Below are 119,311 nucleotides of genomic sequence, written 5' to 3' on the forward strand. Positions count from 1 at the left end.
GCTTGCAGGATGCGTTTTTTCTCCATTGGCTTGCATTAGCGACGCATTGCGACGGATTGCCACATGTCGCATCCGTCGTGCGACGGATGCGTCGTGCTTCGGCGGACCGTCGACACAAAAAAAACTACATGTAACTTTTTTGTGCGACGTGTCCGCCATTTCCGACCGCGCATGCGTGGCCGGAACTCCGCCCCCGCCTCCCCGCACCTCACAATGGGGCAGCGGATGCGTTGAAAAAACAGCATCCGCTGCACCCGTTGTGCGGCGCTTACAACGCTAGCGTCGGTACGTCGGCCCGACACACTGCGATGGGCCGAGTACGACGCTAGTGTGAAAGTAGCCTTAGGCTTCTTTCACACTTGCGTCGGTACGGGGCGGTCGCAATGCGTCGGCCCGATGTACCGACGCACGTTGTGAAAATTGTGCACAACGTGGGCAGCGGATGCAGTTTTTCAACGCATCCGCTGCCCAGTCTATGTCCTGGGGAGGAGGGGGCAGAGTTACGGCCACGCATCCGCGGAAATGGCGGACGCGACGTACAAAAAAAAGGTTACATTGAACTTTTTTTGTGACGACGGGGGCTAAAGTTATGGTTAGGGTTGGGGCTAAAGTTAGGGTTGGGGCTAAAGTTAGGGTTAGAGTTGGGATTAGGGTTAGGGTTTGGATTAGGGTTGGGATTAGTGTTACGTTTGGGATTAGGGTTGGGATTAGGGTTAGGGTTGGGATTAGGGTTAGGGGTGTGTTGGATTTAGGGTTTTGATTAGGGTTATGGTTAGGGTTGAGATTAGGGCTGTTTTGGGGTTAGGGTTGTGATTATCGTTAGGGTTGTGATTAGGATTATGGATCGGGTTGAGATTAGGGTTAGGGCTGTGTTGGGGTTAGGGTTGGAGTTAGAATTGGGGGGTTTCCACTGTTTAGGTACATCAGGGGGTCTCCAAACACGACAGCCAATTTTGCGCTAAAAAAGTCAAATGGTACTCCCTCCCTTCTGAGCTCTGCCGTGCGCCCAAACAGTGGTTTACCCCCACATATGGGGCATCAGCGTACTCGGGATAAATTGGACAACAACTTTTGGGGTCCAATTTCTCCTGTTACCCTTGTGAAAATAAAAACTTGGGGGCTAAAAATCTTTTTTGTTGGAAAAAAATATATTTTTTTATTTTCACTACTCTGCATTATAAATTTCTGTGAAGCACTTGAGCTTTCAAAGTTCTCACCACATATCTAGATAAGTTCCTTAGGGGGTCTAGTTTCCAAAATTTGGTCACTTGTGGGGGTTTCTACTGTTTAGGTACATTAGGGGTCTGCAAACGCAACATAACGCCCGCAGACAATTCTATCAAAGTCTGCATTCCAAAATGGCGCTCCTTCCCTTCCGAGCTCTGCCGTGCGCCCAAACAGTGGTTTACCCCCACATATGGGGTACCAGCATACTCAGGACAAATTGGACAACAACTTTTGGGGTCCAATTTCTCTTGTTACCCTTGTGAAAATAAAAACTTGGGGGCTAAAAATCTTTTTTGTTGGAAAAAAATATATTTTTTTATTTTCACTACTCTGCATTATAAATTTCTGTGAAGCACTTGAGCTTTCAAAGTTCTCACCACATATCTAGATAACTTCCTTAGGGGGTCTAGTTTCCAAAATTTGGTCACTTGTGGGGGTTTCTACTGTTTAGGTACATTAGGGGTCTGCAAACGCAACATAACGCCCGCAGACAATTCTATCAAAGTCTGCATTCCAAAATGGCGCTCCTTCCCTTCCGAGCTCTGCCGTGCGCCCAAACAGTGGTTTACCCCCACATATGGGGTACCAGCATACTCAGGACAAATTGGACAACAACTTTTGGGGTCCAATTTCTCTTGTTACCCTTGTGAAAATAAAAACTTGGGGGCTAAAAAATCTTTATTGTTAAAAAATATATATTTTTTATTTTCACGACTCTGCATTATAAACTTCTGTGATGCACTTGGGCATTCAAAGTTCTCACTACACATCTAGATAAGTTCCATGGGGGGTCTAGTTTCCAAAATGGGGTCACTTTTGGGGGGTTTCTGCTGTTTAGGCACATCAGGGGCTCTCCAAACGCGACATGGCGTCCGATCTCAATTCCAGTCAATTTTGCATTGAAAAGTCAAATGGCGCTCCTTTGCTTCCGAGCTCAGCCATGCGCCCAAACAGTGGTTTACCCCCACATATGGGGTGTCGGCGTACTCAAGACAAATTGTACAACAGCTTCTGGGGTCCATTTTCTCCTGTTACCCTTGGTAAAATAAAAATTTGGAGGCAAAAAGATCATTTTTGTAGAAAAAATGCGATTTTTTTATTTTCACGGCTCTACGTTATAAACTTCTGTGAAGCACCTGGGGGTTTAAAGTGCTCACCACACATCTAGATAAGTTCCTTAAGGGGTCTAGTTTCCAAAATGGTGTCATATGTGGGGGGTCTCTACTGTTTAGGCACATCAGCGGCTCTCCAAACGTGACATGGCGTCCGATCTCAATTCCAGCCAATTCTACATTGAAAAAGTAAAACGACACTCCTTCTCTTCCAAGCTCTGCGGTGCGCCCAAACAGTGGTTTACCCCCATATATGGGGTATCGACGTACTCAGGAGAAATTGCACAACAACTTTTGTGGCCTAATTTCTCCTGTTACCCTTGTGAAAATAAAAATTTGGGGGCAAAAAGATCATTTTTGTAGAAAAAATGAGATTTTTTATTTTCACGGCTCTACGTTATAAACTTCTGTGAAGCACTTGGGGGTTCAAAGTGCTCACCACACATCTAGATAAGTTCCTTAAGGGGTCTAGTTTCCAAAATGGTATCACTTGTGGGTGGTTTCCACTGTTTAGGCACATCAGGGACTCTCCAAACGCGACATGGCATCCGATCTCAATTCCAGCCAATTCTGCAGTGAAAAAGTCAAACGGTGCTCCTTCACTTCCAAGCTCTGCGGTGCGCCCAAACAGTGGTTTACCTCCACATATGGGGTATCGACGTACTCAGGAGAAATTGCACAACAACTTTTGTGGTCTAATTTCTCCTGTTACCCTTGTGAAAATAAGAATTTGTGGGAGAAAAAATCATTTTTGTGAAAACAAATGCGATTTTTTATTTTCACGGCTCTACGTTATAAACTTCTGTGAAGCACTTGGGGGTTCAAAGTGCTCACCACACATCTAGATAAGTTCCTTGGGGGGTCTAGTTTCCAAAATGGTGTCACTTGTGGGGGGTTTCCACTGTTTAGGCACATTAGGGGCTCTCCAAACGCGACATGGCGTCCGATCTCAATTCCAGCCAATTCTGCATTGAAACAGTCAAACGGTGCTCCTTCACTTCCAAGCTCTGCGGTGCGCCCAAACAGTGGTTTACCTCCACATATGGGGTATCGGCGTACTCAGGAAAAATTGCACAACAAAATTTGTGGTTAAATTTCTGTTTTTACACTTGTGAAAATTAAAAAAAATGGTTCTGAAGTAAAATGTTTGCAAAAAAAAGTAAAATGTTCATTTTTTTCTTCCACATTGTTTTAGTTCCTGTGAAGTACGTAAAGGGTTAATAAACTTCTTGAATGTGGTTTTGAGCAGCTTGAGGGGTGCAGTTTTTAGAATGGTGTCACACTTGGTTATTTTCTATCATATAGACCCCGCAAAATCACTTCAAAGGTGATGTGGTCCCTAAAAAAAACATGGTGTTGTAAAAATGAGAAATTGCTGGTCAACTTTTAACCCTTATAACTCCCTAACAAAAAAAAAAATTGTTTCCAAAATTGTGCTGATGTAAAGTAGACATGTGAGAAATGTTATTTATTAACTATTTTTTGTGACATATCTCTCTGATTTAAGGGCATAAAAATACAAAGTTTGAAAATTGCAAAATTTTAAAAATTTTCGCCATATTTCCATTTTTTTCATAAATAATCGCAAGTAATATCGAAGAAATGTTACCACTAACTTGAAGTACAACATGTCACGAAAAAACAATCTCAGAATCAGCGGGATCCGATAAAGCGTTCCAGAGTTATAACCTCATAAAGTGACACTGGTCAGAATTGTAAAAATTGGCTCGGTCATTAAGTACCAAATTGGCTCTGTCACTAAGGGGTTAAGGACATACACTCTGAATCCACTAAAGACCTTCTTATAATCACATTATAAGGCAATTTAACTTTTTCATTCTCCTTCTTTAAATCTGCAGGACCGCCTGTCCTAACGGCTCCAGACCTTCTGCCTCTCCTTTCTATTACAGGACCGCCCCGTTCAGCCCGAGCCTACTGCCTTTTCAACTACTATACACGGTATAGAACATAACATTACTTTCAGTTTAAGAGCACCGAGCCATTTCTATATGGCTCCTAGGAGGACTCAGGGTTCACCTTCTATCCCCGTTGTCTATCAACATTATCAAGCATTTCCTATAGAACATTAAACTCTCTTCCATCTTTCACTTTCAGGGAACATCATCAGCATTTCTTCACAATTAACTAGTTGAATACATATAACTTTCTCATGTAAACATTATCATCACTTTCTTTCGTCAAAACATTATTGCTACCTGTCTTAAAGCAATATCACCGTTTAAGTGCGACAAATGAACATCCCCTTTAAGAGGGGACCAAGTCTCTATGAGGTAGCACGCCTTCTCAAGCTACCAGTCCATACTCAGCAAAGGTTCCAGTGTGGTATCTTCACAAAGAGTCCTTCTTTAAAGTAAAACCAGTAGGGAGCACCTTTAATAAGGTGCAAACTATGTACAAAAAGTTTGTATCATGCACTGTTCATGATTGCGGCAGTTCTGGAAACTTTGTGCAAAAACTTGAAAAACAAACAAAACAATAGGGATCCCGGGTCAACAAAAAGGATCCCCTTAAGAGTTAACCCTGGACGGGTTTTAGCAGCAACATAAGAGAATAGTAACTATTTACATATTGATAAAGCAATTATGCTCACTCGTTCTTCGGTGGAGAAGGTGGTTTCCTTCCGGGCCTCACCAGACCAACGGGTCGTGCTGCCGATCCAGGGAGCGGTTCTGGTCCCAGCAACGACAGGATCCCTCGCCGCGATGCCCTTTTCACGGAGGATCCGGCACGCCCCCAAGGTACATGGTGGGTCCGGGTTCCCCGCTGCTCCGCAGGGTCAGGTTCCGTTGCCTTTTCGGCGGGAGGTTCATATTCGGAGGTTGCAGCGGCGGCCTGGAGCGCGACGCACCGCTGGACGCCCCGCGCCATCCAGCCAGCTTCGCCTGTTGCTCTCCTCCACCTGGTGTAGGTTACGGCATCACCTGGCTCCAGGTCGCGAGCGAACCTTCCTCCGCAGGGCTCCACCTCCTCTCGGTCCACGTGGACTTGTAGCGGCTCCCCGATCTCCTGTATAACCCCTCTTCCATGTCGGGGGTTGAAGGAGACCACTACACCCCAGTGGGACGATGGGACCCCTGCAACGCTGGTCAGATCAACCTGAACTGCCGGTTGTGGTCGAACGCGCCATGCAGCCACCAAGCGCCGCAGGTGTTCGGCCTCTGGCATGATCTTCAAGCCCTGCGTCTGCAGCGCACTTTCAGCCGCGGCCGGGTTGGGAGGAGCAGGGGACACCGGAGACAAACGGACCTCTGTGGGCTGGCCCAGCCGAGCGAGCACGCGGGCATCAGCCTCCAAACGGCGTGCTATCCGGCGGGCCTCGGCTGCAGCTACACACTCCTCAGACGGTGGCAAGGGGGGTCGGCCCATCGGTGACTCCGTGAGGGTCATTCCCCGCAACGTTGGCGCATCTGGGGCTGTGTCGAGTGGCGCAGCCTCAGGCTGGATCGGGTCAGTCCCACGCGGTGTTCCCGGTGTCGCCATCTTTGTCTCCTCTCCAATGTCTTCTTCCCGCGGTCTCTTTCGTGGGCGGCCCCGTCTCCATGGTCTCCACCCTCCAAACAGGATCAGGAGGCGGACCTCAGCTGTTGACGGACACGTCCTCAGGACACAGAAATATTTAGACTGGGCGGCCATTGTTGTTCGCGCTCTCCAGCTTGTCTACGCCCACTCCACGCCCCTCTTCTTCTCCTGCGCTCTCCTCAGCGCTATAATGGCGGCGGATTTTGGCGGTAAATGGCGCAGCACAGTCTTTGCAATAAAGTACAGTCCAAGCACAACAAATCACAGTTCCAAGGCACACATGACCTGATTCTTCAGGCTTAAGTAGATCCTGTTCGTGACGCCAAGTTGCGGCGCCCCCCCACTGCCGCAGGGCCGAGGGGTACCCGGTACCGGGCCTCTGAGTCTCTGCTCTGGGGTTGTCACGGTGGCTAGGCCCGGTCCGTGACCCTGCCGAGGGGCGCACAGTGAAAGATGTGACGGGTGACGGCGGTGATGCTGTAGTAGTGCGGTGCAGTAAATAACGAGGACACCAGGTTGCAGTCTCTTTACCTCTTTACTGAAGATCTCTGGGTCCTCAGTCCAGAACACGGTTCACCAGGCTGCGCAAGTCCGGCCGGTCCAATGGCACCTCCAGAGTTCTCTTCACAGGTGGAAATCTGTGCCTTCCTGCTAGCGCTATGTGTTGTGGTCCTTCCCTGCTGTGCTTACAGAAAGTCCCCACAACTGTTGTGTCTGTTTCTTAAGTTCCCTCACAACTCGATTAGATGATGTTCTGCTAATCCTCCGTCCCTCCCTGATGTTCTGGTTGGAACGGCACCCATTTGGCGGGTAGGCTCGGAGCTCTTCCGGGACCCTAGAGTCGCCCCTCTCCACAAGTTGCCCCCCAAGACTGCATAGGTGATTTAGGTGAGACAGCCCGCCTTAGACTGACTGTCCTGCCGCTGTTTGGAGTATTGCTTGAAGCTGAATGTTATTCTACTCCCTCGGCGTTCCTGCCACCGGTTGTGCGCCTCAGTAGGATGTTGCTTCGGTCTTACAGCACGACTCCTACTGGTATTTCTCCTTTTGCGTGATCTCGTTTCTCACTCAGCGCAATCTATCTCGCTTCTAGTCCTTCCTTGGGCACCGCCGCTATGCTGAGCAGGCACGGTCCCGTTACGTTCGCTCAAGTTGCCAAGCCTCTGTCAGGATCCCACCCCTGACAGAGACCCTACTGTATCTTCCCCCACAACACCCTCTGCCACAAGGTGTTGCCTGGTTCCAACCCAGTCAGCTTTCTGATCTAACTTCCTGCCTGACCCCCAGTTTACCCACTATGGTGGGGAGTGGCCTAGTGAATAGAACCCTTAGCTCCCCCCGGAGGCCCGGCTGTGAAATGTATTGGTGTCTGTGATACCTGATTAGATGAACTCCTTCAGTGCCATCAGGCGCACCATAGCTCCCCATAGTGGCGGAGCCACAGTACTGCAACGACCAGGACTCTGGGGCGCTGCACTTCTCCGGGCTGAGCTTCTTCGGACTGAGTTTCTCTGGACTGACCTTCTCCGGACTGAGTTTCTCTGAGCTGAGCTTCTCCGGACTGAGCTTCCCCAGAATTAGCATCTCCAGACTGAGTTTCTCCAGACTGAGCTTCTCCGTGCTGAGATTATTCGGACTGAGCTTCTCCGGGCTGAGCTTCTCCAGACTGAGCTTCTCCGGACTGAGCTTCTCTGGGCTGAGCTTCCCCGGGCTGAGCTTCTTCAGACTGAGCTTCTCCGGACTGAGCTTCTCAGGGGTGAGCTTCTCCAGACTGAGCTTCTCCGGACTGAGCTTCTCCGGACTGAGCTTCTCCGGACTGAGCTTCTCCAGGCTGAGCTTCTTCGTGCTGAGCTTTTTCAGACTGAGCTTCTCCGGGCTGAGCTTCTCCGGGCTGAGCCTCTCCAGACTGAGCTTCTCCGGACTGAGCTTCTCAGGGCTGAGCTTCTCCAGGCTGAACTTCTCCGGACTGAGCTTCTCCAGAATGAGCTTCTCCAGAATGAGCTTCTCCGGACTGAGCTTCTCAGGGCTGAGCTTCTCCAGGCTGAGCTTCTCCGTGCTGAGCTTCTCCGTGCTGAGCTTCTACGTGCTGAGCTTCTCCGGACTGAGCTTCTCCGGACTGAGCTTCTTTGGACTGAGTTTCTTCGAGCTGAGCTTCTCCAGGCTGAGCTTCTCTGTGCTGAGCTTCTCCGGACTGAGTTTCTCCGGACTGAGCTTCTCCGGGCGGAGCTTCTCCAGACTGAGCTTCTCCAGGCTGAGCTTCTCCGTCCTGAGCTTCTCCAGACTGAGCTTCTCCAGGCTGAGCTTCTCCAGACTGAGCTTCTCCAGACTGAGCTTCTCCAGGCTGAGCTTCTCCGGGCTGACTTTCTCCAGGCTGAGCTTCTCCAGGCTGAGCTTCTCCGTGTTGAGCTTCTCCGGACTGGGTTTCTCCGGACTGAGCTTCTCCGGGCTGAGCTTCTCCATGCTGAGCTTCTCCAGACTGAACTTCTCTGGGCTGAGCTTCTCCGGACTGAGCTTCTCCAGGCTGAGCTTCTCCGGACTGAGCTTCTCCGGGCTGAGCTTCTCCGTGCTGAGCTTCTCCAGGCTTAGCTTCTCTGTGCTGAGCTTCTCCGGACTGAGCTTCTCCAGACTGAGATTTTCCAGGCTGAGCTTCTCCGGACTGAGTTTCTCCGGACTGAGCTTTTCCGGGCTGAGCTTCTCCGGACTGAGTTTCTCCAGACTGAGCTTCTCCGGGCTGAGCTTCTCCGGACTGAGCTTCTCCGGACTGAGCTTTTCCGGGCTGAGCTTCTCCGGACTGAGTTTCTCCGGACTGAGCTTCTCCAGGCTGAGCTTCTCCGGACTGAGCTTCTCCGGATGGGGTGTCTCTGGACTGAGAATTTTTGGACTGAGAATTTTTAGACTGGGCGTCTCCGTGCTGAGCTCCAGAGTCTCTGTCTCTCCTGACATGAGGGGTCCATTCTGCTTGTTGTTCCTGCACAGGTCTTGTTCCCTACTGTGCAGGTGCGAGAGTAGAACCGGTCATGTCGATGACGTCAGGCAACAGTGACAGCAATTTTGGGGACAAAGGAGACACCTGGTGACAGGATCCCTTTAAAGCTTTTCATGACTTTTTTTTCCTGATTTTGTTCTTCCTGACACATTTCTATGATTTGTCATCACACCAATACATTCTTAGATATAATCAGGAAGATTTTCATTCACTGACAGCAAGCAGACACCTTACAAATGGTGACGAATTACAGATACAGGAGTGATTGGGCTCTTGTCACAGACACCTGCAGCCGCACTGTCATATTAGCGGGGTCCGAGGTCTTCGGGGTAAATGACCCTGCGGGTGACATCTGTCCGTCAGCCCCGGGTCACATGTCCCCTGAGCGAAGCTGTGGTGAACCTCGCTGGTTAATGCGGCTCCGATAGACTAAGTGGGGTATAATTATTACCTGCTCCAGGTGAGGAGGCGACGGCTCCGAAAATAACCGATCGGCCTGCGGGATGGAGACTTGTCTGTGGTCAGCGATATTTCCACACTGAATATTAATAGGACGAGCGGACACAGCGCCATTGTCCACAAATATCCCGCTGTGAACCCGCGACCCTGCGAGCAGCTGACCCGACATGATCTCTGAGCGCTGAGGTATACATCAATGACCCGGCATGGTCGGCACCAAGCAGCGCAGCTCTGCTACATCTGGGCAGGATCCGTCGCTATGGCCATGTGTCAGGAATAGAAGGATAATGCAACAGTAAAGACTGACACAGCAAGAGCAGGAAAGAAGGAGGCTGAGCATCACCCCAAAGTGGGAGGTACTGGGCCTTGCAGGGCGGTCCTAGGGGCAGGGCTTAAATATCCTAATTTGGGGCAATGACATATTGAAAACTGCATAACAAAAGACTAAAATAAAAAAAAGTTTGTAACAAGCTGAGGAAAATGTTACAATTAAGGAAGATTTACTCATTCCAACCCGTGTCTGCCCCTTTAAGAAGCAGTGCCCCAATCATGGGAAAATGTCCTCCCTCCTCCTGCAATTCTTCCCCCCTCTAGTGTGCACTCCAGGAACTGCAGGACGCCTAACTCCACACAGGACATCAGGGGTTAATGACAATTTTTCAGTAAATATAAGATTTAATTAAAAATTGTAAAAACAAGACAAAAATAAGATTTCCAGAAAAGTAACAAACTTCTAAATGTTATAATTCTGTCTTCGCATTTTCTGATTCTTCCTCCTGGAAAATAATAAACGTTTGATGTAAATATTTAGTGGAAATGTAGAAAACATGAAAAAACAGTACAAAAACCTGAGCGCAGGCCCCTCCCATCAGTCACATGACATAACTGATGCCCTGACAGCACCGTGCTCCCCTGGAGTCCAGTGGGCGGGGCATATGTATAACCCTTTGATTGACATCTTTGTGGGCCGCTTGTTGGGGGCAGTTTCCCCCCTAATCTGTGCCTTTTTCCGGAATGACACAGTCCGCCCTGGGACGGAGCTCCCCTCTAAGGCTTGTGGTGACCCCCGTAGCCCCCGGGTCCGCAGACCCCTGGTTTTCTCGGAGACCACTCACCCTCGCACCGGATAAGAAGTCGAGGCAGAATTTCTTCACGCCGGTGGCGGTGACCTCCCCGGGAGCCAGGATCCGCTTCTGGTTGGACTCGGTGTCGTACACGGACAGGAGCGGGAGGTCGCTCTGCTTCAGCTTAAAGCGCGACAGGATCTTCTGATTGTTCCTCGAGCTCACGTCCATCTTCACAAACAGAACCTGCAAAGAGTCCGCAATTATGGGGTCTGATATTGGGGTCCGGTCTGAATATTGGGGTCTGATATTGGGGTCCCATCAGTGCAGAGTGGGCTGTATGGGAGCTGTGCTATGGGGTCTGTGGCGTGAGAGCGGAACAATATGGTGGGCGATGGGGACCATGGATATCTGAATATTGGGGTCTATATCATGGGGTCTGACTATTGGGGTCTATATTATGGGGTCTGAATATTGGGGTCTGTGGTGTGAGAGCAGAATATTACATTGGGAGATGGGGACCATGGATATCAATCCTGGGGTCTGAATATTGGGGTCTGTGTTTTAGGGTCTGCTCTGAATACTGGGGTCTATATTATGGGGTCTGCTCTGAATGTTGGGTTATGTATTATGAGGTCTGGACTGAATACTGGGGTCTGTATTATGGGGTCTGGTCTGAATGCTGAGATCTGTATTATGGGGTCTGCTCTGAATATTGGGGCCTATATTATGGGGTCTGCTCTGAATGTTGAGATCTGTATTATGGGGTCTGCTCTGAATATTGGGGCCTATATTATGGGGTCTGCTCTGAATGTTGAGATCTGTATTATGGGGTCTGCTCTGAATATTGGGGCCTATATTATGGGGTCTGCTCTGAATACTGGGGTCTGTATTATGGGGTCTGGTCTGAATACTGGGGTCTATATTATGGGGTCTGCTCTGAATACTGGGGTCTGTATTATGGGGTCTGGTCTGAATACTGGGGTCTATATTATGGGGTCTGCTCTGAATACTGGGGTCTGTATTATGGGGTCTGCTCTGAATACTGGGGTCTATATTATGGGGTCTGCTCTGAATACTGGGGTCTGTATTATGGGGTCTGCTCTGAATACTGGGGTCTGTATTATGGGGTCTGCTCTGAATACTGGGGTCTATATTATGGGGTCTGCTCTGAATACTGGGGTCTGTATTATGAGGTCTGCTCTGAATACTGGGGTCTATATTATGGGGTCTGCTCTGAATACTGGGGTCTGTATTATGAGGTCTGCTCTGAATACTGGGGTCTGTATTATGAGGTCTGCTCTGAATACTGGGGTCTGTATTATGAGGTCTGCTCTGAATACTGGGGTCTGTATTATGAGGTCTGCTCTGAATACTGGGGTCTGTATTATGGGGTCTGGTCTGAATACTGGGGTCTATATTATGGGGTCTGCTCTGAATACTGGGGTCTGTATTATGAGGTCTGCTCTGAATACTGGGGTCTGTATTATGAGGTCTGCTCTGAATACTGGGGTCTGTATTATGAGGTCTGCTCTGAATACTGGGGTCTATATTATGGGGTCTGCTCTGAATACTGGAGTCTGTATTATGGGGTCTGCTCTGAATGTTGGGTTATGTATTATGGGGTCTGGTCTGAATGCTGAGATCTGTATTATGGGGTCTGCTCTGAATGTTGAGATCTGTATTATGGGGTCTGCTCTGAATATTGGGGCCTATATTATGGGGTCTGCTCTGAATATTGGGGCCTATATTATGGGGTCTGCTCTGAATGTTGGGTTATGTATTATGGGGTCTGGTCTGAATGCTGAGATCTGTATTATGGGGTCTGGTCTGAATGTTGAGATCTGTATTATGGGGTCTGCTCTGAATATTGGGGCCTATATTATGGGGTCTGCTCTGAATACAGGAGTCTGTATTATGGGGTCTGGTATAGGATAGTGATTATGGGATGCGTATTTTGGGGTCTTGTCACTTCTTGCTGTGTCTGTGCGGTGCTCCCCCTTATGTCAGACCTGCCCCCGGAGATCCTTTGCCGCTTCCCGTAGTTCCCTCGTTATTTCTTCCTGTTCTTTCACGCCCTTGTGAGTGAAGAAGATAAGATGGACCTGGACTTTGGAGGCGATCAGTCCGATGGCCGTCTGGGGAGAGAAGCGCAGATTATACAGAGGCCCAGACGCCCGGCGCTGTGCTCAGCGCTCTGCTATTCCTCGCCTGAAGCGCTCGCTCGCCTCTGCTCATTCTCTGGTGCAGAACAAGTCACAACTCACAGACAGAACATTTGTGCAGTTTATGTTACTGCTCCTTTCTGATTCACCATCTATACTTGCTGTCAGTGAATGGAGACATCCAGATTTACATCCTGAAGCTAAGACTGTGTTTTCTTTTGAACCCTTAATGTTCCAGTGAATTTGGATCCAGCACTGCATAGTCAGAAATCAAGAACTGTTTTATGTTTACAGCTGCTATGCAGACCTATGCGTCTCCATGGTAACAGACCACAAACAAACCCTGTGTAGTCTGACCCTGCAGTCTTTATTATTATTTGTCTATTTTTTGCTCAACCAGCCAAATGTAAATTTCCAAAAATGGTTACGATCTGTCCTGTCCAAATATGTGTCACTGCTGAGGGTTTGTTACAGTCGTAGCCAATCTAACAATCCTCTGTGAGATAAACACATCAGCAGATCATACACCGTCACCAATCCAGATAATTTGTTACAATGTATCCGGTGTAAACAATCCTCTGCAGGGAACACAGCAGCAGAATAACAGCTTGTCACCATGTATCAGTGCAGCTGAAAATGGTTAGTCTGACGTCCAGGCTGTTTGCATACACTGAAACAAAGGCTCAGCTGTGAAAAGTAAGGCTGGGTGCCCACGTTGCATTTTTTAAGTGTTTCTGCCGTGTTTTTCCGCTGCGTAAACGCTTAAAAAAACGCTAACAAAACACATCCCATTAATTTTACTTGCATTCCGCAATTGCTGCGCCCATGCTGCGTATTTTTCAGCAGCGGAATCGCGTTGTGGTAAAATACGCAGCATGTTCATTTATTTTGCGGAATCGCGGCAATTCTGCTGCCATAGACTTGTATTGGAACACTTGAAATCCACAAATATTAAAAATGTTTGTGGATTTCAAGCGCATTTGTTGCAGTTTTGTAAATCCAAACCGCAGCAAATAGGAAGTGATGTCATGGGCATCCCATCATGCCATCCCATGAGCATCCCATAATCCAGCAGAATCAGTAATGTAAGCAGCAAAGTTCGCATATTTTCTTGGCTGAGACGCCGCTGGGGCTGCACTTGTGGCCAACAAGAAAATAAAATGGAGAAGAGGGGTTGGGCTTTTTTTTTTTTTTGTTCCAACTTTATCTGTGCTCAAAAACACATGATAAAGCATTAAATCCGCACGCGATTTTCCTGGCAAGGGTGTGCAGTATTGAAAAAGGAAAAATCTGCTTCTATTCTGCAACGTGGGCACATAGCCTAATAGGTCTGAACAGATTCCCGGCCTCTAGATGCAAACGAGAATGTTTCCACTCACTGACAGCAAGCAGAGATCCTGATATTACTGATATATTAAATCTGCACCTGCCTGATTCCAGGAGGAAACGATTCCTTACCATGGGGTTATAGTCTGTGACCAGTCTCAGCTCATTGATGGTGAGGAATCGGTAAAGTTTGGCAGGAGTAAGTTCTTCTACCAACTCCACCACCATGTCGTCCCGGAAATTATCTGCCTGTGATCAGAAAAAAAATAAATCATCATTTCACACTCTGGCCACAACCGAAGCTGCAGCCCGAAATCTGCGCCTGAGGTTCTGCGCATTCGCACACAGGATCATCTCCAACTGTTTGGTTTCATCTTCATGGAACATCTTAGGGCCAGAGGATCATTGGTGACTGTAGGACCGACCATTACTCACTTATTGCGCTGTATTATGGTCCATCTGCTGTGACATTACCTTCTCTGCACGCCTTCGTTCTTGCACTGGCAATTTTCATGCACTTGCACTTTATTAGGCGCATGTAAGCTTTCTATGTCATCTATTGCATGTGTCTTTGCTTTGCACGTTTCTGTTTTTGCACATAAAGCAACATTTGCTAGTTAATAAATATTTGATCTCTTGATAATATTTATTTGTTAATTTTGCACTTAGGAACTTTTTGCTTTATTATTAATTACTATCATGTGCCTTTGGCAAAACAATCCTGTGACTTCATTTCATGCATCTCCACCTTTTTGAGTTTGTCTGCTTATTCCTTGCTTCATGTTTGTCCTCATGCACATTATTGCATTTTGGCTTTTCACTGTGCAGTTCGGTCATACCCTCATTTGTCCACTAGATGGCTCTGTTATATTACATTGATTGTTTCCATAAATTCCTATTACTCTGCTCACATTCCCCTTATTACTATTAATATTTATTTACTTAATAACATTTCTTGTAATTTTATTCTGCTGGCTACATTTACTTCCCTTTTTTTTGGTATTGTGATAGTAAGAAACCGGTGACATTTGGAATGACATGTGCTGCACATATGCTCAACCAGCAGGGGGCAGCATGGAGATCTGGAGGACCTGAGAGCCAACAGAAAGTCAGCAGAACAATGAGCTATAAAGACAAAAATGCCAAATAGAAGCGGCGCCATCACCTGCCGGAATATGGATATGGAGTTACTCTGGATCTTGTAGTGCTTCAGGACGGCTTTGCTGGTTGTGATGCCGTAATCCCATTCTGGATGATTTTTTACAATTGTATTAAAATACCCAAATTCTGGCTTCTCGGGGTCCTGTCCGAAAAAAGCAGAACGATGTAAATATGTAAAATGGAATCCGCACTAATGTACAATCACTGACCAAGAAAGTAGGAAAGTCCACTGACCACAAAAAACCCGACCACCGCGATCTCCGTGGAACCAATGAAGGCTCTGGCAGAAGGAACATCATCTAATACGATGGCGCCTCTCTCAGGAGCTAAAGCGGAAATAACGGAAGTTATAAGGAAACCCCAAATGTCATCCCGAGCACAAGACGACAAAGAAGGAAACTCCACAGAAAGCGCAAAACCTGAGCAAGCGGGGAATGCGGAAGAGTGAGCGCAGCTCTGGGGTATAATACAGGAGGCAACTCAGGATCAGTAATGTAATGTATGTACACAGTGACTGCACCAGCAGAATAGTGAGTGCAGCTCTGGGGTATAATACAGGATGTAACTCAGGATCAGTAATGTATGTACACAGTGACTGCACCAGCAGAATAGTGAGTGCAGCTCTGGGGTATAATACAGGATGTAACTCAGGATCAGTAATGTATGTACACAGTGACTGCACCAGCAGAATAGTGAGTGCAGCTCTGGGGTATAATACAGGATGTAACTCAGGATCAGTAATGTATGTACACAGTGACTGCACCAGCAGAATAGTGAGTGCAGCTCTGGAGTATAATACAGGAGGTAACTCCGGATCAGTAATGTAATGTATGTACACAGTGACTGCACCAGCAGAATAGTGAGTGCAGCTCTGGAGTATAATACAGGAGGTGACTCAGTATCAGTAATGTAATGTATGTACACAGTGACTGCACCAGCAGAATAGTGAGTGCAGCTCTGGAGTATAATACAGGAGGTAACTCAGGATCAGTAATGTAATGTATGTACACAGTGACTGCACCAGCAGAATAGTGAGTGCAGCTCTGGGGTATAATACAGGAGGTAACTCAGGATCAGTAATGTATGCACACAGTGACTGCACCAGCAGAAAAGTGAGGGCAGCTCTGGAGTATAATACAGGCTGTAACTCAGGATCAGTAATGTCATGTATGTACACAGTGACTGCACCAGCAGAATAGTGAGTGCAGCTCTGGAGTATAATACAGGAGGTAACTCAGGATCAGTAATGTAATGTATGTACACAGTGACTGCACCAGCAGAATAGTGAGGGCAGCTCTGGGGTATAATACAGGAGGTAACTCAGGATCAGTAATGTAATGTATGTACACAGTGACTGCACCAGCAGAATAGTGAGTGCTGCTCTGGGGTATAATACAGGCTGTAACTCAGGATCAGTAATGTCATGTATGTACACAGTGACTGCACCAGCAGAATAGTGAGTGCAGCTCTGGAGTATAATACAGGATGTAACTCAGGATCAGTAATGTAATGTAATGTACACAGTGACTGCACCAGCAGAATAGTGAGTACAGCTCTGGGGTATAATACAGGATGTAACTCAGGATCAGTAATGTAATGTATGTACACAGTGACTGCACCAGCAGAATAGTGAGTGCAGCTCTGGAGTATAATACAGGATGTAACTCAGGATCAGTAATGTAATGTATGTACACAGTGACTGCACCAGCAGAATAGTGAGTGCAGCTCTGGGGTATAATACAGGATGTAACTCAGGATCAGTAATGTAATGTATGTACACAGTGACTGCACCAGCAGAATAGTGAGTGCAGCTCTGGGGTATAATACAGGATGTAACTCAGGATCAGTAATGTAATGTATGTACACAGTGACTGCACCAGCAGAATAGTGAGTGCAGCTCTGGGGTATAATACAGGATGTAACTCAGGATCAGTAATGTAATGTATGTACACAGTGACTGCACCAGCAGAATAGTGAGTGCAGCTCTGGGGTATAATACAGGATGTAAGTCAGGATCAGTAATGTAATGTATGTACACAGTGACTGCACCAGCAGAATAGTGAGTGCAGCTCTGGAGTATAATACAGGATCAGTAATGTAATTTTACTCTGGACATTATATTGATGATAAAACATGAGAAGTTATTTTCTGTTTCTTTTGTATTCTCTTCGGATATAACGTCATCTAGGGAATAATTATCGCTCCGGATATAAACATTTGGTGCTTAATGGAAAGTTTTATTATCTCTGTCTCAGGGTTCTTGCTGCTGGTTCAGTCTCTGGGGTCTTCGGCTCCTCGGGAGATTTTTGTTTCTGAATAGTAGAGGGAAATCATTGGTGTTTGGGATGTAACACATTTTAGTAATGAGCCCACACGGACGTTCTCCCCACGGACGTTCTCCCCGGAGTTTCTGCTCTGCTTTGATTTAATGACGAGTAATTATATTAATTTACATTTTCCACCTGGGAAATTAGAGAACTGATCGCGTCGCCCCCCTGACGCCCGCCAATCCGAGATTTCCCTGAGAACCAGAACAGCTGCCATTTCACTACAACACGGCAGCGGTGTATGGGGAGACGGGCGTCACGGGCCAAAGTCCGGAGTGATTGCTTAACGGCCTATTCACTAATGATTTCTTTGCTTTTTTTTTAATTTATTTGTAGAAAAATACTTTTTAAACGTTTATAAATAATAACAATTATAGCATCAGTCAGCATGCAGTGAGCTCCCCCTAGTGGTGACTCAGCATCTTACAACTTATTCCTCCACCGACTGATACATTATTATATTAACTAGTAAATAAAGTCGCTAAAGCCCCCACCGGGTATAAAAGCTGCATTAAACAGAATCTATTATTTTCCAATATACCCATCTGAATTCTCAGTATAATCAGTAAAGGATCAGCCGATCTATAGAACACGTTTGATTCCTTACAATGGGGTTTAAATGGTAACAATTCTCCTTGAGGAGAGTGATAGGCCTGACATGTGAATGTAAGGAGACTTGCTGGCCATGCAATGCTCCCAAGGCCTATAAGTCTCCTTACACTGGCACACCAGGCATGTCAGGGTTACATTAGTTTCAACTATTCCAGTAACAAAACTGCCAGGAAAGTCCAACCTGGGAACTCAACTTGGGAAAATGCCTCCACTGCTTCTATGGATGATGTGTAGGAGGGATGAGACGTGGAGTGACCAGGGTGGGGCATGAGGGGTCACTGGAGGGATAACATGGAGCCACAATACTTCACATGGGGGTCTCTCAGTCTGGTGGTGAATGAGGTGCAGGAGTCCAGAGGCTTGGGGCGCGGAGTCACAGTCTGGGGTTAAGGTGCCTCTATGAGGACGGTGCTGGGTCCAGTCATGATGGCCGCGTCCTCCACACCTGATTCCTGGAGCTCCGGTCCACCGGGACCCAGAAGATCAGGTCTCAGGATTCCTTCAGCACAGGCGATGGGATTATTATCAGGTGTCTGATCCTGGCTCCTGTGAGATACTAAGGAAATCCTGTAACATGATGTGTTGGGGGCCATGAGGGCTGAGTTTGGGGGCCACTGCTCCCCTGAGAACATGACATGTTGGGGGCCCTGAGGGCTGGAGTTGGGGGCCACTGCTCCCCTGAGAACATGATGTGTTGGCGTTGGGGGCCATGGGGGCTAGAGTTGGGGGCCACCACGCTCCTGAGAACATGATACGTTGGGGGCCGTGAGGGCTGGAGTTGGGGGCCACCGCGCTCCTGAGAACATGATACGTTGGGGGTCGTGAGGGCTGGAGTTGGGGGCCAGTGCTCTCCCCAGAACATGACGTGTTGGGGGCCATGAGGGCTGGGATTGGGGGCCAGTGCTCTCCTGAGAACATGACCTGTTGGGGGCCCTAAGGGCTGGGGGCCACCACTCTAGTACCCGCAGGACTCACCCTCGATGTCCGTGCTGTTCCCCGGTTCTGCCGCCACAGAGCAGCTCACTAAGAGGAGAAGCAGTGCGGTCTGGAGACAGCAGGAGGGTCGTGCCATGGTGTCCGTCCGTCCGCTCTGCAGGGCTCGAGTGATGACTCCTTAGTGAGAAGCTCGGAGGCCTGAGAACCGCACATCTGCCGCCAGCGATAAGACAGCGACATCTCAGCGGAGCTGGAACTCGTCCTTGGATGAAGTTCATTCATCACTGCTGGTGGCGCCATGTCCGGGAATACGGGGAAAGGCCGATATCCAAGGGTGTAACTACAGCAAGACAATGTCCAGGGGCCCCCAGGGGCCACTCAGAGGAACAATTCATGGGTAATACTCAGGGGTGGACAAACCAAGGGTGCAACCTGCACAGCCTCACCGAGCCCCAGCAGGTCAGGGGCCACTACCTCCTCCAGAGGGGGCATCGTGAAGGGCCAATGTGCGGCAGAGGGCCCATGGGGCCCCTTCTGTGTATGTCGCCCCCATAATCCCCAGCTGGTGGCTTTCCGCTCTCTCTCGGCCATGGCTATGTGCCTTCTCTCCCACCATCCATGCCATTGTCGCCACCTCTGCCCTCATCAGGGGGTCTCATCTTCTGTTAGGGGCCATGGATTCCAGAATGTTCTCACGGACCCGTTATACTCACATTTCCTCCATCACAGCAGTTATTCACAGGATTGTGCGTTCTGCTTCTGGAAAAGCTGGATGACAACCAATGTGGCCGCCGCTCCGTCCTCCGGGATGTCACCTATGGGGCAATCTGGGAGCAGAGAACCGAGGGGCAATTTAAAGGGGTTGTCCAGTATTAGAAAAACATGGCAGCCTTCTTTCAGAAGCAGCGCCACACCCTGACCACTTGTTGTGCCTGGTACTGCAGCTCCGTTCAGTTAAATAGGGCTGAGCTGCAGTACCTCACACCCCCTATGGGTAAGGGTGGCGCTGTTTCTGGGTGCAGACATGTATTTCTAATCCAGAAAAAAACCCTTAAAGCTCCTAGATGTCAGTGTAGAACCTTTACGTGTGCCCCCGCTGTGCGCCTTTATATTACCTGCACCATCTTATGTGTCACCGGGACCGCGTGTAACTTCTACCCCTGACCCCCATTACTGCTCATTCAGGAGACATCTAAACCCTCCGGGTCGTTCACACGATTTCCTTTATCTGAGCGGTCCTATATAATCAGTAATGTCTATGTGATACAAGTGCAGGACTCGCTGATACACTGTAACGAACTGCGGGGCAGGACTAGGTCAGAACAGGATGAAAGCCTCAAAACAAGAAGCTTTTCTGTTCTGTGACAGCAAGCAGAGATCTTGACCATGATTGAAGTGTAACTGAACAATTATTATTTTCCAGGCATTGTGAAGTTTGTCCTTTCTGTACCATAGTTTATGTTACGTGACTTTATTCTCCCCCAAACACTAGGCTGCAGGGCTGTGTCGCTGTCCACGTCAAGCTTCTTTAAAAACTGCTTTTAGCTGCTGCTCAGCTAAATCCATACACTATATTCATACAATTAGAGTACATGACTTCCCCATCTGAGTTCTGGGCCTCTCTGCTCCCACACAGAACAAAGGAAAGTCTCATACAGAATGTTTGCATGCAGTGAACAGATCGTGCTGAGCAGCAGCTGATAGCAGCTTCAAAAGGAACCTGTGGTGTGCATTGAGTCAGCCCCCAGAATGCCATTTGGGAGAGAAGGATCCATGTACTGTAGTCATACAATTAGAGTACAGGACTTCCCCTGTCTGAGCCTCTCTGCTCAGTGAACAGATTGTGCTGAGCAGCAGATGAAAGCAGCTTTTAAAGAAACCTTTGGTCGGCATTGAATCAGCACCACTGTTTTACGTTTGGAAGAGAAGGGAGCAAAATATAGCAGGCAATGAAATGAAAATTGTTTAACTTTGCAATACTTGAAGGATAATAAAAGAAGAGTAAAACATGTACCTTCTCTTTAAGAAGAGTTTAACAAAGTCTATAAGCAAGTTACAGAACTTCCCATTCTGCAGTGGTCGGGCTGTATTTCCTCACAGTCCGGCCATATAGTAGCATTAATTGATCTGGGCTGACAGACATTAATGGGGGTCCAGGTGCCGCTGATTTCTATTATTTTTTTATTAACAAAGCAAAATACATCTTATGCTCTCAGCCCGTATACAGAGTCGCCTTCATAGTATATATTATGTCACCACAGAAACCGCCATATACTCCAGCCCTGCATGTCGTACTACAGCAGAAGGCGAAGATATCATTATAGTGAGGGATTTATCAGGAGATACAATGTAACTTCTCTCCTCTGCCACTAGGGGGCGATCTGGGTACAGTTTTAATATGAGCTGCACACAGGTGTCCCCCTAGTGGTGGATGCAGGCATTGGCTAATGTGTGTGATGGGCCTGGTGCACTAGTAGCATTCATGCTGAGGGTTTCCATGGAGTAACATTGTAGCATTCGATTCAGTCCTGGCTCCATTATTCGCTCCACTCCTTGCGGATGGACAGGTTCCACTCCCAGGTTAGATGATTGTGATTGTCGTCGTCGGTGAAGAACGACTTGTTGTGATAGTTTCCTCGAGCTAATATTCCTTTCGGAGCTTCTTCCACAGGAGTCAGGAACTCGTATTCCTCGGGTCGGGGGCCGTAACTTCCCACCATAAATGTGGCCTTAGCGACTGGACGGAAGAAACGGGAGAAATATCCAGAATGAGAGACACATTGTAACAAATCCTCAGCAATGATACACACAGGTGTGGGGGAGAAAACTGAGACCGTGGTGTTCCCCAACCAGAGGTGCGAGAGGGTCAGCGGTGAAGGGAGCACTGCTCTGCGTCACTCCTGCATTCTGCCATTTACCTTTCACCCCCGCGCGGTATGTGTGCTGCACGTACTTCAGCCCGGACACGATCTCCTTACTCACCTGCAACAGAGAGGAGAAAATCCGCAAAAGGAACATTCACTTCTGCAGCTTCAGAGCTGAACTCTCCCAATTCATTATAACAAGAGATGCCTTTGCACCTACAACAACCGCACTCCTGAAACAGGAGCTGAGCTGCTCGGAGAATGTGCAGAATAGTGAGTGCAGCTCCGGAGTATAATCAGTAATATAATGTATGTACACAGTGACTGCACCAGCAGAATAGTGACTGCAGCTCTGGGGTATAATACAGGGTGTAACTCAGGATCAGTAATGTAATGTATGTACACAGTGACTGCACCAGCAGAATAGTGAGTGCAGCTCTGGAGTATAATACAGGATGTAACTCAGGATCAGTAATGTAATGTATGTACACAGTGACTGCACCAGCAGAATAGTGAGTGCAGCTCTGGAGTATAATACCAGATGTAACTCAGGATCAGTAATGTAATGTATGTACACAGTGACTGCACCAGCAGAATAGTGAGTGCAGCTCTGGAGTATAATACAGGATGTAACTCAGGATCAGTAATGTAATGTATGCACACAGTGACTGCACCAGCAGAATAGTGAGTGCAGCTCTGGAGTATAATAGAGGATGTAACTCCGGATCAGTGATGTAATGTATGTATACAGTGACTGCACCAGCAGAATAGTGAGTGCAGCTCTGGGGTATAATACAGGAGGTAACTCAGGATCAGTAATGTAATGTATGTACACAGTGACTGCACCAGCAGAATAGTGAGTGCAGCTCTAGGGTATAATACAGGATATATATTGGAATAACTGGTATAATTATGTATAATCAAAGACATACTGATAGGGAATTTACATTGTGAGCCCCATCGGGGACAGAGATGATAATGTGTTCAAACTGTAAAGCGCTGTGGAATATGTTGGCGCTATATAAATAAAAGATTGTCATTATTATTATTAGAATTTCTCACTTTGAAGCAGATTTTCACTTTGTATTCCACACCTTCTTTCAGAGCAAACGCTTCTTTTTTCAGGGTCGTTATGTCTCCTGTGACATCAGAAAAGCAGTGATACGTCCATGAAAAGCTGTAGTAAATACAATGTCACTTTTATTGAATAATATAAACCCATAATAATCATCGTCATTAGTTACCAGTGAGATCCATTGTGATGGGTCCGGGCGCTGCGTCGCAGACTAATGTGAGGCGAGTCACTGTCACATTTGGAGCATTTGGGTCTGAAAAATATTAAATTACAGGACACGAGAATCAGTGGGGGAAAGGCTGTTATCTTCGGCGATGCCAGGAGCACGGGGCGCAGCTGACAACCTCTGACACATGATGGGCAGGCAGGTTGTCAGCAGTGATAGGTGGAATGTTAGAGATGACTGGTGGGGTCAGAGTCTCATGGAATTGGGGGCTTCGGTGGGATATTACTATCAGTGCCTTCTGCTCCCTCCAGTCTGCAGACAGTGAACTGTGCAGTGAGTTCAGCTCTGCAGCACCTCTTGATTACAGAAACTCTTGCGAAACTTTCCATCTGCTTTTTTTTTGTTGTAAGACATTTCCTGATTGCTGCCGCAGCTCATTACAGTCTTGTCTCTATAAAACCACTTCCTCTTGAGCTGCAGAACATCGCGCCCTCGCTGCCTGTACGGTGTGAGACCTAAATACAGATTACGACAAACTGGTAGAATCTGTGACTATGGCTCTGCTCATACTGAGCTCCCTGGTTCATGATTACAATGCCAGAACTACAGTGAAGACTGACACACAGTTTCACTCTACATTAAAGGATAGATGCATGTGCCGGTCAGGGTGTCCGGAGAGCTGGGTGACGACCACTGCGGACCCTGAAGGTGAACATCAGTGGTTGTCGCCCTCTTCAGCCACTTGTGTAGTCGCCATACCTGTGACTACCGGCCCTGCTCCAAGTAGTGACTTCTTGTACTTTTCTAAACTTTCATCGTCCTTATCCAGCTCCTGGATTTCTTGAAGAGACTTTTGGGGCGGAGGTTTGTAATTTAGTTTCCCGTCTAACTCATCATCATCCTCCAGGTCATGAACGACTGCCGCCTGCTCCGACATCGTGATCTGGGGGTAAGAAATGAAATACATCAATGGTAGATAATTCTATAAATGTATCAAACAATCAGATAAATACAATAAGTAACTGAAAGGTGCAATAAATGAGCAAAGGATGAATCCGGCCTCCAGTTACTATTCTGCTCTGCAGCTTTCTGACTAAGTAACAAAAGAACAATAGAAATGTCAGTAACATCAGTAACATTTGTATCATTTGTAACAGTTTATTACGTGTCATTTGTATCACAAGAAGAATAAATAAATAAATAAATATGAAAACAAGAAATGATCCCAGCAGGACGGCGGCAGGTTCAGGTCTTTAATAATAATAATTTTATGTAGCGCCAACATATTTCGCAGCACTTTACATTATAGAGGGGACGGTGAGCAGAGGAGAATGATGAGCGTTATATTATAGTCCGAACGACAGCAGGTGGGGGCTGTGGAATACCCTGATCATCCGCACCTAGTGTCACTGTTATTGGAGACAGCAGGTGTCGGATGATGGGGGTAACAGTCCCAATAGCCCCCACCTGCTGTCGTTCGGACTTTAATATAACGCTCATCCTTCTCCTCTGCTCACCGGCACAGCAGGGGAGAATGACAGCCGACTTCAGCACCAGCCCCCGGGGAACAGCCCTTACAGTAGAGCTTCTTCCCCGGCGGCTGTCCATGTCACATGGAGGACATCAATGTGTGTTCTCCGTGTGCACATGTGCGGGGCCGTGATGACGGCAAAAAACAGACATGTCAGCGTGTTTTGCCCACGGACACACGGTCTGTGGAAACACACTGACATGTGCATAAACCCCTCCATCTGAATGTGTCTACAAGTGTATGTGTCTCCGGTACGTGTGAAAGGGGCCTAAGGCACAGGATCACCATGGATTCCCTTACACTGAGGCACAGGATCACCACGGATTCCCTTACACTGAGGCACATGATCACTATGGATTCCCTTACACTGAGGCACAGGATCACCACGGATTCCCTTACACTGAGGCACAGGATCACTATGGATTCCCTTACACTGAGGCACAGGATCACCATGGATTCCCTTACACTGAGGCACAGGATCACTATGGATTCCCTTACACTGAGGCACAGGATCACTATGGATTCCCTTACACTGAGGCACAAGATCACCATGGATTCACTTACACTGAGGCACAGGATCACCATGGATTCCCTTACACTGAGGCACAGGATCACTATGGATTCCTACACTGAGGCACAGGATTATCATGGATTCCATTACACTGAGGCACAGGATCACCATGGATTCACTTAGACTGAGGCACAGGATCACGATGATTCCCTTACACTGAGGCACATGATCACCATGGATTCCCTTACACTGAGGCACAGGATCACTATGGATTCCCTTACACTGAGGCACAGGATCACTATGGATTCCCTTACACTGAGGCACAGGATCACTATGGATTCCCTTACACTGAGGCACAAGATCACCATGGATTCACTTACACTGAGGCACAGGATCACCATAGATTCCCTTACACTGAGGCACAGGATCACTATGGATTCCTACACTGAGGCACAGGATTATCATGGATTCCATTACACTGAGGCACAGGATCACCATGGATTCACTTAGACTGAGGCACAGGATCACGATGATTCCCTTACACTGAGGCACATGATCACCATGGATTCCCTTACACTGAGGCACAGGATCACTATGGATTCCCTTACACTGAGGCAGAGGATTATCATGGATTCCGTTACACTGAGGGACAGGATCACCATGGATTCACTTACACTGAGGCACAGGATCACCATGGATTCCCTTACACTGAGGCACAGGATCACCATGGATTCCCTTACATTGGGGCACAGGATCACTATGGATTCCCTTACATTGGGGCACAGGATCACCATGGATTCCCTTACATTGGGGCACAGGATCACTATGGATTCCCTTACATTGGGGCACAGGATCACCATGGATTCCCTTACATTGGGGCACAGGATCACCATGGATTCCCTTACATTCGGGCACAGGATCACTATGGATTCCCTTATATTGGGGCACAGGATCACCATGGATTCCCTTACATTGGGGCAAAGGATCACTATGGATTCCCTTACATTGGGGCAAAGGATCACTATGGATTCCCTTACATTGGGGCACAAGATCACCATGGATGCCCTTACAATCGGGCACAGGATCACTATGGATTCCCTTACATTGGGGCACAGGATCACTATGACTTCCCCAGTTTGATATTTCATGACTCGAAGCCTTAAAAGGAAACTGTATTGAGACGTTAGCAGGAGACTAGAGACCACAAATGTGCGGCTGCGCGAGGAAGTCGACGCCACAAGACGCCACGTGTCACTGCTGCCGCTGACTCTATATGAGGGGCCGCTCCTGACAATGGCGGCCAGGCTCGGACTGGCCCACAGGGTAACAGGGGAATCCCCCGGGGGCCCTGTGCAGACCTGGGCCCCCAACCCCCCTGTATGGGCAGCACTTGGCATAATTCACTGGATTCTCTGTACAGAAAAAAGCAGAATCTCATCATTCATTAACCAAACTATCCAGTGTATTAATCAATAGAGTGATAGGTACATTTGTGACCCAGGGTCATGTAATATTTGTATGCAGGTGAAAAGTGGCCCCCAAAGTCAATGTTACTGGTGGGCCCTTGGCATCCCAGTCCGACACTGATGGCGGCTCAGACGCCGCCCTGCCCCCACTTGCTGGAATCAGAATCACACGTTGCATCACACGGGCCGCGGTCCACAGAATGGTAATACTCTGTGCCGGCTCGGCTCGGATTCCCCCATTCTCCTGTCCCACAGTTATTGCTTCCACCGCTGGTCCCGTAGGCAGAGGCGGGGGGCGCCGGGCACAGGGGGGGCGCCGGGCACGTGGGGGGGGGGCGATGGGCACAGGGGGGTGCTGGGCACAGGGGGGGGGGGGGCGCTGGGCACGAGGGGGGGTGCTGGGCACGGGGGGCGACGTGGCACCAGTGTCTCCGGCCTCGTGAGCTGTGACTTTACCCTGCTCTTTTCTTAGCTCTGGTTGATCCTTTAAGTGGATCATGGACATATGTGAGAATTACCCGGCGCGGCCAGAACATCCCGCAGAGCACAACAACAACAAGTCCATGGTGATCTGCAGCTCTAATCCCCCGAGGATACAACTGAGATACATTGTATCCAGCATCGCTGCCGTCACTGCTCCCAGCCTCCTCACTGCGGGGTCACCGGCCCTTTAAGGGGCAAAACTGCCTGAGATGTTAGGAAACTGCATGAACTGCAATTCCTCTATTTCTGGGCCGGGCCACAGCTCTGCTACTAGAACCTCTAGGTCCAGGAAGACTCAGGCTGGGTTCTCACGTTGCATTTTACAGAACCAAGAAAAGTTCTGATCTGTCAGAAATCTGCACCGGTGATTTTTTTTCCTGTGTTTTTGAAATCTGCGTTGTGTCAATTCTTTCAGCGTTTTGGCTGCAGATTTCACCAATATTACTGAGTGGGAAAAACGCAGCAAAAATTGACCTATTTTATGCAGCAATTTTCCTGCCAAGAGAAGCAGAAATTTCTGCAGCAAATACCTCACGTGCGCACAGAGGCCTGCAGCCTCCTGGACACAGACCACATAAAACAGAAAGGGAAGGGATGCAGAATGTGACCCCCAGAGCCAGAGTCCCCCCCCCCCGTGACCCCCAGAGCCAGGGTCCCCACACAGTCCTCACCAAGACCCCCAGAGCCAGAGTCCCCCCGCAGTCCTCACCGTGACCACCAGAGCCAGAACCCCCCCGCAGTCCTCACCGTGACCCCCCAGAGCCAGAGTCCCCCCGCAGTCCTCACCGTGACCCCCAGAGTCCCCCCGCAGTCCTCACCGTGACCCCCAGAGCCAGAGTCCCCCCGCAGTCCTCACCGTGACCACCAGAGCCAGAACCCCCCCGCAGTCCTCACCGTGACCCCCAGAGCCAGAGTCCCCCCGCAGTCCTCACCGTGACCCGCAGAGTCCCCCCGCAGTCCTCACCGTGACCCCCAGAGCCAGAGTCCCCCCGCAGTCCTCACCGTGACCACCAGAGCCAGAACCCCCCCGCAGTCCTCACCGTGACCCCCAGAGCCAGAGTCCCCCCGCAGTCCTCACCGTGACCCCCAGAGTCCCCCCGCAGTCCTCACCGTGACCCCCAGAGCCAGAGTCCCCCCGCAGTCCTCACCGTGACCCCCAGAGCCAGAGTCCCCCCGCAGTCCTCACCGTGACCCCCAGAGCCAGAGTCCCCCCACAGTCCTCACCGTGACCCCCAGAGCCAGAGTCCCCCCGCAGTCCTCACCGTGACCCCCAGAGTCCCCCCGCAGTCCTCACCGTGACCCCCAGAGCCAGAGTCCCCCCGCCAGTCCTCACCGTGACCCCCAGAGCCAGAGTCCCCCCGCAGTCCTCACCGTGACCCCCAGAGTCCCCCCGCAGTCCTCACCGTGACCCCCAGAGCCAGAGTCCCCCCGCCAGTCCTCACCGTGACCCCCAGAGCCAGAGTCCCCCCGCAGTCCTCACCGTGACCCCCAGAGTCCCCCCACAGTCCTCACCGTGACCCCCAGAGCCAGAGTCCCCCCGCAGTCCTCACCGTGACCCCCAGTATCCCGCACCTCTGCATCCATAGACAGAGCGCAGACACCAGCAGGCGAGGGCGACTGCAGTGTAAAGTATGGGGGGGTCACAAAGCCGGACGATGCAGAAACTGCGCCAAACTCATCCCAGCGCGGCACATGGGGAAAGATTTCCTCCGGCTTTTTGCTAGAAACATTGGATTATTTTTTTTCACCTGCCAAATTTGACAGATCTGCGGATTATGACTCCCATCAGCTTCGCCTTCTTTTCTGGACAATTTTCAGGAGCACAAAGTTTGGCCTCAAATATATTAACAAAAATGTGAGTGCAGCTCTGGTAGTGACTGGAGCATACGGCTACGTGCACACCTTGCGGATTTGACTGTGGATTTTCTGTGCAGATTCAGCATTTCTTGGCAGAAAACACAGGTCAGAATCTGCGCCTTTTTTTGGCCTGTGCACACGTCGCAGATTTTTGTGCAGATTTCTATTATGAAATGAGTGCAGAAACGCAGCAGATCCGCACAAAGACGTGACACGCTCCTTTATTTAGCATTGTACTGTAAATCACCTGCGGATCTGCAGAGTTTCTGCACGGAAAAAAAAGCTGCAGCTTTGCAGGAAATCCGCATGGTGTGCACACAGCCTAAAGCTTGGGGGACGCAGCACATTCGTGCACAACGCCGCACTCCCAGCACTGTGAGGCACAATGTCAGAGGATGATGGGAGTGATTGTCCGGGTCTCTGGCTGAACCAGTAACATTTTCTGGTAAGAAGGAGGTGACGGCAGGGGTTTGGCTGCAGGTATTGCTGAGACCTGTAGTCCCCACCACCTGACAGTGAGCAGCCTGTTGGCCTCTGACCCCAGTGTCCCCCGGCCATGGCCGCCATCCCCCTCCCCCGGTCAGAAGCCGCCATCCCCCTCCCCCGGTCAGAAGCCGCTTACCAGCCCCGTCCTCCGCTCCGGACACAAAGCGCCTTAATCTGGTGACTGCGCCGACAGTTAGAAAAGGAAGGAAAACGAGGGCGACAAGTGCGAGAGCGACGCACAGGAAGCGCTGACACAACCCCCCATGGCGGAGAGCACACTGGGGGGAGTAGTGCCGGCACCCTGGGGGGAGTAGTGCCGGCACCCTGGGGGGAGTAGTGCCGGCACCCTGGGGGGAGTAGTGCCGGCACCGTGGGGGGAGTAGTGCCGGCACCCTGGGGGGAGTAGTGCCGGCACCCTGGGGGGAGTAGTGCCGGCACCCTGGGGGGAGTAGTGTCGGCACCATGGGGGGAGTAGTGCCGGCACCATGGGGGGAGTAGTGTCAGCACCATGGGGGGAGTAGTGCCGGCACCCTGGGGGGAGTAGTGCCGGCACCATGGGGGAGTAGTTCCAGCACCCTGGGGGGAGTAGTGCCGGCACCATGGGGGAAGTAATACCGGCACCATGGGGGGAGTGGTGCCGGCACCATGGGGGGAGTAGTGCCGGCACCATGGGGGGAGTAGTGCCAGCACCCTGGGGGGAGTAGTGCCAGCACCATGGGGGGAGTAGTGCCGGCACCATGGGGGAAGTAATACCGGCACCATGGGGGGAGTAGTGCCAGCACCATGGGGGGAGTAGTGCCGGCACCATGGGGGGAGTAGTGCCGGCACCCTGGGGGAAGTAGTGCCGGCACCCTGGGGGGAGTAGTGCCGGCACCCTGGGGGGAGTAGTGCCAGCACCATGGGGGAGTAGTTCCAGCACCCTGGGGGGAGTAGTGCCGGCACCATGGGGGAAGTAATACTGGCACCATGGGGGGAGTAGTGCCGGCACCATGGGGGGAGTAGTGCCAGCACCATGGGGGGAGTAGTGCCGGCACCATGGGGGGAGTAGTGTCGGCACCCTGGGGGGAGTAGTGCCGGCACCCTGGGGGGAGTAGTGCCGGCACCATGGGGGAAGTAATACCGGCACCTTGGGGGGAGTGGTGCCGGCACCATGGGGGGAGTAGTGTCGGCACCCTGGGGGGAGAACTGCCGGCACCATGGGGGGAGTAGTGCCGGCACCATGGGGGGAGTAGTGCTGGCACCATGGGGGGAGTAGTGTCGGCACCCTGGGGGGAGTAGTGTCGGCACCCTGGGGGGAGAACTGCTGGCACCATGGGGGGAGTAGTGCCAGCACCATGGGGGAGTAGTTCCAGCACCCTGGGGGGAGTAGTGCCGGCACCCTGGGGGGAGTAGTGCCAGCACCCTGGGGGGAGTAGTGCCGGCACCATGGGGGAAGTAATACCGGCACCATGGGGGGAGTGGTGCCGGCACCATGGGGGGAGTAGTGCCGGCACCATGGGGGGAGTAGTGCCGGCACCATGGGGGGAGTAGTGTCGGCACCCTGGGGGGAGAACTGCCGGCACCATGGGGGGAGTAGTGCCCGCACCATGGGGGGAGTAGTGCCGGCACCATGGGGGGGAGTAGTGTCGGCACCATGGGGGGAGTAGTGTCGACACCATGAGGGGAGTAGTGCAGGCACCATGGGGGGAGTAATGCTGGCACCCTGGGGGGAGTACTGCCAGCACCATGGGGGGAGTAATGCTGGCACCCTGGGGGGAGTACTGCCCGCACCATGGGGGGAGTAATGCTGGCACCATGGGGGGAGTAGTGCCCGCACCATGGGGGGAGTAGTGTCAGCACCATGGGGGGAGTAGTGCCGGCACCATGGGGGGAGTAGTGCAGGCACCATGGGGGGAGTAGTGCCAGCACCATGGGGGGAGTAGTACCTGAATACTGGGGAGAGTGTAACAGGCCAGATTAACTCCCCGCCTAGAATATACCCGTGGGCCAGGTTATACCCCTCCAGGCCAGAATATAGCTCAGCTGCTGTAGATCAGATTTTTCACGCTTTTGAGAACCATTGAGTGTGTACTCAATCACGGGGCGCCAGGCAAGACACGGGGGGCAGAGACAGCGAACGGGGTCCCAGGCAGCGCACAGGGCCCTAGGCAGTACAAAGGGGCCCCAGGCAGCAAATAGCGGCCCCTGGCAGCACATGGGGCCCCAGGCAGCACCCGTGTGCTGTCTGGTGCCCCTTGTGCTGCCTGGGACCCCGTTCGCTGTCTCTGCCCCCCTGTGCGCTGCCTGGGGCCCCTGTGTGCTGCCTGGGGACCCGTTATTAAGTATATCACTCAATGGTTCTCAAAAGCGTGAAAAATCTGATCTACAGCAGCTGAGCTATATTCTGGCCTAGGCCACTTTAACCCCGGGTATATTCTGGGTGCGGGGGTTGATCTGGCCTGTTACACCGGCACCATGGGGTACTAGGGGACAGTATCACACAAGAGAGGATTAGATACACGGCTCAGCAGACAGTATCACACAGGTTAGGATTAGATACACGGCTCAGCAGACAGTATCACACAGGTTAGGATTAGATACACGGCTCAGCAGACAGTATCACACATGATAGGATTAGATACACGGCTCAGCAGACAGTATCACACAGGAGGGGATTAGATACACGGCTCAGCAGATAGTATCACACAGGAGAGGATTAGATACACAGCTCAGCAGACAGTATCACACAGGAGAGGATTAGATACACGGCTCAGCAGACAGTATCACACAGGATAGGATTAGATACACGGCTCAGCAGTCAGCATCACACAGGAGGGGATTAGGTACACAGCTCAGCAGACAGTATCACACAGGGTAGGATTAGATACACGGCTCAGCAGTCAGCATCACACAGGAGGGGATTAGGTACACAGCTCAGCAGTCAGTATCACACAGGAGAGGATTAGATACACGGCTCAGCAGACAGAATCACACAGGATAGGATTAGATACACGGCTCAGCAGACAGTATCACATAGTATAGGATTAGATACACGGCTCAGCAGTCAGTATCACACAGGATAGGATTATATACATGGCTCAGCAGTCAGTATCACACAGGAGAGGATTAGATACACGGCTCAGCAGACAGTATCACACAGGATAGGATTAGATACACGGGTCAGCAGACAGTATCACACAGGATAGGATTAGATACACGGCTCAGCAGACAGTATCACATAGGATAGGATTAGATACACAGCTCAGCAGTCAGTATCACACAGGATAGGATTAGATACACGGCTCAGCAGTCAGTATCACACAGGAGAGGATTAGATACACGGCTCAGCAGACATCACACAGGAGAGGATTAGATACACGGCTCAGCAGACAGTATCACACAGGATAGGATTAGATACACGGCTCAGCAGACAGTATCACACAGGAGAGGATTAGATACACAGCTCAGCAGTCAGTATCACACAGGAGAGGATTAGATACATAGCTCAGCAGTCAGTATCACACAGGATAGGATTAGATACACAGCTCAGCAGTCAGTATTACACAGGATAGGATTAGATACACGGCTCAGCAGACAGTATCACACAAGATAGTATTAGATACACAGCTCAGCAGACAGTATCACACAGGAGAGGATTAGATACACGGCTCAGCAGACATTATCACACAGGAGAGGATTAGATACACGGCTCAGCAGACAGTATCACACAGGAGAGGATTAGATACACGGCTCAGCAGACAGTATCACACAGGAGAGGATTAGATACACAGCTCAGCAGACAGTATCACATAGGAGAGGATTAGATACACAGCTCAGCAGACAGTATCACACAGGATAGGATTAGATACACAGCTCAGCAGTCAGTATCACACAGGATAAGATTAGATACACGGCTCAGCAGACAGTATCACACAGGAGAGGATTAGATACACAGCTCAGCAGACAGTATCACATAGGAGAGGATTAGATACACAGCTCAGCAGACAGTATCACACAGGATAGGATTAGATACACAGCTCAGCAGACAGTATCACACAGGATAAGATTAGATACACGGCTCAGCAGACAGTACCACCCAGGAGAGGATTAGATACACAGCTCAGCAGACAGTATCACACAGGAGAGGATTAGATGCACGGCTCAGCAGACAATATCACATAGGAGAGGATTAGATACACAGCTCAGCAGACAGTATCACACAGGAGAGGATTAGATACACAGTTCAGCAGTCAGTATCACACAGGAGAGGATTAGATACACGGCTCAGCAGTCAGTATCACACAGGATAGGATTAGATACACAGCTCAGCAGACAGTATCACATAGGAGAGGATTAGATACACAGCTCAGCAGACAGTATCACACAGGATAGGATTAGATACACAGCTCAGCAGACAGTATCACACAGGATAAGATTAGATACACGGCTCAGCAGACAGTATCACACAGGAGAGGATTAGATACACAGCTCAGCAGACAGTATCACATAGGAGAGGATTAGATACACAGCTCAGCAGACAGTATCACACAGGATAGGATTAGATACACAGCTCAGCAGACAGTATCACACAGGATAAGATTAGATACACGGCTCAGCAGACAGTACCACCCAGGAGAGGATTAGATACACAGCTCAGCAGACAGTATCACATAGGATAGGATTAGATGCACGGCTCAGCAGTCAGTATCACACAGGATAGGATTAGATACACAGCTCAGCAGAAAGTATCACATAGGATAGGATTAGATGCACAGCTCAGCAGTCAGTATCACACAGGAGAGGATTAGATACACGGCTCAGCAGACAGTATCACACAGGAGAGGATTAGATACAGAGTTCTGGAGACATCACATGTGGTAGTCGATGACACAGGGGTTAGGAAGCAGCAGATCTGTAGCAATGATTTCATCATATAGTAACATGTGATGATGGGGGTTGTAGTTGCAGTATCGGCCGTTGGGCCTTATCGTGTTGTTATCATGCAGCGATCAGGAGTTTCTGGTTGATTTCTTTTTGCTGTCGTCTTCGTCTCTCGTGATCTGGAGATAATATCGTGATCCACGAGGTTCGATCACATCTGATCTGCGGCTAATGAGGAACCGATGAGTGCGATCCTGCGGAGACTGGAGGGGGCTGACAATAACAATAATAATAATAATAATAATAATAATAATAATGTCATCGCTGTGATCTCCTGTACATTATTCCTGTCTAACAGGAACCTCTGACATCAGCATCAGTTGCCGATTTGTCTTTGTCTCATTCTCGCCCCATTATAATGTAATATCCCTTACTGAGGAGCGATCTCTGGATCTCTGCGGTCCGAATCTCCCATTGCTCCGACCTGCATGAAAAGTGAGACAGATTTCATAAAATGTTTATAGACGCTGTTCCTTTAAATATTACAGGACGAGTCAGTGAGGTCATAATGAGTCCTGCCACATTTCACCAATATTTCAATTCCTCCTCTCTATTTTCCAGCTCTTTACTTGCTGTCAGTGACTAGAAACTTTCTTGTTTCCATGTAGTCATGTCAGGACAGCTGATGGGTTGTTACAATGTATCAGTGTAGAGCAGAGTTCAGGACAAGGAGGGGATTTATAATATTGATGTTTTTGGCTCATAGATTACAATGTAATAAACACTCAGGAGTGACTTTTCTGCTTCTAAGGCTGTGTTCACACTTTGTGTCTTTGCAGCGTTTTTTGCTGCTTTTTTATACACGTTTTAAGCTGCATTTTACCAGCAAAGTCTATGAGATTTCAGAAATCTCGCGCACACACAATGTTTTTTTTTCCGTGACTGATTTGGAAAACTGCTGCTTTTTTGTAAACTGCTGAATGTCACTTCTTGCAGCATTTTTTCTGCATATTTGCAGTGATGTTTTTCGCCCATAGTAAACAATGTGTAAGTGCAAAAATGCAACAGATAACACAGGTATCACTTTTTGATGCATTTTTGATGCAAAAACCTTTAGGAATTTGCATCATGATTCTTTTTGGAGGGCAATAAACCTTACCAGCATGCACAAGAGACAACAAAAACGCAGCAAGGAAACCTGCTTTTTTTTGTAGCAGCTTCAAGTAGGTTTTGCCTGCAGAAAAAAACCGCAGCAAAAATGTAACGTGTGAACATAGCTTTAATGTTAACTACATTGTTTCCATTCACTGGCAGCAAGCAGATTTTTTGAATCCCATTAGTAGGCAGCAGCAGAAGGATTGTGGCGGCTTCTGCTTCGCTGATGTCATCAGAAGATAGTTAATATGGAGATGTCGGGGAATTGCCATTTAGGCGGTTTCCTCCCTTTTTCTGCACACATCACCTACCTACAATTCCAGGGTGTTGTTGATGTAGGGGGTCACATACTTTTGCGCTAGTGGGGGTATACAACACAGCGTCTCTGCCCATCAAAGGTCACGAAGCTCCTTATTATCTAATTGGCTGCTGGCGATAATCTCGGGATAATCGGCTCAATGTCCGCATGGTATATCTGCGGGATCAGCCGGTGGAGCAGCAGGAGTAGCGGTGTGCAGCGCGTGGAGCAGCGCGTGGAGCAGCGTGAGTATCAGCGGCGGCGGAGGGGATCGCACCGATTAGATTAGGAGTTACCGGAGAAATATAAAACCTGTCATATATCAAGATCCGAGATCTGGCGACTGAGGATCATGTGACCGGCGCAGATCGATCTCCCCGATATTCACTGGTTATTGATTACAAGGATTTGAGGAATAATCATCTATTGGATGTAGAAAACCCTGGAAATCATCCAGAGATCGGTTGTAGATCTGCAGAGAGCGACTGTAGGACAAGAAGCAGCCACTGAGCGTAACTCCGAGGAATAGAATATACCGTAATGTAATACAATGTAACGTAACAGAGCAAAATGTAAATTAATACAGCATAGTATAATGTAGCAATATTGCGTCATGTAGCCTCAGAGTTTTACTTTAATCGTATGAACATATACTTTAACATCATATAAGAATAAATAACAAACAATAAACAGTGATTGAAAAGAACAAAGGAACAAAAACCTCATAGACTAGTATAACCTGATGTAACATCTTATTTTATATACTAATACAATGTACTACATGTGTCCTAATATAGCAGTAGAATCTGGCAATACGATATAATATACCATAACATGATGCAAAGAAGTGTAATAATATATATTATAACTGAACATGACACAATGTATTTGCATGTAGAAAGCAGTAATATATCATATATTATTATTATTTATTTATGTAGCACCATTGATTCCATGGTGCTGTACATGAGAAGGGGTTACATACAAGTTACAGATATGACTTACAGCAAACAAACAATGACAGACTGATACAGAGGGGCGAGGACCCTGCCCTTGGGGGCTTACATTCTACAGGATTATAGGGAAGGAGACAATAGGTTGAGGGTTGCGGCAGCTCCGATAGTGATGAGGCGGTAGCTTCGGTAGTGGTGAGGCGGTAGCTTCGGTAGTGGTGAGGAGGCAGCGGGGTCAGTGCAGGCTGTAGCTTTCCTGAAGAGGTGGGTTTTCAGGTTCCGTCTGAAGGATCTGAATGTGGTTGATAGTCGGACGTGTTGGGGTACTGAATTCCAGAGGATGGGGGATATTCGGGAGAAGTCTTGGAGGCGGTTGGGTGAGGAGCGAATAAGTGTGGAGGAGAGAAGGAGGTCTTGGGAGGACCGGAGATTACGTGAGGGAAGATATCGGGAGATTAGTTCAGAGATATATGGAGGAGACAGGTTATGGACGGCTTTGTAGGTCAGTATTAGTAATTTGAACTGGATACACTGAGGGAATGGGAGCCAGTGAAGAGATTTGTAGAGGGGGAAGCGGAGGAGTAGCGAGGAGAGAGATAGATTAGTTCGGCAGCAGAGATAAGGATGGACTGGAGAGGTGCAAGGGTGTTAGCAGGGAGGCCACAGAGGAGGATGTTGCAGTAGTCAAGGCGGGAGATGATGAGGGCATGCACAAGCATTTTAGCAGATTGACGGTTGAGGAAAGGATGGATTCTGGAGATATTTTTGAACTGGAGGCGACAGGAGGTGGAAAGAGCTTGGATGTGCGGTTTGAAGGATAGGGCAGAGTCAAGGGATACTCCGAGGCAGCGGACTTCCGGTACGGGGGAAAGCATGATGTCCTTTACTGCGATAGATAGGTCAGGTAAGGAAGATCTATGGGATGGAGGAAAGATGATTCAAATTTGTCCACATTGAGCTTGAGGAAGAGAGAGGAGAAGGAGGATATGGCTGATAGACACTCTGGGATTCTGGACAGCAGAGAGGTGACATCTGGGCCAGAGAGGTAGATCTGAGCGTCATCAGCATAGAGGTGGTACTGGAAGCCATGGGACTTTATGAGTTGTCCCAGGCCAAGTGTATAGATTGAGAAGAGAAGGGGTCCTAGGACAGAGCCTTGGGGGACTCCAACAGAGAGGGGGCGAGATGAGGAGGTAGTGTGTGAGTGGGAGACGCTGAATGTGCGGTTGGAAAGGTACGAGGCAATCCAGGATAGGGCGAGGTCTTTGATGCCAAAGGAGGAGAGGATCTGTAGTATTATATAATAATGTAGCATAAAGTAATGTAGCCTCATAAAATGTAACCCCACATTTCACAATATTATATGTTATGAAGCAATATCAGAATATTTATGTCACGTTACATAATATACACAAGGCTATATCAGTCATTGGAGACACAAATTGTACAGTCCTGGCCAAAAGTTCTGAGCCTGACACAGATTTTAGTTTCCACATTTTGCCTCTTGAGTGTTTTTGCTCTTTATTCACTGTTTCTATGGTTACTGATGGACAATTATAAACATTCTGCATCTTGTTACATTTTATTGACAAATCCATGAAGTTCCTGTGATGCCTCAATATTCCCAGTGCTGCCCCTTATTCCCCACACTCCTGCCCCTTATTCCCCACACTCCTGCCCCTTATTCTCCACACTCCTGCCCCTTATTCTCCGCACTCCTGACCCTTATTCTCCGCACTCCTGACCCTTATTCTCCGCACTCCTGACCCTTATTCCTAGCACTCCTGCCCCTTATTCTCCACTCTCCTGCCCCTTATTCTCCACACTCCTGCCCCTTATCCTCCACACTCCTGCCCCTTATTCTCCACACTCCCGCCCCTTATTCTCCACACTCCTGCCCCTTATCCTCCACACTCCTGCCCCTTATTCTCCACACTCCCGCCCCTTATTCTCCACACTCCTGCCCCTTATTCTCCGCACTCCCGCCACTTATTCTCCGCACTCCTGCCCCTTATTCTCCGCACTCCTGACCTTTATTCCTAGCACTCCTGCCCCTTATTCTCCACTCTCCTGCCCCTTATTCTCCACACTCCTGCCCCTTATCCTCCACACTCCTGCCCCTTATTCTCCACACTCCCGCCCCTTATTCTCCGCACTCCTGCCCCTTATTCTCCGCACTCCTGCCCCTTATTCCCCAGAATCCTGCCCCTTATTCTCCACACTCCTGACCCTTATTCTCCGCACTTCTGCCCCTTATTCTCCACACTCCTGACCCTTATTCTCCGCACTTGTGCCCCTTATTCTCCACACTCCTGACCCTTATTCTCCGCACTTCTGCCCCTTATTCTCCACACTCCTGACCCTTATTCTCCGCACTCCTGCCCCTTATTCTCCGCACTCCTGCCCCTTATTCTCCACACTCCTGCCCCTTATTCTCCGCACTCCTGCCCCTTATTCTCCGCACTTCTGCCCCTTATTCTCCACACTCCTGACCCTTATTCTCCGCACTTGTGCCCCTTAATCTCCACACTCCTGACCCTTATTCTCCGCACTTCTGCCCCTTATTCTCCACACTCCTGACCCTTATTCTCCGCACTCCTGCCCCTTATTCTCCGCACTCCTGCCCCTTATTCTCCACACTCCTGACCCTTATTCTCCACACTCCTGACCCTTATTCTCCGCACTCCTGCCCCTTATTCTCCACACTCCTGCCCCCTTATTCTCCACACTCCTGCCTCTTATTCTCCTCACTCCTGCCCCTTATTCTCCAGACTTCTGCCCCTTATTCTCCACACTCCCGCCCCTTATTCTCCACACTCCTGCCCCTTATTCTCCACACTCCTGCCCCTTATCCTCCACACTCCTGCCCCTTATTCTCCACACTCCCGCCCCTTATTCTCCACACTCCTGCCCCTTATCCTCCACACTCCTGCCCCTTATTCTCCACACTCCCGCCCCTTATTCTCCACACTCCCGCCCCTTATTCTCCGCACTCCCGCCACTTATTCTCCGCACTCCTGCCCCTTATTCTCCGCACTCCTGACCTTTATTCCTAGCACTCCTGCCCCTTATTCTCCACTCTCCTGCCCCTTATTCTCCACACTCCTGCCCCTTATCCTCCACACTCCTGCCCCTTATTCTCCACACTCCCGCCCCTTATTCTCCGCACTCCTGTCCCTTATTCTCCGCACTCCTGCCCCTTATTCCCCAGAATCCTGCCCCTTATTCTCCACACTCCTGACCCTTATTCTCCGCACTTCTGCCCCTTATTCTCCACACTCCTGACCCTTATTCTCCGCACTTGTGCCCCTTATTCTCCACACTCCTGACCCTTATTCTCCGCACTTCTGCCCCTTATTCTCCACACTCCTGACCCTTATTCTCCGCACTCCTGCCCCTTATTCTCCGCACTCCTGCCCCTTATTCTCCACACTCCTGCCCCTTATTCTCCGCACTCCTGCCCCTTATTCTCCGCACTTCTGCCCCTTATTCTCCACACTCCTGACCCTTATTCTCCGCACTTGTGCCCCTTAATCTCCACACTCCTGACCCTTATTCTCCGCACTTCTGCCCCTTATTCTCCACACTCCTGACCCTTATTCTCCGCACTCCTGCCCCTTATTCTCCGCACTCCTGCCCCTTATTCTCCACACTCCTGACCCTTATTCTCCACACTCCTGACCCTTATTCTCCGCACTCCTGCCCCTTATTCTCCACACTCCTGCCCCCTTATTCTCCACACTCCTGCCTCTTATTCTCCTCACTCCTGCCCCTTATTCTCCAGACTTCTGCCCCTTATTCTCCACACTCCCGCCCCTTATTCTCCACACTCCTGCCTAAGGGGCAGAAGTGTGGAGAATAAGGGGCAGGAGTGCGGAGAATAAAGGGCGGGAGTCTGGAGAATAGGGGGCAGGAGTGTGGAGAATAAGGGGCAGGAGTGTGGAGAATAAGGGGCAGGAGTGTGGAGAATGAGGGGCAGGAGTGTGGAGAATAAGGGTCAGGAGTGTGGAGAATAAGGGTCAGGAGTGTGGAGAATAAGGGGCAGGAGTGCGGAGAATAAGGGACAGGAGTGTGGAGAATAAGGGGCAGGAGTGTGGAGAATAAGGGGCAGGAGTGTGGAGAATAAGGGGCAGGAGTGCGGAGAATAAGGGGCTGGAGTGTGGAGAATAACTGGGAATATTGAGGTGTCACAGGAACTTCATGGATTTGTCAATAAAATGTAACAACATACGGAATGTTTATAATTGTCCGTCAGTAACCATAGAAACAGCGATTACAGAGCTAAAACACTGAAGAGGCAAAATCTGAAAACCAAAACTTGTGTCAGTCTCAGACCTTTTGCCTTTCAGGTGTTTATTACTGAGGTTATAAAGGGACTGATCATTTTTATAGCAGATTGCTAAGATTTTCCTGTTGGATGATAACAGAGAGCAGCAGCAGAACAAGGAATCACCTGCAGTTGTAGTTACCTGAGAGGAAATAATGAGATTGTGGCTGTGAACTCATTAGCGCTCTAATAATACACGTGGTCCTATGTGAGGGTCTGTGAACCCCCTTGTCTAATAGAAGGAAGGGAGCGAATAAATAACAGATATTGTATCAAGCTTTTCTTTTTGGGGATTTCTTTTCTCCTCTCTTCCATGATGACTGATCTCAGAGATATTTTTCTATTTTTCTCGTTGCTGCCTGAGATCAGATATTGCAGTTTGGTTTCTCCTGTGTTTTACTTTGGACTCAGGGTTATATGTCTGTTACATCAGGAGGATTGTGAGGGGCAAACACCGAGAGGAGGGGGCTTCACCGCAACCAAAATAGTCCGCACCGTGATGGTGATGAGCGCAGCCCCTCATCCACTTACCGCCGGCGTTATCTCTGCTGCTGAGCACAATTAACGGTGATACAAGAGCTTAAAATTATCCCGCAAAGTCCAAAAGCCGCTTCACCGATGATCCAGGGCGATAATTGGATCTAACGAAGTCATGACCATTAACCAGAGGGGCAATTAGTCAAGAGCATTTCCAGAAAGTTCTGGTCCTGCTTAATGTATTTAAGGCATGTGTGATACTGTCTGCTGAGCCGTGTATCTAATCTTATCCTGTGTGATACTGACTGCTGAGCCGTGTATCTAATCTTATCATGTGTGATACTGACTGCTGAGCTGTGTATCTAATCCTCTCCTGTGTGACATTGTCTGCTGAGCTGTGTATCTAATCCTCTCCTGTGTGATACTGTCTGCTGAGCCGTGTATCTAATCCTCTCCTGTGTGATACTGCTGAGCCGTGTACCTAATCCTCTCCTGTGTGATACTGTCTGCTGAGCCGTGTATCTAATCCTCTCCTGTGTGATACTGCTGAGCTGTGTATCTAATCCTCTCCTGTGTGATACTGTCTGCTGAGCCGTGTATCTAATCCTCTCCTGTGTGATACTGACTGCTGAGCTGTGTATCTAATCCTCTCCTGTGTGATACTGACTGCTGAGCCATGTATCTAATCCTCTCCTGTGTGATACTGCTGAGCAGTGTATCTAATCCTCTCCTGTGTGATACTGACTGCTGAGCTGTGTATCTAATCCTCTCCTGTGTGATACTGTCTGCTGAGCCGTGTATCTAATCCTCTCCTGTGTGATACTGCTGAGCTGTGTATCTAATCCTCTCCTGTGTGATACTGACTGCTGAGCTGTGTATCTAATCCTCTCCTGTGTGATACTGTCTGCTGAGCTGTGTATCTAATCCTCTCCTGTGTGATGCTGTCCGCTGAGCTGTGTATCTAATCCTCTCCTGTGATACTGTCTGCTGAGCCGTGTATCTAATCCTCTCCTGTGTGATACTGCTGAGCTGTGTATCTAATCCTCTCCTGTGTGATACTGACTGCTGAGCTGTGTATCTAATCCTCTCCTGTGTGATACTGTCTGCTGAGCTGTGTATCTAATCCTCTCCTGTGTGATGCTGTCCGCTGAGCTGTGTATCTAATCCTCTCCTGGGTGATACTGTCTGCTGAGCTGTGTATCTAATCCTCTCCTGTGTGATACTGCTGAGCCGTGTATCTAATCCTCTCCTGTGTGATACTGACTGCTGAGCTGTGTATCTAATCCTCTCCTGTGTGATACTGCTGAGCCGTGTATCTAATCCTCTCCTGTGTGATACTGCTGAGCCGTGTATCTAATCCTCTCCTGTGTGATGCTGTCCGCTGAGCTGTGTAGCTGTGGATATCATACATGGTGCTGGTTCTTCTGTGATCTTTAGTGATTGGATCTTCTGAATACTATTTAGTCTGTATTTTGCAGAATGTATCAGACATCTGTTAGTACATGGAAACCACCAAGTAGGCTGACCAGTGACTGCTGCTGCGGGCCGAGCTTCTGTTTATTCCCTGACTTTCTAGCACAGGTCATTACTATAGGACAATCTCATTAATCTTATATAGGGCGTATGTTTCCAGTTTTATGTAAATTGCGATCAATGTATAAAAGTTCTACAACTTCATGATTTACTTTACGCTTCACTGTTTCAAGCTCTTTGTTGGTGTCAGAGAAGCAGAGATCCTGTATAGAGCAGAATGATACATTGTATCCGGTGCTCTGTGATTGGACTCCAGACTGATACATTGTAACAAACCTGCAGGGAGTCTTGTGCTTCTGATGTGTTGTCTCACAGAGCATTGTGTGGCTTGGATTCTGCTGTAGTCACTGCTCAGCTGGCAGGAGGACTGAGCACCTTTGTTAAGGCTGCCGTCACACGCTCAGTATTTGGTCAGTATTTTACATCAGTATTTGAAGCCAAAACCAGGAGTGGGTGATAAATACAGAAGTGGTGCATATGTTTCTATTATACTTTTTGTCTGATTGTCCCACTCCTGGTTTTGGCTACAAATACTGATGGAATATACTGACCAAATACTGAATGTGTGACAGCAGCCTTATACTCAGGGCTTTACATTACTCACCTAAAACCTTGGAGGTTCCCTGCCCTGGAGGCAGAGTCACACAGTAACAGCAGCTTGTTGACGGTCTCCATATATTAACAGTTCTTCCAAAATGCAGCAAAGACAAAATAAAAAACGTTTGCAGAGTCAGGTGGGAGCAATGAAGGAAGCTGGGATCAAGAGAACAAAAATCTCAGTGCATTTATGCAGTCAGTGCTCCTTGCTGGAGATCGGTCATTATCAGCTCTGTGGCGCCACCTTGTGTTTAGTGGAGAGAATGCAGCCTGGACAGAGCTCAGGACCACCCTCTGCATGTAGCTATGTCCCCTGTGTGATTGTGCCATGCAATCACCATAAACCTGTCCACTGTGTAGAGGAAAACAGCATCAAATGGAGGAGCTTGGTAAAATAGCTAAAGGGAGTTTCTCGTGCTCGTAAATGTTTAAAACTTCTAAGTGCATGGAAAAACAAATTAGCGATTTATCTCATTATAAACCCTCTCCACTCTCAGAAATAGAGGGATTTTTAAAGGGAACCTGTCACCCCCAAAATCGAGGGTGAGGTAAGCCCGCCGGCATCAGGGGCTTATCTCCAGCATTCTGTAATGCATTCTGTAATGCTGTAGATAGGCCCCGATGTACCCTTAAAGATGAGAATAGGAGGTTAGATTATACTCACCCAGGGGCGGTCCGGTCCTCCCTTCTTCATACGATGACGTCCTCTTCTTGTCTTAGCGCTGCGGCTCCGGCGATGCCCTGTTGAGGGCAGAGCACAGTACTGCAGTGCGCAGGCGCTGGGCCTCTCTGACCTTTCCCGGCGCCTGCGCACTGTAGTACTTTGCTCTGCCCTCAACAGGACATCGCCGGAGCCGCAGCGCGAAGAAAAGAAGAGGACGTCATCGCATGAAGATGGGAGGCCCCGGACCGGACCGCGATGCCCATCTGACGGGACCGGGACCGCCCCTGGGTGAGTATAATCTAACCTCCTTTTCTCATCTTTCAGGATACATTACAGAATGCTGTAGATATTCCCCTGATGCCAGTCGGCTTAGCTCACCATCGATTTTGGGGGTGACAGGTTCCCTTTAATGCTATAGTCTACAGCTCGTTACCTAGGTTACCGACCGCCTCTGCAGTCACAGCATCTAAAGCAAGCTGTTTGCTATACAAGGAGCTGCCCAGATCTTTGGATCCAGCCAGTCTCTTTATCTCTGGGCTCCCCCGATGCTGCAGTTTGGGCCACGGACTCATCCATTTTGGCCACGGTGAATCTTCAGGGGCGCTCAGAGGTAGTGGAGCGCTGCGCTCCTGCAGAACAAACTCCTGGGCCTGAGGAATAAAGACAAGAGCCAGTGGTGACATCACAGAAGGGTACATGGATACAATGTAGCAAAGCTTCGCTTTCTGGATGTAATTAACCCTATGTTCTGTCTTAGGTTCCTGAGAGTGGAGTACAACACTGACGGACATGAATTCCAGCTCACCAGCATCCAGCGCCTTGGCCCCTGCAAACAGCAATAATACTGGGCCCACCACACCTCGTAAGGGACCCCCCAAATTCAAACAGAGGCAGACCCGTCAGTTCAAGAGCAAACCACCAAAGAAAGGAATAAAAGGGTGAGTCCATGTTAGACCACGATGAATATGGACGGTGATCACCTAATGCACATAGACCTGCGGCTCCCCAGATGCTGTACAACTACAACTCCCAGCATGCCCCATGTGGAGAGAGCCACAGGATAGTAACCTCTGACCTGCTGATCGGGTCAGATCCTCCCTGAGCCACGTATGGACCTTTGCCCAGAAGCCTGGACGCCCGTCTGTTCCATCCTCTAATGATTCTATCCTGTGTAGGAGGTGGGAAATGAAAGGGGGGCACCTGCGACCTCTGACACAGGATAAGGGGGGCAGCGCTACCATTCGCGCCCTGCACTATGAACGCTACCTTTGTAGAGGTTTAGCCCAGAGTGTTCCTTTATATGTGACAAGAGCTTAGTTTACAGGATGGAGTTTTAATGCTGGGTGGGAACATTTATCTGCAGAAGTGGGGAACTAAACCCTCACTGAGATAAGCCCCCCACACTGCTACAATGTAGGGATGTCCACAGACCCTGCCGGACGAGGCCATGGAGTGCCCCTCTGATCCTGCGATCTGTCCCCATGTCTGGGGTGGAATGATCTGAGTTTGCTTTTGTCTCGCAGGTTCGGAGATGATATTCCTGGAATGGAAGGACTCGGAACAGGTGAGGAACCTTGTGCTCCACTTCTAGATACTGAGCCCCCGGCTGGCTTTTTTGTGGGGGCAGATTGGCCGTAGACCCCCCAGTCCCACAGTCCTGTATATAGATACCTTACGGAATATTACAGGGATTGTGATCCCACCTGGGCTGCCGTGTGGCTGCTCCTATGTCCTCAGCACCTTCTTCTAGTAGAAGTGATGATCCCGGGGCTTGGAAGGTTTGATAACGTCTTCTTCTCTCCCGCAGACATCACTGTCATCTGCCCATGGGAGGCCTTCAGTCACCTGGAGCTACACGAGCTCGCTCAGTTTGGTATCATCTAACGTTTCCTCCATCACAATCTCCAGGAGAAGACGAACAAGAAACAATAAGTAACGTCTACCGCCCCCCGACACCCCACGTCACCCGCTGCGCCCGCGGCAGCCGCCCCTTGTGACTGTGTCACCTGGAGAAACGTTCAGTCCTCAAGATGGATCTTACCATAAATAAATAGATGGACCCTATTATCGATGAACTGATGCGCCGGCATCGCTGATAGACGTCACATTATGTCGCGGTCTCGCGCCGGACACGATAATGTTTTAGAAATGTTTCCTTTTTGTTATAGAAAATGAAGTTTTAGCAAAAAGCAGCAGAGAATATCCAGCGTCTTGTGTCATTAGTGAGGCTGCGGAGACGGCGAGCACCAGGGACAGAAGTCGGCCAGAAGCTACATTGTAACAAAGAAAGAAACTGGAGTAAACAAAACAAGATAATGAAGCAATATAAGAGCAAAGCACAAACCAGTAATAATGACAGGACGACGTAGATTTGTAGGAAAAGGCCATCACTATTGGAGATCTGCAATCATTGGGCCCCGCTGGAGCTTTTGCATCAGGGCCCACAAGCTTCATGTTGCGCCACTTCTCATTGCTGTTGGTCGTCTCCGCAGGGGACAGGTTGTAGAGCAGGAGGAGCGGATCGATAGATTGTTCTGTCGGAAAAGATTCAGTAGCAATTATAATTGATTGATACAAATCTCTGCTCCCTCTGAGCTCAAGAGTCCGGGGGGCGGAGACAATGATTGAGCATCTTCTCTGTCATCTCCGCCTCTCAAACTCCTGAGCTCAGAGGAAGAAGAGATTTAGATCTATCTATTATGAGTTTTACTGAATCTTTTCCTAGAGAATGAAATATCGATCCACTCTTCCTGGGCTGTAACCAGCTGCCTGCAGGAAAGGGCTGTATGTGAGCTGATCCCTAAAATTCTGTGTTCCCTACATTAGATATGATTAATAGACTTTATGATCCATTGATCCCAATGTGATTTCCTATAGAAATTATATTTTTTTTCATTATAAAGAATGCAGTTTTTACAAGAAGGGCAGAGAATATCCAGTCCAGCTTATTGCACAATATAATAGTGATAGGTGCATTGATTATATGGGGAAATGAAATCATAATAAATAATATTCTGATCATTGTAACAGCTATAATGTGACGATGATGTAATATCGGTATAATGAACCCCGTCTCACTTTTGGCCACTGGAACTTTATCCCATAGATCAAAAAGTAAAGACCGCGATGTTCCTTCTGTGAATTTGTTCCACTGGTTACAATAGATTGGTCACCGGACCTGCAGCCATGAAATTATCTCCATGTAAGAAATAATTTGAATTGATTGCAGAGCTGTGTCTCCATGGTTACAGACTACAAACATCACGTAGTCAGACCCTGCTATAGGAGAATCCCACTAAATTGCCATAATTAATATGATCGAAGATCAGAGAGAACTGCGGACACTGAAGTCTGTCTCTAGGAATCGCTGCAGGTTCCTCTTCACTTCAAATTGTTACTAAATCTTTCATTTGCGGCTTCTGTTAAACTATTCTTTCTAAGAAACACAATTATGACAATAAAATAAATTGATGCTATTGGTGTCACTGACTGAAAGAAGCTTTGTCTTCATTATTGGATAGATAGATAGATAGATAGATAGATAGATAGATAGATAGATAGATAGATAGATAGTGTGGTAGAGCGTCTCACTCAGCTGGACAGAGAGGTATAAATGGAACACTGTCTCTTTAAGAAAACTATTATTATTATTATTATTATACATTTTTATATCGCCATTTATTCCATGGCACTTTACATGTGAAAAGGGGGCAAATATAGACAAATACAATAAACATGAGCAAAAAAACAAGGCACACAGGTACATAAGGAGGGAGGACCCTGCCCGCGAGGGCTCACAGTCTGCAGAAAATGCTTGGTTTCTTGAAGACAGCATAAACCAAGCTTGGGAAAGTAAACACGGCCCTCTGGGCAAAACTGCAAAACAAAGAAACACAGTCCTTTTCCTAGCGGGGATCAGCCCACTAACAGGCAGTAATATCCACAGTTCAGATTATCACACACTTTCCTGGAGTGCTCTCTCTCCAGGCACCCACTGAACACCGAAAGCTCAGTGAGCTCAAAGAGCATCATGTTGCCTCCATCCTTAAAATTTCTAAGACTGCAGTCCATTACAACAAGATCAAGCAGCAGACATTGGGGACAACAAAGCTACAGACCGGCAGAGGGTGAAAACGACTCTCCACTGACTGGGATGACCGTCATCTTATTTGAATGTCACTCAGCAACTGCAGGATGACATCAAGTGACCTAGAAAAAGGAATGGCAGCTGGGGTGAAGTGCACAGCAAGAACAGGCTCCTAGAGGCAGGACTCAAGTCATGTAAAGCTAGAAAAAGCCTTTCATCAATGAGAAGCAAAGGAGAGACAGGCTGAAGTTTGCCAAAGACCATAAGGACTGGACCATAGAGGACTGGAGTAAGGTAATCTTCTCTGATAAGTCTAATTTTCAGCTTTGCCCAACACCGGGTCATCTAATGGTTAGACGGAGACCTGGAGAGTTGTACAAACCACAGTGTCTTGTATCCACTGTGAAATTTGGTGGAGGATCGGTGATTTCTGTACCAGGAGTGGCATAAGGTCACCCAGGAGCAGTGTGAAAGACTGGTGGAATGATGCAAAAAATATTTCATAAGTTTATTATGTTAACAAACAAGGTTGCCACGAAAAGATATGTGCAGATAGAAACCCAACGTTTCAACCCTCCTGGGTCTTACTCATGGGGTTACTTGATTCCTGATTAAATGTATAAAGGTGGCAGAAGTTGGGCAGGAGGAAAATTCCCTTAGTGTATAGTCACTTAATAAAGCGCGAGGAAGGGGTATTGAAATCCTTGATAGGTGATGATTGTTCGGTGGGGTGGCCTCTACTTCTGTGGTGGGCCTGTAGCCTCCTGGATAGCTGCATAAGCTTCGCCACTGGCGCCCTGTGCTCTTCACAGATGAAAGCAGGTTCACACTGAGCACATGTGACAGACGTGACAGAGTCTGGAGACGCCATGGAGAGCGATCTGCTGCCTGCAACATCCTTCAGCATGACCGGTTTGGCAGTGGGTCAGTAATGGTGTGGGGTGGCATTTCTTTGGAGGGCCGCACAGCCCTCCATGTGCTCGCCAGAGGTAGCCTGACTGCCATTAGGTGCCGAGATGAGATCCTCAGACCCCTTGTGAGACCATATGCTGGTGCGGTTGGCCCTGGGTTCCTCCTAATGCAGGACAATACCAGACCTCATGTGGCTGGAGTGTGTCAGCAGTTCCTGCAAGATGAAGGCATTGAAGCTATGGACTGGCCGCCCGTTCCCCAGACCTGAATCCGATTGAACACATCTGGGACATCATGTCTCGCTCCATCTACCACCGTCACGTGGCACCACAGACTGTCCAGGAGTTGGCGGATGCTTTAGTCCAGGTCTGGGAGGAGATCCCTCAGGAGACCATCCGCCGCCTCATCAGGAGCATGCCCAGGCGTTGTACAGTAAGGAGGTCATACAGGCACGTGGAGGCCACACACACCACTGAGCATCATTTCCTTGTCTTGAGGCATTTCCACTGAAGTTGGATCAGCCTGAAATCTGATTTTCCACTTTGATTTTTAGTATCATTCCAACTCCAGACCTCCGTGGGATATTCATTTTCATTTACATTGATAATGTGTATGTTTTATTGTTATGAACACATTCCACTATGTAATGAATAAAGATTTGTAACTGGAATATTTCATTCAGAGATATCTAGGATGTGGGATTTTAGTGTTCCCTTTATTTTTTTTAGCAGTGTAAAACATACAAAGATGTAAAATGGTGCCTCATACCAAACATAGGGAAAGCAGCTGCAGCCGATAATTACAGCCTCATATATATTGTAATTAATCCTAGAAGACAGTGCCAAGGTAACACATGCTGAATCTGCCAGAATAAGAAGAAGCAGCAAATAGTGGCAAAAGTATTAACAACAAATATTGAAAGAAAGTAGCCATTTGAAAGTTTCTTATCTTTGCTCATTATTGTTAGAACCCAGATAAAAATAGATGAGGAAAAAAAACCTATATAGCAACAAATTTGGGGAGAGAAGTTGGAGTTTTGTTAGGGAAAAGGCTTCCCTCATACTATCTATAGCTGGGTGCTACAACAATGTAGGTAATTATAGTCATTTGTGCACATAACAGGGCACAATAGAGAGGTAGTCAGTGCAACATAGGCTAAGAAAAATACATAGTATCTATGGATGGTATTTACAGCTGACTAAGAGGTGTTTACAGCTGTCTGCCCTCACCTCGACGCGCGTTTTGCAGATGCTTCTTTCTGGGGGCATAGGTAATATGTATTTGTCTTAGACTATGTTGCACTGACAATCTGGCGTTAGTGGGCTCCTAACCCACCGGGGCTGTTTGCAGTGGCAAGTGATGCAACCGCGATCGTTACGCCAATGCCCAACCACAAAAGCATAAATTGTGTCTCCACACTATAATGCAGTAACAACAGAAGCCGGAACCAGTTAGATGACAATAATCGTTATTTATGGACACTAATCAAACACAGCAAAAATACAGGAGAAAAACAACAGACAACGTGACACAAGGACAACGCTCTGAGCTACAGCACGATAGTCTGTATACAGCCGAGCCTGAGATTATCCGCCCTGATCGCTGCTCCCCGATATACAGTGGAAATAAAGGCACAAGTGACTAAAACATACAGATAATTCCCAGATAAATAATCTCTCAAAAAAGGGAATCACACACTATCACCCCACTTGCCACAGCACCAGGGCAAGTGGGACGAGCGGAGGCTAAGTGCCAGATTTGATGTATCCTATGGATGCGCCTTTTCTGGGACAACTGAGGGCTGATGTTTTTAGTCTTGGAGGGGGCCAATATCAATGGCCCCTTTCTAGCCTATTAATATCAGTTTGTAGCTGTCTGCCTAACCTTTGCTGGTTATTAATTATATGGGGACCCTTTTTTCATTTTGTTTGAAGGGGGTTCCTCATTTTAATAATCAGTAAAGGCTAATTATACAGCTGTGAGCTGATATTAATAGCCTGGGAAGCTCCATGGTTTTACCCCCTTCCCAGGCTATAAACGTCAGCCTCCAGCCATCATCTTTCCCTCCGCTGGTTAATAAAATTTCGGGGGATCCCACGCCATTTTTTTTTCAGAAAATAATTTAGTATATAAAATATACATGTACAGTAAGGTGCACACGCACTATACTAACTATATGTAACTGACATCTTTATATCTATCTATTCTATGTGTATATACTGTATCTATTATATCCATTCTAATCTGTCGGGTCACGCTGTGATTTTACTGTAGTTGGCAGATGAATTGCCGGCTTTTCAAAGGACACTGGTGCGTAAAAATCAGACAGCACTATCATGGTCCATATCTTGTGCAATTTTTTTCTTTCACCCATTGACTTGCATTGGCGAATCTCATCCGATATACGTGGACAATCGCAGCTTGCTGACATTTTTGGACTCAGGTTAACGTTGGTCAGAGCGCTGTCTGATTTTTCTCGGATTGCACTAGTCCCTTTTCCTCGCAGATGAGTATGAGCCTTTATCCAGATCATTGTTCCGTGTCACGTGGTTTTCTCCTGTGTTTATTCTCACTGCTTATATAAAATGTATTCATTTTTAACCCTTTGGGTTCAGGTTTTGCTGTTGCTGGTTTTTGCAGATGTCATCATTGCAACATTTTATCTGCAATGTAGGAGATTGTTACACAATGGTGTATGGTGCTGGGCATGACTACAACTCCCCCCATCCTCCAGTGACCAAAACATACAAAACGAACAGTGAAGAAAGTGGTTGAGTAATTCTGGACTGAACTTCCCGGCAGAGTCTGCATTCAGTATGGGAACAGAGAAGTAACTACGGGAAGATGTCGACACACAAAGCAAACTGGGGTATAAATATCGGGCACATATAGAGGAGCCACAGAGACACCTGACACCCAGCAGCTCAGTATGAAGACCACCATCATCCTCCTCTTCACTTTCAGTCTTCTCTTCATTCATGGTAAACAGCTTGTTTTACATTTCCTTGTTGTTACTTTGTTGCACTTTTTGTCACTTTGTTATTTGTTGTCACATTGGTATGTAAAGTATGGTGGATAATGACCTCCAGCACAGGTGTAATGCCCCCTTAGGTGACTTTTTACTATTTGTTAAAAGATTTACTTTAAACATTTTTAACAATCCAAATATAAGGAACAATAGTACTGTAGATTATTGAGCACTACAAGAAGCAGCTAGGCAGGGGTTGGCCCAGAATACGGTGACGGTGTATTATTGGATCTCGGTGTATCTGTGACTTTTCTGTCTCTGCAGCGGACGCCTTGAGATGCAGGAGGAGCTCCTGTGTGGGGTTACGGACCTGCACCAGCACCACCGTCACCTGCGATAAGGGTGTGGACCATTGCTTTGTCATGACGGAAACCAAGCCGGGTAAGACGCAGCAGAGACCCTCGTTATACAGCAGATAAAACTAATCGCTCCATTCCTCCATCATGTGTTACAATGTATCTATCCAAATCTTCAGTATTTCCTACATTTATTCGGGTTTTCACCCCTGTTCCTCTCTCATAGTCTTGGTACTGACCCGAGGATGCATCAAAGAGGCAAATTGTCTGACACTGAAGGCCTTTAAACCATCAACCCGATGCTGCACAACGGATCTGTGTAACTGATGATTAGACTCCGGAGATGGCGAACATGGCGTCCGGAGAAAACCGACATCCTGTCCTCCGGGTCTTACTATTCTCTGCAACAGGATTTATCATACATAATGATTCATTAGATCTGGATGAGGTTCACATATTCCTTATATATGGAGAATTATCTTCTATATTCTATGTCTATAAAAGATCTGTGCTTGTAAAATAATAAACACATGAATTATTACATATTACCTCTGTTTTCAGACCCATAAGAAAGCTTGAATTTCCCTCTATAGACATTAATACATGATAAGATCCTGTCTGCAGCCACCACTAGGGGGAGCTCCCTGTATACAGAGATACACGATAAGATCCTGTCTGCAGCCACCACTAGGGGGAGCTCCCTGTATACAGAGATACATGATAAGATCCTGTCTGCAGCCACCACTAGGGGGAGCTCCCTGTATACAGAGATACATGATAAGATCCTGTCTGCAGTCACCACTAGGGGGAGCTCCCTGTATACAGAGATACATGATAAGATCCTGTCTGCAGCCACCACTAGGGGGAGCTCCCTGTATACAGAGATACATGATAAGATCCTGTCTGCAGCCACCACTAGGGGGAGCTCCCTGTATACAGAGATACATGATAAGATCCTGTCTGCAGTCACCACTAGGGGGAGCTCCCTGTATACAGAGATACATGATAAGATCCTGTCTGCAGCCATCACTAGGGGGAGCTCCCTGTATACAGAGATACATGATAAGATTCTGACTGCAGCCATCACTAGGGGGAGCTCCCTGTATACAGAGATATATGGTAAGATTCTGCCTGCAGCCACCACTAGGGGGAGCTCCCTGTATACAGAGATACATGATAACATCCTGTCTGCAGTCACCATTAGGGGGAGCTCCCTGTATACAGAGATACATGATAAGATCCTGTCTGCAGCCACCACTAGGGGGAGCTTCCTGTATACAGAGATACATGATAAGATCCTGTCTGCAGCCACCACTAGGGGGAGCTCCCTGTATACAGAGGTACATGATAAGATCCTGTCTGCAGTCACCACTAGGGGGAGCTCCCTGTATACAGAGATACATGATAAGATCCTGTCTGCAGCCACCACTAGGGGGAGCTTCCTGTATACAGAGATACATGATAAGATCCTGTCTGCAGCCACCACTAGGGGGAGCTCCCTGTATACAGAGGTACATGATAAGATCCTGTCTGCAGTCACCACTAGGGGGAGCTCCCTGTATACAGAGATACATGATAAGATCCTGTCTGCAGCCACCACTAGGGGGAGCTCCCTGTATACAGAGATACATGATAAGATCCTGTCTGCAGCCACCACTAGGGGGAGCTCCCTGTATACAGAGATACATGATAAGATCCTGTCTGCAGCCACCACTAGGAGGAGCTCCCTGTATACAGAGATACATGATAAGATCCTGTCTGCAGCCACCACTAGGGGGAGCTCCCTGTATACAGAGATACATGATAAGATCCTGTCTGCAGCCACCACTAGGGGGAGCTCCCTGTATACAGAGATATATAAGATCCTGTCTGCAGCCACCACTAGGGGGAGCTCCCGGTATACAGAGATACATGATAAGATTCTGACTGCAGCCACCACTAGGGGGAGCTCCCTGTATACAGAGATACATGATAAGATTCTGACTGCAGCCACCACTAGGGGGAGATCCCTGTATACAGAGATACATAAGATTCTATCTGCAGCCACCACTAGGGGGAGCTCCCTGTATACAGAGATACATGATAAGATCCTGTCTGCAGTCACCACTAGGGGGAGCTCCCTGTATACAGAGATACATGATAAGATCCTGTCTGCAGCCACCACTAGGGGGAGCTCCCTGTATACAGAGATACATGATAAGATCCTGTCTGCAGCCATCACTAGGGGGAGCTCCCTGTATACAGAGATATATGGTAAGATTCTGCCTGCAGCCACCACTAGGGGGAGCTCCCTGTATACAGAGATACATGATAAGATCCTGTCTGCAGCCACCACTAGGGGGAGCTCCCTGTATACAGATTCATGATAAGATCCTGTCTGCAGTCACCACTAGGGGGAGCTCCCTGTATACAGAGGTACATGATAAGATCCTGTCTGCAGTCACCACTAGGGGGAGCTCCCTGTATACAGAGATACATGATAAGATCCTGTCTGCAGCCACCACTAGGGGGAGCTCCCTGTATACAGAGATACATTATAAGATCCTGTCTGCAGCCACCACTAGGGGGAGCTCCCTGTATACAGAGATACATGATAAGATCCTGTCTGCAGCCACCACTAGGGGGAGCTCCCTGTATACAGAGATACATGATAAGATCCTGTCTGCAGCCACCACTAGGGGAAGCTCCCTGTATACAGAGATACATGATAAGATCCTGTCTGCAGCCACCACTAGGGGGAGCTCCCTGTATACAGAGATACATGATAAGATCCTGTCTGCAGCCACCACTAGGGGGAGCTCCCTGTATACAGAGATACATGATAAGATCCTGTCTGCAGTCACCACTAGGGGGAGCTCCCTGTATACAGAGATACATGATAAGATCCTGTCTGCAGCCACCACTAGGGGGAGCTCCCTGTATACAGATTCATGATAAGATCCTGTCTGCAGTCACCACTAGGGGGAGCTCCCTGTATACAGAGGTACATGATAAGATCCTGTCTGCAGTCACCACTAGGGGGAGCTCCCTGTATACAGAGATACATGATAAGATCCTGTCTGCAGCCACCACTAGGGGGAGCTCCCTGTATACAGATTCATGATAAGATCCTGTCTGCAGTCACCACTAGGGGGAGCTCCCTGTATACAGAGATACATGATAAGATCCTGTCTGCAGCCACCACTAGGGGGAGCTCCCTGTATACAGAGATACATGATAAGATCCTGTCTGCAGCCTCCACTAGTGGGAGCTCCCTGTATACAGAGATACATGATAAGATCCTGTCTGCAGCCTCCACTAGTGGGAGCTCCCTGTATACAGAGATACATGATAAGATCCTGTCTGCAGCCACCACTAGGGGGAGCTCCCTGTATACAGAGATACATGATAAGATCCTGTCTGCAGCCACCACTAGGGGGAGCTCCCTGTATACAGAGATACATGATAAGATCCTGTCTGCAGCCACCACTAGGGGGAGCTCCCTGTATACAGAGATACATGATAAGATCCTGTCTGCAGTCACCACTAGGGGGAGCTCCCTGTATACAGAGATACATGATAAGATCCTGTCTGCAGTCACCACTAGGGGGAGCTCCCTGTATACAGAGATACATGATAAGATCCTGTCTGCAGCCACCACTAGGGGGAGCTCCCTGTATACAGAGATACATGATAAGATCCTGTCTGCAGCCACCACTAGGGGGAGCTCCCTGTATACAGAGATACATGATAAGATCCTGTCTGCAGCCACCACTAGGGGGAGCTCCCTGTGTACAGACTTACATGATAAGATCCTGTCTGCAGCCACCACTAGGGGGAGCTCCCTGTATACAGAGATACATGATAACATCCTGTCTGCAGTCACCATTAGGGGGAGCTCCCTGTATACAGAGATACATGATAAGATCCTGCCTGCAGCCACCACTAGGGGGAGCTCCCTGTATACAGAGATACATGATAAGATCCTGTCTGCAGCCACCACTAGTGGGAGCTCCCTGTATACAGAGATACATGATAAGGTCCTGTCTGCAGCCACCACTAGGGGGAGCTCCCTGTATACAGAGATACATGATAAGATCCTGTCTGCAGCCACCACTAGGGGGAGCTCCCTGTATACAGAGATACATGATAACATCCTGTCTGCAGTCACCACTAGGGGGAGCTCCCTGTATAGAGATACATAAGATCCTGTCTGCAGTCACCACTAGGGGGAGTTCCCTGTATACAGAGATACATGATAAGATCCTGTCTGCAGCCACCACTAGGGGGAGCTCCCTGTATACAGAGATACATGATAAGATCCTGTCTGCAGCCACCACTAGGGGGAGCTCCCTGTATACAGAGATAAATGATAAGATCCTGTCTGCAGCCACCACTAGGGGGAGCTCCCTGTATACAGAGATACATGATAAGATCCTGTCTGCAGCCACCACTAGGGGGAGCTCCCTGTATACAGAGATACATGATAAGATTCTGTCTGCAGTCACCACTAGGGGGAGCTCCCTGTATACAGAGATACATGATAAGATCCTGTCTGCAGCCACCACTAGGGGGAGCTCCCTGTATACAGAGTCACTTGATAAGCCTAGAGCTTAGCGGAGGGAAGCATTCGTTAGAGCAACTCCTTAGAGCAGGGGTGGGGAACTTCAGGCCCACGGGACCTTAATGGCCTTTTATCCGGCCCACAGGCAGATTCCCAAGGACTGCAGTGCTTGGGCCAGCAGCGTACCCCAATGAATGCTGAGGTACATGCAATGAAAGGTTAGGTCCTGACACCAGTGCCAGCGTCAGAATGCACTTTGTCGGCGGAGTTAGCGAGCAATTTGTATGGTCCCCAGAGGATGGTATAAATATACAATTGGCTCTTTGGCAGGAAAAAGATTTTTCACTTCTGCTTTAGAGCAAAGGACACAACCACAGAGTTCTGCGTCTTCCAGAACCGATCAGTGGCAGCAACCCATACTCTGATTTTTATTAGATCAAGGTGAGGCCCACATATCTCCCCTTGGTGATGTCATATGGGGGCTTTTCGTCGGATGTGCTAGGCCTTTTAAATAGATATGAGATTCCTAACTTTCAGGATATCTTCGCCCCTGGAGGTCCCAGGCGGGGGATATTGTTGTCATGTTTACAATCACTATTTTACCTTTCTAGAATGATGAAACATGTCAAGGATAGCAGCATCCATCTGATATTAAGTTGGAGGTGTTCGGCCGGCTTTGCGGTGATGTGAGTGAATGCATTATGGTCGTCCCTTCGCTGCGATGGAAAAATATATTTCCCATAAATATCGGATTGATGCAGACCCCAATATTCATCACTGGCTCCAAAGAGTCTAGGATTATCCCTTTGAACAGAGGAAGCTCTTGCCTCAAGAATTGTACTTCTCCACCTCTGAGTATAGGAATCCTAGGTTTGTTGTTTGGTACTCATCAGATCCTCTGGGGTAATTACCTGTTCACGACAGGAGATCCTACTTCAATGGAGATTGATGTATCAGCTTTTTCTTACTTCCCCAGTTATAATTCATTCCATATGTTCAATGTTAGGGTGATATGTCCCCTCTCTATAGATGTCTTTATAGATTTTACAATTCTTCTCTACGACACAGGCTGTCGTAATAATAACGCAATCAGACCCTGCCATGAGTTGTTCCCTATACCAATAATTCCCCTGAATCCTGAGACAAGCGCAGGAAAAGAAAAAAAGAAAAGAAAGACATGGAGAAAGGAAATGTATCAGTTTACTAATGTACATAGAGACTGAGAGTAACAAAAGTAAAAACATCAACCTCAAACGCCACGTAAGAAAACGTAACACTGTGACCAACAGTTACCAGTGGTCTTCTTAACGAATATACTACAATTCACATTTCTGAAGGAGTAGGACCAAAAACTTTGGGGACAATTAGAGGTTTTATGGCAGAAGAAATTACCTGGGATCTAGAATTTTCAACATAAGAACTTCACTTTAGGTGGAAACATGTAAACGTTAGCAGAAAACACATGAAATTCAGGAGGACACAGATAAACTTTAGGTGGAAACATGAATTTTATATGGAAACATATGGACTTTAGGTGGACACACATGAACTTTAGGTGGACACGCATGAACTTTAGGTGGACACGCTTGAACTTTAGGTGGACACGCATGAACTTTAGGTGGACACGCATGAACTTTAGGAGGACACGCATGAACTTTAGGTGGACACACATGAACTTTAGGTGGACACGCATGAACTTTAGGTGGACACGCATGAACTTCAGGTGGACACGCATGAACTTCAGGTGGACACACATGAACTTTAGGACGATACACATGAACTTTAGGAAGACATGCATGAACATTATATGCACACAAATGAACTTTAAGTGGACACACATGAACTTCAGGTGGACACGCATGAATTTAAGTGGACACACATGAACTTTAGGTGGACACGCATGAACTTTAGGTGGACACGCATGAACTTTAGGTGGACTCGCATGAACTTTAGGTGGACACACATGAACTTTAGGTGGACACGCATGAACTTTAGGAGGGCACTCATGAACTTTGATGGACACAAATGAACTTTCAGTGGACACACATGAACTTTAGGTGGACACACATGAACTTCAGGTGGACACACATGAACTTCAGGTGGACACGCATGAACATTATATGGACACAAATGAACTTTAAGTGGACACACATGAACTTCAGGTGGACACGCATAAACTTCAGGTGGACACGCATGAACTTCAGGTGGACACGCATGAACTTCAGGTGGACACGCATGAACTTTAAGTGGACACGCATGAACTTTAGGAGGACACGCATGAACTTTAGGTGGACACGCATGAACTTTAGGTGGACACGCATGAACTTTAGGTGGACACGCATGAACTTTAGGAGGACACGCATGAACTTTAGGAGGACACTCATGAACTTTGATGGACACAAATGAAATTTAAGTTGACACACATGAACTTTATGAGGCCATACATGAACTTTAGGAGGATACAAATGCATTTTAGGTGGGCCCATATGAACTTCAGGTGGACCCAGGTTATTGCTTCCCCCTTACATACTGTTTTGTGTTCATTTCTGGTCTGAAAAGGATGATATAACATTTAGGGAAGAAAAGACAACCCAACAGACCGGCACTGGAAGCCATGATTGCAAAAACTTCAACTGTGACCAGGTCCTTCCCTTCAGCGCTCAGATAAGCCGGAATAAAACATATCCAGACACTGAGAAACACAAACATACTGAAGGTGATATATTGGCCCTCATTGAAGCTGTCCGGGAGTTTTCGGGATAAAAACGCCACAATGAAGCTTACAGTGGCCAATAGTCCCATATAACCCAACATGCAGTAGAAGAACAGGTTGGATCCCTCATTACATTGTGCAATGATTGCATCAGGTTTAGATGTCATGTTTAATTCTGCATAAGGGGGAACCGTCCCAAGCCAAACAATGCAGATGCCAACCTGGAACAGAGGGCAGATGAACATGACCACATGTGAGATCTTGGAGTCGAAGCGTTTGCCGATTGCATTGGATTTTGTGGACTGGAAGATGAGGATGACCGTAATTGTCTTGGCCAACATCCCGGAGACAACGACTGAAAATGAGACACCAAACACAACCTGGCGGAGGAGGCAGATGACCCCTGAAGGATACCCAATGAAAATGAGTGAAGAGAGGAAACACACGATGAGTCCTACAAGGATGACGTAGCTGAGGCTTCTGTTATTGGCCTTCACCACCGGTGTCTCTGAGAATTTTCTGAAGATGCATAAAATTGTGAGGGTTTTAATGGAGAACGTGATGGAAGTGGCAGACAAGGAGACCCCCATTATCTCTTCGTAGGACAGGAACTGCACTACCTTCATGAGGCAGATGTCCCGCTTCTCGTTGGGCCACATGTCTTCTGGGCATTTCATACAAACAGCTGCATCTGAGGTCAAAAATGATTAATGAATGACTTCATATCAGATAAAGATAAAACACGTTACATAGAAGGTTAGAGAAACGCTCCGGCAAGTGTTATACCAGGGCCTGGGGGGCCGAGCATGAAGGTTCAGTGCTCTGTGTCCTGCCCCATAGGACCCTGCATTAACCATAATGTATGCGATGATTTTTCTTGGCATGATGCATTTTTAGCAAAAATAATATGTGGTTCTCATTATTTGACATCATAGACTCGGTGACGTCAGGAGCAAGAAATCTAATTGTCTATAAATTATTACAATCATTTAACCAACAAACAAAGCAACAAGAGACAGATGAAGAAAAATAACCTCCATTACCAGTTTCATTTGTGATTTCCCCAAGCGAGCATGGAACACACTGGAAACAGCATATGGGGAGGCCCTGAACGGAGACTTTCCGGTTTCCAGGTTTACAACTTTCACTGCAAACTGAATGTGGAACCTAAATATGAAGAAAAGTTGAAACTGTATTTTGAATTAATCCCCAAATTGTATACAGAAATACATGATAATATTCTGTCTGCAGCCACCACTAGGGGGAGCTCCCTGAGTACAGAGATACATGATAAGATCCTGTCTGCAGTCACCACTAGGGGGAGCTCCCTGTATACAGAGATACATGATAAGATCCTGTCTGCAGCCACCACTAGGGGGAGCTCCCTGTATACAGAGATACATGATAAGATCCTGTCTGCAGTCACCACTAGGGGGAGCTCCCTGTATTCAGAGATACATGATAAGATTCTATCTGCAGCCACCACTAGGGGGAGCTCCCTGTATACAGAGATACATGATAAGATCCTGACTGCAGCCACCACTGTTGTGAATTCCGTTCTTGGGCTCCCTCCTGTGGTTATGAATGGTACTTTTGTGAGTTCTGCTCTTGGGCTCCCTCTGGTGCTTTCAAGTGGAACTGCTGCTCCTTGAGTTTAGCCGCAGCAGCTGCTCTCACTAATCGGCTTCCCTGGTCTTGCTATTTAACTTGGCTCTGGTCTGTAGTCCATGCCAGCTGTCATTGTTCTCTGGGTTGGATTCAGATCTCTCCTTGGATTTCTCTGATGGCCTGTCCATTTCAGAATAAGATAAGTTCTTGCTAGTTCTTGGGTTGTCCATTTGCTTTGGACTATACTGCTCAGTTTAAGTTATGTTTCTTTTTGTCCAGCTTGTCATTATGAATTATTCAGGCTAGCTGGAAGCTCTGGGGAAGCAGATTTGCCCCTCCACACCGTGAGTCGGTGTGGAGATCATTTTTGTAAACTCTGCGTGGATTTTTAGTTTTTAATACTGACCGCACAGTATCCTTTTCTATTTCTGTCTATCTAGATTAGAAATTGGCCTCCTTTGCTAAAATCTGTTTTCATCTCTGTGTATGTCATTTCCCTCTCTACTCACAGTTAATATTTGTGGGGGGGCTATCTTTCCTTTTGGGAATTTCTCTGAGGCAAGATAGTTTTCTGTTTCCATCTTTAGGGGTAGTTAGTTCTTAGGCTGTGACGAGGTGTCTAGGGAGAGTCAGGAACACTCCACGGCTATTTCTAGTGTTGGTGTTAGGATTAGGAACTGCGGTCAGTAAAGCTACCACCTCCTCAGAGCTTGTCCATGATTTATTTTACCCACCAGGTCATATCAGTGCTTCTCCGTAACCACCAGGTCATAACACACCACTAGGGGGAGCACCCTGTATACAGATACATGATAAGATCCTGTCTGCAGCCACCACTAGGGGGAGCTCCCTGTATACAGAGATACATAAGATCCTGTCTGCAGCCACCACTAGGGGGAGCTCCCTGTATACAGAGATACATGATAACATCCTGTCTGCAGCCACCACTAGGGGGAGCTCCCTGTATACAGAGATATATGATAAGATCCTGTCTGCAGCCACCACTCGGGGGAGCTCCCTGTATACAGAGATACATGATAAGATCCTGACTGCAGCCACCACTAGGGGGAGCTCCTGTATACAGAGATACATAAGATCCTGTCTGCAGCCACCACTAGGGGGAGCTCCCTGTATACAGAAATACATGATAATATTCTGTCTGCAGCCACCACTAGGGGGAGCTCCATGTATACAGAGATACATGATAAGATCCTTTCTGCAGCCACCACTAGGGGGAGCTCCCTGTATACAGAAATACATGATAGTATTCTGTCTGCAGCCACCACTAGGGGGAGCTCCATGTATACAGAGATACATGATAAGATCCTGTCTGCAGCCACCACTAGGGGGAGCTCCCTGTACACAGAGATACATGATCAGATCCAGTCTGCAGCCACCACTAGGGGGAGCTCCCTGTATACAGAGATACATGATAAGATCCTAACTGCAGCCACCACTAGGGGGAGCTCCCTGTATACAGAGATACATGATAAGATCCTGTCTGCAGCCACCACTAGGGGGAGCTGCAGACAGCAGCTTCTCCATGCGAGTGGCGGTGGTGTATCGTCCTCCCGGCCCCTCTCATCAGTTCCTGGATCACTTTGCCACCTGGCTTCCACACTTTCTCTCCTGTGACACCCCCACCCTTATCATGGGTGATTTCAACATCCCCATTGCTTCTCCCCTCTCCCCATCTGCTTCTCACCTTTTCTCTCTAACCTCCTCTTTCGGCCTCTCGCAGCATACTAACTCTCCAACGCATGAAGATGGAAACTCCCTTGACTTGGTCTTCTCCCGGCTTTGCTCAGTGGACAATTTCACAAACTCCCCTCTCCTGCTCTCTGACCACAACCTTCTTTCATTCTCTATCAAGAACTGCCATCCCGCTCAGGTCACCCCCACTTTCCACACTTACAGAAACATACAGGCCATTAACACCCAGAAACTTATGAAGAACTTGCAGTCCTCATTGGCCCCAATCTCCTCCATCTCATGTCCTGATTCTGCTCTGAACCATTACAATGAAACCCTGCAAAGTGCCCTGGATGAAGCTGCACCTCCTATACATAGACCAACTCGACACAGACGGCGACAACCGTGGCACACGCTGCAAACACGTTTCCTGCAGCGGTGCTCCAGGTGCGCCGAACGTCTGTGGAGAAAATCTAATCTACCCGAAGATTTCATCCATTATATGTTCATGCTTAAAACATACAACTCTGCCCTTCACCTCTCCAAACAAACCTATTTCAACACCCTCATCACCTCGCTGTCCAATAACCCTAAACGTCTCTTTGACATTTTCCAGTCCCTACTCAACCCAAGAGAGCAGGCCCCAACCACAGATCTCCGCGCTGACGATCTGGCCAATTACTTCAAAGAAAAAATTGACCACATTCAACAGGAAATCATCTCCCAATCTCTTCATACCATGCACTGTCCTCCCTCCCCCACTGCATCTAGTTCACTCTCTGACTTTGAACCAGTTACAGAAGAAGAAGTAAGCAGGCTCCTTGCATCTTCTCGCCCGACCACTTGCACCAGTGACCCCATTCCGTCACATCTCCTCCAGTCCCTTTCCCCGGCTGTCACCTCTCACATAACAAAAATATTCAACCTTTCCCTCACTTCCGGTATTTTTCCCACCTCATTTAAGCATGCCATCATACATCCATTACTTAAAAAACCCTCCTTCGACCAAAACTGTGCCGCTAATTATAGACCTGTCTCTAATCTTCCCTTCATCTCTAAACTCCTCGAACGCCTGGTCCACTCCCGTCTTACCCGCTATCTCTCAGATAATTCTTTTCTCGACCCTCTTCAATCTGGCTTCCGCTCTTTACACTCTACTGAAACTGCCCTCACTAAAGTCTCTAATGACCTACTAACAGCTAAATCTAATGGTCACTACTCCATGCTAATTCTCTTGGATCTCTCCGCAGCATTCGACACTGTGGATCATCAGCTCTTCCTCACTATGCTCCGCTCCATCGGCCTCAAGGACACCGTTCTCTCCTGGTTCTCCTCCTATCTCTCTGACCGATCCTTCACTGTATCTTTTGCTGGTTCCTCCTCCTCTCACCTTCCCCTTACTGTTGGGGTTCCTCAAGGATCAGTCCTAGGCCCCCTCCTCTTCTCTTTGTATACTGCCCCTATTGGACAAACAATCAGTAGATTTGGGTTCCAGTACCATCTCTATGCTGACGACACCCAATTATACACCTCTTCTCCTGCTTTCACGCCGACCTTCTTAGAAAACACCAGTGATTGTCTTACCGCTGTCTCTAACATCATGTCCTCCCTCTATCTGAAACTGAACCTGTCAAAAACTGAACTCCTCGTGTTCTCTCCCTCTACTAACCTAGCTTTGCCTGACATTGCCATCTCCATGTGCGGTTCCACCATTACTCCAAAGCAACATGCCCGCTGCCTTGGGGTCATCCTTGATTTCGAGCTTTCATTCACCCCCCACATCCGATCACTGGCTCGCTCTTCTTATCTGCATCTCAAAAACATTTCTAGAATTCGCCCGTTTCTTACTTTCGACTCTGCAAAAACTCTTAATGTCTCACTTATTCATTCCCGTCTGGACTATTGTAACTCTCTACTAATCAGCCTCTTACTAAACTCTCCCCGCTCCAGTCTGTCCTGAATGCTGCTGCCAGGATCATATTCCTCACCAACCGTTACACCGATGCCTCTACCTTGTGCCAGTCATTACACTGGCTACCCATCCACTCCAGAATCCAGTACAAAACTACTACCCTCATCCACAAAGCACTCCATGGCTCAGCACCACCCTACATCTCCTCTCTGGTCTCAGTCTACCACCCTACCCGTGCCCTCCGCTCCGCTAATGACCTCAGGTTAGCATCCTCAATAATCAGAACCTCCCACTCCCGTCTACAAGACTTTACACGTGCTGCGCCGATTCTTTGGAATGCACTACCTAGGTTAATACGATTAATCCCCACAGTTTTAAGCGTGCCCTAAAAACGCATTTGTTCAGACTGGCCTACCAACTCAACGCATTAACCTAACTATCCCTGTGTGGCCTATTAAAAAAAACAAAAAAAAAAAACACATAATCAGGTTCCTCGCATCATGTTCTCATACACTTTATGCAGTTAATAGCCCTCTGTGTCTGTACTGCTACATACTTAGGTAGTTAACTGGTTCATGCAGCTTTACATGAACACCCGAGCCTTACACTATGGCTGGTCCAAATAACTAAAGCAATTGTTACCATCCACCTCTCGTGTCTCCCCTTTTCCTCATAGTTTGTAAGCTTGCGAGCAGGGCCCTCATTCCTCCTGGTATCTGTTTTGACCTGTGATTTCTGTTATGCTGTAATGTCTATTGTCTGTACAAGTCTCCTCTATAAGTTGTAAAGCGCTGCGGAATATGTTGGCGCTATATAAATAAAATGATTATTATTATTATAAGATCCTGTCTGCAGCCACCACTAGGGGGAGCTCCCTGTATACAGAGATACATAAGATCCTGTCTGCAGCCACCACTAGGGGGAGCTCCCTGTATACAGAGATACATGATACGATTCTGTCTGCAGCCACCACTAGGGGGAGCTCCCTGTATACAGAGATACATGGTAAGATCCTGTCTGCAGTCACCACTAGGGGGAGCTCTCTGTATACAGAGATACATGATAAGATCCTGCCTGCAGCCAGCACTAGGGGAAGGTCCCTGTATACAGAGATACAAGATAAGATCCTGTCTGCAGCCACCACTAGGGGGAGCTCACTGTATAGAGATACATGATAAGATTCTGTCTGCAGCCACCACTAGGGGGAGCTCCCTGTATACAGAGATACATAAGATTCTGTCTGGAGCCACCACTAGGGGGAGCTCTCTGTATACAGAGATACATAAGATTCTGTCTGCAGTCACCACTAGGGGGAGCTCCCTGTATACAGCGATACATGATACGATTCTGTCTGCAGCCACCACTAGGGGGAGCTCCCTGTATACAGAGATACATGATAAGATCCTGTCAGCAGCCACCACTAGGGGGAGCTCCCTGTATACAGAGATACATGATAAGATCCTGTCAGCAGCCACCACTAGGGGGAGCTCCCTGTATACAGAGATACATAAGATTCTGTCTGCAGCCACCACTAGGGGGAGCTCCCTGTATACAGAGATACATAAGATTCTGTCTGCAGCCATCACTAGGGGAAGCTCCCTGTATACACAGATACATTATAATATTCTGTCTGCAGCCACCACTAGGGGGAGCTCCCTGTATACAGAGATACATGATAAGATCCTGTCTGCAGTCACCACTAGGGGGAGCTCCCTGTATACAGAGATACATGATAAGATCCTGTCTGCAGCCACCACTAGGGGGAGCTCCCTGTATACAGAGATACATAAGATTCTGTCTGCAGCCACCACTAGGGGGAGCTCCCTGTATACAGAGATACATAAGATTCTGTCTGCAGCCATCACTAGGGGAAGCTCCCTATATACACAGATACATGATAATATTCTGTCTGCAGCCACCACTAGAGGGAGCTCCCTGTATACAGAGATACATGATAAGATTCTGTCTTCAGCCACCACTAGGGGGAGCTCCCTGTATACAGAGATACATGATAAGATTCTGTCTGCAGCCACCACTAGGGGGAGCTCCCTGTATACAGAGATACATGATAAGATTCTGTCTGCAGCCTCCACTAGGGGGAGCTCCCTGTATACAGAGATACATGATGAGATCCTATCTGCAGCCACCACTAGGGGGAGATCCCTGTATACAGAGATACATGATAAGATCCTGTCTGCAGCCACCACTAGGGGAGCTCCCTGTATACAGAGATACATGATAAGATCCTGTCTGCAGTCACCACTAGGGGGAGCTCCCTGAATACAGAGATACATGATAAGATCCTGTCTGCAGCCACCACTAGGGGGAGCTCCCTGTATACAGAGTTACATAAGATCCTGTCTGCAGCCACCACTAGGGGGAGCTCCCTGTATAAAGAGATACATGATAAGATCCTGTCTGCAGCCACCACTAGGGGGAGCTCCCTGTATACAGAGATACATAAGATCCTGTCTGCAGTCATCACTAGGGGGAGCTCCCTGTATACAGAGATACATGATAAGATCCTGTCAGCAGCCACCACTAGGGGGAGCTCCCTGTATACAGAGATACATGATAAGATCCTGTCTGCAGCCACCACTAGGGGGAGCTCCCTGTATACAGAGATACATGATAAGATCCTGTCTGCAGTCACCACTAGGGGGAGCTCCCTGAATACAGAGATACATGATAAGATCCTGTCTGCAGCCACCACTAGGGGGAGCTTCCTGTATACAGAGACACATGATAAGATCCTGTCTGCAGTCACCACTAGGGGGAGATCCCTGTATACAGAGATACATGATAAGATCCTGTCATCAGCCACCACTAGGGGGGAGCTCCCTGCATACAGAGATACATGATAAGATCCTGTCTGCAGCCACCACTAGGGGGAGCTCCCTGTATACAGAGATACATGATAAGATCCTGTCAGCAGCCACCACTAGGGGGAGCTCCCTGTATACAGAGATACATGATAAGATCCTGTCTGCAGCCACCACTAGGGGGAGCTCCCTGTATACAGAGATACAAGATAAGATCCTGTCTGCAGCCACCACTAGGGGGAGCTCCCTGTATACAGACATACATGATAAGATCCTGTCAGCAGCCACCACTAGGGGGAGCTCCCTGAATACAAAGATACATGATAAGATCCTGTCTGCAGCCACCACTAGGGGGAGCTCCCTGTACACAGAGATACATGATAAGATCCTGTCTGCAGTCACCACTAGGGGAGCTCCCTGTATACAGAGATACATGATAAGATCCTGTCTGCAGTCACCACTAGGGGGAGCTCCCTGAGTACAGAGATACATGATAAGATCCTGTCTGCAGTCACCACTAGGGGGAGCTCCCTGTATACAGAGATACATGATAAGATCCTGTCTGCAGCCACCACTAGGGGGAGCTCCCTGTATACAGAGATACATGATAAGATCCTGTCTGCAGTCACCACTAGGGGGAGCTCCCTGTATACAGAGATACATGATAAGATTCTATCTGCAGCCACCACTAGGGGGAGCTCCCTGTATACAGAGATACATGATAAGATCCTGACTGCAGCCACCACTGTTGTGAATTCCGTTCTTGGGCTCCCTCCTGTGGTTATGAATGGTACTTTTGTGAGTTCTGCTCTTGGGCTCCCTCTGGTGCTTTCAAGTGGAACTGCTGCTCCTTGAGTTTAGCCGCAGCAGCTGCTCTCACTAATCGGCTTCCCTTGTCTTGCTATTTAACTTGGCTCTGGTCTGTAGTCCATGCCAGCTGTCATTGTTCTCTGGGTTGGATTCAGATCTCTCCTTGGATTTCTCTGATGGCCTGTCCATTTCAGAATAAGATAAGTTCTTGCTAGTTCTTGGGTTGTCCATTTGCTTTGGACTTTACTGCTCAGTTTAAGTTATGTTTCTTTTTGTCCAGCTTGTCATTATGAATTATTCAGGCTAGCTGGAAGCTCTGGGGAAGCAGATTTGCCCCTCCACACCGTGAGTCGGTGTGGAGATCATTTTTGTAAACTCTGCGTGGATTTTTAGTTTTTAATACTGACCGCACAGTATCCTTTTCTATTTCTGTCTATCTAGATTAGAAATTGGCCTCCTTTGCTAAAATCTGTTTTCATCTCTGTGTATGTCATTTCCCTCTCTACTCACAGTTAATATTTGTGGGGGGGCTATCTTTCCTTTTGGGAATTTCTCTGAGGCAAGATAGTTTTCTGTTTCCATCTTTAGGGGTAGTTAGTTCTTAGGCTGTGACGAGGTGTCTAGGGAGAGTCAGGAACACTCCACGGCTATTTCTAGTGTTGGTGTTAGGATTAGGAACTGCGGTCAGTAAAGCTACCACCTCCTCAGAGCTTGTCCATGATTTATTTTACCCACCAGGTCATATCAGTGCTTCTCCGTAACCACCAGGTCATAACACACCACTAAAGGGAGCACCCTGTATACAGATACATGATAAGATCCTGTCTGCAGCCACCACTAGGGGGAGCTCCCTGTATACAGAGATACATGATAACATCCTGTCTGCAGCCACCACTAGGGGGAGCTCCCTGTATACAGAGATATATGATAAGATCCTGTCTGCAGCCACCACTCGGGGGAGCTCCCTGTATACAGAGATACATGATAAGATCCTGACTGCAGCCACCACTAGGGGGAGCTCCTGTATACAGAGATACATAAGATCCTGTCTGCAGCCACCACTAGGGGGAGCTCCCTGTATACAGAAATACATGATAATATTCTGTCTGCAGCCACCACTAGGGGGAGCTCCATGTATACAGAGATACATGATAAGATCCTTTCTGCAGCCACCACTAGGGGGAGCTCCCTGTATACAGAAATACATGATAGTATTCTGTCTGCAGCCACCACTAGGGGGAGCTCCATGTATACAGAGATACATGATAAGATCCTGTCTGCAGCCACCACTAGGGGGAGCTCCCTGTACACAGAGATACATGATCAGATCCAGTCTGCAGCCACCACTAGGGGGAGCTCCCTGTATACAGAGATACATGATAAGATCCTGTCTGCAGCCACCACTAGGGGGAGCTCCCTGTATACAGAGATACATGATAAGATCCTGTCTGCAGCCACCACTAGGGGGAGCTCCCTGTATACAGAGATACATGATAAGATCCTGTCTGCAGCCACCACTAGGGGGAGCTCCCTGTATACAGAGATACATGATAAGATCCTGTCTGCAGCCACCACTAGGGGGAGCTCCCTGTATACAGAGATACATGATAAGATCCTGTCTGCAGCCACCACTAGGGGGAGCTGCAGACAGCAGCTTCTCCATGCGAGTGGCGGTGGTGTATCGTCCTCCCGGCCCCTCTCATCAGTTCCTGGATCACTTTGCCACCTGGCTTCCACACTTTCTCTCCTGTGACACCCCCACCCTTATCATGGGTGATTTCAACATCCCCATTGCTTCTCCCCTCTCCCCATCTGCTTCTCACCTTTTCTCTCTAAGGCTACGTTCACATTTGCGTTGTGCGCCGCAGCGTCGGCGCCGCAGCGCACAACGCAAACAAAAACGCGGCAAAACGCACGCTAAAACGCTGCGTTTGGCGCCGCATGCGTCGTTTTTGCCCGCAAGTTGGACGCAAAAAAAATGCAACTTGAAGCGTTTCTTGCGTCCAACGCTTGCGGCCATGCGGCGCAAAACGCAGCACAACGCATGTCCATGCGCCCCCATGTTAAGTATAGGGGCGCATGACGCATGCGGCGCCGCTGCGGCGCCCGACGCTGCGGCGCTGACCGCAAATGTGAACGTAGCCTAACCTCCTCTTTCGGCCTCTCGCAGCATACTAACTCTCCAACGCATGAAGATGGAAACTCCCTTGACTTGGTCTTCTCCCGGCTTTGCTCAGTGGACAATTTCACAAACTCCCCTCTCCTGCTCTCTGACCACAACCTTCTTTCATTCTCTATCAAGAACTGCCATCCCGCTCAGGTCACCCCCACTTTCCACACTTACAGAAACATACAGGCCATTAACACCCAGAAACTTATGAAGAACTTGCAGTCCTCATTGGCCCCAATCTCCTCCATCTCATGTCCTGATTCTGCTCTGAACCATTACAATGAAACCCTGCAAAGTGCCCTGGATGAAGCTGCACCTCCTATACATAGACCAACTCGACACAGACGGCGACAACCGTGGCACACGCTGCAAACACGTTTCCTGCAGCGGTGCTCCAGGTGCGCCGAACGTCTGTGGAGAAAATCTAATCTACCCGAAGATTTCATCCATTATATGTTCATGCTTAAAACATACAACTCTGCCCTTCACCTCTCCAAACAAACCTATTTCAACACCCTCATCACCTCGCTGTCCAATAACCCTAAACGTCTCTTTGACATTTTCCAGTCCCTACTCAACCCAAGAGAGCAGGCCCCAACCACAGATCTCCGCGCTGACGATCTGGCCAATTACTTCAAAGAAAAAATTGACCACATTCTACAGGAAATCATCTCCCAATCTCTTCATACCATGCACTGTCCTCCCTCCCCCACTGCATCTAGTTCACTCTATGACTTTGAGCCAGTTACAGAAGAAGAAGTAAGCAGGCTCCTTGCATCTTCTCGCCCGACCACTTGCACCAGTGACCCCATTCCGTCACATCTCCTCCAGTCCCTTTCCCCGGCTGTCACCTCTCACATAACAAAAATATTCAACCTTTCCCTCACTTCCGGTATTTTTCCCACCTCATTTAAGCATGCCATCATACATCCATTACTTAAAAAACCCTCCCTCGACCAAAACTGTGCCGCTAATTATAGACCTGTCTCTAATCTTCCCTTCATCTCTAAACTCCTGGAACGCCTGGTCCACTCCCGTCTTACCCGCTATCTCTCAGATAACTCTCTTCTCGACCCTCTTCAATCTGGCTTCCGCTCTTTACACTCTACTGAAACTGCCCTCACTAAAGTCTCTAATGACCTACTAACAGCTAAATCTAATGGTCACTACTCCATGCTAATTCTCTTGGATCTCTCCGCAGCATTCGACACTGTGGATCATCAGCTCCTCCTCACTATGCTCCGCTCCATCGGCCTCAAGGACACCGTTCTCTCCTGGTTCTCCTCCTATCTCTCTGACCGATCCTTCACTGTTTGTTTTGCTGGTTCCTCCTCCTCTCACCTTCCCCTTACTGTTGGGGTTCCTCAAGGATCAGTCCTAGGCCCCCTCCTCTTCTCTTTGTACACTGCCCCTATTGGACAAACAATCAGTAGATTTGGTTTCCAGTACCATCTCTATGCTGACGACACCCAATTATATACCTCTTCTCCTGTTATCACGCCGACCTTCTTAGAAAACACCAGTGATTGTCTTACCGCTGTCTCTAACATCATGTCCTCCCTCTATCTGAAACTGAACCTGTCAAAAACTGAACTCCTCGTGTTCTCTCCCTCTACTAACCTAGCTTTGCCTGACATTGCCATCTCCGTGTGCGGTTCCACCATTACTCCAAAGCAACATGCCCGCTGCCTTGGGGTCATCCTTGATTTCGAGCTTTCATTCACCCCCCACATCCGATCACTGGCTCGCTCTTCTTATCTGCATCTCAAAAACATTTCTAGAATTCGCCCGTTTCTTACTTTCGACTCTGCAAAAACTCTTACTGTCTCACTTATTCATTCCCGTCTGGACTATTGTAACTCTCTACTAATCAGCCTCTTACCAAACTCTCCCCGCTCCAATCTGTCCTGAATGCTGCTGCCAGGATCATATTCCTCACCAACCGTTACACCGATGCCTCTACCTTGTGCCAGTCATTACACTGGCTACCCATCCACTCCAGAATCCAGTACAAAACTACTACCCTCATCCACAAAGCACTTGTGGCTCAGCACCACCCTACATCTCCTCTCTGGTCTCAGTCTACCACCCTACCCGTGCCCTCCGCTCCGCTAATGACCTCAGGTTAGCATCCTCAATAATCAGAACCTCCCACTCCCGTCTCCAAGACTTTACACGTGCTGCACCGATTCTTTGGAATGCACTACCTAGGTTAATACGATTAATCCCCAATCCCCACAGTTTTAAGCGTGCCCTAAAAACGCATTTTTTCAGACTGGCCTACCGCCTCAACGCATTAACCTAACTATCCCTGTGTGGCCTATTAAAAAAACAAAACAAAACACATAATCAGGTTCCTCGCATCATGTTCTCATACACTTTATGCAGTTAATAGCCCTCTGTGTCTGTACTGCTACATACTTAGGCTGTTAACTGGTTCATGCAGCTTTACATGAACACCTGAGCCTTACACTATGGCTGGTCCAAATAACTAAAGCAATTGTTACCATCCACCTCTCGTGTCTCCCCTTTTCCTCATAGTTTGTAAGCTTGCGAGCAGGGCCCTCATTCCTCCTGGTATCTGTTTTGACCTGTGATTTCTGTTATGCTGTAATATCTATTGTCTGTACAAGTCTCCTCTATAAGTTGTAAAGCGCTGCGGAATATGTTGGCGCTATAGAAATAAAATTATTATTATTATTATAAGATCCTGTCTGCAGCCACCACTAGGGGGAGCTCCCTGTATACAGAGATACATAAGATTCTGTCTGGAGCCACCACTAGGGGGAGCTCTCTGTATACAGAGATACATAAGATTCTGTCTGCAGCCACCACTAGGGGGAGATCCCTGTATACAGAGATACATGATACGATTCTGTCTGCAGTCACCACTAGGGGGAGCTCCCTGTATACAGAGATACATGATAAGATCCTGTCAGCAGCCACCACTAGGGGGGAGCTCCCTGTATACAGAGATACATGATAAGATCCTGTCAGCAGCCACCACTAGGGGGAGCTCCCTGTATACAGAGATACATGATAAGATCCTGTCAGCAGCCACCACTAGGGGGAGCTCCCTGTATACAGAGATACATAAGATTCTGTCTGCAGCCACCACTAGGGGGAGCTCCCTGTATACAGAGATACATAAGATTCTGTCTGCAGCCACCACTAGGGGGAGCTCCCTGTATACAGAGATACATAAGATTCTGTCGGCAGCCATCACTAGGGGAAGCTCCCTGTATACACAGATACATGATAATATTCTGTCTGCAGCCACCACTAGAGGGAGCTCCCTGTATACAGAGATACATGATAAGATTCTGTCTTCAGCCACCACTAGGGGGAGCTCCCTGTATACAGAGATACATGATAAGATTCTGTCTGCAGCCACCACTAGGGGGAGCTCCCTGTATACAGAGATACATAATGAGATCCTATCTGCAGCCACCACTAGGGCGAGATCCCTGTATACAGAGATACATGATAAGATCCTGTCTGCAGCCACCACTAGGGGAGCTCCCTGTATACAGAGATACATGATAAGATCCTGTCTGCAGCCACCACTAGGGGGAGCTCCCTGTATACAGAGATACATAAGATCCTGTCTGCAGCCACCACTAGGGGGAGCTCCCTGTATAAAGAGATACATGATAAGATCCTGTCTGCAGCCACCACTAGGGGGAGCTCCCTGTATACAGAGATACATGATAAGATCCTGTCTGCAGCCACCACTAGGGGGAGCTCCCTGTATACAGAGATACATGATAAGATCCTGTCTGCAGTCACCACTAGGGGGAGCTCCCTGAATACAGAGATACATGATAAGATCCTGTCTGCAGCCACCACTAGGGGGAGCTTCCTGTATACAGAGACACATGATAAGATCCTGTCTGCAGACACCACTAGGGGGAGCTCCCTGTATACAGAGATACATGATAAGATCCTGTCTGCAGTCACCACTAGGGGGAGATCCCTGTATACAGAGATACATGATAAGATCCTGTCATCAGCCACCACTAGGGGGGAGCTCCCTGTATACAGAGACACATGATAAGATCCTGTCTGCAGTCACCACTAGGGGGAGATCCCTGTATACAGAGACACATGATAAGATCCTGTCTGCAGTCACCACTAGAGGGAGCTCCCTGTATACAGAGACACATGATAAGATCCTGTCTGCAGTCACCACTAGGGGGAGATCCCTGTATACAGAGATACATGATAAGATCCTGTCATCAGCCACCACTAGGGGGGAGCTCCCTGTATACAGAGACACATGATAAGATCCTGTCTGCAGTCACCACTAGGGGGAGATCCCTGTATACAGAGACACATGATAAGATCCTGTCTGCAGCCACCACTAGGGGGAGCTCCCTGTATACAGAGATACATGATAAGATCCTGTCAGCAGCCACCACTAGGGGGAGATCCCTGTATACAGAGATACATAAGATTCTATCTGCAGCCACCACTAGGGGGAGCTCCCTGTATACAGAGATACATGATAAGATCCTGTCTGCAGCCACCAATAGGGGGAGCTCCCTGTATACAGAGAAACATGATAAGATCCTGTCTGCAGCCACCACTAGGGGGAGCTCCCTGTATACAGAGATACATGATAGGATCCTGCCTGCAGCCACCACTAGGGGGAGCTCCCTGTATACAGAGATACATGATAAGATCCTGTCTGCAGCCACCACTAGGGGGAGCTCCCTGTATACAGAGATACATGATAAGATCCTGTCTGCAGCCACCACTAGGGGGAGCTCCCTGTATACAGAGATACAAGATAAGATCCTGTCTGCAGCCACCACTAGGGGGAGCTCCCTGTATACAGAGATACATGATAAGATCCTGTCAGCAGCCACCACTAGGGGGAGCTCCCTGAATACAGAGATACATGATAAGATCCTGTCTGCAGCCACCACTAGGGGGAGCTCCCTGTATACAGAGATACATGATAAGATCCTGTCTGCAGCCACCACTAGGGGGAGCTCCCTGTATACAGAGATACATGATGAGATCCTGTCTGCAGCCACCACTAGGGGGAGATCCCTGTATACAGAGATACATAAGATTCTATCTGCAGCCACCACTAGGGGGAGCTCCCTGTATACAGAGATACATGACAAGATCCCGTCTGCAGCCACCAATAGGGGGAGCTCCCTGTATACAGAGATACATGATAAGATCCTGTCTGCAGCCACCACTAGGGGGAGCTCCCTGTATACAGAGAAACATGATAAGATCCTGTCTGCAGCCACCACTAGGGGGAGCTCCCTGTATACACAGATACATGATAAGATCCTGTCTGCAGCCACCACTAGGGGGAGCTCCCTGTATACAGAGATACATGATAGGATCCTGCCTGCAGCCACCACTAGGGGGAGCTCCCTGTATACAGAGATACATGATAAGATCCTGTCTGCAGCCACCACTAGGGGGAGCTCCCTGTATACAGAGATACAAGATAAGATCCTGTCTGCAGCCACCACTAGGGGGAGCTCCCTGTATACAGAGATACATGATAAGATCCTGTCAGCAGCCACCACTAGGGGGAGCTCCCTGTACACAGAGATACATGATAAGATCCTGTCTGCAGTCACCACTAGGGGGAGCTCCCTGTACACAGAGATACATGATAAGATCCTGTCTGCAGTCACCACTAGGGGAGCTCCCTGTATACAGAGATACATAATATCCTGTCTGCAGTCACCACTAGGGGGAGCTCCCTGAATACAGAGATACATGATAAGATCCTGTCTGCAGCCACCACTAGGGGGAGCTCCCTGTATACAGAGATACATGATAAGATTCTGTCTGCAGCCACCACTAGGGGGAGCTCCCTGTATACAGAGATACATGATGAGATCCTGTCTGCAGCCACCACTAGGGGGAGATCCCTGTATACAGAGATACATAAGATTCTATCTGCAGCCACCACTAGGGGGAGCTCCCTGTATACAGAGATACATGATAAGATCCTGTCTGCAGCCACCAATAGGGGGAGCTCCCTGTATACAGAGATACATGATAAGATTCTGTCTGCAGCCACCACTAGGGGGAGCTCCCTGTATACAGAGAAACATGATAAGATCCTGTCTGCAGCCACCACTAGGGGGAGCTCCCTGTATACACAGATACATGATAAGATCCTGTCTGCAGCCACCACTAGGGGGAGCTCCCTGTATACAGAGATACATGATAGGATCCTGCCTGCAGCCACCACTAGGGGGAGCTCCCTGTATACAGAGATACATGATAAGATCCTGTCTGCAGCCACCACTAGGGGGAGCTCCCTGTATACAGAGATACATGATAAGATCCTGTCTGCAGCCACCACTAGGGGGAGCTCCCTGTATACAGAGATACATGATAAGATCCTGTCTGCAGTCACCACTAGGGGGAGCTCCCTGTATACAGAGATACATGATAAGATCCTGTCTGCAGCCACCACTAGGGGGAACTCCCTGTATACAGAGATACATGATAAGATCCTGTCTGCAGTCACCACTAGGGGGAGATCCCTGTATACAGAGATACATGATAAGATCATGTCTGCAGCCACCACTAGGGGGAACTCCCTGTATACAGAGATACATGATAAGATCCTGTCTGCAGTCACCACTAGGGTCAGCTCCCTGTATACAGAGATACATGATAAGATCCTGTCTGCAGCCACCACTAGGGGGAGCTCCTTGTATACAGAGATACATGATAAGATCCTGTCTGCAGCCACCACTAGGGGGAGCTCCCTGTATACAGAGATACATGATAAGATCCTGTCTGCAGCCACCACTAGGGGGAGCTCCCTGTATACAGAGATACATGATAAGATCCTGTCTGCAGCCACCACTAGGGGGAGCTCCCTGTATACAGAGATACATGATAAGATCCTGTCTGCAGTCACCACTAGGGGGAGCTCCCTGTATACAGAGATACATGATAAGATCCTGTCTGCAGCCACCACTAGGGGGAGCTCCCTGTATACAGAGATACATGATAAGATCCTGTCTGCAGTCACCACTAGGGGGAGATCCCTGTATACAGAGATACATGATAAGATCATGTCTGCAGCCACCACTAGGGGGAACTCCCTGTATACAGAGATACATGATAAGATCCTGTCTGCAGTCACCACTAGGGTCAGCTCCCTGTATACAGAGATACATGATAAGATCCTGTCTGCAGCCACCACTAGGGGGAGCTCCTTGTATACAGAGATACATGATAAGATCCTGTCTGCAGCCACCACTAGGGGGAGCTCCCTGTATACAGAGATACATGATAAGATCCTGTCTGCAGTCACCACTAGGGGGAGCTCCTTGTATACAGAGATACATGATAAGATCATGTCTGCAGCCACCACTAGGGGGAACTCCCTGTATACAGAGATACATGATAAGATCCTGTCTGCAGCCACCACTAGGGGGAGCTCCCTGTATACAGAGATACATGATGAGATCCTGTCTGCGGCCACCACTAGGGGGAGCTCCCTGTATACAGAGATACATGATGAGATCCTGTCTGCGGCCACCACTAGGGGAAGCTCTCTGCACAACATAAAGGGCTTCTTTTACAACAGGGGCCGAAAGGTCCAACAGGAGAAATCCCTACTCGATCAATCACATCCTTTTTATGTCTATTTCCTATGATTCAGTATTATTAGCTCCTGCTGTTGTTCTTTTCTGGGTGTAAAATATAAAATCAATATTACAATGCATTTAAAGGGAACATGTTCTGCATAGATTAAAGGCCGCACAAAATCAGGGTATAACACAGTAATGGACGGACAGGTCACCTCCTTATATTCCTGGTTCCATACGACAGTCCCAATATCTAGAGAGATCTGCTCACTCGTAGCGGCCCGAGAATCGTATCTTCCCACCTTCACCAATCTGTACTCATTATTAGAAAGTATCAGAAGGTTCATTATATCAAATGTGGCCGGAACTTCACCGATATCATTAAAGAATATTTCTTCCCCTGAGCGGGTCGTGAAGGAAACTCCCATCAGATAACGGTAGACCTGAAAGAAATAAATACCTGTGGTCACATCATGACCACCATATTTCCAGGAGTCTGTGTACAAACTCCAAGTATTGAGATCTTCACTGAACGTTGCAACACAATCATAGATTTCCAAAGAATCAGCCTAAAAAGATGAAAAAAACAACAACCACAAGTGAAAATGATATCGCTCATCATCCACAAAGCATCGGGTGGAATCTAGACAAGGAAGAATTACTAAAAAAAATACACAAATGCTGCTGCTTTTAAGTACTTACTGAGGATGGGTCTGCGGAGGAAGAACGTGAGACTGTAAAGATACAGTGTAAGATACAGTGTATTACTGAGGATGGGTCTGCGGAGGAAGAACGTGAGACTGTAAAGGTACAGTGTAAGATACAGTGTATTACTGAGGATGGGTCTGCGGGGGAAGAACGTGAGACTGTAAAGATACAGTGTAAGATACAGTGTAAGTATTACTGAGGATGGGTCTGCGGAGGAAGAACGTGAGACTGTAAAGGTACAGTGTAAGATATAGTGTAAGTATTAATGAGGATGGGTCTGCGGGGGAAGAACGTGAGACTGTAAAGGTACAGTGTAAGATACAGTGTAAGTATTACTGAGGATGGGTCTGCGGAGGAAGAACGTGAGACTGTAAAGGTACAGTGTAAGATACAGTGTAAGTATTACTGAGGATGGGTCTGCGGAGGAAGAACGTGAGACTGTAAAGGTACAGTGTAAGAAACAGTGTAAGTATTAATGAGGAAGGGTCTGCGGAGGAAGAACGTGAGACTGTAAAGGTACAGTGTAAAATACAGTGTAATTATTACTGAGGATGGGTCTGCGGAGGAAGAACGTGAGACTGTAAAGATACAGTGTAAGATACAGTGTATTACTGAGGATGGGTCTGCGGGGGAAGAACGTGAGACTGTAAAGATACAGTGTAAGATACAGTGTATTACTGAGGATGGGTCTGCGGGGGAAGAACGTGAGACTGTAAAGATACAGTGTAAGATACAGTGTATTACTGAGGATGGGTCTGCGGAGGAAGAACGTGAGACTGTAAAGATACAGTGTAAGATACAGTGTATTACTGAGGATGGGTCTGCGGGGGAAGAACGTGAGACTGTAAAGATACAGTGTAAGATACAGTGTATTACTGAGGATGGGTCTGCGGAGGAAGAACGTGAGACTGTAAAGGTACAGTGTAAGATACCGTGTAAGTATTACTGAGGATGGGTCTGCGGAGGAAGAACGTGAGACTGTAAAGATACAGTGTAAGATACAGTGTATTACTGAGGATGGGTCTGCGGAGGAAGAACGTGAGACTGTAAAGATACAGTGTAAGATACAGTGTATTACTGAGGATGGGTCTGCGGGGGAAGAACGTGAGACTGTAAAGATACAGTGTAAGATACAGTGTATTACTGAGGATGGGTCTGCGGGGGAAGAACGTGAGACTGTAAAGATACAGTGTAAGATACAGTGTATTACTGAGGATGGGTCTGCGGGGGAAGAACGTGAGACTGTAACGATACAGTGTAATATACAGTGTATTACTGAGGATGGGTCTGCGGGGGAAGAACGTGAGACTGTAAAGATACAGTGTAAGATACAGTGTAAGTATTACTGAGGATGGGTCTGCGGAGGAAGAACGTGAGACTGTAAAGGTACAGTGTAAGATATAGTGTAAGTATTAATGAGGATGGGTCTGCGGAGGAAGAACGTGAGACTGTAAAGGTACAGTGTAAGATACCGTGTAAGTATTACTGAGGATGGGTCTGCGGAGGAAGAACGTGAGACTGTAAAGGTACAGTGTAAGAAACAGTGTAAGTATTAATGAGGATGGGTCTGCGGAGGAAGAACGTGAGACTGTAAAGGTACAGTGTAAAATACAGTGTAATTATTACTGAGGATGGGTCTGCGGAGGAAGAACGTGAGACTGTAAAGATACAGTGTAAGATACAGTGTATTACTGAGGATGGGTCTGCGGGGGAAGAACGTGAGACTGTAAAGATACAGTGTAAGATACAGTGTATTACTGAGGATGGGTCTGCGGGGGAAGAACGTGAGACTGTAAAGATACAGTGTAAGATACAGTGTATTACTGAGGATGGGTCTGCGGAGGAAGAACGTGAGACTGTAAAGATACAGTGTAAGATACAGTGTATTACTGAGGATGGGTCTGCGGGGGAAGAACGTGAGACTGTAAAGATACAGTGTAAGATACAGTGTATTACTGAGGATGGGTCTGCGGAGGAAGAACGTGAGACTGTAAAGGTACAGTGTAAGATACCGTGTAAGTATTACTGAGGATGGGTCTGCGGAGGAAGAACGTGAGACTGTAAAGATACAGTGTAAGATACAGTGTATTACTGAGGATGGGTCTGCGGGGGAAGAACGTGAGACTGTAACGATACAGTGTAATATACAGTGTATTACTGAGGATGGGTCTGCGGGGGAAGAACGTGAGACTGTAAAGATACAGTGTAAGATACAGTGTAAGTATTACTGAGGATGGGTCTGCGGAGGAAGAACGTGAGACTGTAAAGGTACAGTGTAAGATATAGTGTAAGTATTAATGAGGATGGGTCTGCGGAGGAAGAACGTGAGACTGTAAAGGTACAGTGTAAGATACCGTGTAAGTATTACTGAGGATGGGTCTGCGGAGGAAGAACGTGAGACTGTAAAGGTACAGTGTAAGATACCGTGTAAGTATTACTGAGGATGGGTCTGCGGAGGAAGAACGTGAGACTGTAAAGATACAGTGTAAGATACAGTGTATTACTGAGGATGGGTCTGCGGGGGAAGAACGTGAGACTGTAAAGATACAGTGTAAGATACAGTGTAAGTATTACTGAGGATGGGTCTGCGGAGGAAGAACGTGAGACTGTAAAGGTACAGTGTAAGATATAGTGTAAGTATTAATGAGGATGGGTCTGCGGAGGAAGAACGTGAGACTGTAAAGGTACAGTGTAAGAAACAGTGTAAGTATTACTGAGGATGGGTCTGCGGAGGAAGAACGTGAGCCTGTAAAGATACAGTGTAAGATACAGTGTAAGTATTACTGAGGATGGGTCTGCGGGGGAAGAACGTGAGACTGTAAAGATACAGTGTAAGATACAGTGTAAGTATTAATGAGGATGGGTCTGCGGAGGAAGAACGTGAGACTGTAAAGGTACAGTGTAAGAAACAGTGTAAGTATTAATGAGGATGGGTCTGCGGAGGAAGAACGTGAGACTGTAAAGGTACAGTGTAAAATACAGTGTAATTATTACTGAGGATGGGTCTGCGGAGGAAGAACGTGAGACTGTAAAGATACAGTGTAAGATACAGTGTATTACTGAGGATGGGTCTGCGGGGGAAGAACGTGAGACTGTAAAGATACAGTGTAAGATACAGTGTATTACTGAGGATGGGTCTGCGGAGGAAGAACGTGAGACTGTAAAGATACAGTGTAAGATACAGTGTATTACTGAGGATGGGTCTGCGGGGGAAGAACGTGAGACTGTAAAGATACAGTGTAAGATACAGTGTATTACTGAGGATGGGTCTGCGGAGGAAGAACGTGAGACTGTAAAGGTACAGTGTAAGATACAGTGTATTACTGAGGATGGGTCTGCGGGGGAAGAACGTGAGACTGTAAAGATACAGTGTAAGATACAGTGTATTACTGAGGATGGGTCTGCGGGGGAAGAACGTGAGACTGTAAAGATACAGTGTAAGATACAGTGTATTACTGAGGATGGGTCTGCGGGGGAAGAACGTGAGACTGTAAAGATACAGTGTAATATACAGTGTATTACTGAGGATGGGTCTGCGGGGGAAGAACGTGAGACTGTAAAGATACAGTGTAAGATACAGTGTAAGTATTACTGAGGATGGGTCTGCGGAGGAAGAACGTGAGACTGTAAAGGTACAGTGTAAGATATAGTGTAAGTATTAATGAGGATGGGTCTGCGGAGGAAGAACGTGAGACTGTAAAGGTACAGTGTAAGAAACAGTGTAAGTATTACTGAGGATGGGTCTGCGGAGGAAGAACGTGAGACTGTAAAGGTACAGTGTAAGATACAGTGTAATTATTACTGAGGATGGGTCTGCGGAGGAAGAACGTGAGACTGTAAAGATACAGTGTAAGATACAGTGTATTACTGAGGATGGGTCTGCGGGGGAAGAACGTGAGACTGTAAAGATACAGTGTAAGATACAGTGTAATTATTACTGAGGATGGGTCTGCGGGGGAAGAACGTGAGACTGTAAAGATACAGTGTAATATACAGTGTATTACTGAGGATGGGTCTGCGGGGGAAGAACGTGAGACTGTAAAGATACAGTGTAAGATACAGTGTAAGTATTACTGAGGATGGGTCTGCGGAGGAAGAACGTGAGACTGTAAAGGTACAGTGTAAGATACAGTGTAATTATTACTGAGGATGGGTCTGCGGAGGAAGAACGTGAGACTGTAAAGATACAGTGTAAGATACAGTGTATTACTGAGGATGGGTCTGCGGGGGAAGAACGTGAGACTGTAAAGATACAGTGTAAGATACAGTGTAATTATTACTGAGGATGGGTCTGCGGGGGAAGAACGTGAGACTGTAAAGATACAGTGTAAGATACAGTGTAAGTATTAATGAGGATGGGTCTGCGGAGGAAGAACGTGAGACTGTAAAGGTACAGTGTAAGATACAGTGTATTACTGAGGATGGGTCTGCGGGGGAAGAACGTGAGCCTGTAAAGGTACAGTGTAAGATACAGTGTATTACTGAGGATGGGTCTGCGGGGGAAGAACGTGAGACTGTAAAGATACAGTGTAAGATATAGTGTAAGTATTAATGAGGATGGGTCTGCGGAGGAAGAACGTGAGACTGTAAAGATACAGTGTAAGATACAGTGTAAGTATTAATGAGGATGGGTCTGCGGAGGAAGAACGTGAGACTGTAAAGGTACAGTGTGAGATACAGTGTAAGTATTACTGAGGATGGGTCTGCGGAGGAAGAACGTGAGACTGTAAAGATACAATGTAAGATACAGTGTAAGTATTACTGAGGATGGGTCTGCGGGGGAAGAACGTGAGACTGTAAAGGTACAGTGTAAGATACAGTGTAAGTATTACTGAGGATGGGTCTGCGGGGGAAGAACGTGAGACTGTAAAGATACAGTGTAAGATACAGTGTAATTATTACTGAGGATGGGTCTGCGGAGGAAGAACGTGAGACTGTAAAGATACAGTGTAAGATACAGTGTATTACTGAGGATGGGTCTGCGGGGGAAGAACGTGAGACTGTAAAGATACAGTGTAAGATACAGTGTAATTATTACTGAGGATGGGTCTGCGGGGGAAGAACGTGAGACTGTAAAGATACAGTGTAGGATACAGTGTAAGTATTAATGAGGATGGGTCTGCGGAGGAAGAACGTGAGACTGTAAAGATACAGTGTAAGATACAGTGTATTACTGAGGATGGGTCTGCGGGGGAAGAACGTGAGACTGTAAAGATACAGTGTAAGATATAGTGTAATTATTACTGAGGATGGGTCTGCGGGGGAAGAACGTGAGACTGTAAAGATACAGTGTAAGATACAGTGTAAGTATTAATGAGGATGGGTCTGCGGAGGAAGAACGTGAGACTGTAAAGATACAGTGTAAGATACAGTGTATTACTGAGGATGGGTCTGCGGGGGAAGAACGTGAGACTGTAAAGATACAGTGTAAGATACAGTGTAAGTATTACTGAGGATGGGTCTGCGGAGGAAGAACGTGAGACTGTAAAGATACAGTGTAAGATACAGTGTAAGTATTACTGAGGATGGGTCTGCGGGGGAAGAACGTGAGACTGTAAAGATACAGTGTAAGATACAGTGTAAGTATTAATGAGGATGGGTCTGCGGAGGAAGAGCGTGAGACTGTAAAGATACAGTGTAAGATATAGTGTAAGTATTACTGAGGATGGGTCTGCGGGGGAAGAACGTGAGACTGTAAAGATACAGTGTAAGATACAGTGTAAGTATTACTGAGGATGGGTCTGCGGAGGAAGAACGTGAGACTGTAAAGATACAGTGTAAGATACAGTGTAAGTATTACTGAGGATGGGTCTGCGGGGGAAGAACGTGAGACTGTAAAGGTACAGTGTAAGATACAGTGTATTACTGAGGATGGGTGTGCGGAGGAAGAACGTGAGACTGTAAAGGTACAGTGTAAGATACAGTGTATTACTGAGGATGGGTCTGCGGAGGAAGAACGTGAGACTGTAAAGGTACAGTGTAAGATACAGTGTAAGTATTACTGAGGATGGGTCTGCGGAGGAAGAACGTGAGACTGTAAAGGTACAGTGTAAGATACAGTGTATTACTGAGGATGGGTCTGCGGAGGAAGAACGTGAGACTGTAAAGGTACAGTGTAAGATACAGTGTATTACTGAGGATGGGTCTGCGGAGGAAGAACGTGAGCCTGTAAAGATACAGTGTAAGATACAGTGTAAGTATTACTGAGGATGGGTCTGCGGGGGAAGAACGTGAGACTGTAAAGTACAGTGTAAGATACAGTGTAAGTATTACTGAGGATGGGTCTGCGGAGGAAGAACGTGAGCCTGTAAAGATACAGTGTAAGATACAGTGTAAGTATTACTGAGGATGGGTCTGCGGAGGAAGAACGTGAGCCTGTAAAGATACAGTGTAAGATACAGTGTAAGTATTACTGAGGATGGGTCTGCGGAGGAAGAACGTGAGACTGTAAAGGTACAGTGTAAGATACAGTGTATTACTGAGGATGGGTCTGCGGAGGAAGAACGTGAGACTGTAAAGGTACAGTGTAAGATACAGTGTATTACTGAGGATGGGTCTGCGGAGGAAGAACGTGAGCCTGTAAAGATACAGTGTAAGATACAGTGTAAGTATTACTGAGGATGGGTCTGCAGGGGAAGAACGTGAGACTGTAAAGGTACAGTGTAAGATACAGTGTATTACTGAGGATGGGTCTGCGGAGGAAGAACGTGAGACTGTAAAGGTACAGTGTAAGATACAGTGTATTACTGAGGATGGGTCTGCGGAGGAAGAACGTGAGCCTGTAAAGATACAGTGTAAGATACAGTGTAAGTATTACTGAGGATGGGTCTGCGGGGGAAGAACGTGAGACTGTAAAGGTACAGTGTAAGATACAGTGTATTACTGAGGATGGGTCTGCGGAGGAAGAACGTGAGACTGTAAAGGTACAGTGTAAGATACAGTGTATTACTGAGGATGGGTCTGCGGAGGAAGAACGTGAGCCTGTAAAGATACAGTGTAAGATACAGTGTAAGTATTACTGAGGATGGGTCTGCGGAGGAAGAACGTGAGCCTGTAAAGATACAGTGTAAGATACAGTGTAAGTATTAATGAGGATGGGTCTGCGGAGGAAGAACGTGAGACTGTAAAGGTACAGTGTAAGATACAGTGTATTACTGAGGATGGGTCTGCGGAGGAAGAACGTGAGACTGTAAAGGTACAGTGTAAGATACAGTGTATTACTGAGGATGGGTCTGCGGAGGAAGAACGTGAGACTGTAAAGATACAGTGTAAGATACAGTGTAAGTATTACTGAGGATGGGTCTGCGGAGGAAGAACGTGAGCCTGTAAAGATACAGTGTAAGATACAGTGTAAGTATTACTGAGGATGGGTCTGCGGAGGAAGAACGTGAGACTGTAAAGGTACAGTGTAAGATACAGTGTAAGTATTACTGAGGATGGGTCTGCGGAGGAAGAACGTGAGACTGTAAAGATACAGTGTAAGATACAGTGTAAGTATTAATGAGGATGGGTCTGCGGAGGAAGAGCGTGAGACTGTAAAGGTATAGTGTAAGATATAGTGTAAGTATTAATGAGGATGGGTCTGCGGAGGAAGAACGTGAGACTGTAAAGGTACAGTGTAAGATACAGTGTAAGTATTACTGAGGATGGGTCTGCGGAGGAGCTGTCTGCACAAAACTGGAAAAATAATCCAAACTCTTTACGAAGTCAGTAATATCCTTCATTTCATAAACAGGTTGTAATTATCTCTATCTCCTACATCACCTAAAACCCCGCGGAGCTACACACACACATGGCAGAACTAACTGATGGAATTACTTCATGGAGCCAGAACGTGAAGTTACCGCCACATTGTGAGACCTAGAATCTACAACCCAGGGACATATTCTAGATAACGGCCTGGTGAGCTGGATACCTGCCAGGGCAGCAGAGCTTCTTCTCCACAGGTGGTGGCGGACTCCTGTGCAGGGCTCACACAGTACAGAAGGTTGTGAAGAGCATAAGCAAAGGCATAAACTGCAATGTAAGCCTGGAAGGTGTAACTCAGGTCCGCCAGCTCAAACAGCGACTCCACCTTGTCCTCCAGATCTTCATCCCCTCTGCAGGTCACTACATCTCCAGTGTCATTGGCAGGAGGAGCGTTGGAGGACCAGGTACAATTGAACGCCACCTTCCAAAACTCCTTTATGTAGATGTCTTCCGGGTCTTTGCTTGGGTGAATGTTTCTAAGATAACCGTCAAACTGGGGCAGAGGCTCGCTATGGAGGACGAGACCAATGGAACCATTCAGTAGCTTGGAGGTTCCTTCTGAGAACATGCCTGGGATGAAGGTGAAGCTCAGGGTATAGATCCAGATTTTGCCCTTTGTCCCGGCCTCTGCCATCATGTCCAGAAGAGGCTTCATGTGCATTTCCTCACTGTACACAACAACCGCAATGGCGGTAGAGTTCATGACAATGTCATATATCTTTCTGATCCTCTCTATGGAGTATCGGAAATGGATCTTCTCCAGGAAAGCCACACAGCCCTGGTTACGACTTATCTCTTCTTTTAGGTTTTGGCCATCAAGTGCCCCCAGGTCATCATCCCTGGTCAAGATGCCCACCCATGTCCATCCGAGATGCTTCAGCAGCTGAGAGATGGCTTTATTCTGGATGTTCTCATTGGGCACGGTGCGCAGGAACGTGGGAAACTGGTGTCTGTCACCTAAGTCAGGATCGAAAGCTCCAAAACTGATCTGGAAATTAAGAACAGTAAAAACTTCCAAATAAGTAAATGTCACATGATGTTTCTATGCCCAAATGCACCAGTGCCCCCACCTCCACATGCCCCAATTCACCAGTGCCCCCACCTCCACATGCCCCAATTCACCAGTGACCCCCACCTCCACATGCCCCAATTCACCAGTGACCCCCACCTCCACGTGCCCCAATGCACCAGTGACCCCACCTCCACATGCCCCAATTCACCAGTGACCCCCACCTCCACATGCCCCAATTCACCAGTGACCCCCACCTCCACGTGCCCCAATGCACCAGTGACCCCACCTCCACATGCCCCAATTCACCAGTGACCCCCACCTCCACGTGCCCCAATTTACCAGTGACCCCCACCTCCACATGCCCCAATTCACCAGTGACCCCCACCTCCACGTGCCCCAATGCACCAGTGACCCCACCTCCACATGCCCCAATTCACCAGTGACCCCACCTCCACGTGCCCCAATTCACCAGTATCCCTATCTCCATGTGCCCCAATGCACCAGTGACCCCACCTCCACATGCCCCAATTTACCAGTGACCCCCACCTCCATGTGCCTCAATGCACCAGTGACCCCACCTCCATGTGCCCCAATGCACCAGTGACCCCACCTCCATGTGCCCCAATGCACCAGTGACCCCACCTCCACATGCCCCAATTTACCAGTGACCCCCACCTCCATGTGCCCCAATGCACCAGTGACCCCACCTCCACATGCCCCAATTTACCAGTGACCCCCACCTCCATGTGCCTCAATGCACCAGTGACCCCACCTCCATGTGCCCCAATGCACCAGTGACCCCCACCTCCATGTGCCTCAATGCACCAGTGACCCCACCTCCATGTGCCCCAATTCACCAGTGACCCCACCTCCACATGCCCCAATTTACCAGTGACCCCACCTCCATGTGCCTCAATGCACCAGTGACCCCACCTCCATGTGCCCCAATGCACCAGTGCCCACATCTTCATGTTCCACCTGCCATACATAGAAGTGTTATCTTTTATTTTCATGCCTACTGGGATAGTAAGGAATTTTACTGCTTCTGAAATGCAGATTCTATGAGTCTAAGAATGCCCCAGAGGTGAAAAACTAGTCAAATTCCTAATTTTTTTTATAATAAACATCACCAATAAATAAAAAATACATGTAACAAAAAATCCGATTTAAGCAACAAATGATTTTTTATGACATTTTCTCTTTAAGGTTTTTCAGCCTCAATAGAGAACGTTTCATGCTGGAGATATTGCAGAAGACGTTCTCTAGAAGTGGCCATCGTCTTCCCACCCAGAACCTGCTGTCCATGTTACCAAGGAATGAGGTGTCCATACAATGTATCACTGCCCCACCAGAGCTTTACCTGAGGGTAGTGGCACGGACCCAGGATCCTGGCTATGGGGATTGACAAGGTGGACATGGAGTCTCCGACAATCCCGGCCAGGAATGGATCCTTCCAGCGAGGACTGGACTCATAACTGGACTCCGGCCAGAGAAGCTTCAGGGTGGCCTGGAGGGCTCGAGCCTCCGAAACACACGAGTCAAAGATATTAAACCCCAGGGTGAAGTTCGGCAGGAGATGAAAATTCTCATTAATCTCCTCAATGGCAAAAACCACTGCAAGGACGTCTCTGTAATATCTGATAAGGAAACTGGAGAAGACAACGTGACGTTAATGAATGTGGAGAAGACAATGTGGCATTAATGAATGTGGAGAAGACAATGTGACATTAATGAATGTGGGGAAGACAACGTGACATTAATGAATGTGGGGAAGACAACGTGACATTAATGAATGTGGAGAAGACAATGTGACATTAATGAATGTGGAGAAGACAACGTGACGTTAATGAATGTGGAGAAGACAACGTGACGTTAATGAATGTGGGGAAGACAACGTGACATTAATGAATGTGGGGAAGACAATGTGACATTAATGAATGTGGGGAAGACAACGTGACGTTAATGAATGTGGAGAAGACAACGTGACATTAATGAATGTGGGGAAGACAATATGAAGTTAATGACTGTGGGGAAGACAACGTGACATTAATGAATGTGGAGAAGACAATGTGACATTAATGAATGTGGAGAAGACAATGTGACGTTAATGAATGTGGGGAAGACAACGTGACATTAATGAATGTGGGGAAGACAACGTGACATTAATGAATGTGGAGAAGACAATGTGACATTAATGAATGTGGAGAAGACAATGTGATGTTAATGAATGTGGGGAAGACAACGTGACGTTAATGAATGTGGAGAAGACAACGTGACGTTAATGAATGTGGGGAAGACAACGTGACATTAATGAATGTGGGGAAGACAATGTGACATTAATGAATGTGGGGAAGACAACGTGACGTTAATGAATGTGGAGAAGACAACGTGACATTAATGAATGTGGGGAAGACAATATGAAGTTAATGACTGTGGGGAAGACAACGTGACATTAATGAATGTGGAGAAGACAATGTGGCATTAATGAATGTGGAGAAGACAATGTGGCATTAATGAATGTGGAGAAGACAATGTGGCGTTAATGAATGTGGGGAAGACAATGTGACATTAATGAATGTGGAGAAGACAATGTGACGTTAATGAATGTGGAGAAGACAACGTGACATTAATGAATGTGGAGAAGACAACGTGACATTAATGAATGTGGGGAAGACAACGTGACGTTAATGAATGTGGAGAAGACAACGTGACATTAATGAATGTGGGGAAGACAACGTGACGTTAATGAATGTGGAGAAGACAACGTGACGTTAATGAATGTGGGGAAGACAATGTGACGTTAATGAATGTGGAGAAGACAACGTGACGTTAATGAATGTGGGGAAGACAATGTGACGTTAATGAATGTGGAGAAGACAATGTGACATTAATGAATGTGGGGAAGACAACGTGACGTTAATGAATGTGGGGAAGACAATGTGACGTTAATGAATGTGGAGAAGACAATGTGACGTTAATGAATGTGGGGAAGACAACGTGACGTTAATGAATGTGGAGAAGACAACGTGATGTTAATGAATGTGGAGAAGACAATGTGACATTAATGAATGTGGGGAAGACAACGTAACGTTAACGAATGTGGGGAAGACAACGTGACATTAATGAATGTGGGGAAGACAACGTGACGTTAATGAATGTGGGGAAGACAATGTGACGTTAATGAATGTGGGGAAGACAATGTGACATTAATGAATGTGGGGAAGACAACGTAACGTTAATGAATGTGGGGAAGACAATGTGACATTAATGAATGTGGGGAAGACAATGTGACGTTAATGAATGTGGGGAAGACAATGTGACATTAATGAATGTGGGGAAGACAACGTGACGTTAATGAATGTGGGGAAGACAACGTAACGTTAATGAATGTGGGGAAGACAATGTGACGTTAATGAATGTGGGGAAGACAATGTGACGTTAATGAATGTGGGGAAGACAATGTGACGTTAATGAATGTGGGGAAGACAATGTGACATTAATGAATGTGGGGAAGACAACGTGACGTTAATGAATGTGGGGAAGACAACGTAACGTTAATGAATGTGGGGAAGACAATGTGACGTTAATGAATGTGGGGAAGACAACGTGACGTTAATGAATGTGGAGAAGACAACGTGACGTTAATGAATGTGGAGAAGACAATGTGACGTTAATGAATGTGGGGAAGACAATGTGACATTAATGAATGTGGAGAAGACAACGTGACATTAATGAATGTGGGGAAGACAATGTGATGTTAATGAATGTGGAGAAGACAATGTGACATTAATGAATGTGGGGAAGACAATGTGACATTAATGAATGTGGAGAAGACAATGTGATGTTAATGAATGTGGAGAAGACAACGTGACGTTAATGAATGTGGGGAAGACAACGTAACGTTAATGAATGTGGGGAAGACAATGTGACGTTAATGAATGTGGAGAAGACAATGTGACGTTAATGAATGTGGAGAAGACAATGTGACGTTAATGAATGTGGGGAAGACAACGTAACGTTAATGAATGTGGGGAAGACAATGTGACGTTAATGAATGTGGGGAAGACAATGTGACATTAATGAATGTGGGGAAGATAATGTGATGTTAGTGAATGTGGGGAAGACAATGTGACGTTAATGAATGTGGGGAAGACAATGTGACATTAATGAATGTGGGGAAGACAATGTGACATTAATGAATGTGGAGAAGACAACGTGATGTTAATGAATGTGGGGAAGACAACGTGACGTTAATGAATGTGGGGAAGATAATGTGACATTAATGAATGTGGAGAAGACAATGTGACGTTAATGAATGTGGGGAAGACAACGTGACGTTAATGAATGTGGGGAAGACAACGTGACGTTAATGAATGTGGAGAAGACAATGTGACATTAATGAATGTGGAGAAGACAACGTGATGTTAATGAATGTGGGGAAGACAATGTGACATTAATGAATGTGGAGAAGACAACGTGACGTTAATGAATGTGGGGAAGACAACGTGACATTAATGAATGTGGGGAAGACAACGTGACGTTAATGAATGTGGGGAAGACAACGTGACGTTAATGAATGTGGGGAAGACAACGTGACATTAATGAATGTGGAGAAGACAATGTGACATTAATGAATGTGGAGAAGACAATGTGACATTAATGAATGTGGGGAAGACAACGTGATGTTAATGAATGTGGGGAAGACAATGTGATGTTAATGAATGTGGAGAAGACAATGTGATGTTAATGAATGTGGAGAAGACAATGTGATGTTAATGAATGTGGAGAAGACAATGTGATGTTAATGAATGTGGAGAAGACAACGTGATGTTAATGAATGTGGGGAAGACAATGTGATGTTAATGAATGTGGAGAAGACAATGTGATGTTAATGAATGTGGAGAAGACAACGTGATGTTAATGAATGTGGGGAAGACAACGTGACATTAATGAATGTGGGGAAGACAACGTGACGTTAATGAATGTGGGGAAGACAACGTGACGTTAATGAATGTGGGGAAGACAACGTAACGTTAATGAATGTGGAGAAGACAATGTGACATTAATGAATGTGGGGAAGACAATGTGATGTTAATGAGTGTGGGGAAGATAATGTGACATTAATGAATGTGGAGAAGACAACGTAACGTTAATGAATGTGGAGAAGACAACGTGACATTAATGAATGTGGAGAAGACAACGTGACATTAATGAATGTGGGGAAGACAACGTGACATTAATGAATGTGGAGAACACAATGTGACATTAATGAATGTGGAGAAGACAACGTGACATTAATGAATGTGGAGAAGACAACGTGACGTTAATGAATGTGGAGAAGACAACGTGACATTAATGAATGTGGAGAAGACAACGTGACGTTAATGAATGTGGGGAAGACAACGTGACGTTAATGAATGTGGGGAAGACAACGTGACATTAATGAATGTGGGGAAGACAACGTGACATTAATGAATGTGGAGAAGACAATGTGACATTAATGAATGTGGAGAAGACAATGTGACATTAATGAATGTGGAGAAGACAACGTGACGTTAATGAATGTGGAGAAGACAACGTGATGTTAATGAGTGTGGGGAAGACAATGTGACATTAATGAATGTGGAGAAGACAATGTGACATTAATGAATGTGGAGAAGACAATGTGACATTAATGAATGTGGAGAAGACAACGTGATGTTAATGAATGTGGAGAAGACAACGTGACGTTAATGAATGTGGGGAAGACAACGTGACGTTAATGAATGTGGGGAAGACAACGTGACATTAATGAATGTGGAGAAGACAATGTGATGTTAATGAATGTGGAGAAGACAATGTGACATTAATGAATGTGGGGAAGACAATGTGACATTAATGAATGTGGGGAAGACAACGTGACGTTAATGAATGTGGGGAAGACAACGTGACATTAATGAATGTGGGGAAGACAACGTAACGTTAATGAATGTGGGGAAGACAATGTGACATTAATGAATGTGGGGAAGACAACGTGACATTAATGAATGTGGGGAAGACAACGTGACGTTAATGAATGTGGGGAAGACAATGTGACGTTAATGAATGTGGAGAAGACAATGTGACGTTAATGAATGTGGAGAAGACAATGTGACATTAATGAATGTGGAGAAGACAATGTGACATTAATGAATGTGGAGAAGACAACGTGACGTTAATGAATGTGGAGAAGACAACGTGACGTTAATGAATGTGGAGAAGACAATGTGATGTTAATGAATGTGGAGAAGACAACGTGACGTTAATGAATGTGGGGAAGACAACGTGACGTTAATGAATGTGGGGAAGACAATGTGACATTAATGAATGTGGAGAAGACAACGTGATGTTAATGAATGTGGGGAAGACAACGTGACGTTAATGAATGTGGGGAAGACAATGTGACATTAATGAATGTGGAGAAGACAACGTGATGTTAATGAATGTGGGGAAGACAACGTGACGTTAATGAATGTGGAGAAGACAACGTGACATTAATGAATGTGGGGAAGACAACGTGACGTTAATGAATGTGGGGAAGACAACGTGACGTTAATGAATGTGGGGAAGACAACGTAACGTTAATGAATGTGGAGAAGACAATGTGACATTAATGAATGTGGAGAAGACAATGTGACATTAATGAATGTGGAGAAGACAACGTGACGTTAATGAATGTGGAGAAGACAACGTAACGTTAATGAATGTGGAGAAGACAACGTGACGTTAATGAATGTGGGGAAGACAATGTGACATTAATGAATGTGGAGAAGACAATGTGACATTAATGAATGTGGAGAAGACAATGTGACATTAATGAATGTGGAGAAGACAATGTGACATTAATGAATGTGGAGAAGACAACGTGACGTTAATGAATGTGGGGAAGACAATGTGACATTAATGAATGTGGAGAAGACAATGTGACATTAATGAATGTGGAGAAGACAACGTGACGTTAATGAGTGTGGGGAAGACAACGTGACGTTAATGAATGTGGAGAAGACAATGTGACGTTAATGAATGTGGAGAAGACAATGTGACATTAATGAATGTGGAGAAGACAACGTGACGTTAATGAATGTGGAGAAGACAACGTGACGTTAATGAATGTGGAGAAGACAATGTGATGTTAATGAATGTGGAGAAGACAACGTGACATTAATGAATGTGGGGAAGACAACGTGATGTTAATGAATGTGGGGAAGACAACGTGACGTTAATGAATGTGGGGAAGACAATGTGACATTAATGAATGTGGAGAAGACAACGTGATGTTAATGAATGTGGGGAAGACAACGTGACGTTAATGAATGTGGGGAAGACAAAGTGACATTAATGAATGTGGGGAAGACAACATGACGTTAATGAATGTGGAGAAGACAATGTGACATTAATGAATGTGGAGAAGACAATGTGATGTTAATGAATGTGGAGAAGACAACGTGACAATAATGAATGTGGAGAAGACAACGTGACATTAATGAATGTGGGGAAGACAATGTGATGTTAATGAGTGTGGGGAAGATAATGTGATGTTAGTGAATGTGGAGAAGACAATGTGACGTTAATGAATGTGGAGAAGACAACGTGATGTTAATGAGTGTGGGGAAGATAATGTGACGTTAATGAATGTGGGGAAGACAACGTGACGTTAATGAATGTGGAGAAGACAACGTGACGTTAATGAATGTGGAGAAGACAATGTGACGTTAATGACTGTGGGGAAGACAACATGACGTTAATGAATGTGGAGAAGACAATGTGACATTAATGAATGTGGAGAAGACAATGTGACATTAATGAATGTGGAGAAGACAATGTGACATTAATGAATGTGGGGAAGACAATGTGACGTTAATGAATGTGGAGAAGACAACGTGACAATAATGAATGTGGAGAAGACAATGTGACGTTAATGAATGTGGAGAAGACAACGTGACATTAATGAATGTGGGGAAGACAATGTGATGTTAATGAATGTGGAGAAGACAACGTGACGTTAATGAATGTGGGGAAGACAACGTGATGTTAATGTCTGCAATGGAACAACCCCTTTAAATGGAACCTGTTAAGTTGTGCAGCCAGAATGTTATAAAGCAGGAGGAGCTGAGACCCAGATATAGTTTTATAATAAGAACTTTTCCTATATCCCCATTTCTATTCTTAGGAGTCCTGTGGGCGGATCCTGTATGATTGTGCATAAAGAAAACTGTCAGTCACTCTGTAGCACCGCCCACTGGACTTCTCATCATAGAAAAATGAACGAATGAATAAGGTACAAGTTCTACTGATTTTCTTTCAACATTTAAATTACTGACTTTCCATTTCCTTCTTTCCTCACTATTCTTACCGTAAGGAATCCACAGCCTCACTGATCATTCAGTAAAGAATCCATAGTCTTACTGCTCTTACAGTAAAGAATCACAGTATGCATCTCTACAAGTCTGTCATTGTAAATTTGTTTACTGTAAATGATATCTATAACCCTGTATGTAGCCCCTTCTCATGTACAGCACCATGGAATTAATGGTGCTATATAAATAAATAATAATAATAATAATAATAATATAGATAGATAGATAGATAGATAGATAGATAGATAGATAATAGATACAGTTGAACCCAGAAGTTTCCATCCACTATATAAAGACACATCTGAATGTTTTTCTCCATATCTGACATGAAATCAGAATAAACCTTTCCCGTTTTAGGTCAATTAGGATTACCATAATTATTAATCCTGAAGCCACTTTGTTACCATCTTGGCAGTATGCTTCTGGTAATTCTCCATTTGGAAGACCCATTTCTGCCCAAGCTTTACCTTCCTATCTGATGTCTTGAGATGTTGCTTCAGTATTGTCACATAATCTTCTTTTCTCATGATGTCATCTATTTTGTGAAGTTCATCAGTCCCTCCTGCAGCAAACCAACCCCACAACATGGTGCTGCCTCCCCCATGTTTCACAGTGGGGATGGTGTTCTTAGGCTTCCAAGCTTCTCCCTTTTTCCTCCAAACCTAACGATGGTCATTATGCCCAAAAAGTTCAATTTTAATATTTTAGTTTCATCAGACCGCAGGACATGTCTCCAAAAATTAAGGTATTTGTACCTGTGTGCATTTGCAAACATTACTCTGGCTTTTTTTATGTTTCTTTTGGAGTAATGGCTTCTACCTGGCAGAGTGGCCTTTCAGCCCATGTTGATACAGTACTCGTTTCACTGTGGATAGTGACACAATGTTACCAGCTTCCGCCATCATCTTCACAAGGTCTTTTGCTTTTCTCCTTGGGTTGATATGAACATGTCGGACCAAAGCACGTTCATCTCTGGGACACAGAACCTGTCTCCTTCCTGAGGTTTATGATGGCTGGATATTGCCATCTTGATTATACTTACGTGTAATTGTTTGTACAAATGAACGAGGCACTTTCAGGGGTCTTGAAATTGTACCCAAAGATGAGCCAGACTTGTGCAAGTCTACAATTCTCTTCCTGATATCTTGGCTGATTTCTTTAGACTTTCTCATGATGCTACACAAAGAAGCAGTGTGTTTCAGGTGTGCATTAAAATACATCCACGGATGTGTCTCTAATTAACTCAGATGTTGCCATAAAAATCTATCAGAAGCTTCCAAACACATCACATCATCATATGGGCAGTCCAGAATTGTGTAAAGGCATAGTAATCTTAGTGTATGGAAACTTTTGATTTTGCAGTAAGAAAAATGTCTTAAAACATTCTCTCTCTCTCTCATTATTCTGGCATTTGGCAAATATTAATAATTATGGTAATCCTAATTGACCTAAAACAGGAAAGGTGTATTCTGATTTCATGTCAGATATGTCAGATGTGTCTTTATAGTGGATGGAAACTTCTGATTTCAACTGTAGATAGTGTGAGGCAGTGACCCGTGTCACAGGTAGGGGTCACTGTTTGTTCTCCCCAGGATGCACACGGAGGCATAGTGAGGCCATGAGGGGGCATTGCAGTCGCAGGTGTAGCTGTGATTGCAATGGTGAAGCAGTGACCGGTGTCACAGGTAGGGGTCACTGTATGAAGGCCATAGGAGTGCGTCGCAGTCACGGGCATAGCGGTGGCTGCAATGCAGACTAGAAATAATAAAAATAAGTGTAGTCTTGGATATGCTAGTGTCAAAGGCAGATGTAGGGGAAACCTGCTCTCGGCTGTTGTGTTGTGAAACAGACTGCAGGATGGTAGTCCTGTAGCTCGTTTCATTCCTGCCCTTTTTTTCCATGTGGCTGGAGGCCACGGGTTTCTTTGTTAAAAGCCCTGCAGTAAAGGGTTTGGGTGTGTCAGGTGTAATGTCAGTGTGAGTCTGGTGTTTGGCAGGAGTGCAGAGCAGGAGGCTCTGCAGAGCGCTGGCTGTGTGTGAAGCGACACAAGCAAGCAGAGCCGAACAGCCAAGGTAGCTGAAAGGTCTGGCACCCACAACATACACAGCGGTGCAGACGCCCACAGCAACTGGTCAGAGGAGGACTGGCGTGTTTAGTGCCTGCAAAAAGGAGGATATGGTTCCCAGCTGCTATCTGGAGGATATCATGGACTGAGTAAGAGACATTGACACGGTGGTGCAGTCGCCCATGCCTACTGGTCAAAGGGAAGGCAAGCGTGTTTAGTGACTGTAGTCTGTAACCTCGTCTCATGTACAGCACCATGGAATCAATGATGCTATATAAATAAATAATAATAAAATAGTCTAAAGGACGCCGTGTAGTATGTAGTGCTGTGAAAGGGACACTAATATTATATGCACTTGTGTGTGAATTAGACTCTAATGCCATGGAGTAACACATTAAAGGAGTTTTGTGTTTGAACTTTGTGGGTCACTGCCTCTTCACTGCGTAACGTGCGACCGCTGCATTACAGTAGATAATAGACAGATGATAGATAGATAGATGGATAGATAGATAACAGCTAGATAATAGATGATACTGCAGATAGATAGATAGATAGATATCCATTTGTAAAAATAATATAGAAGAAAATAGGAGGCGCACTCCAATAAATGATGAAATAAGTAGACTTTATTAGCCCATATGCTGTGGCCTCACCATATGGACTAATAAAGTTCACTTTTTTCATAATTTATTGGAGTGCTGCCTCCTTTTTTCTTTTAGATAGATAGATAGATAGATGATGGATAGATAGATAGATAGATAGATGATAGATAATAGATAGATAGGATAGATGATAGATAGATAACAGATAGATAGATAATAGATAGATAGATAGATAGATAGATAGATAGATAGATAGATAGATAGATAGATAATAGATAGATATATAATAGATAGATAATAAATAATAGATCATAGATAGATAGATAGATGATAGATAAATAGATAATAGATAGATAGATAGATAGATAGATGATAGATAGATAATAGATAGATAGATAGATGATAGATAGATAATAGATGATAGATAATAGATAGATAGATAGATAGATAATAGATAGATAATAAATAATAGATCATAGATAGATAGATAATAGATAGATAGATATATAATAGATAGATAATAAATAATAGATCATAGATAGATAGATGATAGATAGATAAATAGATAGATAGATAATAGATAGATAGATAATAGATAGATAGATCATAGATAGATGATTTATAGACAAATCCTTCCTTCTCTCTTCCTACGTTTTCTCCATCATTTCTTTCTGTGCTCGGCGCTTTCTTTCTCTTACTCTTCGCAGGTCGCGGCCTCCGGTTTCTCGTTGAACGTCTCGTACGTTTGGTCGATGGTGGAATGGATGAGAGTGATGACTCCGAGGACGATGTCTCCCCGGGAGGAGAAGGATTGAATACTTTCTTTTTCCAGGTGGCATCGATTTTGGGCAGATTCTTGGACAACTCCAATGAGCGCTAGAAAAACTAGAATCTTCGATAACCTCATCGGGAGGTCGGAGACGTGACAGTGAAGGACCAGAGTCATGTGTGTGACCACCGGGAGGAGCGGCGGCGCCTCTCTTATAGCTCTTCCCCCATGATTACCTGATCAGCCGCCAAGTGACAGGATAATTGAGATGTTCTAATGGGATAATTGTGGAAAATGGAATAAATGATTGTGTCAGTTTCCAATCATCTATTCTATTCCTGGTGGATCTGGTGAAACCTCCAGTGAAACATCCAATTCTCTGGTCCTCCAGGACAAGTCTGGCCTGCGATTAGCGGCTGCTCGGGAGACTCGTTATTTCCAGGCATCTGGGGTTTTGTAGTAAAGCCACAAAGTTGTTTTCGGTGAGATTTTGGAGGCCACCGAGGAGCAAGATGATGGAAAGACGCAGGATGAGGAAAGTGTTGGCCGCCTTCATGGTCATTGACCCCTGACATCTGCTGACAACCATGACCAGGGCAGGTGATTGGAAAATTACATATGCGAAAATCATTACAAATATACACAAAATATTAAACGAAAGAGAAGAAGACGTGAACATTGTGAAAACGGTGAATTTATTACCCGGCCTCAAACAAAGGTATAAAGACCTAAGAAATGACAGCGGATGTGTCGTCTATGTTATTCCTATTGTTGGGGAAGGTTATTTCCCCCCTTTATATATTTCCGCCTGTAGTAGATAATCCCTGTACTGTCTGTATATCCGGTGCAGCAGGGGGAGTGCGCTTTATGGCAGCTGCAAAGAATGAGAGACAGACTGATACACTTTATGGATAGATACGGCGCCTCCCGCAGGGATAATGGAGGGTCAGTGTATGGCATTAACGTCCTGTATTATCAAGGCCGTACAATAGATCCCTGCCCTCTAGTGATCATGAGATGGCTCTGCTGAACATGTCTCAGTCTACACAGTAAAGCTAACCAGTGGGATGGCCGTACAATAGATCCCTGCCCTCTAGTGATCATGAGATGGCTCTGCTGAACATGTCTCAGTCTACACAGTAAAGCTAACCAGTGGGATGGGAACGCGGGAAACGTAATGTGATTTTGCTTCAACAGCCCAGATATGAGCTGCACATTTTATACATTGATATTCACATAAAATATCACATTCTGATAAGTAAAGTCAAATATTGAGGGTGAAAGTTATAAAGATTGATTGTTCAGTCTGGTGCCCAGTCTGCCGCCACTCAGATGATTTCTATGTTTTCTTTACGATCTGACTCTTTGAGATTAAATACTCTTTAGTGTTCATATGAGGTTTCAAAATGATAATGTGACATTTTGGGGCAAAAATACAGCAAATCAGTCCAAGGCTGGAGGAGAGGATAGCAAAAATCTCCACGGCCACCATGTACTTGCCCTTGGTGCTGATATAGGCAGGGATAAAGGAGATCCAGACACTGGTGAAGACCAACATGCTGAATGTAATGAACTTGGCCTCGTTGAATCCATCAGGGAGGTTTCTGGCCAGAAAGGCAATGACCAGGGTCAAAAGAGCCAAACATCCCAGGAATCCCAACATGATGTAGAAGAAGGTGATGGACCTGTCCCTGCACTCTACGGTGATGACACCCTTCGTTGTCTTCATGTTGAGTTCTGGAGATGACGGATACATGATGACCCACGTCATGCAGATCACACTTTGGATGCTTGAGCCAGTGAGGACCATGGAGTTGGGAATTGAGGATCCCACCCATTTCCTGAGGGAGCTGTTTGGTTTTGTGGCACTAAAGGCAATGACAACAGTAATAGTTTTGGCAAAGATACAAGAGACGCAAAGGGAAAATATGGTCCCGAACACGGCCTGTCGGATGAGGCAGGTGATGATGGAAGGGCGGCCGATGAACAAGAAGGAGCAGAGGAAGCAGAAGAGCAGAGCCACCAGCAGAAGATAGCTCAGGCTCCTGTTATTAGCCTTCACTAGTGGAGTGTCCCAGAAACGGATGAAGATATAGAGAACTGAGATGGTGAGGAGCGAGCAGGCGCTGGTGATGGTGGACAATGCTACGCCCAAGGGTTCTCCATACGAGAGAAATTCAACCACCTTCGGGATACATTTGACTCGGTCCTCATTGGACCACTGATCCTCTGGGCACCTCATGCACTCGGTGGTATCTGAATAAAGAGTAGACAATGCTTAGATACAATGTATCAAGTCTATTCCAGAATTGTAACATTTCTAGTGAATGTCTGCCATAGATACATCTTATTAAGGCTGAAAATCAATAGAGAGGGGCAGTAATAGTAATAATGGTAGTAATAGTAACAGTAGTGGTAGTAATCCTACTATATAATTGTATAAGGTCCACTTCCGTTTGTCTGTCGCGGAAATCCCACGTCGTTGATTGGTCGCGGCCGGCTGGGTGCGACCAATCAGCGACAGGCACAGTCCGGCCGCGAATTGGCCCCTCCATACTCCCCTCCAGTCAGCGCCCCCATAGGGTTTTAGCAGTCCGTTAACGCTGCCATTAACCCTGTGAGATCAACTTTTTACTATTGATGCTGCCTATGCAGCATCAATAGTAAAAACATATAATGCTAAAAATAATAATAAAAAAAATCATTATATTCTCTCCTTCCAGCGTCCGCGGCAGCCTGTCTCGCTCCTCGCGATGCTCCGTTCCCAGTAATGCCTTGCGGCAATGACCCCAGATGACGTAGCGGTCTTGCGAGACCGCTACATTATCACGTGTTATTGCTGCAAGGCATTACTGGGAACGGAGCGTCGCGAGGAGCATCGTTAAAGGTCTGGGCTGGATTCGGGGGCCGACGGAAGGTGAGTATATAACTATTTTTCTCTTTTTAACAGGGATATGGTGCCCACATTGCTATATACTATGTGGGCTGTGTTATATACTATGTGGGCTGTGTTATATACTATGTGGGCTGTGTTATATACTGTGTGGCCTGTGTTATATACTACGTCGCTGTGCTATATACTACATAGGCTTTGCTATATGCTATGTGGGCTGTGCTATATACTACGTGGCTGTGCAATATACTGCGTGGGCTGTGCAATATACTACGTGGCTGTGTTATATACTGGGTGGATGTGCTATATACTACGTGGGCTGTGCTATATAGTACGTGGCTGTTATATACTATGTGGGCTGTGCTATATACTACGTGGGCTGTGCTATATACTACATGGGCTGTGTTATATACTATTTGGCTGTGCTATATACTATGTGGCTGTGCTATATACTACGTGGCAGTGTTATATACTACGTGGGCTGTGTTATATACTGCGTGGGCGGTGCTATATACTATGTGGGCTGTGCTATATACTATGTGGGCTGTGTTATATACTGCATGGGCTGTCTTATATACTCCGTGGGCTGTGCTATATACTACATGGGCTGTCCTATATACTACGTGGGCTGTGTTATATACTACATGGGCTGTGTTATATACTGCATGGGATGTCTTATATACTCCGTGGGCTGTGCTATATACTACGTGGGCTGTGTTATATACTGCATGGGCTATCTTATATACTTCGTGGGCTGTGCTATATACTACGTAGGCTGTGTTATATACTGCGTGGGCTATGCTATATACTACCTGGCTGTGCTATATACTACCTGGTTGTGCAATGTCCTATGTGGCTGTGCAATATACTATGTGGCTGTGCTATATACTACATGGGCTGTGCTATATACTACGTGGCTGTGTTATATACTGTGTGGGCTGTGCTATATACTATGTGGGCTGTTATATACAACGTTGCTGTGCAATATACTACGTGGCTGTGATATATACTATGTGGGCTGTGTTATATACTACATAGCTGTGTTATATACTGCGTGGGCTGTTTTATATACTACGTGGCTGTGCAATATACTACGTGGTTGTGCAATATACTATGTGGCTGTGCTATATACTACGTGGGCTGTGCTATATACTACGTGGCTGTGTTATATACTGTGTGGGCTGTGCTATATACTATGTGGGCTGTTATATACAACGTGGCTGTGCAATATACTACGTGGCTGTGATATATACTACGTGGGCTGTGTTATACACTACATGGCTGTGATATATACCGCGTGGGCTGTGTTATATACTACGTGGCTGTGCAATATACTACGTGGCTGTGCTATATACTACGTGGGCTGTGTTATATACTGGGTGGGCTGTGCTGTATACTACGTGGCTGTGCTATATACTACGTGGCTGTGCTATATACTACGTGGAAATCTTCATAAATAAACTACATACATATTCTAGAATACCCGATGCGTTAGAATCGGGTCACCATCTAGTAGTAGTAATAATAGTGGTAGTAATAGTAGTAATAATAGTGGTAGTAATAGTAACAGTAGTAATAATAGTAGTGGTAGTCATTAGTGATGAGCGAGTATACTTGTTGTTCGGGTTTTCCAGAGCACGCTCGGGTGATCTCCGATTATTTGTTAGTGTTCGGAGATTTAGTTTTCCTTGCCCCAGCTGGATGATTTACGGCTACTAGCCAGCCTGAGTACATGTGGGGGTTGCCTGGTTGCTAGGGAATCCCCACATGTAATCAAGCTGGCTAATAGATGTAAATCATTCAGCTGCAGCAAGAAAAACTAAATCTCCGAGCAGTCATAAATACTCGGAGATCACCCGAGCAGCGAGTACACTCACTCATCACTAGTAGTAATCGCTCCGTCTTTATAACGTGCAGCGATCCGCCGACGTCTCCTCTATTATCGATGTCACAGTAATAACTGAACTAATAAATTCTGAACTTTGCAAGAGATCCAGAGCTAGAAAAGAAAATGTCGGCATTTTTATAAACTAGGATCGCACCGGTCTGGTTGGAAATTTCTCCATCTGAACAAGGATGACAATCATAGCAGCAAAACGGTTGCCCCTCTCTGGGAGCCTTCCAGAATCCTGGGGGGCAACTATCACAACACACAGATGAGGGGACCTGAAAGAAGACAATGGATGAGTGACCTGATAATATTGAAGTAATAATGGGAAGCAACAATTGGCAATGTGAAATCCAAGTGGGCGGGCAGCTTGTTAGGGCATGCTGGGAGTTGTAGTTCCAGCTAGGGAATCACAGGTCAGAGACAGCTGCTGCAGAACATCAGGTAATGTAACAAGAATTAAGAATCAGGACCATTCACCTCCTTGTACTTCTCTCCCCATATGATCCCTTTTTCATTCAGGATCAGCTTTTTACCATTGGGGCCCCAGTCATCAAAGATCCCGACGTTGACAAGTTCTCCCTTCATATCCTCAGACATTTGCCAGTTCAGAACATCATAAAGTCCTTTCAATTCTCCCTTTTCATCAAAGGCGACTCTCTCCCCGGCCGAGGTCAGGAAGAGCACACGTTTAATGTAATAGAAAAGCTTGAAGGCAAAGAAGAGGCAGAAAATGTTACATTGTATCTACAGTGAGCACAGAGCGGAGGATACAAAGTATCACTTACACTTTGGTCCAGAAATATTTGGCCAGTGACAAATCTTCATGATTTCAGCTCTGCAGGCCGCTATTTTGCTATTTTGCAATTCAAGTAGAGACTTTCAGGTTAAATTAAGAAGGGTTAAATAGAAATCTCCTGTGAACGTTTAGGAATTGCAGCCATTTTCCTATAAAGCCTCCTCATTTCAGGGGCTCATAAGCAATTAGATACATTCACTTCCCCATAAATAAAATTTCCTTCTTTAACCCCTTGTAGAGAATCCATCTCAGCAATAATGGCCTGAAGTTTGGAGGACATGGATGTCACCATCACTGGTGTCCTCCAGTGTGAGGCTTTGCAGTAATGATGGCCTGAAGTCTGGAGGCCATGGACGTCACTATCACTGGTCTCCTCCAGTGTGAGGCTTTATATAATGATGGCTGAAGTCTGGAGGCCATGACCATTTCCATTACTGGTCTCGTCCGGTGTGAGGCTTTGTATAATGACGGCTTGGAGGACATGGCTGTCACCATCACTGGTCTCCTCCGGTGTGAGGCTCTGTATAATGATGGCCTGGAGGCCATGGCCGTCACCATCACTGGTCTCCTCCGGTGTGAGGCTTTGTATAATGACGGCCTGGAGGCCATGGCCGTCACCATTACTGGCCTCCTCCAGTGTGAGGCTTTGTTTAATGATGGCCTGGAGGCCATGGCCGTCACCATCACTGGTCTCCTCCGGTGTGAGGCTTTGTATAATGACGGCCTGGAGGCCATGGCCGTCACCATTACTGGTCTCCTCCAGTGTGAGGCTTTGTTTAATGATGGCCTGGAGGCCATGGCCGTCACCATCACTGGCCTCCTCCGGTGTGAGGCTTTGTATAATGACAGCCTGGAGGCCATGGCCATCACCATCACTGGTCTCCTCCGGAGTGAGGCTTTGTATAATGACAGCCTGGAGGCCATGGCCATCACCATCACTGGTCTCCTCCGGTGTGAGTTTTTTTCGCCTTTACTGTAATAACTTCAGTTCTTACTTGTTTGTAGCTTTTTTGCCTTCAGTTTTGTCTTCAGCCTTCAGTGATGTCATCAATAAACACTAATGACCTGATGCCATTGGAAGCCATGCATGCCCGTGCCATCACACCGCCTCCACCATGTGTTACACAGGATGTGCCGAGGATCAGAAGTCGCTCCAAGCCTTCTCCTTCTTCGCACCATTCTGGTACAGGTTGATCTTAGTTTTGTTATTCCAGAACTGATCGGCTTCCTTAGATGTTTTTTGGCAAAGTCTAATCTGGCCTTTGTATTTCCCGGCTAATTATTGGTTGGTACATTGTGGCCTTGTGGTGAATTCTCTGTATTCGCTCTCCTGAAGTCTTCTCTGTATGGTAGACTTAGATACTGAGACCCTGACTTCCTGGAGAGTGTTCTTCACTTGGGGGATGTTGTGAAGGGGTTTTCTTCATCATGAGAAGGATTCTGCGATCATCCACCACTGTTGTCTTTCGGGGACGTCCAGGCCTTTTTCCGTTCGCTGCTCACCAGTGCGCTCTTTTTCTGCAGAATGCATCAAATTGTTGATTAGGCCACTCAACATTTCTGCTTTATCACCTCTCTGATGGATTTCTTCTTTTTTACACCCTAAGGATGATCTGTTTATCTTCCATTGACTGCTCCTCTGACCACATGTTGGAACAGCTTCTAAATGCAAATGCCGCACCTGGAATCACCTCCAGACCTTTACCTGCTTAATTGATGATGAGTTAACAAGGGAATAGCCCAAGCAGCCATTAAAGAGCTTTTCAGAGAATTGTCCAGTTACTTTTGGTCCCTTGAAAAGGAGGTAGCTCCATATTAAAGAACTGTAATTCCTAAACCCTTCCTCCGATTAGGATGCAAATCCCTCAGATGAAAGCTGAGAGTCGGCATTTTAAGCCCAGATTGATGATAGGACTGGATCTGGAATATGTTTTAGTAAACGGCTAAAATGCCAAAACTTATCACTGTCCAAATATTCCTGCACCTAATTGTATGGTGAGTCCAGAGCAGAGGACACAAAGTATCAGAGGATAAAGTTTATACTTTCACTGACGATTCTACACATTCTCATTCGCTCCATACCTGCCATGGTTGGAAATCCTTGACGTTTGCACATGTGCCGTTGCTGAAGGGTCCGGTCCCCTCCTGGCAGGACAGCATGTTATGTATAGCGTGTGCCACGGCGTACACAGCACTGTACACCGACACAGATAATCTGAAGTTTGTGGTGTCGTACACTGAATTGTCCACTTTGGTCAGGTTTTCTTTGCCGCTGCACCACGTGACATTGGTGGCACTGGATATGTTGCCCACATAATTCTCCTTCCACTTACAAGGAAACACTTGTTCCCAAAACTCCCTGATGAAGATATCATTGGGGTACTTTGCTGGTTCTACGCTGTAGAGGAAGTCCCGGAAACCTGGGATGTTAGAGCTGTATTTGGCCAGCCCAAGAGTCCCATTAAGGACGGTCCATAGATCTTTTTGTGTAAAGACGGCTGAGGGCAGCCAACTCCCTACCGCGATCCAGACTTTCCCAGAGATCTTGCTGGCAATGATGGCCTGGAAAAAAGCAATCAGCTCGGTGGCGTACGCGTACAGGACAATGACATTGGTCTTGGTTTTTTGTATGGAGGTGATGATGTTATCGAGACTTTCTTTGCTTGGAGGGGTAGAGAGGGTTTTGGCAAAAGCCACACAGATGCTGTTCTTTGCCATCTCCACCTTCAGCTTCCGGCTTCCTTCGTCTCCATAGTCATTATTGGAAGACAAGATGCCAACCCAGGACCAATTAAAGTGCTTCATCATCTGGACCACAGCAACAGGCTGAGAGTCCACAGTACCGACTGTGCGGACAAAGGAAGGGAACTGGGTCTTATCGGCCAAGGAGGGAAGAGCTGAAGCATAGCTGATCTGGAAAGAAAACCGGGAAAATAGTGATTCAGAAGACCCCAAAAGCGGTAACAGTACATCAACCACATCAGCATAGCCCAACACTGACTGTCGTACAGGGAGCAAAGTGGTCAACAGTGACTGACATACAGGTATAGACGTGGTCAACAGTGACTGACGTACAGGTATAGACGTGACCAACAGTGACTGACGTACAGGTATAGACGTGGCCAACAGTGACTGACGTACAGGTAAAGACGTGGCCAACAGTGACTGACGTACAGGTATAGACGTGACCAACAGTGACTGACGTACAGGTATAGATGTGGTCAACAGTGACTGACATACAGGTATAGACGTGGTCAACAGTGACTGACATACAGGTATAGACGTGGCCAACAGTGACTGATGTACAGATATAGACGTGGCCAACAGTGACTGACGTACAGGTATAGTTGTAGCCAACAGTGACTGACGTACAGGTATAGACGTGGCCAACAGTGACTGATGTAAAGGTATAGACGTGGCCAACAGTGACTTATGTACAGGTATAGACGTGGTCAACAGTGACTGACGTATAGGTATAGACGTGGCCAACAGTGACTGATGTACAGGTATAGACATGACCAACAGTGACTGACATACAGGTATTGATGTGGCCAACAGTGACTGACATACAGGTATAGACGTGGCCAACAGTGACTGACATACAGGTATAGACGTGGCCAACAGTGACTGACGTACAGGTATAGACGTGACCAACAGTGACTGACGTACAGGTATAGACATGACCAACAGTGACTGATGTACAGGTATAGACGTGACCAACAGTGACTGACGTACAGGTATAGACGTATCCAACAGTGACTGACGTACAGATATAGACGTGGCCAACAGTGACTGACGTACAGGTATAGACGTGGCCAACAGTGACTGACGTACAGGTATAGACGTGACCAACAGTGACTGACGTACAGATATAGACGTGACCAACAGTGACTGACATACAGGTATAGACGTGACCAACAGTGACTGACGTACAGATATAGACGTGGCCAACAGTGACTGACGTACAGGTATAGACGTGGCCAACAGTGACTGACGTACAGGTATAGACGTGGCCAACAGTGACTGTCACAAAGGTATAGACGTGGCCAACAGTGACTGACATACAGGTATAGACATGACCAACAGTGACTGACGTACAGGTATAGACGTGGCCAACAGTGACTGACGTACAGGTATAGACGTGGCCAACAGTGACTGACGTACAGGTATAGACGTGACCAACAGTGACTGACGTACAGATATAGACGTGGCCAACAGTGACTGACGTACAGGTATAGACGTGGCCAACAGTGACTGACGTACAGGTATAGACGTGGCCAACAGTGACTGTCACAAAGGTATAGACGTGGCCAACAGTGACTGACATACAGGTATAGACATGACCAACAGTGACTGACGTACAGGTATAGACGTGGCCAACAGTGACTGACGTACAGGTATAGACGTGACCAACAGTGACTGATGTACAGGTATAGACGTGGCCAACAGTGACTGATGTACAGGTATAGACGTGGTCAACAGTGACTGACGTACAGGTATAGACGTGGCCAACAGTGACTGATGTACAGGTATAGACATGACCAACAGTGACTGACATACAGGTATTGACGTGGCCAACAGTGACTGACATACAGGTATAGACGTGGCCAACAGTGACTGACATACAGGTATAGACGTGGCCAACAGTGACTGACGTACAGGTATAGACGTGACCAACAGTGACTGACGTACAGGTATAGACATGACCAACAGTGACTGATGTACAGGTATAGACGTGACCAACAGTGACTGACGTACAGGTATAGACGTGACCAACAGTGACTGACGTACAGATATAGACGTGGCCAACAGTGACTGACGTACAGGTATAGACATGGCCAACAGTGACTGACGTACAGGTATAGACGTGACCAACAGTGACTGACGTACAGGTATAGACGTGACCAACAGTGACTGACGTACAGATATAGACGTGTCCAACAGTGACTGACGTACAGGTATAGACGTGGCCAACAGTGACTGACGTACAGGTATAGACGTGGCCAACAGTGACAGACGTACAGGTATAGACGTGGCCAACAGTGACTGTCACAAAGGTATAGACGTGGCCAACAGTGACTGATGTACAGGTATAGACGTGGACAACAGTGACTGACATAAAGGTATAGACATGACCAACAGTGACTGACGTACAGGTATAGACGTGGCCAACAGTGACTGACGTACAGGTATAGATGTGACCAACAGTGACTGATGTACAGGTATAGACGTGGCCAACAGTGACTGATGTACAGGTATAGACGTGGTCAACAGTGACTGACGTACAGGTATAGACGTGGCCAACAGTGACTGATGTACAGGTATAGACATGACCAACAGTGACTGACATACAGGTATTGACGTGGCCAACAGTGACTGACATACAGGTATAGACGTGGCCAACAGTGACTGACGTACAGGTATAGATGTGGCCAACAGTGACTGACATACAGGTATAGACGTGGCCAACAGTGACGGACGTACAGGCATAGACGTGGCCAACAGTGACTGTCACAAAGGTATAGACGTGGCCAACAGAGACTGACGTACAGATATAGACGTGGCCAACAGTGACTGACGTACAGGTATAGATGTGGCCAACAGTGACTGACATACAGGTATAGACGTGGCCAACAGTGACGGACGTACAGGCATAGACGTGGCCAACAGTGACTGTCACAAAGGTATAGACGTGGCCAACAGTGACTGTCACAAAGGTATAGATGTGACCAACAGTGACTGACGTACAGGTATAGACGTGACCAACAGTGACTGATGTACAGGTATAGACATGACCAACAGTGACTGACGTACAGATATAGACGTGGCCAACAGTGACTGACGTACAGATATAGACATGGCCAACAGTGACTGACGTACAGATATAGACATGGCCAACAGTGACTGACGTACAGGTATAGACGTGACCAACAGTGACTGACGTACAGGTATAGACGTGGCCAACAGTGACTGACGTACAGGTATAGACGTGACCAACAGTGACTGACGTACAGATATAGACGTGGCCAACAGTGCTGACATACAGGTATAGACGTGACCAACAGTGACTGATGTACAGGTATAGACGTGACCAACAGTGACTGACGTACAGGTATAGACGTGACCAACAGTGACTGACGTACAGGTATAGACGTGACCAACAGTGACTGACGTACAGGTATACAGTACCTTGCCCTGTGCAGACCCCAGACCTCTGTCCGGTGCATACAGTACATTACTCTGCGCAGACCCCAGACCTCTGTCCGGTGCATACAGTACCTTGCTCTGCGCAGACCCCAGACCTGTGTCCAGTGCATACAGTACTTTGCCCTGCGCAGACCCCAGACCTCTGTCAGGTGCATACAGTACCTTACTCTGCGCAGACCCCAGACCTCTGTCCGGTGCATACAGTACCATGCCCGGCGCAGACCCCAGACCTCTGTCCGGTGCATACAGTACCATGCCCGGCGCAGACCCCAGACCTCTGTCCAGTGCATACAGTACCTTGCTCTGCACAGACCCCAGACCTCTGTCCGGTGCATACAGTACCATGCCTGGCGCAGACCCCAGACCTCTGTCCGGTGCATACAGTACCTTGCCCGGCGCAGACCCCAGACCTCTGTCCGGTGCATACAGTACCATGCCTGGCGCAGACCCCAGACCTCTGTCCGGTGCATACAGTACCATGCCTGGCGCAGACCCCAGACCTCTGTCCGGTGCATACAGTACCATGCCTGGCGCAGACCCCAGACCTCTGTCCGGTGCATACAGTACCATGCCTGGCGCAGACCCCAGACCTCTGTCCGGTGCATACAGTACCTTGCCCGGCGCAGACCCCAGACCTCTGTCCTTTCACCTCTTTACCTGTGGGAAATGTGTGAGCCCCAATATTCGTGCGATTGCCACCGACCCAGATGACGGTGAGTCTCCCACCACGGCGGACAGTTTGGGGGGCTCTGAGCGGCAGCTGTAGTTTGGCACCTTGGATTGGTGTCCTGACAGATAATACATGACGCCGTCTATGGCGGCCAGGTCCGAATAACAAGAGTCATAAACCTCGTAGCCCAGCGAGACGTTCGGCACCAGCAGAGGGCTGGCATTGATTTCCTCCACGGCAAATAACATTGCGAGGACGTACTGGTATTTCTCCATGTAAAACCTAAGGAACAAGAGGTGAAAAGAGAAATCTCAGGACTTCTATATTCTGATGTGAAGACCCCCAAATATTAGAAATGGGTGCAAAAAATGCGAAGCACAAATCTCTCTTTCCTACAAAGTATCCGTCAGCGCATAGACACGATTGTATCCTCTCCACTATGTACAGAGGCGAGGGGTCTCCTATCTCCTGACGATCATGGGAAATAACGCAGAAATAAACTTCTCTCAGAGCCGTAACCTCAGATCTCGCGCAGTTTTCTGTCCTCGTCTTGCGATCTACAAGTTAAATCCTGACATCATTGCCCCGTCCGTAAATAATGTACAGGGGTCACTTACTTTTCGCACATGCGGGACGGAGGCTTGGCTGCAAACTTTAATGTTTGTTTGACAGTTTTCTCGTGCACAGGAATCAGCGCCCCGATGAGGATCCGTCCGCCATGTTTATAAGTCGGTAATGGCGTCTCTGAGAATCGACAGGATGGAGAAGCTTCACTCACTGATACCAGGAGGAACGTAGAGATCCCGAAAAAGAGAAGCATCGTCTGAGCGGAAGACCGGAGGGTGAGAAAAAGGGGACAAAAAAAGATGGATGGATGGATGGATATAGAGATATAGATAGATAGATAGATATATATAGATAGATACTAGATATAGATAGATAATAGATAGATATAGATAGATATAGATAATAATAGATAATAGATAATCAATCGATAGATAATAGATAGATAATAGATAGATGATAGAGAATACATAGATAATAGATAGATAATAGATAAATAGATAGATAGATAATAGATGATAGATAGATAGATATAGATAGATAATAGATAGATGATAGATAATAGAGAGATGGATAGAGAGATAGATAGATAGATAGATAGATAGATAGATAGATAGATAATACATAGATAATAGATAGATATAGATAGATAATAGATAGATGATAGATAATAGATAGATAATCGATCGTTAGATAATAGATAGATAATAGAGAGATGGATAGAGAGATAGATAATAGATAGATAGATAGATAGATAGATAGATAATAGACAGATAGATAGATAGATAGATAGATAGATAGATAGATGATAGATAGATAGATAATACATAGATAATAGATAGATATAGATAGATAATAGATAGATGATAGATAATAGATAGATAATAGATAGATGATGGATAATAGATCGATAATCGATCGTTAGATAATAGATAGATAATAGAGAGATGGATAGAGAGATAGATAATAGATAGATAGATAGATAATAGACAGATAGATAGATAGATAGATAATAGACAGATAGATAGATAGATAGAAGATAGATAGATAGATAGATAATAGACAGATAGATAGATAGATAGATAGATAGATAGATAGATAGATAGATAGATAATAGACAGATAGATAGATAGATAGATAGATAGATAGATAGATAGATAGATAAACACTATGTAACTCATTTTTATATATTTTTTGTTCCTGGGTCCAAAGTGTGATTTCCTAACCCGTTATGCCTGAAACAAATCGAAAATAGTTGTTGTTCCACAAAAACTTTGCTTCTGTGATCAGGACAATTAAATTTTTAAATTTGTCTGTTTTCGGGAAAATTCTCCATTCGTATTCAATACTGGGTAATCTTCATTGTCCTGATCACAGAAGCAAAGTTTTTGTGGAACAACAACTATTTTCGATTTGTTTCAGGCATAACGGGTTAGGAAATCACACTTTGGACCCAGGAACAAAAAATATATAAAAATTTGCTATAGCGTAATTTCCTTTTTTTGACACAATATACTGTATACAACATTTTTCTGCCCTGTGCGCATAAAATCAAAGTTTGTGCTGAATGAAGTAGTTTTTCCATAGTCTTTAAACATAAGCAGTTGAAATATTACACTTGGAAACCAGGAACAAAAATTGTGTTACATAGTGTAACAAATAATAGATTGATAATAGATGATAGATAATAGATAGATAATAGATAGATAGATAGATAGATAGATAGATAGATAGATAGATGATAGATAGATAGATAAATAATATATAGATATTTTATATATAGATTTTTTTCTGTATTTTCTGTATTACAGTCTCACAACATTTGCTTTAGATTTATTTTTATTTTGATTGATGTCAAACTATAAAAGATAGAGAAAGTCTGAGATTACTTCCAGTCTTTGCCTCCTCATCTGAACATTCTATCGTTGCTTTTCATAGTGTAGTACAGACATCTTTTACTTGCACTGAATTTTATTTTTATTAAATATTGGAAATGTAAGATAAAATTAAAATGAACATTTTTCAGAAACAATTGGAAATTATCATTTTAGAATTTAATTTTGACATGTAAAATATAATTTGAAAATATTATTAATTGGTAAATTTTAAGTAGGGAAAATTAATGTAAAAAAAACTTACCTTTACCATGTGTAATGAAGAATATTATAATTTGTAAAATTAACACAATTTAACATTCTGCCTTTACTTTTTAGAATATTACCTACAATAACCGGGTAAATATACTGTTAATAATAAAAGACAATGTATATGTTATGAGATGTCCGTCTCACCGGGTGACGCGGCGGGCAGCGCTTCCGTGCGGGCAGCACTCCATCTACTGCAGAACATCAGACGTCTCGTCACCATTTATAGGTTTTGGTTTTCCTCTAGGAAATAAGTTGACCCTATAATTTTAGTAATTTCATTTTTGTCCATCTGAGATTTTAAAATCACTGCAATCAATATAATGCTAGGCTCCGCTAATAACAAGGTGCAAAGGTGAAGATGATGATTATATGGCAGGTAATTATACCTGGATCTAATCCCCAATAGACATGATCTAGAAAGTTCTGAAAAAAATATAATTATAAATTATAGAATACAAGGGACAGGCTCACATTTATTAATGAAATATGAATTAATTTATTCCGATAATTATTTACATTTGTGTAACAAATAATAAAGGTTTTGGCCTCACAGTCCACGATGACGGGCGCCGCGCGGAACAGAAAACAATTGTAAAGTTCTATCAATGGATAAATTGTATCAATTGTCAGTTGACATTTTTTGACCTGAAAATAATCAAATAAAAGTAAAAAATTTAACAGTAAAATGTATTAAAAGTAAATGCAAACAGACAGCAGACATTGGCAATAAAAACGTTTAGATTGTCCAACATTTGATTTACATTTATGGAAACTAGAGTCCCTGGTGTGATTCTTCAAGTAGCAGGTATCATATTCATCAACCATTACAAGGCGCATGGACATGGTAAGCGATTACCGAACCTTAGGGGGAGAATGTGTCCACTAGATCACCAAGAAATGAAGACCAAAGCCTAAGATGAAGCACTGACAAAACCTCAAACAACAAGACCAGCAGGGACTGGGAGCTGGGAAACTAGTACAAGTATAGGGCTGAAAAAAGACTGTGCAGATGAGGACCTTCACCTAATCCAGGAGAATATGTATCGCAAGGGATCTGCAGAAAAGCCACTGGACCACTGAGGAAAATAAAATTTAGAATGGAAGTGCATTGTATGGTGGATCACCAAGGATGGGGCCCGAGACCACTGGGATTCCAGAGACAAGAGAGCAGAGAACTGAAGACGAAACTGCCAGGACTCTCCCTCTGAACCTGCATCAAAGAGACGGTCTCCCAAGGAAAGGTACTGCAGCTCCGACGTCTCTGCCCTCTGCCTCCAAGGGAGGTCTTGGGAGCCCAGGGAGAAAATCCATGCCCTCCTCCTCCTGGAGAGAGCCCTTGCGGGCTTGAAAAACACATGGCGCAAAGGGGAGTTACGGTATCGCTGGCGTTTCTGTGCTCTTCCGCCATTCCCCAGCACCGACGCCAACTGACTCACCACGGTGGTCCTACACTTCCCCCCTCTCCTGCTGCTGATGTACGGGGTATGTGCACAGCACGCAGATCCCCTGGCACGGTGCTTAGGGCGCACGCCTGTCGGGGCAAATCAAGGACTAACTGGATGACCTGGTGTCTCTAGCCACACGTATAGACATCGGGTGTCATGAGGGTTCTGGGGAAGTGAACCGCGAGAGACAACCAGTATGTCTGGTTCCTACCTTTCAAAGATTAGCCATGCAGCACTCCTTAGCTCTGGCTCCCTCTTTTGAGTCCATGCAGGTCGACCAGGTGAAGATGACCAAACATAGTCAGAAGGTCCACCAGTTCTGACCATGTAATCCGCTCCTGCCTGGAGAGACCGGGAAATGCCTGAGCCTAAGGTTTGTCGGAGAGGTTACCCTGGACGAAAATCATTCTTCTCCATCACTGACTTTTGGTCAAGTCGGCCTACCTCAACTCTGGTTCCACCGGTAACCTCATTTAACAGGCCATAGTGGAATGATATCAGATTCCGATCCAACATCTTCCCGATCCCTTTCATCCGTGGATGGAAAACCCCTTTCTGAAACCATTCTATTTGTGACTGAGCCTGTAGAACTCCGAGTAAGAATGCTACAATTGGAAAATCATAAAATCCTAGAATGTTAGAGAAGGGACCTCAAGGGTCATCATGTCCAACCCCCCGCTTAATGCAGGATTCACTAAACCATCTCAGACAGATGTCTGTCCAGCCTTTGTTTGAATACTTCCATTGAAGGAGAACTCACCACCTCTCGTGGCCGCCTGTTCCACACATTGATCGCCCTCACTGTCAAAAAGTTTCTCTAATATCTAATCTGTATCTTCTCCCTTTCAGTTTCCTTCCATTGCTTCTCGTGTTTCCATGTGTAGATGAGAATAATGATGATCCCTCTACACTGTGACGGCACTTCAGATATTTGTAGACGGCTATTAAGTCTCCTCTCAGTCTTCTTTTTTGCAGCTAAACATTCCCAGATCCTTTAACCGTTCCTTGTAGGACATACTGTGCAGTCCGCTCACCATCCTGGTCGCTCTTCTCTGAACTTGCTCCAGTTTTTCAATGTCTTTTATATAATGTGATGCCCAGAACTGGACCCAGTATCCAGATGATTCCTGACCAAGGAGGAGTAGAGGGATAATTACTTCTCGTGATCTAGACTCTATGCGTCTCCTAATACATCCTAGAACTGTGTTTGCCTTTTTTTCTGCTGCATCGCACTGTTGACTCCTGTACAGTCTGTGATCTATTAGTATACAAAATAAAAGGGGAGAAGCCAGCGCTGCTTATGGTCAGAACGCAATACAAAAGTGCACATGCACATATTAATTTCTAACTGTATATCAAAATGAGACATTTATCAAACAATTGATCAATTCTTTGAGCCACCCCGCCACGCCAAGGCATTCTCATAATGGGGCAGTCCTACTCTACAATTTTTGTATTCGCTGTGCCATTACGGCCTCCTAAATGTGTTGGAAGCAAGACCACATTAATCCCACTTTACGTTTTTATATTCATTGTGCCATTACGGCCTCCTAAATGTATTAAAAGTGGGACCGTATTGAATGCAAACTGTACCTGTAGCATTTCAGAATCACTCCCATGGCGCCAGAAAGGGTACGCACCGATAAAGGTCGACCAGGTCCAAACATAGACATTAAATTAATATGCGCATGTGCACTTTTTGTATTGTGTTCTGACCATAACTTACCAATATATAATGTATCCTCCCAACGCGTTTCTTCCCGTTAAGAGGATTCATCAGGGGAAATTTGAATAAGCTCAATAGGTTACTTGCAGTGGCAAGTTCAACCTGGCTAAACCAACTGGTGTCATTGCCTCTATACAGGGATATTTGTTGTGAACTCTGTTTTTGGGCTCCCTCTTGTGGTCACAACTGGTACTGTGTAGTGCTGTCTTTGGGCTCCCTCTGGTGGTTCTTTGTGTCGTTCTGCAGGTCTGAGGCTGATCAGCTGTCTCGTTATCTCTTAGCTGGTTTCCTATTTAGTTCACCTGGACTCTCAGTTGTTGCCTGCTGTCAATGTCTTCAGTGCTATTTTGGAGCTCTCCTGCAGTCCTTCGTTATCAGTCTCTTCAAGAGAAGCTAAGTTTTGCTTGGTTCATTTTTTGACCATCAGTGGTCACATGTTTCTTGGTTTATTTTTGTCCAGCTTGCTAATATGTGATTTCCTTGCTTGCTGGTAGCTCTAGGGGGCTGAGTTTCTCCCCTCACACCGTTAGTTGGTGTGGGGGTTCTTGTATTCTCAGCGTGGATATTTTGCATAGGGTTTTTTACTGACCGCAGTTCCCTATCTGTCTTCTGCTATCTAGTATTAGTGGGCCTCATTTGCTTAATCTGTTTCATTTCTACGTTTGTGTTTTCCCCTTACCTCACCGTTATTATTTGTTGGGGGCTTCCTATATCTTTGGGGTGATTTCTCTTGAGGCAAGTGAGGTCTTACTTTCCCTCCAGGAGTAGATAGTTTCTCAGGCTGCGTCGAGATGTCCAGGATTTTAGGCACTTCCACCGGCTTCCTTTAGTGTGTTGGTTAGGATCAGGTTTGCGGTCAGTCTAGTTACCACCTCCCTAGAGCTCGTGTCTATGTTCATAAACTTAGCTAGTCCGTTTTGTGATCCTCAGCCACTAGGATCATAACAGATATTTATCCCTGTATACAGACCATTTATCCCTGTATAGAAGCAATGACACCAGTTGGGTTAGCCGGGTTGAACTTGCCACTGCAAGTAACCTATTGAGCTTATTCAAATTTCCCCTGATGAATCCCCTTAAAAGGGGAAGAAATGCGTTGGGAGGCTACATTTTTCAGGGAGGCTATACTATATATGGGTACCTTATAAGTAGGTTCATACTTGAGTACTGCCCTTGTCAGGGCGGGAGTAACACAGGGGCACGACAAGGAGAGATAATAAGGCGGTCTTGTCTTTAACCCAAAATTTCCCTCCCGCCCTAGTTATCTAATTCCAATAAATAGGTTTGGAGAA

General features: G+C 46.6%; 5 protein-coding genes and 1 long non-coding RNA gene across 7 annotated transcripts; 2 read left to right on the forward strand and 4 right to left on the reverse strand.

Moving 5' to 3' along the window:
• Nucleotides 1–9,974: 9,974 nt before the first annotated feature.
• ERP27 (endoplasmic reticulum protein 27) lies at nucleotides 9,975–19,183 on the reverse strand. The gene is made up of 7 exons (XM_077278694.1): nucleotides 18,955–19,183; nucleotides 15,275–15,366; nucleotides 15,045–15,182; nucleotides 14,012–14,128; nucleotides 12,401–12,526; nucleotides 10,440–10,634; nucleotides 9,975–10,100 (listed from the first exon to the last, which is right to left on the reverse strand). Exons 1-7 carry the CDS (start codon nucleotides 19,049–19,051, stop codon nucleotides 10,065–10,067), a joined length of 801 nt encoding a protein of 266 aa, XP_077134809.1. The 5' UTR covers nucleotides 19,052–19,183; the 3' UTR covers nucleotides 9,975–10,064.
• Nucleotides 19,184–21,079: 1,896 nt separating this feature from the next.
• Nucleotides 21,080–29,642, reverse strand: ARHGDIB (Rho GDP dissociation inhibitor beta). The gene is made up of 6 exons (XM_077276954.1): nucleotides 29,491–29,642; nucleotides 23,780–23,963; nucleotides 23,024–23,107; nucleotides 22,842–22,918; nucleotides 21,834–21,897; nucleotides 21,080–21,652 (listed from the first exon to the last, which is right to left on the reverse strand). The coding sequence occupies exons 2-6, from the start codon at nucleotides 23,955–23,957 to the stop codon at nucleotides 21,453–21,455; spliced, it is 603 nt and encodes a 200-aa protein (XP_077133069.1). The 5' UTR covers nucleotides 23,958–23,963; nucleotides 29,491–29,642; the 3' UTR covers nucleotides 21,080–21,452.
• On the forward strand, nucleotides 29,225–47,726 carry PDE6H (phosphodiesterase 6H). 2 transcript variants are annotated; one of them, XM_077276956.1, is made up of 4 exons: nucleotides 29,225–29,313; nucleotides 44,976–45,156; nucleotides 45,742–45,782; nucleotides 46,026–47,726. In XM_077276956.1, exons 2-4 carry the CDS (start codon nucleotides 45,008–45,010, stop codon nucleotides 46,100–46,102), a joined length of 267 nt encoding a protein of 88 aa, XP_077133071.1. In that variant the 5' UTR covers nucleotides 29,225–29,313; nucleotides 44,976–45,007; the 3' UTR covers nucleotides 46,103–47,726. The 2 variants fall into 2 exon arrangements, with proteins under 2 accessions (XP_077133071.1, XP_077133070.1); XM_077276955.1 differs by lacking the exon at nucleotides 29,225–29,313 and adding an exon at nucleotides 35,735–35,912.
• Nucleotides 47,727–52,035: 4,309 nt separating this feature from the next.
• Nucleotides 52,036–53,089, forward strand: LOC143788812 (uncharacterized). The gene is made up of 3 exons (XR_013218738.1): nucleotides 52,036–52,198; nucleotides 52,510–52,626; nucleotides 52,768–53,089. It is a non-coding gene; the product is annotated as an uncharacterized LOC143788812 (long non-coding RNA).
• Nucleotides 53,090–59,587: 6,498 nt separating this feature from the next.
• On the reverse strand, nucleotides 59,588–99,818 carry LOC143788863 (vomeronasal type-2 receptor 26-like). The gene is made up of 6 exons (XM_077278776.1): nucleotides 99,610–99,818; nucleotides 89,230–89,518; nucleotides 87,024–87,845; nucleotides 78,616–78,969; nucleotides 60,841–60,964; nucleotides 59,588–60,488 (listed from the first exon to the last, which is right to left on the reverse strand). The coding sequence occupies exons 1-6, from the start codon at nucleotides 99,816–99,818 to the stop codon at nucleotides 59,593–59,595; spliced, it is 2,694 nt and encodes an 897-aa protein (XP_077134891.1). The 3' UTR covers nucleotides 59,588–59,592.
• Nucleotides 99,819–101,019: 1,201 nt separating this feature from the next.
• LOC143788864 (extracellular calcium-sensing receptor-like) lies at nucleotides 101,020–112,957 on the reverse strand. The gene is made up of 6 exons (XM_077278777.1): nucleotides 112,755–112,957; nucleotides 112,125–112,419; nucleotides 107,343–108,173; nucleotides 104,942–105,169; nucleotides 104,616–104,739; nucleotides 101,020–101,936 (listed from the first exon to the last, which is right to left on the reverse strand). Exons 1-6 carry the CDS (start codon nucleotides 112,955–112,957, stop codon nucleotides 101,020–101,022), a joined length of 2,598 nt encoding a protein of 865 aa, XP_077134892.1.
• Nucleotides 112,958–119,311: the final 6,354 nt, after the last annotated feature.

Source organism: Ranitomeya variabilis, chromosome 8, assembly GCF_051348905.1.
Source record: "Ranitomeya variabilis isolate aRanVar5 chromosome 8, aRanVar5.hap1, whole genome shotgun sequence".
Taxonomy (NCBI): domain Eukaryota; kingdom Metazoa; phylum Chordata; class Amphibia; order Anura; family Dendrobatidae; genus Ranitomeya; species Ranitomeya variabilis.

Coding starts and splice junctions, on each gene's coding strand:
- ERP27 (XM_077278694.1), bottom strand. CDS start 19,051: ATGGCACGACCCTCCTGCTGTCTCCAGACCGCACTGCTTCTCCTCTTA. Junction 15,183..15,274: donor CGGTGGTCGGGTTTTTTGTG/GTCAGTGGACTT, acceptor TTTTTCGGACAG/GACCCCGAGAAGCCAGAATT. Junction 10,101..10,439: donor ACTTCTTATCCGGTGCGAGG/GTGAGTGGTCTC, acceptor ATTATTTTCCAG/GAGGAAGAATCAGAAAATGC.
- PDE6H (XM_077276956.1), top strand. CDS start 45,008: ATGAATTCCAGCTCACCAGCATCCAGCGCCTTGGCCCCTGCAAACAGC. Junction 45,157..45,741: donor CCAAAGAAAGGAATAAAAGG/GTGAGTCCATGT, acceptor TTTGTCTCGCAG/GTTCGGAGATGATATTCCTG. Junction 45,783..46,025: donor AATGGAAGGACTCGGAACAG/GTGAGGAACCTT, acceptor TCTCTCCCGCAG/ACATCACTGTCATCTGCCCA.
- LOC143788863 (XM_077278776.1), bottom strand. CDS start 99,818: ATGAGGTTATCGAAGATTCTAGTTTTTCTAGCGCTCATTGGAGTTGTC. Junction 87,846..89,229: donor GTCCGTGCCACTACCCTCAG/GTAAAGCTCTGG, acceptor CTTAATTTCCAG/ATCAGTTTTGGAGCTTTCGA. Junction 78,970..87,023: donor AAGCTCTGCTGCCCTGGCAG/GTATCCAGCTCA, acceptor TCATCTTTTTAG/GCTGATTCTTTGGAAATCTA.
- ARHGDIB (XM_077276954.1), bottom strand. CDS start 23,957: ATGTCGGAGCAGGCGGCAGTCGTTCATGACCTGGAGGATGATGATGAG. Junction 23,108..23,779: donor AGCAGGGCCGGTAGTCACAG/GTATGGCGACTA, acceptor AATATTTTTCAG/ACCCAAATGCTCCAAATGTG. Junction 21,653..21,833: donor ATACCGCGCGGGGGTGAAAG/GTAAATGGCAGA, acceptor TCTTCCGTCCAG/TCGCTAAGGCCACATTTATG.
- LOC143788864 (XM_077278777.1), bottom strand. CDS start 112,957: ATGCTTCTCTTTTTCGGGATCTCTACGTTCCTCCTGGTATCAGTGAGT. Junction 108,174..112,124: donor GGCTCACACATTTCCCACAG/GTAAAGAGGTGA, acceptor TTTTCTTTCCAG/ATCAGCTATGCTTCAGCTCT. Junction 104,740..104,941: donor GGGGAGAGAAGTACAAGGAG/GTGAATGGTCCT, acceptor GTCTTCTTTCAG/GTCCCCTCATCTGTGTGTTG.